At 39.0% G+C, this 144,179-nt stretch overlaps 8 protein-coding genes and 1 long non-coding RNA gene across 14 annotated transcripts; 7 read left to right on the forward strand and 2 right to left on the reverse strand.

The window, feature by feature from the left end:
• Positions 1–6,931: 6,931 nt before the first annotated feature.
• LOC125246336 (gastrula zinc finger protein XlCGF8.2DB-like) lies at positions 6,932–12,968 on the forward strand. Its single transcript, XM_048157301.1, has 3 exons — positions 6,932–7,213; positions 8,875–8,995; positions 10,346–12,968. The coding sequence occupies exon 3, from the start codon at positions 10,443–10,445 to the stop codon at positions 11,130–11,132; it is 690 nt and encodes a 229-aa protein (XP_048013258.1). The 5' UTR covers positions 6,932–7,213; positions 8,875–8,995; positions 10,346–10,442; the 3' UTR covers positions 11,133–12,968.
• A 1,209-nt stretch (positions 12,969–14,177) lies between these two features.
• Positions 14,178–39,678, forward strand: LOC125246365 (gastrula zinc finger protein XlCGF57.1-like). Its single transcript, XM_048157337.1, has 5 exons — positions 14,178–14,239; positions 15,551–15,707; positions 18,082–18,976; positions 37,700–37,794; positions 37,855–39,678. The coding sequence occupies exons 2-5, from the start codon at positions 15,623–15,625 to the stop codon at positions 38,775–38,777; spliced, it is 1,998 nt and encodes a 665-aa protein (XP_048013294.1). The 5' UTR covers positions 14,178–14,239; positions 15,551–15,622; the 3' UTR covers positions 38,778–39,678.
• On the forward strand, positions 25,270–26,965 carry LOC125246393. The gene is made up of 3 exons (XR_007179839.1): positions 25,270–25,681; positions 25,835–25,873; positions 26,109–26,965. It is a non-coding gene; the product is annotated as an uncharacterized LOC125246393 (long non-coding RNA).
• A 1,898-nt stretch (positions 39,679–41,576) lies between the features above and the next one.
• LOC125246291 (tripartite motif-containing protein 16-like) lies at positions 41,577–48,732 on the forward strand. 2 transcript variants are annotated; one of them, XM_048157236.1, is made up of 6 exons: positions 41,577–42,377; positions 42,982–43,077; positions 43,164–43,397; positions 44,241–44,400; positions 44,541–44,588; positions 44,945–46,117. In XM_048157236.1, the coding sequence occupies exons 1-6, from the start codon at positions 41,802–41,804 to the stop codon at positions 45,010–45,012; spliced, it is 1,182 nt and encodes a 393-aa protein (XP_048013193.1). In that variant the 5' UTR covers positions 41,577–41,801; the 3' UTR covers positions 45,013–46,117. The 2 variants fall into 2 exon arrangements, with proteins under 2 accessions (XP_048013193.1, XP_048013192.1); XM_048157235.1 differs by lacking the exon at positions 44,945–46,117 and adding an exon at positions 46,147–48,732 and having other exon boundaries at positions 41,658–42,377.
• A 131-nt stretch (positions 48,733–48,863) lies between these two features.
• Positions 48,864–56,669, forward strand: LOC125246309 (gastrula zinc finger protein XlCGF57.1-like). Its single transcript, XM_048157260.1, has 3 exons — positions 48,864–49,270; positions 50,988–51,139; positions 54,313–56,669. The coding sequence occupies exons 2-3, from the start codon at positions 51,055–51,057 to the stop codon at positions 55,545–55,547; spliced, it is 1,320 nt and encodes a 439-aa protein (XP_048013217.1). The 5' UTR covers positions 48,864–49,270; positions 50,988–51,054; the 3' UTR covers positions 55,548–56,669.
• A 4,499-nt stretch (positions 56,670–61,168) lies between these two features.
• On the forward strand, positions 61,169–106,789 carry LOC125246293 (tripartite motif-containing protein 16-like). 2 transcript variants are annotated; one of them, XM_048157239.1, is made up of 6 exons: positions 61,169–61,869; positions 68,426–68,521; positions 68,608–68,841; positions 73,134–73,293; positions 73,447–73,494; positions 73,668–74,301. In XM_048157239.1, exons 1-6 carry the CDS (start codon positions 61,297–61,299, stop codon positions 74,195–74,197), a joined length of 1,641 nt encoding a protein of 546 aa, XP_048013196.1. In that variant the 5' UTR covers positions 61,169–61,296; the 3' UTR covers positions 74,198–74,301. The 2 variants fall into 2 exon arrangements, with proteins under 2 accessions (XP_048013196.1, XP_048013197.1); XM_048157240.1 differs by lacking the exons at positions 73,447–73,494; positions 73,668–74,301 and adding exons at positions 103,988–104,035; positions 104,272–106,789 and having other exon boundaries at positions 61,175–61,869.
• On the forward strand, positions 90,963–103,536 carry LOC125246338 (tumor necrosis factor receptor superfamily member 14-like). 4 transcript variants are annotated; one of them, XR_007179812.1, is made up of 12 exons: positions 90,977–91,034; positions 92,300–92,375; positions 92,518–92,632; positions 95,071–95,196; positions 95,318–95,473; positions 97,403–97,490; positions 97,577–97,758; positions 97,848–97,888; positions 98,038–98,081; positions 102,084–102,179; positions 102,266–102,472; positions 103,500–103,536. XR_007179812.1 is itself a non-coding variant. In XM_048157304.1 (9 exons), exons 2-8 carry the CDS (start codon positions 92,590–92,592, stop codon positions 98,059–98,061), a joined length of 660 nt encoding a protein of 219 aa, XP_048013261.1. In that variant the 5' UTR covers positions 90,963–92,375; positions 92,518–92,589; the 3' UTR covers positions 98,062–98,081; positions 100,278–100,915. The 4 variants fall into 4 exon arrangements, 1 of the variants encoding a protein (XP_048013261.1); XR_007179811.1 differs by having other exon boundaries at positions 90,963–92,375; XR_007179813.1 differs by lacking the exon at positions 92,300–92,375 and having other exon boundaries at positions 90,975–91,034.
• A 7,775-nt stretch (positions 106,790–114,564) lies between the features above and the next one.
• LOC125246312 lies at positions 114,565–119,898 on the reverse strand. The gene is made up of 3 exons (XM_048157266.1): positions 119,324–119,898; positions 119,048–119,090; positions 114,565–115,818 (listed from the first exon to the last, which is right to left on the reverse strand). The coding sequence occupies exon 3, from the start codon at positions 115,816–115,818 to the stop codon at positions 114,565–114,567; it is 1,254 nt and encodes a 417-aa protein (XP_048013223.1). The 5' UTR covers positions 119,048–119,090; positions 119,324–119,898.
• Positions 119,899–129,213: 9,315 nt separating this feature from the next.
• On the reverse strand, positions 129,214–130,635 carry LOC125244379 (paraneoplastic antigen Ma1 homolog). Its single transcript, XM_048154470.1, has one exon. The coding sequence runs from the start codon at positions 130,633–130,635 to the stop codon at positions 129,214–129,216; it is 1,422 nt and encodes a 473-aa protein (XP_048010427.1).
• Between the last annotated feature and the right edge of the window lie 13,544 nt (positions 130,636–144,179).

The raw sequence follows: 144,179 nt of genomic DNA on the forward strand, positions 1-144,179 counted from the left end.
CAACCTCAGCATGGAGGTCCAGAAGAAATGGAAGACTCGGTAGAACCCGGCGGTTATGGCCAGCCAAGAAATGCTCATCTAATCTACCGCGAGCAATCTCTGGGTTTTCGGGCTTTCACAGAACCTCTGTGTCACGCGTTCCATAACCCCCAGTAGCTCACTGTATGCTGGGCAGACAGGCTGCGTAGGTTCCATAAAAACATCTTTGCCCTCCACAGTCACATCCTGCTCTTCCTGGCTCAAAGCCAGAAGAGCCCTATCCTCCAGATCGGATGATTCTAATGAAAGAACGGCTCAGCGCTTGCTGTGTACTCACGGTCAAGGCTAATGTCATTGTCGCATTTTTACTTGTACTTCAGACATCGTTATGCCAAGGTGTTCCCCCCAAAGTGTCTTCTAACACAGCTTCCATTCAAAATGGAACTTGGACAGACCACCATGGCCATTTTTGTGCTCCGTGAAAGTGATGGCCTAAGCACTCCCCTGGACATCAGCATTGTCACTGATGGTATTGAGTTTAGTTAATTTGTCTTAAATGTTTGATTGACAGTTATTGGTTTACTGTTGCGAATGGATGTTACATTTTCTTGCATGTCATGTATTTTAAGGAGCTTACATTGTTGATGTTAAACTGTTTTTCAGTTAATAAATGTTACACTGCATGATTTATCAACACCAACACAACGCTGCTCAACGCTGCTGCCTGCCTGCTGTCTGACCTACGCTCGGAGCTTCGTGGAGTTTATCCTAAATCCTTCTCTTTATTCCTATTCACATAATATAACTTTCTTATTTTTCACTAGATTACTTAACCTATTGCATAGTATTACTAAACGGAACGATTTATTACTAGCAATCCACCAGCGTAATCACCTAGTGTTAGCCATAGCCTGCTAGCTACCGTCTACTTTCTTTTTTCCTCTAAACCAACCTTCCTTGTCGATTTAATGGCGGATTTATCAGATGTATGTTATTCTGATCTGTCCTCGCCAGATCGGGAAGCTGTGGAGACGTTGCTGCCCGGCATTCATCGATCCACCGCGAGGTACAGCGTCCCGCACATCACCCTTGCCCCAGGCACCGGCAAGCGACCGAGACATCCAGCCAGCGAGTCCCGTGTGCGTTGCAGTTTTTCGGACGGCGTTCATCAAACACACGGTCAGTCATGTCCGACGATTATCATGTGTATTAAATGCAACATGTACAGCTTAGCTCTTTCTGTCAGCAGTGAGCCTTACACATGTGATAAATGCAGGGATATTGTCAGGCTGACAGAGAGAATCTCAGAATTAGAGACACGCATCCAAACTTTAATTGAGGATAGTGAGAATGAAAGGGCCTTAGATACTGCTTTGGATGCGACTAGCCTAGTAAACACTGCACATTCGGTTCCGGTTGTAGAAGCCACGCAGCAGGCTAACTGGGTGACTGTGAGGCGGCATAATGGCAAGAACAAACACCACTCTTCCATTCCGATTAGAACATCAAACAGGTTCTCCCCACTCAGTGACGCACCCACTGAGAATCCTGTTGAAAGTGCCCTAGTTATTGGCGATTCTATTACACGGAACGTGAAAATAGAGACACCAGCCACCATAGTCACATGTTTGCCGGGGGCCAGAGCACCTGACATCAAAGCAAATTTAAAAGTGCTGGCTAATGCTAAACGTAAATATTCTAAAATCATTATCCACGTCGGCACAAATTATGTTCGACTTCGCCAGTCGGAGATCACTAAAATTAACATTAAAGAGGTGTGTGAACTCGCAAATTCAATGTCAGCAGAAGTAATTTGTTCTGGCCCTCTTCCTGTTCGTCGGAGTGATGAGATAGTTAACAGGTTATCATCACTCAATGGCTGGCTGTCTAAGTGGTGTCCGCAGAATAATATAGGTTTCATAGACAATTGGAAAAGCTTTTGGGGCAGACCTGATCTGTTGAAAAGAGATGGTATTCATCCCTCCCGGGATGGTGCTGCTCTTCTATCTAGAAATTTGGCAAATAGTCTTAGAGCTGAAACATGACAAACCAGGGCCCAGATCAGGACGCAGACAAACTGGCTAAACCGACCGTCTGCTAGCCGCCTCACGTCACAGAACTCAAATAATTCACAGCACATAGAAACTCTTTCACCTAGATATTATCACATAGAGACTGTGTCTGTACCTCGAACTAGTAAATACAAAAAACTTCCGAAACCTTTTAAGGGTAAAAATTTAATTGATGTTCAAAAAATGAAAATCACAGATAAATCAGATAAACAAATGATAAAGCTTGGGTTACTGAATATTAGATCTATTTCTTCAAAAGCACTTATTGTAAATTAAATTATCACAGACAATAAACTAGACTTGCTGTGTTTGACAGAAACCTGGCTAAAACCAGACGATTACATTACTTTAAATGAATCTAGTCCTCAAGGTTATGATTATCGACACAATCCTCGACAGAAAGGCAAAGGGGGAGGTGTTGCTGTAATTTATAGTAATATATTCAGAATCATTCAAAAGAATTTCAAATATAATTCCTTTGAAGTGATGGTGCTTTATGTAACATTATGTAAGTTGACATTTGTGCTGGCTACTGTATACAGGCCACCAGGGCACCATAATGACTTTATCAAAGAATTTGCTGATTTTATATCAGAGTTAGTACTGGCTGCGGATAAAGTCCTTGTTGTTGGTGATTTTAATATCCATGTAGATAATAATAAAGACGCATTTGGATTGGCATTTGCAGACATTTTAAACTCTATTGGAGTTAGACAACACGTGTCAGGACCCACTCATTGTCGTAATCATACCTTAGATCTAATACTGTCGCATGGAATTGATATTGATGCTGTTGAAATTCTACAGCAGAGCGATGATATATCAGATCATTATTTAGTCTCGTGTATAATACAATTAACCAAGGCTACAAAACCACCACCCAGCCATAAATATTGTAGAACCATCACGTCTACCACTAAAGATTGCTTTATAAATAATCTCCCCGAGCAGTTTCATCGCCTTAGTATACCTGACAACTTAGAAGAACTCGATGCTGCAACAGAAACTATTGGCTCTCTCTTTTCCAGCACATTAGATGCAGTCGCTCCTTTACGTCTAAAGAAGATTAAGGAAACTAATCCAACGCCGTGGTATGATGAGCACACTCGGGCTCTAAAACGAGCTGTTAGAAAAACTGAACGTAGTTGGAAGAAAACATAACTAGAAGTTTTTCGCCTTTCGTGGAAAGAAAAAATGATTGAGTACAGAACGGCTATAAGAAATGCTAGATCTACTTATTTTTCAAATCTCTTAATAGAAAACAAACATAATCCTAGGTATTTATTTGACACAGTGGCTAAATTAACTAGAAACAGAGATTCAACTGCTGACGTTTCCATAGAGCACAGCAGTAATGACTTTATGAACTTCTTTACTTGCAAGATTGATAATATTAGAGAGAAAATTAAAAACATGCAACCGTCCACAGTTTCGCTTCAGACAGTGCACTGTAGTGTCCCTGAGGTAAAACTAGAATCATTCGCCGCTATAGGAGAGGAAGAATTATCTAAACTTATCAAATCATCAAAATCAACGACATGTATGTTAGACCCAATGCCGACTAAACTACTGAAAGAAATGCTTCCAGAGGTCGTAGGTCCACTTCTTGATATAATTAATTCATCCTTAACACTAGGATACGTGCCAAAAACCTTTAAGCAGGCTATTATTAAACCTCTTATTAAAAAACCTCAACTAGATCCGAGAGATTTAGTAAATTACAGGCCAATCTCGAATCTACCTTTTCTGTCAAAGATACTAGAAAAGGCAGTTTCAACACAACTGTGCTCCTTTTTAGAAAGAAATGGAATCTGTGAGGATTTCCAGTCAGGATTTAGACCATACCATAGTACTGAGACTGCTCTCGTTAGAGTTACAAACGATCTACTCTTATCATCCGATCGTGGCTGTATTTCTCTATTAGTGTTATTAGATCTCAGTGCTGCTTTTGACACTATCGATCACAACATTCTTTTAAAAAGACTTGAAAACTATATTGGCATTAGTGGAATTGCTTTGGCATGGTTCAAATCGTACTTATCTGACCGTTATCAGTCTGTAGTAGTTAATGAAGAGATGTTGTATCGATCACAAGTTCAATATGGAGTACCACAAGGCTCAGTACTAGGACCGTTGCTTTTCACTCTGTACATGCTGCCCTTAGGAGAGATAATTAGGAAGCATGGTGTTAGTTTTCACTGCTACGCTGATGATACTCAGCTCTATATTTCCTCGCGCCCTGACGAAACCTACAAATTCACAAAACTAACAGAATGCATAGCTGACATTAAAAACTGGATGACAAGAAATTTCTTATTATTAAATTCAGAAAAAACTGATATCCTAATCTTTGGACCAAAAACTTCCTCACGAAAAAACCTTGAATACTCTCTAACACTTGACGGGTGCTCCATTAAACCTTCGTCCTCAGTTAGGAACCTGGGTGTGCTCTTCGATACCAATCTTTCATTTGAAAGTCATGTTTCTAGTATCTGTAAAACCGCCTTCTTCCATCTAAAAAATATATCTAAATTACGACATATGCTCTCAATGACAAATGCGGAACAGTTGGTTCATGCATTCATGACCTCAAGACTAGATTATTGTAACGCTCTACTGGGTGGTTGTTCTGCTCGGCTTTTAAACAGACTACAGTTGGTCCAAAATGCGGCAGCTAGAGTTCTTACTAGAACCAGAAAGTATGACCATATTAGCCCAGTTCTGTCAACATTACATTGGCTCCCTATTAAACATCGTATAGATTTTAAAATCTTGCTACTTACTTATAAAGCTCTAAATGGTTTAGCTCCCCAGTACCTAAGTGAGCTCTTAATGCATTATAGTCCTTCACGTTTATTGCGATCTCAGAATTCAGGCCAGTTGATAATACCCAGAATATCAAAATCAACTGAAGGCGGCAGATCCTTTTCCTATTTAGCACCTAAACTCTGGAACAATCTTCCTAGCATTGTTCGGGAAGCAGACACACTCTGTCAGTTTAAATCTAGACTAAAAACACATCTCTTTGCTCTTGCATACACATAACACATTATCAATACATTAACATTTTTCAAATCCGTTAAAGGATTGTTACGCTGCAATAATTAGGTCGGCCGGAACCGAGAACATTTCCTATAACACTAGATATACCTGTACATCAGAATAAGAATGGCATCTACGCTAATATCTGTCTCTCTGCTTATCCTGAGGTTTGCCGGGTGCTGGATCCAGGCCGTATCCAGATCAGATGGAGAACCTGTGTCTGGACCTGACTACAACGTAGCCCAGGAGACAATGGGCCTACAGATCCAGTTCTGGCTGCATCTATAATTCAGATTTTTAATCCCCGTATCCGCTTACATATATTTATATATAATCTATTTTTAATCTCTATAATAAAAATGTATAATTCAGATTTTGATCTCCATATCCATTTACATATATTATATATATCTTCCAAGGGGTTTTTTCCCTCCTAGGACTTTTTTTCCCAGTGTTAGCACGCTGGGTTTTTCTCCTAGGGGTTTTTTTCCACCCCTGGGAGTCAGCCGACATTGGCTTAATGTAGTACCATCTTGTATATGTTACATATTACCACGCTTGTTTGTACAGCTTATTTTTAACCACTTCCCTTTTTTCTGTGCTTCTAATATGTAAAGCTGCTTTGAAACAATTACCAATTGTAAAAGCGCTATATAAATAAATTTGACTTGACTTGACTTGACTTAAGCTTTTCAGTGTTTTCTGTTACATTCCTAAATTTAATGCAAGATAATTTGAAATGTCTGAGTGACAATTTTACTGTAGCAAATGGAATTGATGTATAGATTTATTTATTTATTTATTTTACAAAATACATTGTTGATGGTTTTATTATTGAACGCTGTGCTTTTATTAAGTCATGCACTCTTAAAACAGTTTGAGTATTGACTTTTGTAAATCAAATGAATTCTTCCTCAAAATTTTATAGAATGTTAAGTGGAAATTCTGGTTTCTGTGAGTTTGTTGGAAGATTGCACTAAATAAATAGTTAAATGTTTGATTCCAGAGTGTAAAAGGCTTCATTTTTCAGACAGAAATTCAGGGATATTTCATGTTATGCATAATTTTGTTTAGTATTTATTTAGATATTTAATTTCTAAAAATGTGAAAAATTAAGTTAATCCAAATAAATAATGATCATTTTTAATGTGATGCTAATTTAAAAAAAATCTCTTTGGTTGAATGAGTATTTTTACTTTCAATTGATCGATTAATTGTAAGAAGTTGAAGTATTTTTTACTTTGATCCAACAACTCTTTTTTTTTCTTTTTTTTTTTCTCGGTGTACTTCAAAGTAAAATAAAAAAAGATGTTCTTCCAACAGAAGAAAGATCTTTTTTGCCAATTAATGAAAGTGAACATGTACAGCTTTAATCAGTGAACCATATTCCTTTATACTGCATAAATGTATTTTAAAAGAAATTGCTCATATAAAAGAACATTACTAATAAGATCAAAGACAGATTGTATAGAGTAAAAAACATGTTTGTAAATAATTTTCCAATAAAGGACATCTGAGAGCTTAATAACTTGTTTATATTAGTCACATTTCCACACATATTCCACACTTTTAATTTTAATAAAGATAATCTAGATTTAAGATTTCATTAGATTTCATTAAAATTTAGAAGAATTGATTTTAAACCATTTTAATTTAAATTCCCTATCCAGAGAGTCACTGTAATCCTTTACAAGTCATTTTAATATAATGCACTTTAATCAAACAAAGTTGAAATATGATTTTAAGCCTTCATATTCTGGGGAAAACTGAGATAGATATTTTATAAGAATTCAGTTTTACTTCCACACGTTTAAAATTTTGATCTACAAATTTTTAATAGGTTTGAAATATTTTATCCAATCTTTTATAAAATGAAGATCAAGATACTTGACTATCATTGATGGAGAGAATCACAAATGCTCTGTAGTTGGTATTATAATTGTGATCACTTCACACTTGCTTACACTTACAAATGAATCCTTTATATTTATCTCATTTTAATGTGTTTTCTGTATGTGATTTTTTTTTTTTATATTTCGTGTGAACAGGACTTTTATTTTGATATCATGACGTCATAAATATGCGCCGAGCTCCTGCATCTGTATTTCTGCTGAAGAAAGGTTTGTGTTTTTAATTATTTCAAGTGTTTAAATCAATACAGCCCGTTCAGACAGTTACATAGAGAACTGTGAAATGAGTGGATAATTTATGAATAAAACATTGTAATTAATATAATGGCATTAAAAAACAATTTTTATGAGTAACAGAACAGTCTCTTTTTCATCAGTTTATCATTATGAATTCAGTCGCTAGCCAGGTTTGCATCCAAGTATTTGTGTCTGCGGAAAAAAAAGCTTTCTCTGTAGTTCAAATGTATATTAACCCAATGTGTTCATATTATTAAACTAACTAAAATTATTTTCTAACTGCTGGTAATTTTGTCTAACAAAATTTTAAGTTGAGATAGCTAATTGCAACAATATGTGTGTATATAATATGCGTGTGTGTATATTTTATATATATATATTATATATATATATATATATATATATATATATATATATATATATATATTTATTTTTTTATTTTTTTTTTTTTTACAGTGTATGAATTCTGAATAGGCAGTTGTTTCTCTAATTTTAAGAATAATAGGTTTATAACCAAGTATTAAAAGATCCGACATTAAGCCTTGTCATGTGTTTATCCTTCGGACATGTAAATCAGTCATTGACTTATCCTTACATTATAATGTGAGATTAGATTCGTTTTTTTTTTTGTCTAAATAAAATGTTGAGAATAAACTTAGAGAATAAAGTGACTTTGAGTGTTGCTGTGCAGCTGTGCGCTGTGGTTCTGCTGCGATCTATGACTGGAACTGTTTTCGCTGCTGAAATTGAACAAAAACAGTCAATATTGTGAGTGACATTAAAATACAGTAGTTTATTGAACTGACATTTTCAATCGTGATGGTATTCAGCACTCTTGATCATGTGATGTTGCTAAACTCTGTCATGTGGTATAAGAGAGGCTCATGACCTCAACAACGCAAGTACATTATATATTATGTAATAGTATCCACTAACAATCATCATTTATACTGTGTAATAAAAAAGTTGTCTAGTTATTTTTTTGTTATTGATGTTTTAATCAGGCTACTTGTCCTGTCAGGCAAGTAGTGTTATATATAATGTATAATAAAATTTTAGTTTTTAAGTGGATGAGGATTATACAGCGTCTTGAAAATCTCTGCTGATCGTTAAAGTGGGTCATCTGTCAAATTAAGGAAGACTGTTGGAGTTTCGCTGACAAAATGAGGTTCATTCTTGCACTTCAGAGCTTCAGCAAGAGGTTTGTTCTTGTGTGTCAAGCAGGTTCAGTTGAGCTGATCAATGTTTAAATGTGAGCGATTGAGTCTCTTCAGAAAATTTGGACTAAACTGCTCAATTCATAAGGATTAGTTTTACAATTTCCTGATGAACTTTTTGAAGTGTCAAAGTCGTAGTTGCGTATGCTCAATGGAGCGACAGAAAGCTCTCAGATTTCATCAAAAATATCTTCATTTGTGTTCCGAAGATGAACAAATGTCTTACAGCTTTGTAATGGCATGAGAGTTAGTAATTCATGACAGAATTTTCATTTTTGGGTGAATTAACTCTCACTTTGACTGATTCTCTCACCAGTGCACTGAACTACTGAACTAGATCTGATTGAGACATAATCAGAGATTATAATTTGGATGTGTTTTTCTTTCTGTTTATTATTTTCATCTTAAACATGACAGTGTCCAAACACACAGAGAAACTCCTGGTCAAGTGACACACTAAAAAAGATGGCGGTTATTAAAGAGGAGATTGAACATGTGAAGATTGAAGTCAAACCTGAAGAAACTGAGGAACAAACAGGTTGGTTTCATTCTCAAAGCTGAACTCAGTCATTTGATCCTTATTAAAATATCCAGCTCTACAGAAATGAGTGATCATTTTGAAGAGTCATCATTTTATATTCTATTCATATTTGTATTAAATTCCATAGCATGTTTAATGAAATCTTATGCATCTTATGCAATAGTCTTTCTATGGTCCCCACATCTGTATGTATTGACATGAAAAGTTCATTTGCAAAAACAGAAATCCGTTTTTATTAATTTTCATAAATCATGTTTTATTATTGTGCATTCAAAGTATTACCAATCAAACTGCAGTTTAAGTAATAATACCTCAAATAAAATCAGGTAATTTACAAAATTAAAGTTAATTGAAAATATATTTTTTATATGTTAAAAGTTTTTTTATTTTTTTTTATTTCCAAAATTAGAAAACTCCAACAGTTGTTTTTTGGCAAAAGCAAATGTTTCAGAGTTTAGATACAAAATGCAGGTTGTAATCTGACAAACTTTATTGTTGTGATTACACTCAATACAGAGAGCTTTTTCCTCACCACTTTAATGTGCTGCTTTAGATTATTTTAGATTTTCTACTTGAATGACACTTTCATTTAGTCGGTCTGTGTTCCTTCACTAGCTGCTTGCGCTGTTTGCTGTGACTAAATCTGTGATCAAAGTACAGGCTGATATCCTGAACTAAGAAAAAGGGATATGTAGAATTGAACAAGTGTTACTGCTAACAGTGAAATGGAAATGCAGCCTGTTACCTTGATTTAAATTTAAGCTTAAAGAGAAATTATAATGACTATTATTGTCTAAAAACTACCAAAATTAATGCTAGTAACTGCAGTTTGACTTAAAAAAATGACAATTTAATTAAAGAAAATGACTAGTTATCCCATCTTTTGCATCACTAATTCATACTGCTATCTTGAGAGTAAAGTTTTGTTAGGTTGTGAAGAAATACAAAACTGAGAATCACTGGCATAACAGTATAATAATGTCTCTCAGGGGAAGCAGGGGGAAAAAGCAGAGGACCTAATACTGAGCCCTGTGGTACTCCATAATTGTGTTTTATAATAATAATATTTTATATATTTTAGACATAAATGGCAAATTTGAAATGAGTCCATAATAAGCTTCTCCTGGCCTTTTTTTTTTGTTTGTTTGTTTTGATAACTGACAGTTTGAAAAAAATGTTGGACGTCTTCAAGAAAAAAAGAGCTGACAATAATTTTCGTTTTGAGAGCTTAGCGTGTATAGTATCTAACATACATGTTGTTGTTTTGATACTTGATGTTGGTTTTGATGTTTGTTGCTTTGTGCTCTTAAACTAGGCTAAACTTGTATTTGTCTTTCTTTGCCTTAGACCTGATGGCACTGAAATAGAAGAGAGGGGCCGGTATGAGAAACATCATGATCTTATTTCTGGAGAAAAGTCATTTGGTTGCTCACAGACTGAAAATATGTCACAGAAAAGAGCAAAGGGACATTATTTCACCTGCCAACAGTGTGGAAAAAGTTTCAACAGAAAAGGATATCTCAATGTCCACATGAGAATTCACACTGGAGAGAAGCCTTATACCTGCCCTCAGTGTGGAAAGAGTTTCAATGAAAAAGCTTTTCTTAACAGGCACATTAGAGTTCACACTGGAGAAAAGCCTTTTACCTGCCAACAGTGTGGAAAGAGTTTCACTGAAAAAGGAAACCTTACAAAACACATGAGAATACACACTGGAGAGAAGCCTTACACATGCCCTCAGTGTGGAAAGAGTTACATTCATAAAGTGCAACTTCAAAAACACATGAACATTCACACCAGAGGGAAGCCGTTCACATGTGGTCAGTGTGGAAAGAGATTCACTCATAAAGGACACTTCAAAAAGCACATGAATACTCACACCGGAGAGCCTTTAACCTGCCAACAGTGTGGGAAGTGTTTCACTCATAAAGGAAACCTTACAAAACACCTGAGAGTTCACACTGGAGAGAAGCCTTACACCTGCCCTCAGTGTGGAAAGAGCTTCAGTGAAAAAGGAAACCTTAAAAAACACATTAACATTCACACCGGAGAGAAGCCATTATCTTGTGATCAGTGTGGGAAGTGTGTCGGATGTGAAGGAAACCTTAATTCACACATGAAGATTTACATTTAAATGTGATCAGTGTAATAAAAATTCTTTGCCATCATATGTTCAGATACTCCTGTCATGCTGATATGAGACCCTATTTTTGTTCTTTGTGTGGGAAGTCTTTAAAATGGCACTAGAAATTATGTACATTGTGTGAAAGTTAGGCTACGCTCATGCCACAACTGAATTTGGTCTACATTTTATTGCCCAGCCTTACGAAAAAGAAGAATCCTTCAAGTTCATTTTATGTTTTTATATTTATTATATTTTTGTTAAAGTATATTTTTAAGTAAACTTTAAGTAGTAAGTATACTAATGTCAATGCTGCTTGGGACTAAATTGCCCCAAATTTACTATTTAAAAAGTATATATTTAAAGCTGCAGTCTGTAATTTTTTTTGGTTAAAAATGGTCCAAAATCAATTATTGAGCAAGTACAAATCCAGCCAGTGTTTAAAACGATCTCCTTACCTTGGCCAATGCACAACCCACGTAAAGAAGATAACTCTGAAAATAACTGCAATTTCAAGGTTCAAACAGAGATGGCGACAAAGAGGTAAAACGTACGGACTGCAGCTTTAAGTGTACTATAAGTGCAACAATAGTAAGTGCATAACTAGTTCACAACTACGTTTCTCATCTGTACTGCATCTGTTCTACAAGTGAACTTATAAGTACACAGTAGTTTGAGACCATCAACACCCCCAAAGCTTTACAGTCCTACTTTTGTTCAATAACATTAGGCAGTTTTGATTTATATGATGTTTAATGTTTGATAATTGTGTTATTTTACATTTGCGTGAGCAATCACTTGTTTCTGCTAAGAAATGATGCTTCAGCTTCACCCTTGTTTTGAGCTAGAGATTCTGTCCTCTTTCAGAAGATTCGTAATAGCACCCCCTATTGTATAACAGTGAAAACAAAAATAGCGGGAAAAGGCTGGGAAAGCATAAAGTAAATTTGAAGTAAATTCTTTTGTACACTACCAGTGGACTAACCAATACAAAAAATTCACATACTCAGAATTAAGAACGTTTCTTTAAAAAGAAAATGGTACTTTTAAGCAATGTATGTTTATAAGACTAAAACTACGAGGGAAAAAAGTAGGCTATATTTAATAGGCTACTCAATCAAAAGGTTAAACACAACCACAAGCCAACTTTTAAGTATATCTTGATCAAAAGATTAAGTACAAATACATGAAAAATATACTTTAAATAAGCTGACAGAAAAGAAAATAATCACCCCCTTTAAAATATCACATTTTGTTGCTTTGCTGCCTACAATAAAGACGGACACAGTTTTTTGTTTTATCCAGCTGTATTTACTGCTATTCATAATATCCAAGAGAAATAATAAATAAATATAAAAAAGGATCACCCCCTTATATCAGTATTTTGTTGAACCACCTTTTGCTTTAATGACAGGTTTTCTACTATCTTCGCAATATTTGCCCACTCTTCTTTGCAGAACTGCTCAAGTTCAGTTGAATGTGATGCTGACAGCGTAGTTTGCGTCAGCTACTACCTGCAGCCTTTGATCTTCTCCGACGAGACACTCCTTTACACTTCATTATTTCCAGTTAACCAACAGAATGAAGAAGAACAACAATAAACTCAACCACACCGATCACACTGTATTGCATAAATCACATTGATTTTATATTGCAGTTGAATTAAATTGAATTCCTAATGGAAAGAGGTTGCTGCCAGTTTGTTTTGTAGAATTAAGCTTTATCATTTTTAAGTGACTGAAGAATCATGCAAATGAAATGTCTATTTTTTATTTCAATATTATGCTTTAGAGTCCCGCAGGTACCCGCATAAAAGTGGCTAAAACGGGCGGATTGTGACATTCCTAAAATTCACGGGCGGATAATTAACTCCTTGCAGGTGGGTAGTAGCGAGGATGAAAACTATATGCAATATTTGTATGTCTAAATTACCATTACACATACGCAACAACGATATGACATTTGACCCATCACGTCACCACCACTGCGACAGCGCGACTTTTGTTGATGCTTCTCGTAGCCTAGTTGGAGCGAGCGTCGCAGGAGTAGCTATGGATGAAGTAAAGGTAAAGTTGGCGAGTGGAGTATATAAAATTGTTGACAACGATTCTTTAAAGGCAAAATCGGATGTGTGGAGAAAGTGTGGTGTAATATGAGATCAGGAAAATAACATCATAAGCGGCTTTGCGGCTTGCAAAACATGCCATAAAGTTTTGTATTTTTTCTTGTAATTTTTTCATTAATAGGTCTATAGTTATCAGGTTCCATAGCCTATTTAGGTGCCGATGGTAGGCTACTTGAATGGCGCAAAACAAATCGCACTTTAGCCTATTCATGATGCTGTTGTGATGTTGCGAGAGGTGCGAGATAAAAAATAAAGCACTTTAATTGGAATGATTTTAGCGTGTGTGATTTATTGCGAGCACGGATTGGGTAACGGGCCAAATATTAACGGGTCTGGGCGGGTGCGGATTTAATTTTGATATTATCACGGGTGACGGGTCAGATCTGGTGCTAAACTTTGCGGGTACGGGCGGGGGCGGGTCTCCAAAAATGGACCCGTGCAGGACTCTGTTATGCGTATGCTTAGTACATCTGACCAACCTAACCAACAACAACTAAACAAAAAGATTGTAGACAAACTTTAAGTTGGGATGAAAAAGCCTAGTCAGAATGTTTGAAGTAGTTTTTTGAAGTTTGAATATTTTCAGTTTGAAAGTTTAAGTTTAGTAGTTATATATATAATGCACTTTAATCAAACAAAGTTTAAATTTTATTTATTGCCAATATATTTTGGGGAATGATGAAATAAGATGGATATATTATGATAAGGATTCAATTTTAACCACAGATTTAATTTTGATCTACAGATTAGTCTGAAATATTTCAAAATTCTTTCCAATCTTTTAAGATGACTTTATCTTTGATTGAGAAAATCACACTTGCTTACATTTACATATAAATGAATCCTTATCTTATTATTTGAATGTTTTTTCCTGTGTGTCGATTCCTATTATTGTACCTACTATCCTGTAACGGGACTTTTATTTTGGTGTGACGGCGTGACGTCATAAGACTGCGCCGAGCTCCTGCATCTGTTGTGATCCTGCTGTAGAAAGGTTTGTGTTTTTACGCATTTAAAGTGTTTAAATCAATACAAGCCGTTTGTACAATTATACAGAATTATACTCAGAAATGAATGAACTGATTCTGAATGTAACATGATATAATAGCATTCATGAACATATTTTATTTGTGAGTAAAGTCTAATTTCGCTCCTTATCGTCAATCAGTTTATCGCAAAAATGAATTCATGAATTCGTTTAGCGCCTCAAAATATTGATGGAAATGCCATTTATCGCGATTTCTCTCGTGTCCACACAATATTTTATTCCATTTAGCTTTAGCACATAAATACTATATTGATACTTCAAAGGTTTAATTGGTTTGAAAACACTTTTTGTGGAGAAAAGAGGCGTTAACGCAAATTATTGTTGTGTCACGTGACAGTATTTGTCTACATGCAGAGTTTGTTCGTGCTGTTGCTCCTGTTAAAGCATCGTTTCTATGTAGTTCAAAGTTAACAGTTTTTTCTAACTGTTGGTATTTAAGAATGAGATGCGTCACCCTAACATCTCAAACATCATGCATCCTTATTTAGTCATTTTGTTTAATATTATCTTTTAGGCTGTACATCTTACTTTGAAATTAAAATGTTAAGTTTCATTAAGTTACCTCAGAAAGTTAAATCCAGGAAAGTTATTCTAACGAAAAGTTCTTAGGTTAAGATTTTGCAATTTTATTTTTACAGATTAGGCAGTTGATTCTCACTTTTTAAAAACAATATGGCCTATAATCAAGCATTAAAAGGCTTTAAATAATTTAAATAATAATTAAAAGGCTGTTTAATAAAATTAATTTACAATATATAGTCTGCTATACTGTTATAAAGAGCTCATTGATTTACATTTCTGGCCATATATAAATAACAGTTGTATCAAATTGCTGCCATACGGGCCATAAAAGCCTGGTAATCAAATATAAGACAAAACATAAATATCTATGCAATGACATTGATGCGTCTAGGCCCAAAATCAACTGGAATTTAGAAAATGGTGAGCTTTTCCAAATATTGCAGAGTTTGCTCGACTTTGCATTAAATTCTGTGATTGTGGAATGCTGGAGGGACTAGTTCATATAATTTATGTTCTCTTATGTTAACTATTACTATTTCTAGTGCTAGTTTTGAGTTTTTTTCTTTCTTTTTTTTTCTTCTTATCTTATCATATCAGGTCATTTAAGTCCATTAACTCTCACTCTGACTCTCTCACCAGTTTACTGAACTACTGAACTAGATCTGATTGAGTCACACTCAGACATTTAGTATGGATTTAGTTTTCTTTCTGTTAATTTTTTCTTATCTTAAACAGGACAAAGTGTTCAAACACACAGAGAAACTCCTGGTGAAGCGACTGAGGTCCACGTTACACACTATTATAAAGATGGAGTTTATTAAAGAGGAGATTGAAGATGTGAAGATTGAAGAAACATTCAGAGTCAAACATGAAGAAACTGAGGAACAAACAGGTTGGTTTCATTCTCAAAGCTGAACTCACTCAATTTGATCCTAATTCTATATCCAGCTCTACAGAATCTAACTGTATTTTTGAAGAATCACTAAGAGTAATTTTGTATTCTGTTCCATAGCATGTTGAATGAAATCTTATGTATCATAGAAATTGACTTTCTATGGTCCCCACCCTGAGTTTGACGTATTAATATGCCTCTTACAGTAATAGTTCACCCCAAAATTAAAATTGTCATCATTTACTCACCCTCATGTCAATTCAAACCTGTAAGACTTTTGGTTATCTTCAAAACACAAATGAAGACATTTAAATTGAAATCTAAGAGCTTTTTGTCGCTCTGTTGACAGCTACACAACAATCACTTTGACCCTTCTAAATGTTCATAAAGAGATTGTAAAACTAATCCACATGAATTGAATGAAAGAACAGACACAATCATAATATGATGAACAGATTGAATTTAGACATTTATTCACAAATAAACATTCATCAGCTCACATCTGTTGTGATAAACATAAGCTCAAGCATTTTCGCTTGATGTGTAAGAACCAATGAGGTTCATTCACATGTTACGCAGCATGTTTAAGCTTCAGCAAGAGCCAGTGAGGTTCATTCTCATGTTTGAGTAGCTTGGTCAGTATAGAGTCTAACATACATTTATTGATTTTGATAATTTATCAAATTTAGACTATTTTTCCTCTCCTGTAGCAATAAATTAATGGAATTTTTCCTCAGGGATACTACAATGCAGGGACACTACAATGCACTGTCTGATGCGATACTGTAGTAGATGGTTGCATGGTTATAATTTTCTCTCTAATATTATCAATCTTGTAAGTAAAGAAGTTCATAAAGTTATTACTGCTGTGCTGTTTGAAAACATCTGAAGTTAAAGCTTTATTTCTTGTTAATTTAGCCACTGCATCAAATTAATACCTAGGGTTGTGTTTTCTCCTAAGAGAGTCTGAGAATAAGCAGATCTAGCAGTTTTTAAAGCCCTTTTCTGTATGCAATGATGCTTTCTTTTCATGAAATACGAAACCTCCAATCTGCTTTCTTGCAGCTGCACTTTTTCGGGCTGCTCTCTTAACCCGAGTGTGCTTGTTGTACCACGGCGTTGGACTATTTTCCTTCATTTTCTTTGAATGCAAAGGAACAACTGTGTCTAAAGTGCTGGAAATGAGAGAGCCAATAGTTTGTTGTAATATCAAGTTTTTCTAGGCCAGGGGTGTCCAATCCTGCACCAACCCCAATTAAATACATCTGAACCAGCTAATCAAGGTCTTACTAGGCATACTAGAAACTTCCAGGCAGGTCTGTTGAGGCAAGTTGGAGCTAAACTTTGCAGGACAGTGGCCCTCCAGGACCGAGTTTGGACACTTCTGTTCTAAACTAACTGGTATGCTGAGGAGATTAAACTCATCAGGAAGATTATTTAGAAAGCAATCTTTAGTGGTAGAAAAGAATGTGAAGAGTTAACAAGAGGTTTTGAGATTGCATTTAACACTTATCTTAATAGCTTTGTGCACAATTAGAGCCGCATGATTCTGGATAAATTGAGAATCGCAATATTTTTGTTTAAAATGGAGATGATTCTGAAGATACAAACATTAGACAGCTAAACAAAATAACGTAATTTTCTAGAGGCTCTGACAAAATGGTCATTGCTTCAGGCTATTTAAAAAATACATCAATTTAAATGGAGTCAATGTCTCATTCATGAAGACTTTTTGGTTATTAGATATATTAGTGTTTGTGAATGAATCTCTGAAATGAATGATTCTCTTGAATGAATGATTCACTGACAAACACTTTTTTGCCACCTCCTGGCATAACAAAATTAGCAATACATACCAGTGCCAAAACACTTTCTAAAAGGTTATTTGCTCTATTTTCTATCGCTACCATATAGATCTGTTTTCATTCCCAAACTATAGGCCTAAACTTTTATCCCAGTAAACTTGTCCGGTTATTTAAATGTTCGTAATGCATAAATAACGATAATGTGTGGTTGAAAAGACTGTTAGTGAAGCTGATTCACTTCACTTCAGAACAGTGAGTGTTTACATTGGAAGTATGATGGCCAACCCTCTCATTCATTAACATGGGCAGCGACAAAATATATGCTGCTCATGCTTCGCCGATGCTTTTAACATGAAACAATCAAGGTAATAGATGCAGAATGACTGTCATTTAGAAATAAGATTCCATGGGTGTTTAAATCAAGAACACAATTTTTTTTAACGATTAATCATGCAGCTCTAGTATCTATAACATGCATTTTGTTGTTTTATTACTTCATGTTGGTTTTTATGTTTGTTGCTTTGTTTCATTAAACTGGGCTAAACTTGTATTTGTCTTTTTTGCCTTAGACCTGATGGCATTGAAAGAGGAGAGTCAAGAACTGAATGAAGTAGAAAAGAAAGCCCAGTACGAGAATCTTATTACTGAAGAAAAATCAATTGGTTGCTCACAGACTGAAAAGACTTCACGAAAAAGAGAAATTTTCACCTGCCAACAGTGTGGAAAACGTTTCGGCAGAAAAGGACGTCTCAAATTCCACATGAGAATTCACACTGGAGAGAAGCCTTACACCTGCCAAGAGTGTGGAATGAGTTTCAGTCAAAAAGTAATCTTTAAAAGGCATGTTAGAATTCACACTGAAGTGAAGTCTTTAACCTGCAAACTGTGTGGAAATAGTTTTACCAAAAATGGAAGCCTCAAAAGCCACATGAGAATTCACACTGGAGAGAGGCCTTACACCTGCCAACAGTGTGGAAAGAGTTTCACTCAAAAAGGACATCTTATGAGCCACATGAGGATCCACACTGGAGAGAAACCTTTCACCTGCCAACAGTGTGGGATGAGTTTCACTCAAAAAGAATATCTTAAAGGCCACATGAGAATTCACACTGGAGAGCAGCCTTACACATGCCCTCAATGCGGAAAGAGTTTTACACAAAAAGCAACTTTTAACAACCATGTGAAAATTCACACCGGAGAGAAGCCTTTCACCTGCAAACTGTGTGGAAAGAGTTTCAATCGAAAAGCAAACCTTCATAACCATGTGAGAACTCATACTGGAGAGCAGCCTTTCACATGCCCTCAATGTGGGAAGAGTTTTACATATAAAACAACTTTTAATACCCACATGAGAATTCATACTGGAGAGCAGCCTTACACATGCTCTCAGTGTGGAAGGAGCTTTAGACAAAGAGCAACTTTTAATGTCCACATGAGAGTTCACACTGGAGAAAAGCCTTACATATGCCCTCTGTGTGGAAAGAGTTTCACTGAAAAAGGAAACCTGAAAAAACACATGAACAGTCACACCGGAGAGAAGCCTTTCATCTGAACAACAGTGTCGGAAGAGCTTCACAACAGAAATAAACCTTAGGAATCACATGATCAGTCACACTAGAGAGAAGCTGTTCACATGTGATCAGTGTGGAAAGAGTTTCACTCGGAAAGGAACACTTAATTCCCACATGAAGATTCACAATTAATTGTGATCAATGTGAATAAAATAGTCTTTACATTACTTTTGCCATTACATTACGAATGGACGTATTGCACAGGTGGCCACCTATCACGGCACAACACTTGAATTCATTGAGCTCTTGAGAGCGACCCATTCTTCCACTAAAATTTGTAGAAGCAGTCTGCATGCCTAGCTGCTTGATTTTACACACTTGTGGCAATGGAAGTGATTGGAACACCTGAACTCAATGATTTGGAGGGGTGTCCCAATACTTTTGGCAATATAGTGTATGTATTTGTGTGAAATTTAGGCTACACTCAAAAATAACAGGATCACATGCAGTGGGTCCGGGGTCACTCTTCGGCTAGAACTAGACTCACATACGGCCGTTAACAGAAGCCAGTGATTATAGTTTATAAAGTTATAAATATGGACATTTTTTCTTACAAAACCAAAAGGCCTTTATTAACCCCCTGGAGTGTACATGTTCAGCCTTAATGATAATTTGTTTGGGGTAAGAATTAAATGAATTCAGCATTTTGTCTGTGTACCCGAGTTTGGGTACAACTGCACTAGCACTAGATAATTTGAGTGTTTAAAAAAAAATTCTGCTGATGTGTACATTACTGCTCTAATTGAAACATAATCATACAATTGTATGAAGAAATCACAGGGATAGTTCACCCAAATATGAAAAGTCTGACAATACATATTATGACAACAACGTAGTCTATATTGGTTCAGTAGGAGGGGTAAATCCTTTTCAAAAAACGATTAAAGCATTAATTTTAATTTACTGAAGTAACGTCTGGGAAGTTTCCATCTGTACTTGTTTTTTGGCAATGTAATGTTTCTTCTTCTTTTTTTTTTTTTTTTCTTATTTTACTTATAGAATAGGTGAAACTGTTCATAATTGATGTGTAACTATAAATAAATTATTGAATAAATTGTTTAAAAAATAGCATCCTCAAGAAACAAATAAGAATTACCTTGGTTAAATTTTTTTTTATAAAAATATACACATTTTAATAACAGATGTTTAATAAAATGGTTAGGAATCATATTTGTTTCAAGTACTTTTTATTAGAAGGGGTGTGGCCTCCAAATGTCTAGAAACTGCCCTCGAAAACTATAATGTAAATGAAATATTATACATAGAATAAGATAAAATTTATAATGCAATTAAATAATAGAGTGCAAAATTCATTATTTCATTCAGTGAGGAAAATGCATAAGTTGTCAATCTGGACTTGAATATGGCTGCTATTGGGACTCATGTGGTGATGTCTAGAAGCTGGTTCCAGCTAGCAGTCTCATTGCTGATCCTAGGTGTTTCTAGCTTATTAATTAGTCAAAAGTAATTAGTTAATGCAGCTTAACCACCTCACACAAGAGTTTGTCACACAATCTGCTTTTAATTTCACATCTGCAATCTCAAACCTCTAATCAAAAACAAATACATTTTAAAATATAGCTGCAAGCAGCAATTCGGGGCCAAGCCCCAGTAGGGGCAGTAGCGCAATACGGAGCAGGAAGAGCAAAAACAGCAGAAATTGAATGTACATGCAAAACATCTGGTTCAGAAGGACAGGTGGAAATGAAATGAAAATCAATAGAAGTTCAGAGAACGAACACGGAATGAACTAAAATACTTGTATCTCATTGAAGAGGAATAAAGATTAGCACAATCCTTATTTGGATAAAAAAGGTATCAAAATGACTCATTACACACAATTGTATAAAGGAACCCCACACGAGATTCGAATCCACGACCTCCGGGTCCAAGGTCCATTTCTCATCTCATTGCACCACTGTGCAAGTGAATGTTTCCACACCTGCCGAAGTTTATTAGTTCATGTGAAAATGAACTCAAAATGAAGAATTCTTATAAAGCTGCACTTTAGATCATTCTGCAGCTCATCATGCTGTAGTGCAATACAGAGCAGGAAGAGGAAAAACAGCAGAAAATGAACAAACATGAAACAGCTGGTTCAGAATTACGGGCAAGAATGAACTCAGAATGTACATAAGCTTAGATGAAAATGAACACAGCATGAAACAAAAAACATTTATTTCTAATCCAAGAGGCAGTAAAGGAATCAAAACACACTATTTTATAAAACCGCTCCACCTGGGATTCGAACCCACTAACTTCGGATACAGGGCTCTTCAGATAACTGGCTTTACACATTGAGCTACTTGAGGATGCACATTCAACAGACTGTGGAAGAAACCTTTTAGTCTAACAAAGAATTCACAAAAAAAGCATTACTTAGCATGCTAACCATATTAGCATGCTAAGCTAACTTAATGCTAATGAAGCTCATGGTTAACTTGATAACTGAAGAGCCACATTAAAGAGAATGACAACTGGTTAGCATGCTAAGCAATTAGCATGCTAAGCTAACTAGCATAAGACAACAAACACAAGCAAGGTCACATTCAGAGATGAATATCTTGGGAATGGTAGCGAATATCAAAAATCCATTCAGTCATTTCTGATTTTGGACAAAATTGGACAAAAATTGTAGGAGGAGTAGCGAAAAAACTGTTTTCCATTTATTTCAATATGGCGGACAGGTACATTTAAGGAAAATGACAAATGACACATCGTCGGAATCGGCATAAGCCAGGGAATAAAATGACATAAAGCATACACATTTTGGAAAGTGTTTTCAAAAGTTATAAGTGGTTTTGCAATAATCATTACATCTGTGGAACAGTAGGTGGCGCTGTGTTGAAACTTCTCAGGTACCTTCAGGACCTTCTAAAGGTCATACATACCAATTTGTGTGAAGATATGTCAAATTGTTTAAAAGTTATTGTGGCGGACACGTGGTTCATCCGATGTTGACGAATTCGATATCCTCGGATTCGGCATGGCACAGGGAATCCATAGACACCAAGATCTTGATTTTCTAATAAAGTGTTCAAAAGTTATTGGCCAAAATAGCCATTTTTCAGATCTCATGACCTGTAGGTGGCGCTGTTCCCAAATTTGGCATGGAACCTCAGATCATGGTCTTGATCAAGTGTACCAATTTTAGTTTTGATTGCTCAAAGTTTGGCCGAGATACAGCCTCTATAGCAATTTTGGGTCAACCTCGTTAACTTCGTGACATCATAACTTTTGAACAAAGATGAATAAAAAAAATCTGTTCAGTCATTTCTGTGCGGCTCAGACCAAAGATCACCTGATCAAAGTTTGGACAAAATTGGACAAATTTTGAAGGAGGAGTAGCGAAAAAACGGAATACTGTACTTTTCAAAATGGCCGCTACTGTAATGGGCGGAGACTTAATGTAAGAATTTGAATAGAATCAGCATGAAGAGACGAATCAGATGTACTAAATTGTATTTTTCTAGAGCAAATGGTTCAAAAGTTATAAACTTTAGAATGTTGAATTTTTGAACTGGTGGTGGCGCTATAGAGTTGGTCCTAGAGACTCCAAAATTGGTCAGATTTCTAGACATGACCATCACTACAAGTGTGCCAAATTTCATCATTTTCTCATGTTCCGTTGATAGGGCTGCCATAGACTCCCATTCGGGAGGAAGAATAATAATAATAAAAGGGAAAACGTACAATTACAATAGGGGCTACAGCCCCTTTGGGGCTTGGCCCCTAATAAAAGGGAAAATGTACAATTACAATAGGGGCTACAGCCCCTTTGGGGCTTGGCCCCTAATTATTTTCCTTGTAATAATGCATCCCCTGGATATTAACCATCTAAGAAAATTAATCATGAAGTGATGCTTAGGTATGAGATTTCTTCTGTAAAGTTCTTTAAACAGTGTGTGGTCAAATGTTTTGGATCAGGGAAGGGCAACTTCGGTCATGCAGAGTTTAGTTCTAACAAGCTCCAGTGGGTCTGCCCATTTTGTCCTGCCTGTCCCAAAGCCCAGACCACCAAAGAAGATGACCGCCGTGAAGCCCAAATCGCCAAAGAAAATGGCCGCCGCGAAGCTCAAGCAGCCACAGATAATGGCAGCTGCCGCGCCAGAGCCACTGAACAAAGTGGCCACCATGAATCATAAGCCGCCAATGAAGATGGCCACACCAGAGCCACTAAACAAAATGGTCCCACCAAGCCTAAACCCTCACCAGAAAAGGACCAATGGCTCATTGACTTTTGGAGTGAACCTGTCGCTCCAGTTCTCCGAGCCCACTCCAAGTCTCTAAGAGTCCGCTCCAGTTCTCCAAGGCCCGCTCCAGTTCTCCAAGAGCTCGCTCCAGTTCCCCAAGAGCTTTCTCTAGTTCTCCACGAGCCTGCTCCAGTTCTCCAAGAGCCCGCTCCAGTTCTCCTGAGCCCGCTCCAAGTCTCTAAGTGTCCGCTCCAAGTCTCCAAGAGTCCGCTCCAGTTCTCCATGAGCCCGCTCCAGTTCTCCAAGAGCCCACTCAAGTTCAAGAGTCCGCTCCAGTTCTCCATGGCCCGCTCCAGTTCTCCAAGAGCCTGCTCCAGTTCTCCAAGAGCCTGCTCCAGTTCTCCAAGAGCTCGCTCCAGTTCCCCAAGAGCTTTCTCTAGTTCTCCACGAGCCTGCTCCAGTTCTCCAAGAGCCCGCTCCAGTTCTCCTGAGCCCGCTCCAAGTCTCTAAGTGTCCGCTCCAAGTCTCCAAGAGCCTGCTCCAGTTCTCCAAGAGCCCGCTCCAGTTCTCCAAGAGCCCACTCTAGTTCTCTATGAGCCTGCTCCAGTTCTCCACGGCCCCTGGCTAGCCATGGCATCCCACGGCCCCTGACCCGTCATGGCCACCCGAGGCCCCTGTACCACCATCGCCTCCTGAGGCTTCTGACCCGCCATGACTGCCCGGCTCGCCCTGGAGACCTCCGTACATGTCTGCACCTCCCCCCTCACCTGCGTGTAGGTCTCCAGGGAGCCCCCCCCATTGTTACAAATTAGGCGCGATGACGCGCCTACCGGAGGTAGTGTTACAGTTCATGCCTTTCCCTTACTCCATTTCCCATGATCCTCCCTGTCCCACACCTGAACTCACTTCCTCATCTCTCCCGCTCTCCCCGGATTCCCTGCACCTGGTCTTTGTCGTTTTCACTCCCTTTATATTGGACTCACTTCCCTGTACTGTTCTTGTTGTTGTTTGCTATTGTTTAATGTGTGTTTGCTGTTCTGCTCCTTAGTGTATTAAACCCCGTTATTTGTACAAGTTTGATTCTGCCTCATCCCTGCTGCAGCCACACAGTTGTAACAATCACTACATTACCAGAGGGAGGAACCATGCTGGTACAGAGTTTTATGCCACCATGGGGGCGGATTCCCCGTCATACGTCCCCATCCCCTGGGTATCATTGTTGCCAATGGGGATGGTATCCTGAGTGCAGATTGGAGAGTTACCATCAGTAACTGTCAGTGAGTCGAGCTGAAGGACGAGTGGAGTGACTGGAGCAGGAGATCAATGATCTGAGGAGGAGAGATGCTGAGCTGGAGCAGCTTTCACACACACAGGATCACATCCATTTCCTGCAGGTAAGAGATCTAGAAGAACAGGATCATAGTGGACTTGAGCAAGAGACTCACAGAGAAACATTTCATGAGAGCAGAATGAGCCGTTGACTGAAGTGTTGATCTGTGTGTTCGGTTATTATATAATCATCAGTCAGAGGGTGTACTCACACTAGTAATGGTTGCATTCAACACTCACCCTCCCCACACTCGCATTGCACTTAATGTTCCGGGCCGGAGCATGCTTATGTCATATACGATGAAACTTTTTGTATGGAAGTAAACAGGAAGAAAGGCACTTTTGTTAAGACAATAGATTTCTCATTCATGCCATGCAGTGATTTTCACTTGCACGTATCAGGGTCATTATTACGAAGGCAGTTGATGTTAACAGAGGAATTTACAAACTACAATACTTATTCATCAATAAGGTGAGAACCAAACCTGTTATAAACCCAACTACACCTGAATTAATTACATTAACTGAAAAGTGTACTATCCAAGTGGTAAAAAAGATGCTTGCCATCGTAATGATGACAGTAGTTCACACAAAAGTAGTAGCTGTCCCGTACTCTTGCATGGTTCGCACTCACAGTACATGCGTACCTGAATGTCAACATTGATCTGTTACATTTATGTTTTTGCCAGATGTTTGATCATCAAGTGTTTTCCTAGAAAGTTCACATATAGTGTAAGTGTCAAACACTAGAACTTATAGCTCTAACATGATATAATGAATATGAGAAGAATGAAGCTGATGCAGTGAAAGTGCTGGATTGAGGAGAGTTACTAAAGATCAACAAGAGCTGCTCAAATCTGACTGTAGTGCAGGTTATTTGCTGAAGTGTGGAGGTGATGAGCTTTGATTTCTGTTTTCTGTAGAGTTTCCAGTCTCAGCTCCTGAATCTACAGACGTAAATGATAATCCCTTTAGTACTTTCTCCTCTTTTGATGTCTTGAGAGAATCTGTCCTTCAGCTGAGAGACAAACTGGAGGATTTCTGCAAAGAGGAGCTCAAGAAGATCTCTGACAGAGGTAAAGTCCTGGAGATTCATCTTGCTCTTTCATGATCCTCCATCATCTCATATCATGTAGAAGATTATATTAGAAATGTCTTAGGAACGGATGCAGGGATCATTTTTCTCTGGACATGATAATCACACTCTTCATGTCTGTTGATTTCCACAGGCATTTTCCCCAACATTGTTCCCAGGACTAGGATACAATGTAAGTCACTAAGAAAACAAGCAGAAAAACTCACTGAGTGTGTTCATGTTCTTCCTGTAGAAGGAGAAAGAAAACATGACTGAAGAGTTTTATAGCTGATCATGTAAATGATGATTTGCACAGGATATCTGGTAAACTGTACTGAGACACTGCTGATATATTGAACATGAAGAGTTCAGATACATTAAAAGATCAGATTCATAATTCCTGATTGTGATGTGTTTATCTCCATCAGATTCCCATCGGCTCACTCTGGATCTGAACACAATGAATAAACGCCTCCGTCTGTCTGAGAGGAACAGAGTGATTACTGGCACAAACGCAGAGCAGTTGTATTCTGATCCTCCAGACAGATTTGATCATTGGGAGCAGATGTTGTATAGAGAGAGTGTGTGTGGACGCTGTTACTGGGAGATTGAGTGGAGTGGATATGTGTATATATCAGTGTCATATGAAGAGCATCAGCAGGAAGGGACGGGGTAATGAGTGTGTGTTTGGATGTAATGATCAGTCCTGGAGTTTGGAGTGCTCTTCCTCCAGTTACTCATTCATGCACAAGTATTTGAGCTCTTTTGGCCCGAAACCAGAGTATTCCCCCCAGGTTGTGGTAAAAGTAGATAGAACTAGAAGTGAGGAGATGGGGCGGAGGAGGGATGCTGATAAACTCTGAGACGAACAGAGGTAATTCTGCTGTATATATTCTCTTGTCATTGGTTGATTGATTAACTGAATGCTCTCCATGTGCGCTAATTAGGTTCATTATCTGAACCTGCTCCTCCCGAACTTTGTTAATAAAACATCATTAAGAAATGTCTAAATTAAGTGAGCTCTGCTTTAAACAAGCAAAAATATCTGTAAAATAATCTTATTTCCATAGGAAAAGCATTTTTTGCAGTATTGTTCAATGGAAATTAAAAGTGTTTTCTTTATCTTCCAAGTTTCAGCAAATAAATTAGACTTGAACTTGAAATTTTGTTTGTTTTTAGCAAGACTATGATAACTTACAATATCCTCTAGCCACTATTTGACCTTTCTTTACTGGAAATTGAAAAATGGTATTTTAGCAGTTATAAAAGGACATATTCAGTAAAAGGTAAAGTGCAGTATCTTAGTAATACTTATGAAACTGCGATGTAGAATTAGAAATATCTCAGCATCTTTTTTCTTTAGTTTATCAATTTGTCCACTGATTATATAATGATTATATCCATTCTTATGAATTTCTTTTGTTTTTCAGTACTTTGATCTTGACACCTATAACCTTATTATTTATTATTCTCAGGTTAGGTAAAGTAAGTGAAGTTTGGCCTAAATTATAAGCATTTTAAATGACTTATGTGGACAATGCCATCTGATGTTTTCTTTTGAATTTTCTTTGAAGCTTTTATTAATTTCCCACAAATTGCACATATTGTGAACCATTTTCTCAAAACACTACACACAAAATTCAAAAGTTCATACATCCAACCAAAACTTTAATATATGAGGAAAAACTTTCACAGATATTTTGTTTACACAAATCACTGAAATTTGTCAAATTATCAAATGCACATGTTATGTTTTCAATTAGCCTCAAAATGAAATACGCTTGATTAATACAACACAGGAAATGCAGTTTTCCCAAATGTTTATTCATTTATCACATTATGTGACAGGGAAAATATAAAAGGGAATGTATAGAGAAATAAAGTGTACAAAAGAAAGGGAAAACAAGAGGTGTAAGCGTAAAGGTGGTGGTGTGGGTAGAGGAAGGGGTGTAATGAGATGGAAAAGAAGAGTATAACATATAGAAGGAGATCATATATGAGTAGAGAGGAGAAAGTAAAAGAGGATAGGTGAAGAGCAAGAGGAGAAACTGTAAGAAGATCTTTGAAAGAAATTCAAAGTGGTATAATGTCATATTTAACTACACATATAAACAAATTTTATAAATATCTATAGTTTTAAAGTTGTTGAGATTGTTGAAAAACAGGTGCTGGTCATGTAATTAGAATATCATCAAAAAGTTGATTTATTTCACTAATTCTATTCAAAAAGTGAAACGTGTATATTATATTCATTCATTACACACAGACTGATATATTTCAAATGTTTATTTCTTTTAATTTTGATGATTATAACTGATAACTAAGGAAAATCCCAAATTCAGTATCTCAGAAAATTAGAATATTGTGAAAAGGTTCAATATTGAAGACACCTGGTGCCACACTCTAATCAGCTAATTAACTCAAAACACCTGCAAAGGCCTTTAAATGGTCTCTCAGTCTAGTTCTGTAGGCTACACAATCATGGGGAAGACTGCTGACTTGACAGTTGTCCAAAAGACGACCATTGACACCTTGACCATTGACACCTTGCACAAGGAGGGCAAGACACAAAAGGTCATTGTAAAAGAGGCTGGCTGTTCACAGAGCTCTGTGTCCAAGCACATTAATAGAGAGGCGAAGGGAAGGAAAAGATGTGGTAGAAAAAAGTGTACAAGCAATAGGGATAACTGCACCCTGGAGAGGATTTTGAAACAAAACCCATTCAAAATGTGGGGGAGATTCACAAAGAGTGGACTGCAGCTGGAGTCAGTGCTTCAAGAACCACTACGCACAGACGTATGCAAGACATGGGTTTCAGCTGTCGCATTCCTTGTGTCAAGCCACTCTTGAACAACAGACAGCGTCAGAAGTGTCTCGCCTGGGCTAAAGACAAAAAGGACTGGACTGCTGCTGAGTGGTCCAAAGTTATGTTCTCTGATGAAAGTAAATTTTGCATTTCCTTTGGAAATCAGGGTCCCAGAGTCTGGAGGAAGAGAGGAGAGGCACACAATCCACGTTGCTTGAGGTCCAGTGTAAAGTTTCCACAGTCAGTGATGGTTTGGGGTGCCATGTCACCTGCTGGTGTTGGTCCACTGTGTTTTCTGAGGTCCAAGGTCAACGCAGCCATATACCAGGAAGTTTTAGAGCACTTCATGCTTCCTGCTGCTGACCAACTTTATGGAGATGCAGATTTCATTTTCCAACAGGACTTTGCACCTGCACACAGTGCCAAAGCTACCAGTACCTGGTTTAAGGACTATGGTATCCCTGTTCTTAATTGGCCAGCAAACTCGCCTGACCTTAACCCCATAGAAAATCTAAGAGGAAGATGCGATATGCCAGACCCAACAATGCAGAAGAGCTGAAGGCCACTATCAGAGCAACCTGGGCTCTCATAACACCTGAGCACTGCCACAGACTGATCGACTCCATGCCACGCCGCATTGCTGCAGTAATTCAGGCAAAAGGAGCCCAACTAAGTATTGAGTGCTGTACATGCTCATACTTTTCATGTTCATACTTTTCAGTTGGCCAAGATTTCTAAAAATCCTTTCTTTGTATTGGTCTTAAGCAATATTCTAATTTTCTGAGATATACTGAATTTGGGATTTTTCTTAGTTGTCAGTTATAATCATCAAAATTGAAAGAAAATTTTGAAATATATCAGTCTGTGTGTAATGAATGAGTATAATATACAAGTTTCACTTTTTGAATGGAATTAGTGAAATAAATCAACTTTTTGATGATATTCTAATTATATGACCAGCACCTGTATATTCTCAAATGTCAGGGTGGCACAACTGCAAATATTTTATAATCAACTGACAGGGTAATAACGTTAAGCCTGATACTGTAATGCTACATCCAGAGGTCACCAATAGATCAATGTGTCAGAGTGAGAAGGGTTGTAGATATCTCTCAAATACTGATAAAACAGCTGATTTTAAGTATGGGCAGATATACAGTATGTTTACAAATATTTGGTTGTACCACCTGACAAAAATGAAAAAAAAAAAAAAAAATGTAAACAATTTTTAAAATGAAATGTAAAAACTGAACTTGTTTAAATACATTGTTCAAGAATTTTTAAAAAAATACTTTACTATAAACATTAAAACACTACAATAAACATGTATTTTTGTTAGTGTATTTGTACATCTACAGCTGAAAGTGTTCATTAAAGAATACCCTTGATGTTAGTATTTACTTTTAACAAATGCATTACTAGAAAAAAAATGTAGTGCTTTACTTTGCAGTAAAGTTGAACTGTTTGGCTGATGTATGAGTGTGTTTAGATCACCATGTTAACTGTTTGAGAGTATGTATGACAGTATTCACAAAGCTTTGCTGATGTCCTGAGATTTGACACAATAATTGGTACTTGCTATTGATTTCTTTCAACTCAGCTAAAAACAAGAGTGGAGCATGTTAATCGGGACTCAAGTCCTTCTGCTTTTGTCACACTTCAAAGAAAACCCTGAAGCACTCATTATTCATGCTGAAATAAGTCATATACAGTGCTTTGTTATTATAACATTTTGTTGTAGGGTGTATTTTCTTTTTATTTCTTATAGGCGTCAGCAACAGCGGCTGATGTGGAAAAAGTTTGACAATTCCAGACTCTCCAAGATTAATTGATTTGCAGCTTTAATTTCATGTTACTACAACTTCAATCTGGTGTACCAGGATGAGGCATTCTGCACACCTGAGTTCATATGTATATGTTAACGCTACTTAAATAAATAGGTCATCCAAAAATTAAATTCCTGTCATTTATTCATCTTTTGTGCTCAGCAGAAGAAAGAAATTCCTACAGGTTTGGAACAACTCGATGATGAGTAAATGACAGAAATGTCATTTTTGGGTAAAAAAAAAAAAAAAACTTCCCCAAAACTTTATAACATTTGAATGGTGTAGCAAATGCTTCTTTTAACTAGTTTAATTAAATTCTTTCAATTATCCTAAAGCTTTTTTTTCCCTGACTGATCTTTGTGCAGATGTTTTGTTGGAATCAGTCCACTCACTGGGATCAAGACAGCCACAACACAGGAGGAAAAAATGGAAAGGACTTTTTCTTGCAGCACAGCTTACAGATGAGCCTCCCCTGACTGCCAGACAGACAACAGAGGTATGGAATATTGTTTTCTACAATATAGGACTACACTGAAGAACTACTGTAATGCATATGCCACAAGTATGTTTCTCAGTTTGAAATCCTTGTAGGATGGTATGGGGAAATATTGCTCCATTCTTGTGTGATGAAAAAATTCTTTGACCTTTATAGATACTCACCCATCAACCTTTGCTGGTGTGTCCACCTCTGCTGCCAGAATCGCACATGATGGTACGGAAACTTTCATGTCTTGACGTTGTGTAATACAGTAATCTCCAGGTCAGATGTTTTGACTAGTGGAGATCAACCATATGTGTGACATGAAAATACTCCCACCTTTACAGATATTACAGACCACCTGTTGTCAGAATCTTCTTTCTTTTTTTTCCTTTGGGCTTTTATCTATTAGAAGAATAGATCAACTAGATTTATAATAATGTACCTACTCATGTAAAAAAAAAGTTTTCTAATTAGTGAATACTTGTTTTGTCAGTTGCTGCACTAAAAGAACTGTACAGACCATGAAAGAGGAAAGCGGAGTCTGCCACTGTCCTAACATCTTTACCTTTAAAAAGGCATATTAGAGGCAAAAGGACAGACAAACAACAAACATCAAGAAAAAAGACCAATAAAAAGACCCAATCTTAGGGAAAAAAACACACCAAAAAGAGTGTTTGTTTGGCAGATGAGAAAGATGCTGAATGCCTCTACTGCAGTGAATGGTTTTCATTAAGTGGCGGGAATGGATTCGATGTGAAGTGTGTGAAAAATGGGTCCACACTGATCGTTCAAATCACAATGGAGATAGGTTTACTTGTGAAACTATTATAGATTGAAAATGTCCCTATATGCTAAATACTACAAAAATATTTACATATCTGTTGTATTTATTTCTTTTTATTTATTAAAGTAAGATGTTTGAAATATTTATTAGTACCACAAAATGGTATAACCTTTGCAGAAGTGGTTATTTTGAACAAGTTTTGACTGATATGTTACTCAGTAATATGTTTACATCACTATTAAAACAATTCTTACCTATTTTGAAGTCCGAATGTGCAAATATAAAACCAACTTTACCGAAGTACATCACTAGTGGGGTAAAAACCCTACTGGTGGCCTTTTGTTAGTCCAAGCACGTGCCCTACCTAACTTAAGAGGCTGCTGCCAGTTTGTTTTGTTGAATTAGGCATTGTCATTTTTAGGTGACTGAAGAATCATGCAAATGAAATGTAGCCTATATATTTTTTTATTTCAATATTATGTTTACGCTTAGTACATCTGACAACAACTAGATAAAGAAAGATACTTTAGGTTGGGTTGAAAAAGCATAGTCAGAATGTTTTAAATATTTTTTTTTTTTTTTTTTTTTTTTTTTTGAAGTTCGAAGATTTTCAGTTTGAAAGTTTAAGTTTAGTAGTTATATATATAATGCACTTTAATCAAACAAAGTTGAAATTTTATTTACTGCCCTCATATTTGAAAAACTGAATTGAAATAAGATGGATATATTATGACTAGGATTCAATTTCAACCACAGATTTAATTTTGATCTACAGATTTTTAATTAGTGAGAAATATTTAAAATTCTTTCCAATCTTTTAAGCTCAAGATACTTGACTTTATCTTTGATTGAGAAAATCACACTTGCTTACATTTACATATAAATGAATCCATATCTTATTATTTGAATGTTTTTTTCTGTGTGTCGGTTCCTATTATTCTACTATCCTGTAACGGGACTTTTATTTTGGTGTGGCGGCGTGACGTCAAAAGGTTGCGCCGAGCTCCTGCATCTGTTGTGTTCCTGCTGAAGAAAGGTTTGTGTTTTTACGCATTTAAAGTGTTTAAATCAATACAAGCCGTTTGTACAATACAGAATTATACTCAGAAATGAATGAACTGATTCTGAATGTAACATGGTAATGTATATAATAGCATTCATGAACATATTTTATTTGTGAGTAAAGTACACATATAACAGAAAAGCTGCGTCTCTTTTCGCTCCTCATATCGTCAATCAGTTTATCGTAAAAATGAATTCAGTCATTTAACGCTTCAAATTATTGATGTAAATGCCACAATTTCTCTCGTGTCCACACAATATTTTATTCCATTTAGCTTTAGCACATAAATACTATATTGATACTTAAAATGTTTAATTGGTTTGAAAACACTTTTTGTGGAGAAAAGAGGCTTTAACGCAAATTATTGTGTCACGTGACAGTATTTGCCTACATGCAGAGTTTGTTCGTGCTGTTGCTCCTGTTAAAGCACCGTTTCTATGTAGTTCAAAGATAATTGTATCTGTTTTTTCCCCCTATATTTTCTAACTGTTAAGAATAAAACGTGTTACTCTAACATCTTAAACATCATTCATCCTTATTTAGTAATTTTGTTTAATATTATTTTTAGGCTATACTTCTTACTTTGAGTTATCTCAAGTTAAATCCAGGAAAGTTATTCTAACGAATAGTTCTTAGGTTAAGATTTTGCAATTTTTTTTTTTTTACAGAATAGGCAGTTGTTTCTCACTTTTTTTTAAAACAATATGGCCTATAATCAAGCATTAAAAGGCTTTAAATAATTTAAATAATAATTAAAAGGCTGTTTAATAAAATTAATTTACAATATTAAGACACTAGGGCTGTTAACAATCAAATTAAATAATTTCCACTGAAAAACTGCAACTGCGTCATGAGATATTTTAAACATTTTGAATATACAAAATCACAAATGTTGTAAAGGATTATACTTCTAAATATGAAACTAAACTGCCAGTCGGTGGCGGCAGATGACCGTCTAAATGAGTCATTAATTCAAACGATTCATTCAAATGGCTGATTCATTTAAAAATGAGGCAGTTGTTTATAAATGTGTCATTGAATTCAATTCAATTCAATGTTGTGCAACATATCCTATGCCATCCCGCTTTACTCTCGTCACGTGATCAGTAAACTGTAGTTCCTGCTGCACTGTGTGTAGCTCATGCTGGATGAGCAGAGCAGAGGCTTACAATAGTTTACAATCGAAGCGGCCATTATTCAACTGAATTGAATGGTTTCTATTTCTATACACAAGCAAAATGACATTGGAGGTGGTGCTGCGGTGTGCACTATAATGTAATGTAAATGTAGCAGTGGCATATTTTATGCTACTTTCACCCTCATGCTCCATCATGGCGATATCGCAAGACAGCTTTTCACTTTGACGAGAAATCTTGTCACATTTTAATATCGAGATCTCATCACACCCCTATAGTCTGCTATACTATAAAGAGCTCATTGATTTACATTTCTGGCCATATAAATAACAGTTGCATCAAATTGCTGCCATACGGGCCATAAAAGCCTGGTAATCAAATATATGACAAATATATTTAATTTAGATTAAATATCTAAATGTGTGTTGCAATGACATCACATGATGCGTCTAGGCCCAAAATCAACTGGAATTTAGAAAATGGTAAGCTTTTCCAAATATTGCAGTGTTTGTTCGACTTTGCATTAAATTCTGTGAGAGAATTGTGGAATCCTGGAGGGACTGGTTCATATAACTTATTTCTAGTGCTAGTTTTGAGTGTTTTTTTTTTCTTTTTCTTATCAGGTCATTTAAGTCCATTCATTCTCACTCTGCCTCTCTTACCAGTGTACTGAACTAATGAACTAGATCTGATTGAGTCACACTCAGAGATTAAGTTTGGATTTATTTTTCTTAATGTTAATTTTTTTTTATCTAAAGCAGGACAAAGTATCCAAACACACAGAAAACCTCCTGGTGAAGCGACTGAGATCCACGTGACCCACTATTATAAAGATGGAGTTTATTAAAGAGGAGAGTGAAGAACTGAAGATTGAAGAAACATTCAGAGTCAAACATGAAGAAACTGAGGAACAAACAGGTTGGTTTCATTCTCAAAGCTGAACTCTGAAGTCAATTTGATCCTAATTCTATATCCAGCTCTACAGAATCTAACTGTATTTTTGAAGAAGAACAGATTGAATTTAGACTTTTGTTCACAACTAATAATTCATCAACTAGCATCGGTTGTGATAAACATAAGCTCAAGCATTTTCGCTTGATGTGAAAGAACAAATGAGGTTCATTCTCATGTTACACAACGTTGAAGCTTCCTCAAGAACCAATGAGGTTCATTCTCATGTTACGCAACATGTTTGAGCTTCAGCAAGAACCAATGAGGTTCATTCTCGTGTTATGCAGCATGTTTAAGCTTCCGCAAGAACCAATGAGGTCATTCTCGTGTTACGCAGCATGTTTAAGCTTCCTCAAGAGGTTCATTCTCGTGTTATGTAGCATGTTTAAGCTTCCTCAAGAACCAATGAGGTTCATTCTCATGTTACGCAGCACGTTTAAGCTTTCTCAAGAACCAATGAGGTTCATTGTTGTGTGTTACACAGCTCGTTTGAGCTTTCTCAAGAACCAGTGAGGTTCATTCTCGTGTTATGCAGCATATTTAAGCTTCCGCAAGAAACAATGAGGTTCATTCTCATGTTACGCAACATGTTTAAGCTTCCGCAAGAACCAATGAGGTCATTCTCGTGTTACGCAGCATGTTTAAGCTTCCTCAAGAGGTTCATTCTCGTGTTATGTAGCATGTTTAAGCTTCCGCAAGAACCAATGAGGTCATTCTCGGGTTACGCAGCATGTTTAAGCTTCCTCAAGAGGTTCATTCTCGTGTTACGCAGCACGTTTGAGCTTCAGCAAGAACCAATGAGGTTCATTGTTGTGTGTTACACAGCACGTTTGAGCTTCCTCAAGAACCAATGAGGTTCATTCTCATGTTACGCAGCACGTTTAAGCTTTCTCAAGAACCAATGAGGTTCATTCTCATGTTACGCAACATGTTTAAGCTTCCTCAAGAACCAATGAGGTTCATTCTTGTGTTACGCAGCACGTTTGAGCTTCAGCAAGAACCAATGAGGTTCATTGTTGTGTTACACAGCACGTTTGAGCTTCCTCAAGAACCAATGAGGTTCATTCTCGTGTTACGCAGCACGTTTGAGCTTCAGCAAGAACCAATGAGGTTCATTCTCATGTTACGCAACATGTTTAGGCTTCCTCAAGAACCAATGAGGTTCATTCTCGTGTTACGCAACATGTTTAGGCTTCCTCAAGAACCAATGAGGTTCATTCTCGTGTTACGCAGCATGTTTAAGCTTTCTCAAGAACCAGTGAGGTTTATTCTCGTGTTACGCAGCACGTTTGAGCTTCAGCAAGAACCAGTGAGGTTAATTCTCGTGTTACACAGCATGTTTAAGCTTCCTCAAGAACCAGTGAGGTTCATTCTTGTGTGTTACACAGCATGTTTGAGCTTCAGCAAGAGCCAGTGAGGTTCATTCTCATGTTACGCAGCACATTTGAGCAGCTTGGTCAGTATAGAGTCTAACATACATTTATTGATTTTGATAATTTTGTTTGAAACATCTGAAGTTAAAGCTTTATTTCTCATTAATTTAGCCACTGCATCAAATTAATACCTAGGGTTGTGTTTGTTTTCTCCTAAGAGAGTCAGAATAAGCAGATTTAGCAGTTTTTAAGGCCCTTTTCTGTATGCAATAATGCTTTCTTTTCATGAAATAAGAAAACTCCAATTTGTTTTCTTGCAGCTGCACTTTTTCGGGCTGCTCTCTTAACCTGAGTGTGCTTGTTGTACCACGGCGTTGGACTATTTTCCTTCATTTTCTTTGAACGCAAAGGAACAACTTTGTCTAAAGTGCTGGAAATGCGAGAGCCAATAGTTTGTTGTAATATCGAGCCAGGGGTGTCCAATCCTGCACCAACCCCAATTAAATACATCTGAACCAGCTAATCAAGGTCTTACTAGGCATACTAGAAACTTCCAGGCAGGTCTGTTGAGGCAAGTTGGAGCTAAACTCTACAGTGGCCCTCCAGGACCGAGTTTGGACACTTCTGTTCTAAACTAACTGGTATGCTGAGGAGATTAAACTCATCAGGAAGATTATTTAGAAAGCAATCTTTAGTGGTAGAAAAGAATGTGAAGAGTTAACAAGAGGTTTTGAGATTGCATTTAACACTTATCTTAATAGCTTTGTGCACAATTAGAGCCGCATGATTCTGGATAAATTGAGAATCGCAATATTTTTGTTTAAAATGGAGATTGTGATTCCCCAGTGATTCTGAAGATACAAACATTAGACAGCTAAACAAAATAACATGTAATTTTCTAGAGTTTTTTACAAAATGGTCGTTGCTTCAGGCTATTTAAAAAATACATACATTTAAATGGAGTCAATGTCTCATTCATGAAGACTTTTTGGTTATTAGATAAATTAGGATTTGTGAATGAATCTCTGAAATGAATGATTCTCTTGAATGAATGATTCAATGACAAACACTTTTTTTGCCACCTCCTGGCATAACAAAATAAGCAATACATACCAGTGCCAAAACACTTTCTAAAAGGTGATTTGCTCTATTTTGATTGCTACCATATAGATCGGTTTTCATTTCCAAACTATAGGCCTAAACTTTTATCCCGGGACACATAATACATGCTACTTACGCTCCGTCGACGCTTTTAACGTGAAAGAACCAAGGTAATAGATGCAGAATTGCTGTCATTTAGAAATAAGATGCATGGGTGTTTCAATCAAGAACGCAATTTTTTAACAATTAATCATGCAGCTCTAGTATCTAACATGCATGTTGTTGTTTTATTACTTTATGTTGGTTTTGATGTTTGTTGTTAAACTGGGCTAAACTTGTATTTGTCTATTTTGCCTTAGACCTGATGGCATTGAAAGAGGAGAGTCAAGAACTGAATGAAGTAGAAAAGAAAGACCAGTACGAGAATCTTATTACTGAAGAAACGTCAATTGGTTGCTCACAGACTGAAAGGACTTCACGAAAAAGAGAAATTTTCACCTGCGAACAGTGTGGAAAACGTTTCGGCAGAAAAGGACGTCTCAAATTCCACATGAGAATTCACACTGGAGAGAAGCCTTACACCTGCCAAGAGTGTGGAATGAGTTTCAGTCAAAAAGTAATCTTTAAAAGGCATGTTAGAATTCACACTGAAGTGAAGTCTTTAACCTGCAAACTGTGTGGAAACAGTTTTACCAAAAATGGAAGCCTCAAAAGCCACATGAGAATTCACACTGGAGAGAGGCCTTACACCTGCCAACAGTGTGGAAAGAGTTTCACTCAAAAAGGACATCTTATGAGCCACATGAGGATCCACACTGGAGAGAAACCTTTCACCTGCCAACAGTGTGGGATGAGTTTCACTCAAAAAGAATATCTTAAAGGCCACATGAAAATTCACACGGGAGAGAAGCCATTCACATGTGATCAGTGTGGAAATAGTTTCAATCGAAAAGCAAGCCTTCAAAGCCACATGAGAATTCACACTGGAGAGCAGCCTTACACATGCCCTCAATGCGGAAAGAGTTTTACACACAAAGCAACTTTTAATAACCATGTGAAAATTCACACCGGAGAGAAGCCTTTCACCTGCAAACTGTGTGGAAAGAGTTTCAATCGAAAAGTAAACCTTAATAACCATGTGAGAACTCATACTGGAGAGCAGCCTTTCACATGCCCTCAATGTGGGAAGGGTTTTACATATAAAACAACTTTTAATGCCCACATGAGAATTCATACTGGAGAGCAGCCTTACACATGCTCTCAGTGTGGAAGGAGCTTTAGACAAAGAGCAACTTTTAATGTCCACATGAGAACTCACACTGGAGAAAAGCCTTACACATGCCCTCAGTGTGGAAAGAGCTTCGCTGAAAAAGGAAAGCTTAAAAAACATATGAACATTCACACCGGAGAGAAGCCTTTCATCTGCCAACAGTGTGGGAAGAGCTTCACAACAGAAATAAACCTTAGGAATCACATGATCAGTCACACTAGAGAGAAGCTGTTCACATGTGATCAGTGTGGAAAGAGTTTCACTCGGAAAGGAACACTTAATTCCCACATGAAGATTCACAGTTAATTGCGATCAATGTAAATAAAACAATCTTTGCCATTACATTACATTATGAATGGACTTATTGCACAGGTGGCCACCTATCACGGTACAACACTTGAATTCATTGAGCTCTTGAGAGCAACCCATTCTTCCACAAATATTTGTAGAAGCAGTCTGCATGCCTAGGTGCTTGATTTTACACACTTGTGGCAATGGAAGTGATTGGAACACCTGAACTCAATGATTTGGAGGGGTGTCCCAATACTTTTGGCAATATAGTGTATGTATTTGTGTGAAATTTAGGCTACACTCAAAAATAACAGGATCACATGCAGTGGGTCTGAGGTCACTCTTCGGCTAGAACTAGACTCACATACGGCCGTTAACAGAAGCCAGTGATTATAGTTTATAAAGTTATAAATATGGACATTTTTCTTACAAAACCAAAAGGCCTTTATTAACCCCCTGGAGTGTACATGTTTGGCCTTAATGATAATTTAATTTGGGGTAAGAATTAAATGAATTCAGCATTTTGTACCTGAGTTTGGGTATCAACTGCACTAGAGCATTTGAATGTTTTAAAAAAAAAATCTGCTGATGTGTACATTACTGCTCTAATTGAAACATAATTATAAAATTGTATGAAGAAATCACAGGGATAGTTCACACAAATATGAAAATTCTGTCAATACATATTATGACAATGACATAGTCTATATTGGTTCAGTAGGAGGGGTAAATCCTGTCCAAAAAACGATTAAACCATTGATTTTAATTTACTGAAGTAATGTCTGGGAAGTGTCCATCTGTACTTGTTTTTTGGCAATGTAATGTCTCTTCTTTTTCTCATTTTACTTATAGAATAGGTTAAACTGTTCATAATGGATGTGTAACTGTAAATAAATTATTGAACCAATTGTTTGAAGAAAAAAAATAGCATCCTCAACAAATAAGAATTATCTTGGTTAAATTTGTATAAAAAATATTTTATAAAAATATACACATTTTAATAACAAATGTTTAATAAAATTGTTAGGAATCATATTTGTTTCAAGTGCTTTTTATTAGAAGGGGTGTGGCCTCCAAATGTCTAGAAACTGCCCTGGAAATACTATAATGTAAATCAAATATTATACATAGAATAAGATAGACTTTATAATGCAATTAAATAATAGAGTGCAATATTCATTATTTCATTGGTGTGTATTTCACAGGTGTGTTTGATTAGGGTTGGAGCTAAACTGCAGGACAGTGGCCCTCCAGGACCTTTTTACTAGTTATGTATTTAATCATTGAGGATTTCTTAAAAATACTGTGTAAAATCTTGTCTTGCCTCGCTCTCATGAACTCAGTCTTGTGTTTCGTGTCATGAGCTAACCGTCTATCACACCCCTGGTAATCACCATAATGGTGATTATGAACTTCAAATGAACCTTTCAACAAAACATGCATATAAAATTAAATTCAAGTTGTCACAGATTAAGAAGTCCAAAGAAGTCCTTTGCACCATGGTAAGGGAGAGGAGGTGGACGAGGAGCAGGCAAAAGGGTTGGTACAAGGAGGGCTGGTTGGCAGGAGATGCCAGGGAGGAACCAGAGGTTGTGATGATGGATGTGACCAGGGCGGAGCAGAAGATGGTAAAAGCCAGAATAATGTGATGTGATAACAGGATGATACCCAGATGCCCAGCCTAGTGCCCCATGGTGGCGTTACCAGAGGAAGTAACCATGGTGGTACAGAGTTTTATGCAACCATTGGGACGGATTCCCCGTCATCCGTCCCCATCCCCTGGGTATCCCCTGGGGATGGTACCCTGAGTCCAGATTGGAGAGTAGATGGATCCCCACGACACTGATGGCATGAACGACCATGATGGAGCTGCCACGAAGACCCCCTGAGATAGAGGACCCCCAGCTTAGTTGAGGATGGCTCAGATAGTGACCCATGTTACTGAGTAACCAAGAAACTAATAAACGCATGATTTGGGCAGATCTTGCTTTACCTAGTAACAGAAGGGTTTGACATATGAAGAACCAATCATATTGAAGAATGCTTTATCATGCTCCTATCCTATATAAACTGTTGTATTCTTTTTGCTGGTGGGATTCTCTGTGATTGATACGAGGTCCTCCGGTCGTGATTAAAGCATATTCTGGGGCAACAACTGGAGTTGCTGGTTATTGTGCAGTGCTGCAACTTAGACACTTGAAATCTATTTCCCAGGTTTAGTGTCGTAGGGGACGAGACGTTGCTCGACTGAGAGTGAGACTCTTAGGCGGGGTTGATTGCGGTCAGGTAATTATAACTCTTAGGCATCATATGCGGTCAGAGCAGTTACACTTGGGTGTCAACCTTTGCAGGCAGAGTGGGATTCACCTGAGGATAATTCTTGTAGGTGTCGGGGGCACCAGGTTGATTTAGGTCAGGTGCATAGGGGAAATCTACCACAGATGTAAGGGGCTCAGGCTCTGGTGGGCACATCCGCCAACTAAGCAAGTCAGGCAGTGGCAAGGAATGAACTAATACAGCACATCCAGGTGTGTTGGAGCATAGTACAATATGAACAATATGAGGAATGAGGCTTTATGATGTTTAGGGAATGACAAACTGAAGTGTAGTTGGACTATTGTGTGTTTCTGTCTCTATTCATGCAGTAAAATGGCAGAATCCAAATTTTCAGTGGATCAGAATGAGTTTATCTGTCCAGTGTGTCTGGATCTCCTGATACATATTGTAGATAATTCTAGTCAAAAACTATTTAAAAAACAAAACAGTTTTTCTTACAGTTTAAATCAATTATAGCACTGCATAGATGTGATAATCAGGATATTACTGCAGTTATTAATGGTGTTGCCCTGATTCTCTGTAACTCTTATTCTTTGAGTCTGTCTGAGACTGACACCTAGTGGACATTTTATGATCTGTGACTTTTGCACACGGCACTCAAACACAGAAACAGGAAGCAGGAATTGCATGATTTCAGGGGAAAAGAAACTGAAGTGTTGTTGAGCTGTTGTGTGTTTTTTGTCTCTGTATTCATGCAGTAAAATGGCAGAAGCCAGAATTTCTCTGGATGAGTTCACATGTCCAGTGTGTCTGGACCTCCTGAAGGATCCGGTGGCCATTCCCTGTGGACACAGTTACTGTAAGAGCTGTATTACAGTCTGCTGGGATCAGGAGGATCAGATGAGAGTCTACAGCTGCCCTCAGTGCAGACAGACCTTCAGTCCAAGACCTGCTTTAGCTAAAAACACCATGCTGGCTGAAGTGGTGGAGAAACTGAAGAGAAAGAGAAAACGTCCTGCTGACTGTTACGCTGGAGCTGAAGATGTGCAGTGTGACGTCTGTACTGGAAGAAAACACAAAGCTGTCAAGTCCTGTCTGGTGTGTCTGGAGTCTTACTGTCAAACTCATTTTGACCGTCATGAGGAATTTCACTCACGTAAGCCACATAAAGTGACTGATGCTACTGGACGACTGCAGGAGATGATCTGCCCGAAACACGACAAGATCCTTGAGGTTTTCTGCCGTACTGACCAGAAGTTTATATGTCTGCTGTGTACGATGGATGAACATAAAAACCACAACACTGTATCAGCTGCAACACAGAGGACAGAGAAACAGGTATGAAATATCATCTAGACCAGTGGTTCTCAAACCTGTCCTGGGGACCCCCCACCACTGCACATTTTGCATGTCACCCTCATCTAACACACCTGATTCAAGTCATCAGCTAATTAGTAGAGACTGCAGGAGTTGAATGGGGTGTGTTAGATGAGGGAGACATGCAAAATGTGCAGTGGTGGGGGGTCCCCAGGACAGGTTTGAGAACCACTGATCTAGACCAGGGGTGCCCAACTCTGTTCCTGGAGATCTACCTACCTGCAAAGTTTAGCTCCAACCCTGATAAACCACACCTGAATCATATCTCCTGGAGCACTTGATAATTACAGACAGGAGTGTTGAGCAGGGCTGGAGCGGAACTCTGCAGGAAGGTGGATCTCCAGGAACAGGGTTGGGCACCCCCGGTCTAGACATTGATGAAATAATGCTGACACTATTTATATTGGCACCCATAAGATCAGGTAAGATCATTCACACTGCAGACGTCAGCAGAAGTGAACAGGAGAACATTGAACTTGGTCAATGTACCATAAACATTTATCAACACATACTTTATACGACAATAGTATAATGTGACATTTGCTGTTATTGGTTTGTCCTTTAGCACCAGCTGAAGGAGATGCAGAAGTCGTTCCAGCAGAGGATCCAGCAGAGAGAGAAAGATCTTCAGCAGCTGAGAGAGGCTGTGGAGTCTCATAAGGTGAGTCTGGAGAAGAAGAGAAGTTTGAGAAGTCTCAGTCAGGACTCACTGAAGCCACTGTGTGATTGTGATGTGTGTCCTAACAGCGCTCTGCACAGACAGCAGTGGAGGACAGTGAGAGGATCTTCACTGAGCTCATCCGCTCCATTGAGAGAAGCCGCTCTGAGGCCACACAGCGGATCAGAGATCAGGAAAAGACTGCAGTGAGTCGAGCTGAAGGACAACTAGAGCGACTGGAGCAGGAGATCAATGATATGAGGAGGAGAGACGCTGAGCTGGAGCAGCTTTCACACACACAGGATCACATCCATTTCCTGCAGGTAACAGAGATCCAGAAGAACAGGATAATAGTGGACTTGAGCAAGAGACTCACGGAGACACATTTCATGAGAGTAGAATGAGCCGTTGACTGAAGTGTTGATCTGTGTGTTTGGTTATTATATAATCATCAGTCAGAGGATGTATTCACATTAGGAACGGTTGCCTTCAACTGAGCCCAAGTGTGATTGTCCCCCCTCCCCACACTCAAATTGCACTTAATATTTTGGGCCGGAGCATACTTATGTCATATACGATGAAACATTTGTATGGAAGAAAACAGGAAGAAAGGCACTTTTGTTAAGACGACATATTTACCATTTATGCCGTGCAGTGATGTTCACTTGCACATATCAGAGTCATTATTACGAAAGCAGCTGACCTTAACAGAGGAATTTGCAGCTTTACTTGCAAACTACAAAACTTGTTCATCAATAAGGTGAGAACCAGACCTGTTATAAACCCAACTACACTCAAATTAATTACATTAACTGAAAAGCGTACTATCCAAGTGGTAATAAAGTTGCTTGCCATCGTAATGATGACAGTAGTTCACACAAGAGTAGTAGCTGTCCCGTACTCTTGCATGGTTCGCACTCACAGTGTATGCGTACTTGAATGTCCACATTGATCTGTTACATTTATGTTTTTGCCAGATGTTTAATCATCAAGTGTTTTCCTTATAGTGTAAGTATAATGAATATGATAAGAATGAATCTGATGCTGTGAAAGTGCAGGATTGAGGAGAGTTACTAAAGATCAACAAGAGCTGCTCAAATCTGACAGTAGTGCAGGTTATTGGCTGAAGTGTGGAGGTGATGAGCTATGATTTCTGTTTTCTTTAGAGTTTCCAGTCTCTCTCAGCTCCTCCTGAGTCTACAGATGTAAATGATGATCCCTTCAGTACTTTCTCCTCTTTTGATGTCTTGAGAGAATCTGTCCTTCAGCTGAGAAACAAACTGGAGGATTTCTGCAAAGAGGAGCTCAGGAAGATCTCTGACAGAGGTAAAGTCCTGGAGATTCATCTGCTCTCAGAAATGAATAACCATTATCTCATATCATGTAGATCATCATATTAGAAATGTCTTTGGAACGGATGCAGGGAACATGATAATCACACTCTTTATGTCTGTTGATTTCCACAGTCACTTTCACCAACATTGTTCCCAGGACCAGGAACGACTTCCTACGATGTAAGTAACTAAGAAAACAATTAGGAAAAACTCAGTGAGTGTGTTCGTGTTCTTCCTGTAGAAAGAGAAAGAAAACATGACAGAAGAGTTTTAGAGTTGATCATGTAAATGATCAACTTACCAGGATGTCTGGTAAGACAAGTCCAGTCAAATAATCTTCATTTATATAGCACTTCATTTATATAGCGGACAGAGATTGTCTTGGCTTTACAGGAGAAGTACATTTTTGATTGAATGAGTTCCATTGTAAAAATCGATAATTATTAACTTGGGGGCCGCTTAAATTACACCTTTTTAACTGAAAACAGAAGACCCCTAATGTGTTCTTGCCATTCATTTATGTGTTTACTCTATAGGTAGCAGTTTTGAAGGCCTTTCTCTACGCAAACATGCTCTCTCTCCACAAAATGCGAAAAACCTCTAGTTTTCTTTTCTCCCAGCTGCTTCTTAAGGGCCCGAGTGTGCCTACTGTACCATGGCGTTGGACTGTTTTCTTTAATCTTTTTAAAGCGCAAAGGAGCAACTGTGACTAAAGTGCTGGAAACGAGAGAGTCAGTCGTTTCTGTTGCAACATTTCATTCGGAAAGATAAAGCAATCTTTAGTGTTAGAAGTGATGGTTCTACCATATTTGCAACCTTGGTTAAATGAAGAATACTTAAAACTAGATAATGATCTGAGATGTCATTGATCTGCTGCAGAATGTCAATGGCATCAATATCGATTCCATGTGACAATATTAGATCTAAAATATGATTATGACAATGAGTGGGTCCTGACACGTGATGTCTAACTCCAACAGAGTTTAGAATGTCTGTAAATGCCAATCCCAATGCATCTTTTTCGTTATCTACATGGATATTAGAAAACCAGCAAATTCTTTGAGTTTACAGCAATACCTCCCCCTTTGCCTTTTAGATGAGGCTTGAGTTTATAACAGTAATTTTGGGGTTTGGACTCATTTAAAGTAATGCAATCATCTAGTTTTAGCCAGGTTTCTCTCAAACACAGCACATCTACATTATGGTCTGTAATCATATCATTTACAAAGAGTGATTTTGTAGAAAGGGATCTAATATTAAGCAACCCAGTCTTTATCATTTATTCATCTGTATCATATCTGTGTTTTATTTGCTAAACATCAATTCAATTTTCACCCTTAAATGGGTTTGAGAGTTTTTTGTTTTTACTAATTCGGGGTACAGACACAGTCTCTAAGTAATAATATCTAGGTGTAAGAGTTTCTATGTGTTGGGAATGATCTGACTTCTGTGACATGAGACAACTAGAAGATGATCAGTTTAGCCAGTCTGTCTGCTTCCTGACCTGGGCCCCAGTTAGTCACGGTTTATCTTTAAGACTATGTGCCATATTACTAGAGAGAAGAGCAGCACCATCCCAGGAGGGATGAATACCATCTCTTTTCAACAGGTCAGGTCTGTCCCAAAATCTCTTCCAACTGTCTACCCTATATTATCAGACACTGCTGATACATTGAACATGAAGAGTTCAGATACATTAATTTGATCATGCCTGATTGTGATGTTTTATCTCCATCAGATTCCCATCAGCTCAATCTGGATCTGAACACAGTGAATAAACTCCTCCGTCTGTCTGAGAGGAACACAGTGATTACCGTCACTGACACAGATCAGTTATATCCCGATCATCCAGACAGATTTGATTGTTATCAGCAGGTGTTGTGTAGAGAGAGTGTGTGTGATCGACGCTGTTACTGGGAGATTGAGTGGAGTGGGAAATATGTGTTTATATCAGTGTCATATAAGAGCATCCGCAGGAAGGGAGGGGGTCGTGAGTGTTTGTTTGGATCTAATGATCAGTCCTGGAGTTTGTATTGTACTCCCTCCAGTTGCACATTCATACACAATAAGATACAGACTAAACTCCCTGTAGAGTCAATCAGCAGGAGAATAGGAGTGTATGTGGATCAGAGTGCAGGAACTCTGTCCTTCTACAGCGTCTCTGGAGACACAATGAGCCTCATCCACACAGTCCAGACCACATTCACTCAACCGCTCTATCCTGGGTTTACGGTTCCCATTGGATCCTCAGTGAAACTGTGTTGATAAATCAGAATACACTCAAGAGAGATTCTACCCATACACTACAAACCCAAACAGTACAACTAACTTATAAAGATTGAGTATGCTGCAATTAACGTCTGTTAAATCATTGATGCAAATTAAAACTATTACATTTTCTGAACGAGGAGTTTAATTTAATTTTTGTGTATTTTTGAGTAAACTTAAATTATTATTTTTAAATTTACTCAGCAATATAAAGTGACGTCATCCATGTCACGTCGATGCCGATGTTACCACATAATCTACATTATCAGAAGAGTTCATTCAACATTAAAATGATTTGCAGCAAATTTCCAGTTCCAAGCATGCGTTGCGTCACACTCTGTAAGGGAGTTTTTTTAAGGGAGTGTTTTTTTGTGTGTGTGTTTTTGCACAAGATTAATACAGTTTTTGTTGTTATTTTGCTTTTTAAATATGTTTCTGTAATGTTGAAGTTTTTAGGGTTACCATCGTGGTGAAGAGTAGTGCCTGTGGTTAGGTCGAGAACGGGCTGTGAAACTTCAAAGCTATATATACTACATGTTGTTTAACAGTTCATGCAAGTAAATAGTGATAGTCTCTTTGATGGTTACATTAACGCTGTAAAGATTAGGTGTTAGTTTATTCAGTATTTCAATTAAATTGTAATTACTGAATTTGTGTAGTATAAAATATAATCTTTGAGTTGTTTACTTAAATGTTTTGAGTAATCTGAATTTATTGGGTTTTACAACCACTGCATCAAAATAATTGAAAAATTAGAAACATTACATTTGGGAAACAATAGTTTTAAGTACAGTGGACATAAACATTAAGTACAATACATTATTTTTTTTTTAGGTTTGACTTACTTATAATTATTCATTACTTTAAAAATTTGAGAGGCTTTACTTAAATTCTTTTAAGGTAACTGGTGTCTACAATAATTTTGAGTACTCTGAACTTATCAGGTTTTACAGTATTATACTTTCATTATTGCATTACATTAAGTCTTTCTACATTAAGTATTCCAAGTATATTCTTATTCAAACAAGCAAAAATATCTAAAATAATCTTATTTCTATGGTAAAAGCTTTTTTTGCAATATTAATATTGTATTATATTGTATGTTTAATGCAAAGTAAAAAAAATGTTCTTTCTATGGCTTCCAATTAAAATTATAAATGAATTATAATAATTGATGATGCTTTTTCATGAATAAAGGGGGGATAAAAATAAGGATTTTTAAGGATTAAATAAAAAGTATTCTTTCTATGGCTTCCAGATTTCAACAGTTAAAATTACAAGCTGTTTTTTTTTTTTGACGAACAGATTCAAATCTAATCTAAGGATACTTTATGTTTACACCACAACTATGTACTAAAAACTGTAACAGTCACTCTTTCACTTTATATCTGTGACATGAGTTGGTTTATTTGCATACATTCTCTCACTCAATTCATTCATTTAATTTATTTTGAGCAGTTAGAAAATGAAATATTCAATAAAAGGCAAAATGCATTATGTTAACTATAATAATTACGTAACTGTAGAAATATTAAGAGCTGAGTAAAGGAAGCAAGTATGAACGGACCCCCTGCAGTACCATCGCAAACCCCTGGTTGAAGAACCTTGATTTACACAAAAACAAGATTTTGGAGACCTGAAAATGCAAACTTTTTTAAAAATGCAAGTTTTTGAAAACTATACCGTTTTCGTCTCCAATGTGAACTACAAAAACATGAATTTGTGAAACAGTTTTTGTAGCAAATTAGCTCAAAGGGGAATATCATTAATTAATTATAACTGGTTAATTGTACATATTTGGATCAGACTTAATCATTGTTGTGTTTTTTGTCAGATTGTGATTTACTCTTGTCATTCCTTAATTGTGACCTGTTATGGACTTGAACTGAAGACTGTGGACTGATTGTCTGATTGCTTTAATCATGATTGTGATTTATAGCGCTTTTTCCATATCACTACTGAGAGTGAATGAAATTGTTACACTGACGAAGGCAAAAATCCAAAACGTTTGTCATCTTATCTCCTGTGTACTTCAATTAAAGTTTTTTAAAGTGCAGACCTTTTTTTGTGTTATTTTTTTCTAATTTTAAAATAAGGACATACAATTAATTTTAATCAAACAGTACCACAAAAAGTGGTATAAAATGTCTAAAAAATTATGATCTTACAAGAATTAGAAGATGATTAATTAATGTCAAATACAAATGTGATTCATTCAATACAAAAAAAATGGCAATTCAAGTCAATAATATCATGTGTGAGTTGCTGCCTATGTAGAGTGATTCAGATCGCTCACTAACGAGTTTGAAATAGTTAAACATTCTTTCCAATCCTTTGTAATATTAATACTTGACTTTATCCTTGCTTGTGACGATCACAAATGCTCTGTAGTTGGTATTATAATTGTGATTACTTAACACTTGCTTACATTTACAGATAAATCAATCCTTTATCTTATCATTTGAATGTGTTTTCTGTATGTTAATTTCCATTATTTTTTTAGCATGTGAACAGGACTTTTATTTTGGTGTGGTGATATGTCGTCATAAGTCTGCGCCAAGCTCCTGCATCTGTTGTGATTCTGCTGAAGAAAGGTTTGTGGTTTTAATCATTTAAAGTGTTTAAATCCATACAACACGTTCATATAATTATATAGAGATCTTGGGAAGGAATTTGTTATTTTTTTTAATGTAATATTGCAATGTAGCATTAATGAAGTTTTTTTCTTCATACATGTCCATACATGAATAACAGAAAAGCTGGGTCTCACTTAGCTCCCTTTATCAAGAACAGTTTATCGTAAAAAATTATGGATATAGCTGATGGAAATTTATCAACAAAATTTCTCCAGTGTCGACACAATCTTTTTCCTTTTAACTTTAGCAGATAAATTTTATATTGATACTTCAAATGTTACAAAAATTAGTTTGGAAAAAGTTTTTATCAAGAAAAACTTCATTAATGCAAATAAATGTGGTGTCACGTAACAGAATTAGTGTTCATGTCCATGTTCATGGTGTTGCTCCTGTTAAAGCACTGTTTCTTTGTAATATTCAAAGATGCATTAATCTTTTATTGAAAAACCTTCTTGATTAGGCTACACATCTTACTTTGAAATTAAAATGTGAAAGAGACATGGATAGTTGAGTTATACCAACAAGTTAAATCCAGGAAAGTTATTCTAACACAGTTTGTTTTTTTAAGTTGAGATGGCTAATTGCAACCATATTTTTTACAGTGTATAATTTCTGAATAGGCAGTTGTTTGTCACATTTAGTTTTTTCCTGAATTGCTAAAACTCTAAATTCAGTTCTGTTCAATTCACATTTATTTGTAAAGCGCTTTTCACAATACATATCGTTTCAAAGCAGCTTTACAGAGAATGCATGTCAACATTACAATCTAGAGAATGCAGTTAGCTAATAATGTAATTTAGGCAATTAATTTACAATCACTGTTAGCAGTTTAATTGAAGGTAGAAACAAGCTCCTGGAAATAATCAATTACACATTAACAATAATTAGGATATATAGAAATTTGGGAATGTGCATATGAATCCTATTCTCTGAACCAAATTTTCAATAGCCTAAACCAAATCGAATCTTTCTGTAAAACCTTAAACAAGTTTCAGTTAGTTAGACACCATTTGCAAACCTCAAGCACTTTTTTTTTTTTTGCAAAACTTTAGACACATTCGCACTTTCTAAAACATTTCTCACTGTGATGCACTTGTGTTGCAAAATGCTAAACACAGGCAGGTAAATGATGAACACAACTACAGCACAGTTGTCACGGCTTACACACAATGACTCAAAATTGTTCACACTTGTTTCTAATGATGTGATCAAACCAGCTGTACAAAATAAGCCAGTTCATAGTACACAGGTGCTGAATGATGATACCAGCAACAGATGGAAAAAATATGAGAAGGAGAGGAGGAAGAGGATGAGAAAGAGATAGGTGTGATTATACTTGCAGTGCATACAGTTTATAATATTGACTCACCGTGTAAGATCTGAAAGCATTGATTTTGAGCACAGATAAAATGGTTTTGAGGCAATTGTTTGATTTTGCCAAAAGAGTCAGATGTTCTCTGATTTGATTTTGTGTTTAAGGTTTTTGAGAAAGTGGGTGATTGTTTGGTTGAATGTATTTAAGCAATTCAGAAAAACTGTAAGTTCCTTAAATATCACTCTGACTCCCTTATCATTGCGCTGACTACTGAACAAAGGAGCTGATTGAGATGCACCCAGAGATATAGTTTGGATGTGTTTTTCTTTCTGTTAATTATTCTCATCTTAATCATGACAGAGTGTCCAAACACACAGAGAAACTCCTGGTGAAGCATCTGAGATCCACGTGACCCACTATTATAAAGATGGAGTTTATTAAAGAGGAGATTGAAGACGTGAAGATTGAAGAAACATTCAGAGTCAAACATGAAGAAACTGAGGAACAAACAGGTTGGTTTCATTCTCAAATCTAAATTTTATCCTCATTAAAGTAAGCTCTAGGGAAATTAGTGATATTCTTGAAGAATCGCTAGCTTTTCCATAGCTTGTTGAATGAACTGTCTTTCTATGGTCCCCACCTACACTGAGTTTGATGTATTGACATACACATTAAGTCCTAAACAGTGTCATATTACCTTTTTATTTTTGTTACCATTATCATACCAGCCTTAGGCCATCCAATATGTAGTAGAATTTTTCTTCAGTAGAACAGTACAGAGTAAATCTGAGAGTTAAAAAAAACAAACAGGCAAAACAAACTGAACACCTATGGACACACTGCATGTTTAGAGCTCAGAGCGAGACGTAGTAGCAGCTGTTGTAGGTTATTTCTTTTTAATCCATTTTCAAATGCCCATGTTAAAACAAAACAATGCAATGCAACCTTGAAATTATGGAATGTTCATAGCCTTCATGTGTGCTTTCCATTCAATTTAAAGTGAAATTAGGGTGTGGGAGCATGCTTAAACAATCAAAAATGTGTATATCTCAGATTCGTGCTGCAGATATGCAGCACTCTTCTTCCGCTGAAAATGGCCGGTCACCTAATGCAATAAATTCCAGGACTTTCTTTGTAATGGGTTGCGCTTTTTGACTGTTTCAGCTGTAACTCCAGCTTTTTTTAAACAAAAAGGAAGTTTTTGCCTGTTTGGCATCATCAGCATATTTGTAATGCTCATCGTATTCTGCTGCATCGGATCAAGTTTGTTGTGCTGAATGTCTTAGCTGTTGCTCCTCCACAATAAACTTTTCCTTAAAGTGGTGTTCACAGATTTTGAAATGCAAACGTATAGCTGCACAATTGACCATTAAAAGAATGCGATCTCGATTTAAACACTCATGTGATCTCATTCCTAAATGACAACAATCTGCCAGTGTCTATCAAAACGTACAAAATCACACAGGAACATTCAAATCTGCATTAGTGCTGCCGATGAGCATGGTGTCTCCATTCACTAACCGTGTTTCCATAAAGTAATATATTGTCCATACTAATTTTCCTTTAAGCCATTGTAGATGTTCCGTCATCTTTCATTGAAATATTTCTGGGGCACTGAAGATGCCAAAAGGAAGACTTTGAAAGTTTGCCCACAAATTCAAACATCTCTGTGTTCCCCAAAGTCACAGTGTTCTTAAAAATCATATAAAGTTCTAATACATTAATTTAGGACACATTCCATTTAGGACACATTGTCAAATCTCTTCTTGTCACCATCATTAAAGGTGAATGATTAGGGAAGAAAAGCAGAGGACCTAATATCGAGCCCTGTGGTACTCCATAATTGTGTTTTATAATATTTTACAGTGGGTACGGAAAGTATTCAGACCCCCTTAAATTTTTCACTCTTTGTTATATTGCAGCCATTTGCTAAAATCATTTAAGTTCATTTTTTTCCTCATTAATGTACACTCAGCACCCCATATTGACAGAAAAACACAGAATTGTTGACATTTTTGCAGATTTATTAAAAAAGAAAAACTGAAATATCACATGGTCCTAAGTATTCAGACCCTTTGCTCAGTATTTAGTAGAAGCACCTTTTGATCTAATACAGCCATGAGTCTTTTTGGGAAAGATGCAACAAGTTTTTCACACCTGGATTTGGGGAACCTCTGCCATTCTTTCTTGCAGATCCTCTCCAGTTCTGTCAGGTTGGATGGTAAACGTTGGTGGACAGCCATTTTTAGGTCTCTCCAGAGATGCTCAATTGGGTTTAAGTCAGGGCTCTGGCTGGGCCATTCAAGAACAGTCACAGAGTTGTTGTGAAGCCACTCCTTCGTTATTTTAGCTGTGTGCTTAGGGTCATTGTCTTGTTGGAAGGTAAACCTTCGGCCCAGTCTGAGGTCCTGAGCACTCTGGAGAAGGTTTTCGCCCAGGATATCCCTGTACTTGGCCGCATTCATCTGTCCCTCGATTGCAACTAGTCGTCCTGCTGCCACCACCATGCTTCACTGTTGGGACTGTATTGGACAGGTGATGAGCAGTGCCTGGTTTTCTCCACACATACCGCTTAGAATTAAGGCCAAAAAGTTCTATCTTGGTCTCATCAGACCAGAGAATCTTATTTCTCATCATCTTGGAACTCCATGCGGGCTTTCATGTGTCTTGCACTGAGGAGAGGCTTCCGTCGGGCCACTCTGCCATAAAGCCCCGACTGGTGGAGGGCTGCAGTGATGGTTGATTTTCTACAACTTTCTCCCATCTCCCGACTGCATCTCTGGAGCTCAGCCACAGTGATCTTTGGGTTCTTCTTTACCTCTCTCACCAAGGCTCTTCTCCCCCGATAGCTCAGTTTGGCCAGACGGCCACCTCTAGGAAGGGTTCTTTTCATCCCAAACATCTTCCATTTAAGGATTATGGAGGCCACTGTGCTCTTAGGAACCTTAAGTGCAGCAGAATTTTTTTGTAACCTTGGCCAGATCTGTGCCTTGCCACAATTCTGTCTCTGAGCTCTTCAGGCAGTTCCTTTGACCTCATGATTCTCATTTGCTCTGACATGCACTGTGAGCTGTAAGGTCTTGTATAGACAGGTGTGTGGCTTTCCTAATCAAGTCCAATCAGTATAATCAAACACAGCTGGACTCAAATTAAGGTGTAGAACCATCTCAAGGATGATCAGAAGAAATGGACAGCACCTGAGTTAAATATATGAGTGTCACAGCAAAGGGTCTGAATACTTAGGACCATGTGATATTTCAGTTTTTCTTTTTTAATAAATCTGCAGAAATGTCAACAATTCTGTGTTTTTCTGTCAATATGGGGTGCTGTGTGTACATTAATGAGGAAAAAAATGAACTTCAATGATTTTAGCAAATGGCTGCAATATAACAAAGAGTGAAAAATGTAAGGGGGTCTGAATACTTTCCGTTCCCACTGTATATAATATTTTAGACATCTATTATATATAACTAACTTCTAGGCAAGTGTTTTTTTGTTTGTTTGTTTTTTGATAACTGACAGTTTGGACATTTTTTGGGGACGTGTCCTAAAGAAAGTGAAGATTTGACATTTATTGTGGTTTTGAGATTGTATGTAACGTCTATCTTAGCAGCTTAGTGTGTATAGTATCTAACATACATGTGTTGTTTTGATACTTGACTTGTATTTGTCTTTTTTGCCTTAGACCTGATGGCATTAAAAGAGGAGAGTCAAGACCTGAATGAAATAGAAGAGAAAGACCAGTATGAGAAATATCATGATCTTATTACTGGAGAAAAGTCATTTGGTTGCTCACATACTAAAAAGACTTCACGAAAAAGAGCAAATGGATGTTATTTCACCTGCCAACAGTGTGGAAAAAGTTTCAACAGAAAAGAACGTCTTAAAAACCACATTAGGCTTCATACTGGAGAGAAGCCTTACACCTGCCCTCAGTGTGGAAAGAGTTTCACTGAAAAAGTAACCCTTAACAGGCACATGAAAATTCACACGGGAGAAAAGCCTTTTACCTGCCAACAGTGTGGAAAGAGTTTCAACAGAAAAGAACATCTTAAAGGCCACATTAGGCTTCATACTGGAGAGAAGCCTTATACCTGCTCTCAGTGTGGAAAGAGTTTCACTGAAAAAGTAGCCCTTAACGGGCACATGAGAATTCACACTGGAGAAAAGCCTTTTACCTGCCAACAGTGTGGAAAGAGTTTCACTCATAAAGGAAACCTTACAAAACACATGAGAATTCACACTGGAGAGCAGCCTTACACATGCTCTCAGTGTGGAAGGAGTTTTAGACAAAGAGCAACTTTTAATGTCCACATGAGAATTCATACTGGAGAGAAGCCTTTCACATGCCCTCTGTGTGGAAAGAGTTTTGCTGAAAAAGGAAAGCTTAAAAAACATATGAACATTCACACCGGAGAGAAGCCTTTCACCTGCAAACTGTGTGGAAAGAGTTTCAATCGAAAAGTAAACCTTAATAACCATGTGAGAACTCACACTGGAGAGCAGCCTTTCACATGCCCTCAATGTGGGAAGAGTTTTACATATGAAACAACTTTTATTGTCCACATGAGAATTCACACTGGAGAGAAGCCTTACACATGCTCTCAGTGTGCAAGGAGTTTTAGACAAAGAGCAACTTTTAATGTCCACATGAGAATTCATACTGGAGAGAAGCCTTTCACATGCCCTCTGTGTGGAAAGAGTTTTGCTGAAAAAGGAAAGCTTAAAAAACACATGAACATTCACACCGGAGAGAAGCTTTTCATCTGCCAACAGTGTCGGAAGAGCTTCACAACAGAAATAAACCTTAGGAATCACATGATCAGTCACACTAGAGAGAAGCTGTTCACATGTGATCAGTGTGGAAAGAGTTTCACTCGGAAAGGAACACTTAATTCCCACATGAAGGTTCACAATTAATTGTGATCAATGTGATTAAAACAATCTTTGCCACACCAAACTTGCTCATCCATGTCTTTATGGACCTATCTTTGTGCACTGGTGCGCAGTTGTGATGCCCACTAAAGTGTTATCACATTTGTGGTAGTTTCTGTAATTTTATAGTTAATGTTTTTGAGTATTTGTTCAGGGGTAATGAACCTGGTTCCACCATCCTTTCAGTAAAATATGTTATATAGAGGTCAGGAGTAATTGTGGAGTTCGCCAACAGGGGGTAGTGTGGCGCTTATTGTGCTCCAGGGGGCTTTACGTCAGTTTGGTCCGGTTTGCGGTTTTCCTCTTTCTGCTGAGCGAGATGAAAAACTGACGCAGAGTTTGCCCCGTCTCATTTATTTCTCCTGTTTCCAGGTTGGTGGAATAGTAAATTAAGCTAAGTACCTGAAGTGTAATATGTTGACATGTCGCTGAATGTTTTAATGTCCGCTATTAAGGCTGTTTTATGAATATGTGGACATATATGTACATATAGCAGTAGCCGCATTTTTGCGCCTATTAACGTCACCTGTTGCTACCAAAGTCACGTCAGACAGAGTTTTATTTTTAGCTCCTTGAACATTTTTGTAAAGACTTAATACTTTTGAAATGTATGATATTGTGTAAAATGTTAAAAGCTAATGTTAAAAACAAATGTGATATATTTTAAAAGTGGTTCAAAATAAGTTTAAAATCTGTCAGCTCATGCATTTTGGGAAGAGTAAAAATGACTTTAGCTGGAAATGGAAAATGCATTTAGGAACCATATGTGATAACCTAAACTGTTTTATTTTGAGTTGCAAAGAGACAACTTACAGGGTAACAGTGGTTGTCATTTTGATTTATTTAGTCACACAAAACTTATAACTCAGTATTTGCTGAAAGATGAAAAAAAGACAAATTGTATTTTATTTTGAAGTCGTGTTTATTTCATAATGAACATTGAGTGTTTGTAACAGAGGAGGATTTAAATTGTGAATGTCTAATAAATCCTCTTTCTGCTGAGCGAGATTAAAAAAACGGACGCAGAGTTTGCGCTGTCTCATTTATTTCTCCTGTTTCCAGAGAGAGCATATAAGCTGTTTACGTGGTGCCAGCTGGTATCTGTAACATAGTCATGTTGGAACAGGAAGGGGCCATCCCCAAACTGTTCCCACAAAGTTGGGAGCATGAAATTGTCCAAAATGTCTTGGTATGCTGAAGCATTAAGAGTTCCTTTCACTGGAACTAAGGGTTCAAGCCCAACCCCTGAAAAACAACCCCACACCATAATCCCCCCTCCACCAAACTTTACACTTGGCACAATGCAGTCAGGCAAGTACCTTTCCTCTGGCAACAGCCAAACCCAGACTCATCCATCAGATTGTCAGACAGAGAAGCGTGATTGGTCACTCCAGAGAACACGTCTCCACTGCTCTAGAGTCCAGTGGCAGCGCGCTTTACACCACTGCATCCGACGCTTTGCATTGCACTTGGTGATGTAAGGCTTGGATGCAGCTGCTCGGCCATGGAAACCCATTCCATGAAGCTCTCTACGCACTGTTCTTGAGCTAATCTGAAGGCCACATGAAGTTTGGAGTGGCTGACTCTGCAGAAAGTTGGCGACTTATGCGCACTGTGCACCTCAGCATGCGCTGACCCCGCTCTGTGATTTTACGTGGCCTACCACTTCATGGCTGAGTTGCTGTTCTTCCCAATTGCTTCCACTTTGTTACAATACCACTAACAGTTGACCGTGGAATATCTAGTAGTGAGTAAATTTCACAAATGGACTTTTTGCACAGGTGGCAACCTATCACGGCACAACACTTGAATTCATTGAGCTCTTGAGAGCAACCATTCTTCCACAAATATTTGTAGAAGCAGTCTGCATGCCTAGGTGCTTGATTTTACACACTTGTGGCAATGGAAGTGATTGGAACACCTGAACTCAATGATTTGGAGGGGTGTCCCAATACTTTTGCCAATATAATGTATGTATTTGTGTGAAATTTAGGCTACACTCAAAAATAACATGATCACATGCAGTGGGTCTGGGGTCACTCTTTGGCTAGAACTAGACTCACATACGGCCGTTAACAGAAGCCAGTGATTATAGTTTATAAAGTTATAAATATGGACATTTTCACAGGGATAGTTCACCCAAATATGAAATCACAGGGATAGTTCACCCAAATATGAAAATTCTGTCAATACATATTATGACAATGACATAGTCTATATTGGTTCAGTAGGAGGGGTAAATCCTGTCCAAAAAATGAAGAACTGATGTTAATTTACTGAAGTGACGCCTGGGAAGTGTCCATCTGTACTTGTTTTTTGGCAATGTAATGTCTCTTTTTTTTTCTTATTTTACTTATAGAATAGGTGAAACTGTTCATAATGGATGTGTAACTATAAATAAATTATTGAACCAATTGTTTAAAAATTAAATAGCATCCTCAACAAATAAGAATTACCTTGGTTAAATTTTTATAAAAAATATTTTATAAAAATGTACACATTCTAATAACAAATGTTTAATAAAATGGTTAGGAATCATATTTGTTTCAAGTGCTTTTTATTAGAAGGGGTGTGTCTAGAAACTGCCCTGGAAATACTATAATGTAAATCAAATATTATACATAGAATAAGATAAACTTTATAATGCAATTAAATAATAGAGTGCAATATTCATTATTTCATTCAGTGAGGAAATTGCATAAGTTGTCAATCTGGACTTGAATATGGCTGCTATTGGGACTCATTTGGTGATATCTGGAAGCTGGTTCCAGCTAGCAATCTCATCGCTGATCCTAGGTGTTTCTAGCTTATTAATTAGTCAAAAGTAATTAGTTAATGCAGCTTAACCACCTCACACAAGAGTTTGTCACACAATCTGCTTTTAATTTCACATCCACAATCTCAAACCTCTAATCAAAAATAAATACATTTTAAATTATTTGCCTTGTAATAATGCATCCCCTGGATATTAACCATCTAAGAAAATTAATCTTGAAGTGATGCTTAGGAATGCGATTTCTTCTGTAAAGTTCTTTAAACAGTGTGTGGTGTTCACAATCAAATGCTTTGGATCGGGGAAGGGCAACTTCGGTCATGCAGAGTTTAGTTCTAACTAGCTCCAACTCACCTGCTTGGAAGTTCCTTGTAATCCCGAAGACCTTGATGAGGTGGATCAGTTGTGTATAATTAGGGTTGAAGCTAAACTCTGCAGGGCTGTGGCTGTCCAGGGACTAAGTTTGAGACCGCTGGATTAGCTTTCAAGTAACCCTGAAGACATTAAATAGCTGGTTCAGGTGTGTTTGATTAGGCATGGAGCTAAACTCTGCAGGACAGTGGCCTCCAGGACCATTTTACTAGTTATGAATTTCATCATTGTGGATTTCTTAAAAATACTGTGTAAAATCTTGTCTTGCCTCGCTCTCATGAACTCAGTCTTGTGTCTCGTCTCGTGAGCTAACCGTCTATCACACCCCTGGTAATTACCATAATGGTGATTATGAACTTCACATGAGCCTTTCAACAAAACATACATATAAAATTAAATTCAAGTTGTCACAGATTAAGAAGTTCAAAGTGACCCCCCTCCTGCACCATGGTAAGGGAGAGGAGGTGGACGAGGAGCAGGCAAAAGGATTGGTATTAGGAGGGCTGGTTGGCAGGAGATGCCAGGGATGGATGTGACCAGGGCGGAGCAGAAGATGGTAAAAGCCAGAATAATGTGATGTGATGATAGGATGATACCCAGATGCCCAGCCTAGTGTCCCATGGTGGCGTTACCAGAGGGAGGAACCATGGTGGTACAGAGTTTTATGCCACCATGGGGACGGATTCCCCATCATCCATCTCCATCCCCTGGGTATCATCGTTGCCAATGGGGATGGTACCCTGAGTGCAGATTGGAGAGTAGATGGATCCACACAACACTGATGGCATGAACGACCATGATGGAGCTGCCACGAAGACCCCCTGAGGTGGAGGACCCCCAGCCCAGTTGAGGATGGCTCAGATAGTGACCCATGTTACTGAGTAACCAAGGGACTAATAAACGCATGATTTGGGCAGATCTTGCTTTACCTAGTAACAGAAGGGTTTGACATATTTAGAATCAATCATATTGAAGAATGCTTTATCATGCTCCTATCCTATATAAACGTTTTGCTGGTGGGATTCTCTGTGATTGATACGAGGTCCTCCGGTCATGATTAAAGCATATTCTGGGACAACAACTGGAGTCGTTGGTTATTGTGCAGTGCTGCAACTTAGACACTTGAAATCTATTTCCCAGGTTTAGTGTTGTAGGGGACGAGACGTTGTTCGACTGAGAGTGAGACTCTTAGGCGGGGTTGATTGCGGTCAGGTAATTACAACTCTTGGGTATCATATGCGGTCAGAGCAGTTACACTTGGGTGTCAACCTTTGGAGGCAGAGTGGGATTCACCTGAGGGTAATACTTGTAGGTGTCAGGGGCACCAGGTTCATTTAGGTCAGGTGCGTGGGGGAAATCTACCACAGATGTAAGGGGCTCAGGCTCCGGTGGGCACATCCGCTTCTCTTGACATTAGCAGCTTTATCACGGCAGGTGCTAGCACTCCATCTGTTGTGGACTCCGGCTGTCAGTCCATCTCGCAGGGTAGTGGCCTTGGCTCTGGGTTTAGTGATGAGATGGACCAGGGGTAAAACATCTCCAGACATAGCATTATTCCATCCCTTCAGCTGCATCTTTGCATTTCTGGAAGGTCTATTTGATGTTCATAGTTCTCCCCAATCCAATACAGTGATTTAATGGTTTCATCTTCAAATGTTAAATGAACAGCAAGGTGGCAGAATTGAAGGTTGTAGTCCAACAAATTTTAGTCCCTCCTGGCCAATGCAGCAAATTCAGCTGCATAATCCATTTTACTGTCTATTATTCTGTCACAGATTAAGGAATCCAAATATGAAGATGAGTCAAAAGGTTCCAATATGAATATATTTAATAATAAAATAAACGTAATAGTGTGTCTTCAGACTAACAAAAACTGACCATGAACTGAGGAAACACAGAAACTTAACAATACAATGATAACGAACTCAGATACGAACAGCTGCGTTTATTAAATGAACATCTATGATAACAAGTAACAGGAGACATAAACAAAGACAATAGGAAATAATGACAAGCAAACAAAAAGTACATCATAATGAAAACTAAACTGACAGTTTGTGACATGTTTACTTCTGATCCAATACTGTCAGTGCAGTCAAATCAATAATATTTCTGAATATTAAGTGTCGCCAACTAAGCAAGCCAGGCAGTGGCAAGGAATGATCCAATACAGCACACTGAAGCTTCTACACAAACCAATGGGGTTTATTTAACAGAGTTTAGTTACAACTGTAACTGAACAGAGCTGAATCAACTAATCTCCTGAAGGATACATATTGTAGATCATTCTAGTCAAGAACTGTTTAATAAACAAAACAGTTTTTCTTTTAGTTTAAATCAATTACAGCACTGCATAAATGTGATAATTAGGATGAGGTATTACTGCAGTTATAAGTGGTGTTATTCTGTAACTCTTATTCTTTGAGTCTGTCTGAGACTGACATCTAGTGGACGTTTTATGATCTGTGACTTTTGCACACGGCACTCAAACACAGAACCAGGAAGCAGGAATTGCATGAGTTCAGGGAAAGTGAAACTGAAGTGCAGTTGAGCTGTTGTGTGTTTGTGTCTCTGTATTCATGCAGTAAAATGGCAGAAGCCAGAATTTCTGAGGATGAGTTCATGTGTTCAGTGTGTCTGGATCTTCTGAAGGATCCAGTGACCACTTCCTGTGGACACAGTTACTGTAAGAGCTGTATTACAGGCTGCTGGGATCAGGAGGATCAGATGAGAGTCTACAGCTGCCCTCAGTGCAGACAGACCTTCAGTCCAAGACCTGCTTTAGCTAAAAACACCATGCTGGCTGAAGTGGTGGAGAAACTGAAGAACACTAAACTTCCTGCTGACTGTTATGCTGGAGCTGGAGATGTGCAGTGTGACGTCTGTACTGGAAGAAAACACAAAGCCGTCAAGTCCTGTCTGGTGTGTCTGGAGTCTTACTGTCAAACTCATTTTGACCGTCATGAGGAATTTCACTCACGTAAGCCACATAAAGTGACTGATGCCACTGGACAACTGCAGGAGATGATCTGCCCAACACATGAGAAACTCCTTGAGGTTTTCTGCCGCACTGATCAGAAGTGTATATGTGTGCTGTGTACGATGGATGAACATAAAAACCATGACACTGTATCAGCTGCAGCACAGAGGACAGAGAAACAGGTATGAAATATAATCTAGACCAGGGCTGTCATGATATTAGATTTTTCACACCACGGTTATTCTGGCCAAAAGAATTCACGATATCGATATATCACGATATCTATAGAATCCTTGGGGGAAAAATGTATCAGTCTAAATAATTTTTACTTTGTTTATTTAGTTTTTCTCTTTCAGGGTTGCTGCACATTTTCTAAGTCAAATTTAAGGCTTTTAAAGACCTGAAGAAATAAAAATTAATACTAGCATAGTAGCCTATACATTATGGCTGTTACCAATCAAATGAAATCATTATCAACAAAATCCATCTTTGCGATACAGAGGTGACACAGAGTTAGAAGTGGCATTAATATATCTACACAGCATTTACAATTTGTCTACATAAATTTAATTCAATATTTAAATATGGATTTTTTCTAGTTTTAACTTTTTAATTAAAATGTACCTTAAATATGAAACTAAACTAAACTGCCAGTTGGTGGCAGCAAGTCTTAATGAGTGAGTGAGTCATTCATTCAACCGATTTGTTCAAATGACTGATTCATTCAGGAACGAAGCACGGATTAATTTGTTCTAAACGCGGATTCAGTCAGTATAATAAAAACATTTCTGTTGCATGGGGACTGTTCTGCTGTTCATAATTTTGAAATTTTCATTGGTGAAATAAAGGGGAAAAAACAATATTAACAATACTGTCTAAAATGTAACTCACATTGTTCATTTAACAATAAGTTGAAGGAACATTTCATTTGTGCTGATTTGGGGAAAACTGCATTCTTGCTTGTGTGGTATTGTAATACAACTACATCTTATAATATGATATAATGACAAAAACTCGTATCATGTATCTTGAATTTTGAGGGCATAACCCTAGTGAAAAAAGTATGCTAAGTATACTTGCAACCAGACTAATTATTAGTATATTTCAAGTGTGTTAATGATTAGTTAAATTAAAATGTGCTATTTTGAAACAACTCATTTTGTACTAAGTATATTTTAGTTGTAATTAAGTTGTATAAAAAACACAACTTTAAGTATATATAGTGTACTTTTGTGTGCTAAATTGGAACAACTTCAAGTATACTTAGTACACTTTAAGTATATGCCTGTGTAGGGGACTAATTACATGCTTGATTAGTGATATTAAAGTGTACTTAATTTGTGTTATAAGTATATTTTATTTGTGTTATAAATATACTTTGTGTTATAAGTATATTTTATTTGTGTTATAAGTACACTTTATTTGTGATTTAAGTACATTACAAATTAATTTGTCTTCCGAACACACAAGCACTATGAATATATTATTTTACAGGTAATAGTATATACTGTATGTTCAGTACCTTTGGCTTATTCCAAATACTAAAAATTACACACGTTGCAGTCAATTGAATTACATAATCTCACACAATACAGTATTATAATTGTGCTACTATTTAAATACAGTTTAACAAATTACTTAGGTGACATTTTCCCAAAGTTGAATGGATTTGTTTTCAAAGCCATTAAAATAAATAAAATGTAACAACATCACTAATAAAGAGACATATTTCATTAAAAAATCCAATGGTTTTTATTTAAACTTAACATGTTTTTCATTAAAGAAAAAAAAAAAATATTGGACCAATGATGACTGTTACAAGTGAGGCTCCCGGACTTCCTCCCTCGCACCACCGGAGGGAGCCCTCACCGGAATATTGACTCTTTACTATTCGGACTGCATTTCCCATAGGCCCTCATTCCTGGGACTGATTGCGCACACACCTGCACCACATCACACTCTCACACTATTTAAGTAGCACACACACACTTCGCGAAGTCTTGATTTGCTCCGGTGATCATTTCTGAGCGTTTTTGGGGATTGTTATTCTGTTGCCATCTGGACAGTTTACCCCTTGTGATTCTCTGCTGCCTGCCCTGATCCTTGCCTGCTTACTGGACTGTGTTTGCTTGCCGCCTGCCCTGATCTCTGCCTGTACCCTGATTCTGTTTGTCTGCCGCCTGCCTCGACCATTGCCTGTCCCTGTTTACGTCTCTGCTTTTGCCATTGCCTGTGTGTATACTACTAAAGCTGCAAATGGATCCCCATTCTGTTGACTCATCATTACAGTGATCCTCTATACACAAATATAAATTACACATTATATTCCATTTTCTGATGAGCTTCTCATGATTGTGTCTGATGGCCGCTTACACAGAGGCAGTGACCGCAGAAACTCGTGAAGAACAACATCTGTTAACAGAATATATAAAAGATATAAGGTCAAACAGCATGTTCAACTTTTTATTCACATTTACAATAGTCTGTCTAAATCCTACATTGTCCCAATTCTATTTTTGAACAGTAAATGAGGATTAGCAGCAGGGAACTGTATCAGTATGGCATGTCGATATTGTTTTTGGTACATAGTCAAGCATACAACACTTTATGAATTAATATCGTACAGAATAGGGGCCGATTTGACCAATCATATGAATGTTTTGGTGCTGCATACAGACATATGCCATAAACCACCACACACAAACTCAAAAAGTAGATATTAAGCTGAAATCTTGCTCTCCGTTTGTTAAAGCAGGGTAATAGCATGCAGCTAGATCAGAACGTTTAATAGACTTTGATTTGTGAGCATCAACACAGAGACAATAAGCGTGGATATAATGTTTTAATAAACAAAACTACGTTAGGCTACACATACAACTAAACTAAACAAAGATTATATATGGAATAAAGAAAGTGAAGGGAAGTAAAGAAAGAGAGAGAGAGATACAGAATGTCAAGATTACAACAGTTAACCACAACCTGCAAGAAACATCAAAGAATCAGGGTCACCTTAAAAGGGGCAGAAATTTGGAAACGCATCTAAAGGCTGGAAACGGGTACTTGCATTGACTTTGGTTGCTGAATAAGTCCAGATGCGGTAGATTCTGGAGATTCTTGATGATTTTGTCAGGAGTGCACTGAAGCATTCGTTTGGGTTCTTCTGTGTGGTCTACGTTGAAGCCAATGAAGTTAACTTGAAGATAAAGTTGCCGGAAGGAGAAAGGAAACGATGGTCTCAAAAGAGATTGAGCAAAGGTGTACCTGACCTGAGGACTCTTAAAGACCCTATCAGTTCACACCCATTTCGATGGGTGACCAATCAAAACTGACCAAGAGAAAGTCTTTGTTCTAGCTTGTCACCCTATTTGCAGGTTTATGTTGGTCTGGAGAGTTTATGCAGTTTTACACAAAAGCATGGTAACAATATTATAATGCATTTTATCATAGCATACTATACACCATTAATTATGAAATGAAAAGAGGATTCTTCTGATACTAAGTAAGATGGGGGTTCAACGACATTCAAGCAGTAATACATACACCTGGATATAGGCATTTGAAGTTTACCCTGACATACCTAAAGAATCATAGTGAGGTCAATATAACATAAAGACATACATCGAAACACAGGGAAAATACTATATACAGTTAGGGCAGTTTGATTGTGGGTAAAAATGGAGTCAATGTCCTTTTTCCAAAGTGTATTGGAAGTTTATCTGTGGTCTGTGGACCAAATGGCTGGTTGATGGGGGATGTGGAGAGGGGATCACCTCCTGTCTTTGAAGCTTGCAGAGAGCTCCAGACACGTCTTTACTAAGGTCTTTCATGGGAGCCGAGATGATAACGAACCTTTGAAGAAAACTGGTTTTGCGACTCTTTGGAGCCGATGACTTAGTTTGAACACCAAAAGAGAAAAGGAAGGATTTTATGATGCCTAAAGCATTTTGATCACGTCCATTCGTTACATATACATTGCGACATTATACTTCACCTGAAAGCCCAGAGTAGCTGAGCGAGCCAGCGAGGGGATTCAGATGAGTACCGTGACGTCAGCAGCTCTGGGGTGCGTTTCCCAAAGCGAACTATGGTCGCAAGTTCCGTCGTTACCAATAGAGTTCAATGGGACTTACGACCATGGTTCACCAGCGATGCTTTCGGGAAACGCACCCCTGATTGGCTGAAGGCAGTGAGCAACAAAATCTGATTGGTCACAGACCAAGTTGTAGAGACATTTGAATTCCGATAAGTCTCAAGTTCAACCATTCAACATATTTTTTTTTGTTGTTGCATGTAACGCATGATGCTGGTGTGTTGTTTAATATATATTTTTTCGTTTACGATTGTAAAATGATTCTGCCAGTGTAAACTTATTAAATATATTTACTCATATTTGGAAATTATAGGCTACACTGCATATATTAAAAATGGGCTTTTAATGCATTACTGTAGTCATGTTGAAATAAATAAGCACAAGTAATAAAATGAATTCCAAGCATGTATAAGTAAACTTTAAATATATACGCAAATTTAACTTTAAATACACCACAACTTCAGGATATTAAATAATGTATTTTTTAAATATACGTTTAGTGCATTGATACAATGATAATTTTCAGCACACAGTTAAAATATACCTCAAATATATTTTATAAAGTGCAAATAAATACACTTTTAAAAAATAAACTGAACTTTCACTTCAAGTATATTTTTCTAAAATATATTTTTTTATAAAATATACTAAAGTACAATTATTTTAAAGTGTGTTAAAAGTTGTATTGTGAAAATATGATGCTAATATATTTTTTATATACAAACCCGATTCCAAAAAAGTTGGGACACTGTACAAATTGTAAATAAAAAATGAATGCAATAATTTACAAATCTCATAAACTTATATTTTATTCACAATAGAATATAGATAACATATCAAATGTTGAAAGTGAGACATTTTGAAATGTCATGCCAAATATTGGCTCATTTTGGATTTCATGAGAGCTACACATTCCAAAAAAGTTGGGACAGGTAGCAATAAGAGGCCGGAAAAGTTAAATGTGCATATAAGGAACAGCTGGAGGACCAATTTGCAACTTTGCAACAATTTGCAACAAGGTCAATTGGCAACATGATTGGGTATACTCTTCTTCTCAGAGTGGCAGTGTCTCTCAGAAGTGAAGATGGGCAGAGGATCACCAATTCCCCCAATGCTGCGGCCAAAAATAGTGGAGCAATATCAGGTAAGGAGTTACTCAGAGAACAAATTGCAAAGAGTTTGAAGTTATCATCATCTACAGTGCATAATATCATCCAAAGATTCATAGAATCTGGAACAATCACTGTGCGTAAGGGTCAAGGCCGGAAAACCATACTGGATGCCCATGAACTTCGGGCCTTTAGACTGCATTGCATCATATACAGGAATGCTACTGTAATGGAAATCACAACATGGGCTCAGGAATACTTCCAGAAAACATTGTCTGTGAACACAATCCACCGTGCCATTCGTCGTTGCCAGCTAAAACTCTATAGGTCAAAAAAGAAGCCATATCTAAACATGATCCAGAAGCGCAGGCATTTTGTCTGGGCCAAGGCTCATTTAAAATGGACTGTGGCAAAGTGGAAAACTGTTCTGTGGTCAGACAAATCAAAATTTGAAGTTCTTTTTGGAAAACTGGGACGCCATGTCATCCGGACTAAAGAGGACAAGGACAACCCAAGTTGTTATCAGCGCTCAGTTCAGAAGCCTGCATCTCTGATGGTATGGGGTTGCATGAGTGTGTGTGGCATGGCCAGCTTACACATCTGGAAAGGCACCATCAATGCTGAAAGGTATATCCAAGTTCTAGAACAACATATGCTCCCATCCAGACATCATCTCCAGTCGAAGACCTTGCATTTTCCAACATGGCAATGCCAGACCACATACTGCATCAATTACAACATCATGGCTGCGTAGAAGAAGGATCTGGGTACTGAAATGGCCAGCCTGCAGTCCAGATCTTTCACTCATAGAAAACATTTGGCGCATCATAAAGAGGAAGATGCGACAAAGAAGACCTAAGACAGTTGAGCAACTAGAAGCCTGTATTAGACAAGAATGGGACAACATTCCTATTCCTAAACTTGAGCAACTTGTCTCCTCAGTCCCCAGACGTTTGCAGACTGTTATAAAAAGAAGAGGGGATGCCACACAGTAGTAAACATGGCCTTGTCCCAACTTTTTTGAGATGTGTTGATGCCATGAAATTTAAAATCAACTTATTTTTCCCTTAAAATGATACATTTTCTGTTTAAACATTTGATATGTCATCTATGTTGTATTCTGAATAAAATACTGAAATTTGAAAATTCCACATCATTGCATTCTGTTTTTATTCACAATTTGTACAGTGTCCCAACTTTTTTGGAATCGAGTTTGTATTTAAGGATAGTACATTTTTGTTAGTATATTTGCAATGTACTATAGAAAAAGGGAATATATTTAAAATACAATAAAGTATACTTTTTTCACTAGGGAACTGCATGCATAGATACATCACGCTGAATAAGATGAGTAAAGAAAATGTGGTACTTAATCACCCTTAAAAATAATCACTCTTTATTTAAATATATGAACACAGAAAATCGCCATTGCGATGGTGAAATGCACCATAAACATTTATCGACACAAAAATCTCCTCACATGATGATATAGTGACAGCACTATAATGTGACATTTGCTGTTATTGGTTTGTCCTTTAGCACCAGCTGAAGGAGACGCAGAAGTCGTTCCAGCAGAGGATCCAGCAGAGAGAGAAAGATCTTCAGCAGCTGAGAGAGGCTGTGGAGTCTCATAAGGTGAGTCTGGAGAAGAAGAGAAGTTTGAGAAGTCTCAGTCAGGACTCACTGAAGCCACTGTGTGATTGTGATGTGTGTCCTAACAGCGCTCTGCACAGACAGCAGTGGAGGACAGTGAGAGGATCTTCACTGAGCTCATCCGCTCCATTGAGAGAAGCTGCTCTGAGGCCACACAGCGGATCAGAGATCAGGAAAAGACTGCAGTGAGTCGAGCTGAAGGACGAGTGGAGCGACTGGAGCAGGAGATCAATGATCTGAGGAGGAGAGACACTGAGCTGGAGCAGCTTTCACACACACAGGATCACATCCATTTCCTGCAGGTAACAGAGATCTAGAAGAACAGGATCATAGTGGACTTGAGCAAGAAACTCACAGAGAAACATTTCATGAGAGCAGAATGAGCCACTGACTGAAGTGTTGATCTGTGTGTTCGGTTATTATATAATCGTCATTCAGACTCTCATTTGATCATGTTCTCTTGAGAAAAAAGAGACCCACTTACAAATGCATTTACCGTATTTTTCGGACTATAAGTCGCACCTGAGTATAAGTCGCATCAGTCCAAAAATACGTCATGACGAGGAAAAAAACATATATAAGTCGCACCGGACTATAAGTCGCATTTATTTAGAACCAAGAAACAAGAGAAAACATTACCGTCTACAGCCACGAGAGGGCGCTCTATGCTGCTCAGTGCTCCTGTAGTCTACCACTGAAAACAACTGAAAACTGTTAACTGAAATATTAACTTAATTTATTTAAAATCCAAGACCAAGAACAGATATTGGTAATCTGGAAAGGCAAGTTATTCAGCTAATGGTACACAATAGTACACAGAACAACAGGCTGAATATGTATGTTAACATAACACATTAACAGTTAGCTACATAATAGCATAAAAACATACCTGGAAGGCTGAATAGGCTAAAATTAACATAACAAGCCAGCGAGTCCAACAGTTACCGGTAACACTAAGCAAGTTCACAAAGCTCCCGCGATCTTATTCCACTTCACTGAATCCGTTGAATTCTTCATCCTCTGTGTCGCTTCTGAACAACTCCGCCAACTCCGGAGGAAGATGAAGCGCCGTCTCTTCTTCTTCTGCGCGGCTGTCGTCAGACTCCGCATCAGTTCCAGTTATTCCGGCCTTTCTGAATCCCGACAGGATGGTTTCAATTGTCACTGAAGCCCATGCTGTGTCGATCCATCCAAGGACTTGCTGATAAGTTGCATGGCGCATTCTCCCGGTTGCCGTGAAGCTGTGCTCTCCGTCCACCATCCACTCCTCCCACAGGCGACGCAAGACTGCCTTAAAGCTCCGGTTCACCGAGATGTCGAGTGGCTGGAGTATTTTGGTTAAACCTCCAGGGATGATGACAGGTATGGAGTTGCACGCTTTTATTTTATCTTTGAATTGTGGCGTTATGTGCGCTCGCATACTGTCCATCACAAGCAGGGCTTTGCGTGTTTTAAAGAAGCCATCAGGACGCTTAGTGTAGCACTTTGTAAGCCAAAGGTTAATCATTTCTTGATTCATCCACCCTTTCTCATTCACGGCCACGACAACTGTGGGGGGAGATTCGTCTTTGGGCATGGTTTTCCGTTTGAAAATGACCATCGGTGGCAATTTCGATCCATCTCCACAACATGCCAGCACCACTGTGAAGTGCGATTTCTCATGACCAGTTGTCACTATATTCACACTTTTCTGCCCTTTCTCTGCGACACTTCGGCCCATGGGGATGTCAAACGTGAGGGGGACCTCGTCCATGTTGATAATATGGTCCGGTGACACGTTGTATTCAGTAACCTGCTTTTTAACGAACTCACGGAAACTGTCGACCTTAGCTTGGAAGTCTGCTGGCAGTTTCTGACACAATGTTGTCCGTGCTCTGATAGAGAGGCGGTTGCGTTGCATGAAGCGGTAACACCAAGAAGGCCCGCCAGCAAAATCATTTACCGGTATATTCATCTCCTTGGCTACTACCATGGCGTGGAGACGCAACTGCACTGTTGACAAGCCTCTCCCGGCAGCGCGTTGTTCAAGCACCCATCTGTGGACTCGTTCCTCCAGCTCTGGCCATCTTGCTTTCAGCCCGCGGTTAGCTTTTTTTGTTTTCTTCATTTGAGTTAGAGTAACCTCTGTTTTACGCCAGTCCCTCACAAGTTTCTCACTCACTCCAAACTTTCTTTCTGCTGCTCGATTACCGTTTTCGGCTGCATATTTTACTATCTGCAGTTTGTAATCTGCAGAATAGGATTTTCTTTTTGGGGGCATTTTATTTGCATTCAGTCTTTCTCAGTTGTCTTTAAGTTAATATTTCAGTTAACAGTTTTCAGTTGTTTTCAGTGGTAGACTACAGGAGCACTGAGCAGCATAGAGCGCCCTCTCGCGGCTGGAGACGGTAATGTTTTCTATTGGTTCATTTCTCTTGGTTCATTTCTCTCGGTTCATTTCTCTCAGTTCATGTCAAATAAATTGATAAATAAGTCGCACCTGACTATAAGTCGCAGGACCAGCCAAACTATGAAAAAAAGTGCGACTTATAGTCCGGAAAATACGGTATGTACAAATTACAAATTTTGAGTAATGTTTAGTAAAGTTGCATCAGATGATCTTCAAACCTGATAAAAATTGATATGTATTTTTTATATAATTGTTTTAACACTTAAAGTACTTTATTAAAAATTAAATTAGTCCAAGTCCAAGCATATATTAAATTGTTTGGTAATACTGCTTCACATTCTAAGTCCTGACTAATAACATTACCAGCATTTTTTAAACTTATTTAGAGTCAGATTCACTCAATTAATAATAATGTACACAATTCAGTTAAGATGGCGATTGATGTATTTGATCAGGATAATGATATTATTATTTAAAATAATTCATGCGAGAAAGATGTTATGCCCTATCCAAATACCCACACTTGCGGGTATTCATCTGGCCACAAGAAATAGCTTCCAATTCTAGCATTAAAATGTAAAGCAGTTTGCAAAATTGAAACGTAAAAGTGACTTGATTTGTTGAATAAGCAACAGAAACAATCAAGCTTGAATATAATGTATTTAATATATGAAACTACAAATACATAGGCTATACAGCTAAATATACACAAAGAATACACATATATACAGAAGCGAAAATAAAAAAAGGAAAAGAGAGAAGACAAAGAGTAGCAAAACTTACAGACATTTCTTTAAGAGCCAGCAAAGAATCAGTATCACTTTGTTAGGTTGTGTAACTTAGCGCATCTTAGAAAGATAGAAGTGGCACTTGCATGGGTTTGCATACTGAGTTTCAAATAGATACATGTGAAGATTCAGTGCATCCGTGGCTGAGGTTCATTGGCTTCTTCTGTCTCTGTGAGAACTTTGAACTGAGAACTTGAAAGTTTGCTGCGCCAAAGGTGGTCGTCCCGAAGAGGAGGGGAGCTGGTGATGGGAGTGCGGTCGCCGAGATGTCCGGGAGAGACATGCGTGAGATGTCTACCAGTGCTTCAATTCTCACGTCATTTTCCACAGTGATGGCTAGGTACAGTTCTGGGCAGTGATCAGAGACCGGATAAATTATTGGAATTTCTACAGTCTTTTCAGAAGGAGCCTTTTGAAAAGACTGTAGTAGGCATACTGCGTGGGCAGGCCAAGACTCCCAGATGATGACTCGCTGCAGGGTGCAGATTTCAGAGAAACAGAGTTTTGAAATCTTCCTCCATTCCTGGCTCGTTACATGCTACGAAGTCAGCTCTTCGTAGTTGGTTGTAGTAAGCTTGTGGGGTTTCCAGTCGGCCCTATTTAAGGTCCATGGCAGTGAGGAGCCCTTGGTCCGATTCAGAAAACTCTTCAAAGCCTGTCACAGCTGCTGGTAGTCTGATTTGACAGCTTCTGGCTGCCAATCTAGAAAGCTGCGCACATCACGGATGGACGTGATTCTGAGTAGATTCTACCTGTCCCATGCATTCATGTTGGTCACATTTTGCAACAGAAAGTCAATGTCCTGCAGGTATTTGTGCACGTCATGGCCTCCTGCAGGGTTTGGGGTAAAAGTGGGAATATTCCTTGCTAGCTAATCAGGAAGCCTAATCAGGGTAATTAATCAAAATTGCCCTTGTTCTCAGCCTAGACACGCTGCCTCCCTGCACCTGGACTACCCAATTGCTGATGTCGCCCACGTGTTGCCCCTGGTATGAGGTCAGAAATGTCCACGATTTACACACAGCCAGCGCCGGATCGGCCAGGCCAGGCAACTCCACTCACTGAAACAACCGTTGACTCAGCGCGTGATGGGAAAGCGGTCACCAAGAGACGCCCGGGAGAGACGTGCGTGAGATTGCGAGAGACAATTAAGAGACAAAAAAAACATCTGTGTGGTTGTCTTTTAAGGACAAACAAGCCATAACGCCTCTTTGTTCACATATAGTGTAAGTGTCAAACACTAGAACTTACAGCTCTAACATGATATAATGAATATGAGAAGAATGAAGCTGATGCTGTGAAAGTGCAGGATTGAGGAGAGTTACTAAAGATCAACAAGAGCTGCTCAAATCTGACAGTAGTGCAGGTTATTGGCTGAAGTGTGGAGGTGATGAGCTTTGATTTCTGTTTTCTGTAGAGTTTCCAGTCTCTCTCAGCTCCTCCTGAATCTACAGATGTAAATGATGATCTCTTCAGTTCTCTCTCCTCTTTTGATGGCGTGAGAGAATCTGTCCTTCAGCTGAGAGACAAACTGGAGGATTTCTGCAAAGAGGAGCTCAAGAAGATCTCTGACAGAGGTAAAGTCCTGGAGATTCATCTGCTCTCAGAAATGATTCTCCATCATCTCATATCATGTAGAAGATCATGTTAGAAATGTCTTAGGAATGGATACAGGGATCATTTTCTCTTGACATGATAATCACACTCTTCATGTCTGTTGATTTCCACAGTCACTTTCACCAACATTGTTCCCAGGACCAGGAACGACTTCCTACAATGTAAGTCACTAAGAAAACAAGCAGAAAAATTCACTGAGTGTGTTTATGTGATTTACACAGGATATCTGGTAAACTGTACTGAGACACTGCTGATATATTGAATATGAAGAGTTCAGATACATTAAAAGATTAGATTTATAATTCCTGATTGTGGTGTGTTTTATCTCCATCAGATTCCCATCAGTTCACTCTGGATCTGAACACAGTGAATGAAAACGTCAGTCTGTCTGAGAGCAACAGAGTGATTACTTATACTGACACAGATCAGCCGTATCCTGATCATCCAGACAGATTTGATGTTGTGCGTCAGGTGTTGTGTAGAGAGAGTGTGTGTGATCAACGCTGTTACTGGGAGATTGAGTGGAGTGGAAGATGTATGTTTATAGCAGTGTCATATAAGAGCATCAGCAGGAAGGGAGGGGGTGAGGAGTGTTTGTTTGGATATAATGATCAGTCCTGGAGTTTGTTCTGCTCTTCCTCCAGATACACATTCATACACAATGACATAGAGACTGAACTCCCTGTAAACTCCATCAGAGGCAGTAGAGTAGGAGTGTATGTGGATCACAGTGCAGGAACTCTGTCCTTCTACAGCATCTCTGGAGACACAATGAGCCTCATCCACACAGTCCAGACCACATTCACTCAGATGATCTATCCTGGGTTTGGGGTTCCTATTCGATCATCAGTGAAACTGTGTTGATGAATCAAAATTAAATTAATTTAATAAACAAAGGAACAACTGTTTTGATACATTTATAGACAGAAAACTAATTGTTATATAGCTCAACATGTTTAGTCTTAGTTTAAATCCAATTTTCTTGATTTTTTTTGCGAGTACCATGCTTTACCATGCCTCAGAGAAAAACACTATTTTGTCAAGTAGCTAACATAGCATAATCAGATGCAGATTTATTTTTAGTAATAGTAATACAGAATTTTAATTGCAATTAAAATTAATTGCCTGCCATTTATCAAAACAAGCCATCCAATATTTAATATATTCGAAAATCGATCTATCTTACTGCAGTGTGCAACAAGTGTCACTTGTTCCCTATTCTTCTCCACTAGCTGTGAAGTGAAGACCACATGTCGCAAGATTCTGTGCTCAAACTTGGCATCATCAAGCATTACCTTAAATCAAGTGCATTCTCCTTTGAACAAGTAAAAATATTTGTAAAATAATCTCAATTCTATGGGAAAATCGTTTTTTGTAGTGTAAATATTGTATTATATTGTATGTTTAATGGAAAATAAAAGAGATATTCTTTCTATGGCTTCAAGTTTTAACAAATAAATTAGACTTGAATTGTAATGATTTATGACTACTGTGTATGCCTAATGATGACTTAATGCTTTTTAATGAATAAAGGGGGAAAAAATAAATAAAAAGTATTCTTTCTATGACTTCCAGATTTCAGCAGTTAAATTACAATTATATTTTAGTGACTACAAGCTGTTTTTTAATTAACAGATTCAACTCTAATTCTCTAATTCTTACTCTTTCTTTTATTTGTGTACTTTCTCTCACTCAGTCCCCATGTATGTGGATGAGTGTGACGTTTAAGTCATTTTATTAAACCTGGGGAAAATACGCCAGCTCTCGTCTCCTGTGTATCTTTTTCTCCGACACCACATATTTTGTTTCTCTCTGGGCAACAGAACATTTCAACTTTACATTACAAGTGTCACTGTTCAGATTGCAGCCATATCACCCTGTAGCCCAAGACTGGCTATCTCACCTTCTCTCAAGACTATCCCCACTCTCCTCCTTCAAGCCATTTCTTCTTCAGTTATACCTGCACTCAACTCACATCATCAACACCTCCCTTCACACTAGTACCTTTCCCACAGCATTTAAACAGGCTCTAGTTATCCCACTGCTAAAGAAACCCACTCTAAACCCAGCACTCTTAGAAAACTACAAACTGGTATCCCTTCTTCCATTCATTGCAAAGACACTTGAGCGAGTTGTGTTCAACTAACTGTACAGTGATTCACTTCCGGTGGCACTGCTCTGTACTGGGCTACCTTGTGCTGCTGTCGTGTGTTTGTTTTTAGTGTGTTATTTATTCTTTTATTTGATCAAACTTTATTTTTAACACAGTGCTCGATCTGTGTCACACATTGCTGTTTTTATTAAGAGGACTGATGCTGATTCTAGTTGTATGGCTGATTACATGCAACTCCATGCTAACTCTAACTGCTCTGGCCTAGCTACAGTCTCGCCCCCAGTTACTGAGGGAATTGCAGATGAGAACACTAGTGGAGAGTCTGTAACTCCGACATTGAACTAGTGTGCCTAAGCCTTAGGCCTTTTTATCTTCCACGTGAATTTGGGAACATTTTATGATGTACAGTTTATATTTCACCCAGTGGGAATTCTGCAAATGTAGTTAAACTTACAGCAGACTGTGTTCACAGACAATTAATATGTACCCCTGAAGCACCTTGTTTTATTTAAGGAGATTTTAAACATTGTACACTTGAAGCTGTGTTGCCTGGGTTCCATCAATATGTGGACTGTAACACTAGAGGCAAAAACATCTTGGACAAATGTTATGGGAATGTTAAGAATGGTTATACAGCCTGGGTCTGCCCAGTTTTGAAACTGTATTGGTCAGAAATACACTCAAGTAGAGGAAATCTTAGAGACTGAGATTGAGGAAATAGGTTATATTCTATTTCTTGGTAATATACCAGATTCAGTTAATAATAGGAATAAATATTTACTGAGGATACTAGTAGCAGCAGCAAAAAAAGCGATTATTCGTTTATGGCTCCAACACAGGGCTCTACAGTGCGATCATTTCACTCGCATTTGCTCCTAAAAATAACTGCGTGCGACTGTGAAAGAATATTTAGGCGCACTGGTGCGAATGATCCGATCAATTATCATGAATAGATCTACAATCGGAATTAAAAACTCCCAAAATGCATCTAAACTGAACAACAGTTATGTTTCGTACTGCTATCGGTTGCTTTTGATGCATTAATTCAAAGACTTTGCTTCAGTAAGCAGAGGAGAGCAGAGCAAGTGCAAAAGACGTGCGCTGCAGACACTTCAAAAATTGTTTACAAGGGGCAACCAGTGTGACGCAGCCACGCACACTTACCAGACCGTCGCATGCTGCTTTTTCTTTGCAGCCAAATTAAATGTAAATACTACATTTGGTGTCAGTTATCATAATCAAGGTTGAAAATTAACGGGGGCTTGGGGCAAATATACAAAAATTGATTTAAAAAAACACGCCCGTTATGAATGCCCGTGCGCAAATATTACTTTCACTTTTAAAGTAGCGGCAATTCAAAGGCGGTAATTGCTTGAATGGTGGGTGGGTTTATTATTATTCTTAATGAAAAACACAACAACAAAACAGTACAATGACAAACCCGCTTAAATATGCGCTTTTACATTTCGCTTGTCAACCAAATTTTCCTCCCTCGTCTTGTCATTCCGAAAAATGAGGCGAAATGGGTGAAGTGAATTGAAATCTGACTCCTGCTTTTCACTGAATTGAGCAAATGCGCTCCGTTTTAACTGTCTATTTTCTTACTAAACTAAATGATTATTATTACTATAAAAAAAATCAAAACGACGATGGGTGGCGGTGCTGCGGTCATGGTGGGCAAGTGAAGTGTTGAAGTGATGTAACCGGTGTTGCAGCTGAACGCCGGTAACTCTGTCGATCTCAGCAATATGCAAGTTAAGTAACATCACACGAGTACACTCCTGTTTCTCCGAGTATTGTCATGATTGAAAATGTGATACTTACTGATCTGATTTGAAGACCAATAAACAAGCTGATATTAGGTGATTTAATACGGTCTGTTTTTGCTCTATTTCGTGAAAACGGTTTCAAACAAAGCTACACCAGAACTGTTGCGCGTCTCCAAGCAACAGTGATTCCTGAATGAATCTGCGTTTTGAACGACTGAATGAATGACTCGCACATTAAGATTTACCGCCACCTACTGGCGGTTTTATTTTCATATTTACACTTCACATAGATTTTAATATTTTAAGTAAAAACACTTTTAAAGATTTTTTTTTTTTTACACATTTCTAAACTCAAAAAATTATATTCAAAAACAATCGTACAACATTATTTATGAGCTGCATTAAGCAGTCTATGTAAATGTCTAAATAATACCACTTCAGATGGAGCTTCTGTGCCACTTCTGCAGTGCAAAGATGGATTTTTTGACCATTTCTAACTGAGTTTATTTTTTAACATTTAACATAAAAACAAATTTTCTATTTTAATTTAAGAAATTGATTAAATATGATGCATACATTTAATAATTAGAAAAATTGCTCTTATAAATGGTACAAATGCCCCAGGAAATCAATTTAAAGGGGCAAATATCACCCTGTAATGGGAAAGTTAGTGTCTGTTATTGAACAGAACGTGCTCCTAAATTTTTGACTGTGCTCCTAAAATTTTTTCATTAGGAGCACAAGTGCTCCTAAAGAAAAATGTTACCGTAGAGCCCTGCAACATCTTCCCCCAATGAGAACCCAGTGGGAACAAATTGTCACAGAAATTTATAAAACTGAAGGGGGAAAAAAATGATGGGATTCTATGAAATATATGACAAATATGGCTCCAGCCAAAAGCTCTATCAACGTGATAAGGCAGGAACACACCAAGCCGACGGTCGGCCGTTGGGCAGTTTTTGTTAGTCGGCTTTCTTAGTGTGTTCCACACCGTCAGCTGAAGTTGAATGTTGGTTTGGTGTGTCAGGCCAACTTTGGGGTTGGCTCACATTGGCAGCGTCTGTGTCCACAGTCTGCTTTTGTTGCCACTAGTTCATCGGTGTCAGCTTGGTGTGTTCCTGCCTATAGATGATGGAGCAAATGAATTGAATGATTTTTATTGTAGGTGTGAAATAAGAGACTTCTCACAGGAGCAGGAAACTGCACTGGATGCTTTATCTGTATTGGATTCCTTTAAAATAACCATTGACCAGCATATGGTGGAGAGACTTTTTTCACGTGTCTGTCCCAGCAAGGCTTCTGGGCCAGATGGCATCTCTGGATGGTTATTGAAATCCCGCAGTGTAGAGCTGGCAGAAGCCTGGTGCCCCATTTACCAGAAGTCTTTAGACACACATACAGTACCCTCGATTTGGAAGAGTTCTATTCTTATCCCTGTCCCAAAAAAGGTTAGCTGTAAGGAGAATAATGACTATTGTCCAGTGGCACTTACTTCAATAGTAATCAAGTGTTTTGAGAAAATTATGATTAACTTTGTAAAAACAGAGGTCAGCTGTCTTTCAGACCCATTTCAATTTGCATATTGGAGCAATAGAAGTACAGATGATGCTGTTATAGCCATAACACATTTCATAAACAGGCATCTAGAGGATTCTAGCATGTATGCACGTCTTTTATTTGCAGATTTAGGCTTGGCTTTTAATATGCTGCCGCCAGGTTTGTGAATTGGTGTGAGGACAACCATCTAGCTCTGAATGTCAATAAAACAAAGGACATTGTGTTTTACCCTAGATGAGTTGGTGCCCTGCTCTCGGTTATTGAAGCACTGAGATTGGCAAGAGCAGCTTCCAAATCCGCAGTACTCATCTTGCTGGATCTGTCTGCTGCTTTTGACACAGTCAACCACCAGATCCTCCTGTCAACCCTGAAGTGGGCATCTCAGGATCTGCACACCAATGGTTTCAAGTAGGTCCTTCAGAGTGTCTTGGAGAGGAGAGATTTCTAAGTCACAAATTCTTGCTACTGGCGTTCCTCAGGGCTCAGTGCTTAGACCACTTCTCTTCTCCATCTACATGTCATCATTAGGATCTGTCATCCAGAAACATGGCTTTTCCTATCACTGCTATGCTGATGACACTTAACTCTACTTCTCATTCCAACCAGATGATCCAACGGTAGCTGTTTGCATTCCAGCCCGTCTGACAGACATCTCTGGCTGGATGAAGGACCACCACCTTCAGCTCAACTTTGCGAGCTCAACTCCTTCTAGGACAGCCAGGAACCTTGGAGTTGTGATTGGTGATCAGCTAAGCTTCACAGACCATATTACTACAATAACCTGGTCCTGAAGATTTGCTTTATATAACATTAGGAAGATTAGACCCTTCTTATCACAGTAGTGTAACAGTCCATAGTTCTGTTACTATGGGTTTAGAAGGTTGTAGTACTACTCCTGTCCGCTAGGGGCCGTAAGTGCTCTCCTCCTCTAGCTTAAATCCAGGTGAGGTAGTAGAGGAAGGGAGATTTGTTTGGTGAAAAGGAAGCATTGTTTTCTCTTCCAGTATTCCAATACAGTAGAGTCCAGATTGAGCAACAATTGTTTCAAGCTAAATCATGACTCATTATATACCAATCTAGTATTGGTAGTGATGGGAAAATGAAGCCTCATGAAGCACTGAGGCTTCGCAACCCATTGCTTCACCAAAAGGTTCATTACCCGAAGCTTCATTCAGCATTGCTCACTAGTGACACCTAGCTACTGTGCAAAGAAATAGCTGACAAAATTAATCCTGAGCCTATGACCTGAACAGACATTTGTGCATTGCCTGGGTATAAAATAAAATATGTATCTTTCTCTGTCTGACTTTACTTGTGCAAAGACAACTGTCACACACACACACACACACACACAATTAATTAATTATTCATAAATTGTTTGGATAGTGACAGTATGGAGCGCAGCTGGAAGAAAACAAAACTAGAAGTATTTCGCATTTCGTGGAGAGAGAAAATGATTGAGTACAGAAAGGCCTTAAAAACTGCAAGATCTGCCTATTTTTCAAAACTTTTAGAAGAAAATAAACACAACCCTAGGTATTTATTTGATACAGTGGCTAAATTAACAAGAAATAAAGCTTCAACTTCTGATGTTTCCAAAGAGCATAGCAGTAATGACTTTATGAACTTCTTTACTTGCAAGATTGATAATATTAGAGAGAAAATTATAACCATGCAACTGTCTACTACAGTATTGTGTCAGACAGTGCATTGTAGTGTCCCTGAGGAAAAATTCATTTCATTTACTGCTTTAGGAGAGGAAGAATTGTCTAAACTTGTTAAATCATCAAAATCAACAACATGTATGTTAGACCCTAGACCGACTAAGCTATTGAAAGAGATGCTTCCAGAGGTCATAGATTCTGTTCTTAATATTGTTAATTCATCTTTATCACTAGGATATGTACCAAAAACTTTTAAGCTGGCTGTTATTAAACCTCTTATTAAAAAACCACAACTTGATCCTAGAGAATTAGTCAATTACAGGCCGATTTCAAATCTCACTTTTCTATCAAAAATACTAGAAAAGGCAGTTTCATCACAACTATGTTCCTTTTTAGAAAGAAATAGTATCTGTGAGGATTTCCAGTCAGGATTTAGACCGTACCATAGTACTGAGACTGCTCTCATTAGAGTTACTAATGATTTGCTCTTATCATCAGATCGTGGTTGTATCTCTCTATTAGTGTTACTGGATCTTAGTGCTACTGGATCTTGGTGCTGCATTTGACACTATTGATCACAATATTCTTCTAAATAGACTCGAAAACTATGTTGGCATTAGTGGAATTGCATTGGCATGGTTCAAATCATACTTATCTGACCGTTATCAGTTTGTAGTAGTAAGCGATTAGATGTCTTATCAATCACAAGTTAAATATGGAGTACCGCAAGGCTCAGTACTAGGACCGTTGCTTTTCACTCTGTACATGCTACCCTTGGGAGATATCATTAGGAAGCATGGCGTTAGTTTTCATATATACTCAGCAAAAAAAGAAACGTCCCTTTTTCAGGACTGTGCATTTCAACAATAATGTTGTAAAAATCCAAATAACTTTACAGATCTTCATTGTAAAGGGTTTAAACAATGTTTTCCATGTATGTTCAATTAACCATAATCAATTAATTAACATGCACCTGTGGAATGGTCGTTAAGACCTTAACAGCTTACAAAAAGTAGGCATTTAAGGTCACAGTTCTAAAAACGCAGGACACTAAAGAGACTTGTCTACCGACTGTGAAAAACACCCAAAGAAAGATGCCCAGGGTCCCTGCTCATCTGCGTGAACGTGCATTAGGCATGCTGCAGGGAGGCATGAGGACTGCTGATGTGGCTAGGGCAATAAACTGCCATGTCCGCACTGTGAGACGCCTAAAACAGCGCTACAGGGAGACAGGAAGGACAGCTGATCATCCTCGCAGTGGAAGACCACGTGTTGAGCACGTCTGGGACCTGTTGGATCGCAGGGTGAGGGCTAGGGCCATTCCCCCCAGAAATGTCCAGGAACTTGCAGGTGCCTTGGTGGAAGAGTGGGGTAACATCTCACAGCAAGAACTGACAAATCTGGTCCAGTCCATGAGGAGGAGATGCACTGCAGTACTTCAAGCAGCTGGTGGCCACACCAGATACTGACTGGTACTTTTGATTTTGAGCCTCCCTTCATTCAGGGACACATTGTCAAACATTTTTAGTTTATGTCTTATGGTGTTGACTCTTTTAGTGTTCATACAAATATTTACACATTAAGTTTACTGAAAGTAAAAACAGTTGAAAGTCAGAGGACGTTTCTTTTTTTGCTGAGTATATTTCTATGCTCTATATTTCTTCACGCCCTGACGAAACTTACCAATTCACTAAATTAACAGAATGTATAGCTGACATAAAAAACTGGATGACCAGTAATTTCCTACTACTAAATTCAGAAAAAACAGAGATTCTAATATTTGGACCAAAAACTACTTCACGCAGTAACCTAGAATACTGTCTAACACTTGATGGCTGGTCTGTTAAGTCTTCATCGTCAGTTAGGAACCTGGGTGTGCTCTTTGATACCAATCTTTCATTTGAAGGCCATGTTACTAGCATCTGCAAAACCGCATTCTTCCATCTTAAAAATATATCTAAACTACGACATATGCTCTCAATGAAAAATGCAGAACAGTTAGTTCATGCGTTCATGACCTCAAGGCTAGATTACTGTAACGCTCTACTGGGTGGTTGTTCCTCCCGCTTGATAAATAAACTACAGCTCGTAAAAAATGCAGCAGCTAGAGTTCTTACTAGAACTAGGAAGTATGACCATATTAACCCAGTTCTGTCGTCACTGCATTGGCTTCCTGTTAAACATCGTATAGATTTTAAAATCTTGTTAATTACTTACAAAGTAAACTTCCCCAGTACCTGAGCGAGCTCTTAATGCATTATAGTCCTTCACGTTTATTGCGATCTCAGAATTCAGGCCAGCTGATAATACCTAGAATATCAAAATCATCCGCAGGCGGTAGATCCTTCTCCTATTTGGCACCTAAACTCTGGAACAATCTTCCTAGCATTGTTCGGGATGCAGACACACTCTGTCAGTTTAAATCTAGACTAAAAACACGTCTCTTTAACCTGGCATACATATAACACATTATCAATTTATATTTTCAAATCCGTTAAAGGATTATTAGGCTGCATAAATTAGGTCAGCCGGAACCGGGAACACTTCCTATAACACCAGATGTACTCGTTACATCAGAAAAAGAATGGCATCTACGCTAATATTAGTCTTTCTGTTTATCCTGAGGTTTACCGTAGTCAACCGGATCCGGGCCGTATCCAGCTGAGACCAAGGACCTGCGCCTTGACACGACCACAACGCAGCCCTGAAATATCAGCAGAGATCGAGTCGACTAGATCATCCATTGTGAAGACATCAACACGACAGCCAGTGCCACAGTTCCTCAACAAACCGACCATACCAGCGTGATGAATACGATCCTCAGCTGGACCACAACGCAGCCCTGAAGTATCAGCAGAGATTGAGTCGACTAGATCATCCACTGTGAAGGCCTTATCGACACGACAGCCAGTAGCACAGTTCCTCAACAAACCGTCCATACCGGCGTGATGAATACGATCCTCAACTGGATGGAACTGAAATAAATACTTTGAATGTTGCGATCCTATCAGATTTATGATAGAAAACTGCTGTCGAATCACAACACAGGAACCGCTGGCACAATCAGAACTCGTTACGTATTTCTGAAGGAGGGACTTCATAGAACAAGGAAGTCATCAGCCCGTTTTCATGACAGTGGAAACAGCGGTATACAGATAAGTAAATTATGTGAAAAATACTGTGTTTTTTTTACACGCGAAACATGAACACATGTTATATTGCACACTATAAACACAATCAAAGCTTCAAAAAAACACAAAAAACGGGACCTTTAAACTGTGTTCTGAAGATGAACGGAGGTCTTACGTGTTTGGAACGACATGAGGGTGAGTCATTAATGACATCATTTTCATTTTTGGGTGAACTAACCCTTTAACATTACTGCAGTAACAGGTACTGTAGGTCTTTGATACCGCTCAATTTGTCATTAACAAACCCACATTTATTGTCTTTATTGTGCTTGATATAAAATAAAAGGTGCTTTAAGTCCTTGAATCTGGTGTTCATGAAAGAGTGGGAACCCTGAGTAAAGGCTAGAATACACTACACAACTTTGCACAGAATTTTTTTTCCCCAATTTGCAGTCTGGATTCCAACCAGTTTGGAAGATATCAAACCTTATTGTTATTTTTATCATTTTTCATTTGTCATGCATCTCCTAGCAACAAGATGCATGTTTCTGTGTGAGTTGGTTGTGCTTAAAACGCCTACAATTCTTGTAGTGTGATTCTCAGTCATTTAGTGTATGATGTCCAGTTTTTCCTCAGTAACAATTTACAAAGTTGTCAAGTGTATGATGCCCTGTGTGTTAAAAATCTGCTCATATTTTAAGTCCTGTATATAAACTACACCAGGGATTCTCAAACCTGTCCTGTGGGACATTCCAGAAAGCAAGGTTATCTTACCATCATAAATACCTTTTAATTTTGAATCAGTTTTTTTTTTTTTTCTGTGAACAAGAATTATATTGTGTATTTGATGTTAATTATGAACTTAATGGGCCAGTTGTTCAAAAAGTTTAACCTGGATCAGAATGATCTGGATTTGGAAATCCCATGTTTTGCTATCCAGGATCAGGTAATCCATCTTACTTTTGTGCTGGTTTTTCAAAGAACAAATTGGATTGGATCACCGTGATCCAGATACACACTTTTCCAGATTACCAAATCTGGATTACCAGTGCTCTACGGAAGCCCTAAAGGACATGTGTTATGTGTACTGGTGTAGAGAGACGAGGCAGATACGGATTTCCACAATTATACACTTCTTTAATAAACAAGGCAGGAGGCACCAAACATACACTTAACATAAACAGAGAACGGACGAGGAGTGAAGGGAGTGGGTGCAATATATAGGGAGTGCTGACAATAGAGTCCAGGTGCAGGTGATGAGTGACGATGGGGAGCTGACGAGGGAAGTGAGTGCAGGTGATGAAACAGGAGGATTATGGGATATGGAGTTCAGGGAAACAAGGGATCCGTAACAGTACCTCCCCCTCCCGGTAGGCGCGTCCTCGCCGTAGATGTAACAACCGGGAGGGGGGCGGGCGCCCTGGCTCAAAAGCCATGGCGGGTCAGGAGCCGAAGGCGGCCATGGCGGGTCAGGAGCCGAAGGCGGCCATGGCGGGTCAGGAGCCGAAGGCGGCCATGGCGGGTCAGGAGCCGAAGCCTTCACGCCGTCAAGCCCAGTCGTGCTGAAGGACCGGCGGGAGATGGCGGAACCCAAGGCTCCGCCGACCGAAGCGCAGCCGGGGCTCCAGAAGGCCGCAGTAGGAGACAGGCGACAGACAACAAAGTGAACACTGGGGGGAGTGAGGAGGCCAACTGGAGCTGAGGGACGGAGCGAAGACGGAGGAGTGCAGTCCAGAAGTGAGGGCAGGCTGACGAGGGACCAAGGTGTGAACGGGGGCAGGATGGAGACTGGTGACACTGGTGGACTGATGGGCAACGGTGGAGCAGAGAGAGGTTGGAGCCGGGGTGAAGGTAATCGCCCAGAGGTCCGAGGTGGAGATCTGGGCGAGTGGGCTTGAGGTGGAGGTTCAGTGCAGACACAGATGGACGGCGGTGGGAGAGGGAGGCAGGGAGGGAAAACAGTCTTTGGGCTGGAGGGTTCAAAAACACAGTTCATAGGAGCGGCTGGCTCGGCGGCGGCTGGAGCTGAGGGCTCGGCGGCGGCTGGAGCTGAGGGCTCGGCGGCGGCTGGAGCTGAGGGCTCGGCGGCGGCTGGCGCTGAGGGCTTGGCGGCGGCTGGCGCTGAGGGCTCGGCGGAGGCTGCCGCTGCTTGCTCGGCGGCGGAGACTGGCGCTGCTTGCTCGGCGGCGGAGACTGGCGCTGCTTGCTCGGCGGCGGAGACTGGAGAACTTGGCTCGGCGGCGGAGACTGGAGAACTTGGCTCGGCGGAGACTGGAGAACTTGGCTCGGCGGAGACTGGAGAACTTGGCTCGGCGGCTGGAACAGAGGGCCAATCCATACCCTCAAATACAATTAAGATTCCCGTAGGAACGGGAACGGGCTCTGGAGACACTGGAGCGGGCTCTGGAGAGACAGGAGCGGGCTCTGGAGAGACAGGAGCGGGCTCTGGAGAGACAGGAGCGGGCTCTGGAGAGACTGGAGCGGGCTCTGGAGAGACTGGAGCCGCTTGCTTCCTCCTCCTCCGCTTACGGGACCCAGTGGAGGAGTGTGGGTTCCGTGTGGGGCAGGCAGGGCGTTTGCTGGAGAGGTATGCGGAGGAAGACGGAGCTTGGCAGACTGGCCGGGCTGACCGTGTTTTTGGAAGGACTGGACGAGAGGAACACTCAACATTCTGAACCTCTTGGACTAAGAATTCGGAGCAATTTAAATACAAAACTAAATTTATAGCATCAGTTAAGGAAACATAATCGTTAGGTTCAATAAAGCGAATAGTGTTCTCATCCAGTCCATCCAAAAACAGGTCGATCAACTGAGCATCCGACCAATCTGTCAAATAAGCGAGCTCTACGAACTCCTCCACATACCTCTCCAGTGAACGACCCACCTGTAGGAGCCCGATGAGTAGATCGCCAGCAGTTAGAGGTGTTGGAGGAGCAGGAGCCAGGGAGCTGGTCAAAGTCTCCATCCTTCTGTGGAAATCCAGTCGGTTTTAAGGTCCGTTCTTCTGTTACGTGTACTGGTGTAGAGAGACGAGGCAGATACGGATTTCCACAATTATACACTTCTTTAATAAACAAGGCAGGAGGCACCAAACATACACTTAACATAAACAGAGAACGGACGAGGAGTGAAGGGAGTGAGTGCAATATATAGGGAGTGCTGACAATAGAGTCCAGGTGCAGGTGATGAGTGACGATGGGGAGCTGACGAGGGAAGTGAGTGCAGGTGATGAAACAGGAGGATTATGGGATATGGAGTCCAGGGAAACAAGGGATCCGTAACAACATGTTGATAGAAAGAATATGGGTTTTGAATTAAATATATTTTTGTTGGATAGTTAACAGGTGTTTGGGGATTGTTTTATGGCACAAAAATCCCTTTTTATCTTTACAGTTAGTTACCGAAAGGCTAAATATGAAGCCTAATGTCTACTTATTTATTACTTTAACAGTTATACTAATTAAGAGCAAAATAAAAAAAAATATGTGTGTATGTATGTTACATGATAAAAATGTTGTATGTTTTGACCAGTTTTAGAAGTTTTATCACATTTTTGTTCCTGAAATCCACCCTTCTGATGGGATCAGTATAATCCTGTTTTTTTGGATCAAAGTGACAAGTTTTGAACAACACAAACTGAAGGTTTGATCCAGATTAAAACTAGGATTGGATTCCATGATCTAATCTGATTTCAGAATCCCTTTTTCCTTTTGAACAACCCATTTTCAAGATTTGATCCAATCCAATGGCCGAAATCCGATCAGATTACTTTTGAACAACTGGCCCAAGAAGATTGAACTAAATTCAGGTTTGCAAAGACATTATAGCTGTATAAGTTTATTTTTTATTTAGCCATTTTGCTTCCACATTTGTTGTAAGGTGAGATGCATTACATATGTAATTTTATTATAAAAAATACATTATAGAGAAAATATAACATAATATTGTGCGAAATCTGTCACACCCACTAGAATCTCATCAATAGGCCACTCATGCGCAGAATATCTCTGAAGTAAACTAACCCTGGAACAGAACCTGCTACTTACATACCCTGAAAGATACCTCTGGATTTGGAACCAAATATTGAGGTTGTCCACTTAGTAAACTTACCATGGTATGTTGCATAACCTGTTTTCTGGAATACCCCCCTGGAGCTCCCCCAGAACTGCACATTTTGTATGTGTTCCCTTATCTGACACACGCTGATGAGTTGAATCAAGTATGTTAGCTAATTTAAAATACAAAAGGTCTTGTGGTACATAAGGACAGGTTTGAGAACCCCTGCAGTAGTGTATTTCAGCCTATTCCAAAATGAAAATTCTGTCATTAATTCCTCACCCTCGTGTCGTTCCGCACTTGTAAGACCTTTGTTCATCTTCGGAACATAAAAAAAAATAAGCTATTTTTGATAAAACCCGATGGCTCAGTGAGGCCTGCATCACCAGCAAGACAATCAGTGCCGTTTCTAGGCATAGGAAAACTGGGCGGTCGGGGGGGCTCCAGTGTGAGCCCACGCCACACCAAGAGATTTATATATATAAACACTAACAAAATAAAAATTATTATTATTATTATTTCGTACTTTTGTCATTTCGAGGCATTATGATTACTTGCGTATTATCTGAGTGACAAGTCTCCAGGGCCCAGTTTTTCAAAAAATGTACACTGGATCAAATTTATCTGGATTTGGAAATCCCATGTTATGCTATCCAGGATCGCCTGATCTGCCAGTTTTTTAAAGGAATATTGGATTGGTTCACTGTGATCCAAATACCAAATTTCAGGATGACCAAATCCTGTGTACCAGAACCTTAAATGGAACTAACAGTGTAGCCTACTGGCTTAGCAAAGAACAACAGGTACGCAAAATACCCGTGGCCACAAATAGCCATTGTTTGTTTTAATTGTAATAAACATAAACATTTTACATTCCTTATTTTGTTATAATGTTAAATAACAAAACAAAAACAATAATATCCAATAGTCAAAAATCATTTACAGGACCGATACCAGCTCTTTCCATCTCTGTATCTTCAATCTGCACTTTTTTCTGCTGAGGTTGGGTAAGCAAGATTTGTTCTTTACCCAGTTCAATTTGTACTTCTGCTCTATCGGTTTCCCGTTTTAGAAGTAACTCATAGCTGGTTTGTAGCTGAGGAACGTTCATATATGCTTCAAATATGAAGAAATGTATATATCGTCAGTAAACATTGATTTTGTGATCATTAACTTAAAAAAACCTCTCTGATTTTATTTGGTTAGAAAAATCACAACAGAATCCTCCTTTCTGAGGGGATCAGGATAATCCTGTTTTTTTGTTGTTGTATCAAATAGATCCCAAACCGAGTTCAAAGTTTTGAAAAACCCAAAGGGCAGGTTTGATCCAGATCAAATGTAAAATCAGATTACATGCTCTGATCTTAGTTCGGAATCCCTCTTTTGCTTTTGAAAAACCAATTTCCAAGATTTAATCCAATCCGTGATCCGAAATCCCACTGGATTACTTTTGAAAAACTGGGCCCTGGTGATAGTGACCACTGCTGTTAGGAAAAGAATAGAGAAACGAGATGTAGAAGGCGGCAGGTAACGTCATCATTCGTGCTTACCTCGATTAAGTGTTTTAGTTTCATCATCATGAAAAGGTCAAAGCCATCAGGGGCTCAGTATTATAAAAATAAAAAAGAGGATGAGGAAAAAGAAAGCGAAATATACAGGTATGTTACTAATTGGTAACTGTTCTGTTCTACTACAAATTAGTCGCTCCATCATCACGAGCAAAACATGACACTGCATATTAGCACAGGACGGATAAGTCACGCAGCAGAATCCCAGTAAAAAAAGGCTAGAAACGGCCCTGAAGACTATTAACACTTACGTTACCCAGAAAGCTACAAAAAGATGCTTTTAAAATAGTTCATGTAATGGGAATACTTTATGTGAAGCTTCAAATCTTTTGTTTTGTATCAGAGGTTGGGAGCGTGAAAGTCATGTTTCCATAGTTCACTTGAATTTGGGAGTTTGATTCATGCTCCCAACCTCTGATGAATGACAGAATTTTTGGGTGAACTAACCCTTTAAGTAATGTTGTTAACCAATATAACATAGTAGGAATTTGTGGATCCTAAAGAGTTAAACTTAAAAAAATGAAAGTCCAAGTATGCATTAAAGGCTAGAAGCCCAAAGATGCACTGTTTTCAAAACTGTATTACAAAATTAACTCATTTAAACTATTGATTCAGTAAAAAAGTAAAGAAGAAGCAGCAGCAGCTGTTTTGGCCATGTCATATCTGTCTAAATGTTTTTGGCTATATCCACCCAGGTAAAAAAGTAGTATACTTTAGTGTATTTGAAATATGAATGAAGTACATGAATTATAAAACAAGTATACTTCTACTTGTTGTACTTTATTTAAAGAGTATTTGGTTTGTACTTTTTAAAAGTATACTTCGAAAAAGATGTAATTAAGTTCAACTTAATAGTCCAAACAGTAAGTATACTAATTTATCAGTAATCAAATTATTTTTTAAATGTACTTTTTGAAAGTGTACTTTGTTGTAAATGTATTTTAAATTGTATTGAAGTTTATTTTTTTTAAGTGTATTAAATTTGACATACTTAGAGTGGCAATTCAGTGTACTTATGGGAAGTATATATTTTTTTAAAATTAATTGTTAGTATACTTTTTTAAAGTGTACTATGTTCTCACTTCATTAGAAGTGTGACTTCTGTACACTTTATACAGTACACTCTAAAATAAGTGTATTTTTAGTGGCATATCAGAGTACTCTCATAAAATATGTTAAAATACAAAAATGTATAGTGGTAATTTAGTGTACTTTTAGTAAGTACGCTTATTTTTAATACAAAGTATAATTTATTAAAGTGTACACTGATTTCACTTCATCTGTAGTGTAATCAGTCAGTCTGTTGTTCGTTATCTGGCTCGGCTCGGTGTTCATCTTCAGTTCTCTCTTCACAGCAGTTCAGTCAGTGTACTGTTTGAGTACATGAATTACTCGGGGATATTGGTTTGTTTGAATTCAGAGGGAGTGTCAGCCACATTAAAAAAGTTAACCGCCTAAGTCATTTGTGGATTAATGCGTATTGGAGACGCGAACCGTTTAAAACGATTCAGTTCGATTTGGTGAACTGGTTCAAAAAGATCCGGTTACATCGAATGATTCGTTCGCGAACCGGTTATCACAAACTGCTTTGTTTTGAACTCTCTCTCACAACAGACACGGAAAAGAAGACAATGCTGAATAAAGTCGTAGTTTTTGCTATTTTTGGACCAAAATGTATTTTTGATGCTTCAAAAAATTCTAACTGACCCTCTGATGTCACATGGACTACTTTGATGATGTTTTTCTTACCTTTCTGGACACACAGAGAGCTCTCGGACTAAATCTAAAATAAACTTTGTTCCAAAGATAAACGGAGGTCTTACGGGTTTGGAACAACATGAGGGTAAGTTATTAATGACATAATTTTGCTATTTGGGTGAACTAACCCTTTAATTTGAAGAACATGCATGTTCACGTTATGTCTTGGAATACAGACCTGACTTCCCAGATTACAAATTTGAAAATCCACTTAACTCTGCCATTTTTGCCGTCATTGACTACTGTTAATACTTCTTGTTTGAATTTCACTGATTAAGCAATATGGTAAAAGTGACAGTGGGTTGGATTAGGGCTGGGATAAACGATAATTTTTTTTACGATTAATTTAGCGATTATTTTTCGGTGCATCGATTAATCTAACGGCTCTTTTTTGTTTTTGTTTTTTTCAGTCCGTTTCTATTTCGGTTTGATTCGATTATCGATAATCTCCCCATTAATTGACTATTACCAATTTGTAAAAAGTCCAAAATAAAAGACTATACAAGTGCAAAGTAATGCATTCTTAGTCAGAGGTAGCGTTCGATAAAACCTTGAAGCCTTAAACACATAGGCCTAGCTTACTAATAAAAAAGTGCATCTTGTAATTCTTCTTTCAGATGAAAATAACAAATTGATGTCATTCAATAAAAAAAAGGTCACCCAAAATACTTGTTTAGAGCAATTGAAAGAATACAGTAACCAATGTAAACTTGAGGGCTTTAGGCTATTTAAGTGCTTTTCCAACAAACAAAAAATAAATAAAAATTAACAGCGACAGTGGGAGCCAGCAGCCTGTCATGGTGTCCTTCCTGAACCAACAGAATTTAACATTTGTTGAAAACACATAGCTTTAAGCTTACTGAAAAAAAGTGCATCTTTTAATTCTTCATTCACATAAAAATAACAACAACGTATAGTAGTACACTCTGCCACTCACCTTTTTCTTAAAAAAAATACTAATGTAGGTAACTAGAATTTAATAAATGGAACATTATTGTAAAGTGTACCGATTTGTTATACACCGATTCAGACGTCTCATGAGTTCAGTGTTGGACAGATCAGTTGTTTTAACTATTCATTTAAGTGAATCAGTTCAAATGAGTCATTAGTTCACGAATCGGACATGTCATTATTGGACGTGTAGCCTACGGCAAGCGCTGTGTGATTATCCCGGCAGTTTATTTTTTAGCACAACTCGCACTCCGCGGTAATTCAGCAAAAAAAATATCTCAGAATGCTCCACGTGAAACTTTGTTCATCCCAGCCCTGGTACGGATATAACTACAAGGCCTCTGGCAAATTGGCGCAGGTACCAATACTGTGACCACAAGTGACATGTTGCGTTTATAGGCAACCCTCACAGGGAAAGGAAAAAAAGGCAAGCTGAAGGAGCAGCTTGAGCCAGAAAAAACCAACGCAATTTTAGGTACAGTAATGTCATAGTTATGAATCCAAATCCATTGTCATGATTGATTGACAAATCCATTATAATCAATGATTGTATTTCAATGTTATACATTGTCTATCCTGTTTTAATTCATCCCCATGTCTCTTTCCTGTTTTCACAGATGCAGTGAGGGAGCGATTCCCCAACACCGAGGTGGCAGAGATCCGGGCCCTTCTACGGAGGAAGTGCAACAATGAGAGCTACAAGGCCTCTAGTAACTCAAGTCCGAGCTACAGGTGCTGGTCATATAATTAGAATATCGTGAAAAAGTTCATTTTTTTTATTGTAAATTATTTTTAAAAGTGAAACTTTCATATATTCTAGATTCCCTACATGTAAAGTAAAACATTTCAAAAGTTTTTTTTTTTTTTTTTAATTTTGATGATTAGAGAGTACAGCTCATGAAAGTCCAAAATCCAGTATCTCAAAATATTAGAATATTTCCTAAGATCAATCAAAAAATGGATTTTCAAAACAGAAAAGTTCAAGTTCTTTAAAGTATGTTCATTTGTACACTCAATACTTGGTCGGCAGCACATATTTCAGCAAATGACTTGCTCCTAGCACAAATTACAGCATCAGTGAAGTGTGGCATGGAAGTGATCAGCCTGTGGCACTGCTGAGGCACTATTGAGCCTTCAGATCATCTGTATATTGTTGGATCGACTGTTTCTCATCTTTCTATTAAAAATATCCCATAGATTCAGGTCAGGCATGTTGGCTGGCCAATAAAACACAGTAATATCATGGTCAGCAAACCACTTGGAAGTGGTTGTTGCACTGTTAGCAGGTGCTAAAGTCCTGCTGGAAAAGGAAATCAGCATCTCCATAAAGCTTATCAGCAGATGGAAGCATAAAGTGCTCCAAAATCTCCTGGAAGATGGCTGCATTGACTTTGCACTTGATAAAACACAATGGACCAACACCAGAAGACGTCACGGCCCCCCCAAATCATTACTAACTTCAGAAAATTCCCACTAGACTTCAAGCAGCTTGGATTCTGTGCCTCTCCAGTCTTCCTTCAGACTCTGGGACCATGATTTCAACATGAAATGCAAAATTTAATTTTATCTGAAAAGAGGACTTTCGACCACTGTTCACTGTCCAGTTCTTTTTCTCCTTAGCCCAGGTAAGATGCTTCTGACGTTGTTTCTGTTTCAGAAGTGGCTTGGTAGTCCTTTTCCTGCAGATGTCTGAGTGTGGTGACTCTTGATGCGCTGACTCCGGCTTCATTCGACTCATTGTGAAGCTCTCCCAAGTGTCTGAATCGGCTTTACTTGACAGTATTCTCAAGCTTGCGGTCATCCCTGTTGCTTGTGCACCTTTGCTTACCCAATTTTTTCCTTCTAGTCAACTTTGCATTTAATATGCTTTGATACATCACTCTGTAAACAGCCACCACATTCAGTAATGACCATCTGTGACTTACTCTCTCTGGAGGGTGTCAATGATTGTCTCCTGGACCATTGCCAAGTCAGCAGTCTTCCCCATTAGTGTGGTTACAAAGAACAAGAGATACCCAGAATTTATACTGTAGGGATGGTCATTTAATGAAACTCAAATGTAAATATTCTAATATTTTGAGATACTGGATTTTGGACTTTCATGAGCTGTACGCTCTAATCAACAAATTAAAAAAAAAAACTTTTGAAATGTTTTACTTTACATGTAGGGAATCTAGTATAAATGAAAGTTTCATTTTTTAAAATAATTTACAATGAAAAAATGAACTTTTTCACGATATTCTAATTATATGACCAGCACCTGTAGATATGCATGTGTAGTAAGTTGTTTGCCATTGTTCTGTTCCCGGCATTTCAGAGAAAGTCGACTGTTCAAAGTTCTTCCTTTTGCCAATATCTGCTTTTGTGTGTTACTTTTGTGTTAATAATAAAGATCCTTTTCTGAAATGCAATTTGTAATCTGTTGATTTAATGTACTTGAACTGAATTTTATTGTAATACACTTGTAGTGTAATACCAACATTCATGCTTAAGTATAACAAAATGGGGATAAAATTACAAATGAAATGTACTTTCAATTTGTTTCTACCTTACACTATAATAACATTGCACTGAAAGTATGTGTCTATGATGTTTAGGTTGTAATTGAACTTCACTTCAAAAACATTATTATTGTCATAGTGGGACACTTTAAAAGCACTAAATATAGTTAGGAAGTGCATTTGTAGATCACTTGAAATGTTACAGAGGCATACTAAATTAACTGTTTATAGTAATTATAAGTATGATAGCAGTATGCACAAAATGTACTTAAACACAACTATAATTTGCACTGCAATGCCTTTTTAAGTGTATTTCCATTAGAATGGAAATACAATGCAATTGTACTCTAAGTGTGCTTAATTGCTCATGAATCTTGATTTTCATTAGTGTATTTTAGTGCACTTGAAGTTTAAAAAAAGTTGTTCCATTTTAGTATACAATTTACACTAGAAGTGTAGTTAAATATATGTTAAGTTGAAGTTAATACATAATTGAATACACTTAACTATACTTGGATTTGACGAAAATAGTACAAAATGTAGAAAATATACTTAGTACACTTTATTAAAGTATATTTTTAATAGAATTCTTTTTCACCTGGGCACACATTTATATTATTAGAATTCAGCTGATCAGACACATTTTACTTTTTTTTTTTTTTTTTTTAGGAAACCGTGTTTATTGGCATTGCACTGTAGATACCAGTACATCTTGTATTCCATGTCCTGCATCAACTTACACAGATGAACCCAATGGACTCATAACATGTTTCTCCTGCACTGTGTGTGCTGCAGGTGTGTGCCCAGTGTTAAGCGCATTAACTTGAGATAAAGAGATGTAAAACTGTAATAATGAAGTGCTGTCTAGTGCATTACACTTCAGATATGATTAGGTGCTTTGTTTTTGTGCCCACAGTCCAAGGATTAAGGGTGAGGAAGGCCTGCACACGCTCTGCTGACACAATTTGTGAGCCACAGGAAGGATTCCATTGCATCGAACTAAATAAAGGCAACTGTAAATCAGCGGTGGAACATGCTAAATGTAAACCTGGACAATATATTAAACAAAAAGGTGAGTGTGTGTATATACTCAATTGTAGATTTTTTTTTTTTTTTTAAACTAATGCAAATAATAGTTTTTTGTACTTTAATTATATAATATTTCGTACAAGCTTTTTTTCTGTATTGAATAATTCTAAATAAATTACTGAGGTAATCTGTATTTTTGATAACCGCAGTAATTAAAGGATTAGTCCACTTTTAAATACACTTTTCCTGATAATTTACTCCCCCTAATGTCATCCAAGATGTTCATGTCTTTCTTTCGTCAGTCGAAAAGAAATGAAGGTTTTTGAGGAAAACATTCCAGGATTTTTCTCCATATAGTGGACTTCAGTGGACTCCATACGGTCGAAGGTCAAAATTACAGTTTCAGTGCAGCTTCAAAGGGCTTTAAACGATACCAGACGAGGAATAAGAGTCTTATCTAGAGAAACGATCAGTCATTTACGAAAAAAATACAAAATATCGCCTTGAACGTACTTTCCACTTCCGCATTCTTCCCTATTCTACTTACGGAAGGAACGCGGCGGCAGTTTAGTTTTTTCCGTAAGTAGAATAGGGAAGGCGTAGGACTAGATATTCGGTAATGCGATATATTGCGATAATGAATATGCACGATATTGTTATCGTGGGCGTTTCAAAATACCGTAAATAATAATTTATTACCAATTATTAAAATGTTTATAATGCATTTAAGAATACTTTCTCAATCAACCGTATAAAATGCACAACACCGCTGTATTCTGCGTCAAAAGAACACGCGCTCAGATGTAAACAAGCCCAACAAAGAAACACATGACTGAACGAGTGAAGGAGACGCGCTGAATTTAAGTGCGCGTTCACTCTCTGACAGCAGAGGGCGCTGATGGAACAGCAGAAATGCAGCGGTTACCCCGGAAACCCCGCAAACAAAGCAACTGCGCTGGTGAAGTTTTTAAAATGCCTCAAACATATATTTTAATCTGGACTACAACATGCCTTAATGATTAGAAATGTTGTGATTATTTGTTATTGTTCATAAAAGACATGCGGCTTCATTAGTTAACATGTTAATTCATTATTACCAAACTGACAATGAAAAATACTTAAAAACCATGAATTATTCTTAGTTAATGCTAATTTCTTAGTTACTGTTTAATAACATTACTAAAATCAAAAGAACTTATTTAATGGTCCTAAGATAAAACTAACAATGATCAGTTGTGTTTCTTAACTAACATTAACAAAAAATGATACTTTCTGTAACAAATGTAGCTATTGCTCAATCTTAGTTAATGCATTAAATAATGAGATCTTATTGTAAAGTGTTTCCTGTTGTTCTTTATAGCCTCTTTTGCACTTTAATCTGTTTGAAAAATTGACTTTATATTTATATTTATTCAGAGTCATTTTTGTTATTACAAAAAGAAAAAGAGTTCTTAAACCTGTTATACTGACAACACTTTTTTTTCAACTTATTTCAATATCGTGATAATACCGTATACCGTGATAACAGCTTCAGCAATTAATCGCAACATGAAAATTTGATACCGCCACATGCCTATGTAGAACACACAGTGTAAGCGTTATGAAGAATGTGGAAACGGAAAGTACGTTCAAGATGATATTTTGTTTATAAAGCATAAACGGTTGTATTTATTTCGTAAATGACCGATGGTTTCACTAGATAAGACTCTTATTCCTCGTCTGGTATCGTTTAAAGCTCTTTGAAGCTCCACTGAAACTGCACTGGACCTTCATCCTGTTGGTAGCCTTTGAAATCCACTATGAGGAGAAAAATCCTGGAATGTTCTCCTCAAAAACCTTCATTTCTTTTCGACTGACGAAAGAAAGACATGAACATCTTGGATGAGTAAATTTATCAGGAAAAGTATCCTTTAAAAACCAACATTAGTATTATTTTTGTTATATCTCATTCACTCTCTCAATATTTTTACAGGAACAGCATTTACTGATACTGTATGTGCTAACTGCACAGATGGCACTTATTCAAATGGCTCTCTGATGGACTGCCAACCACATTCAAAGTGAGTAGTGACCCACAGATTTACAAAATATTAATTAAAGATTATCAGACTGGACATTCTAATGTTCTTGAGTTACACATTTTCAGATGTGAGATTAAGGGACTTACAGAAATAAAAGCAGGAACATCATCTTCTGATGCTGAATGCGAGAAAGTGACTTCAGTTAAACTTATAGTTGGAGTCACAGTTCCAGTTCTTGTTGCCGTTTTGGTGGCATTAATAGCATACTTCATATACAGAAAACATAAAGCACAGCCCTCTAACAAACGTAAGAACTAAAGTAATAAAATAATAAAAGTACTCATTTTAATGTTAATATTCCAAGCATTAGCATTGTTATTACTTTTTATATTGTAGGTGTCAAACCACAACAAGTAACTGAGGATGATTCAGAACTAGTAAGTGAATATCTGACCTGTTTTTTTATGTTAAACATTTAAAACAGGATTATAATAGGAAACACCTAGCTAAAATCTTGATGTAGTCTTCAGTCTAAAGGTTGTACATAAAGCTTTATTTTGCTGAAATAATTACTCTTTCTGTACAGAAAGTGGAGACCCTTCTGAACTAACTTTGATAAACCAGGATTAGGTAAGAACCAACAGCAGACCATTAGGACCTGTATATTTTCATTTATGCATTTGGCAGACGCTTTTATCCAAAGCGACTTACATTGCATTTTACTATACATTTGTATCTGAGTATGTGCAGTCCCTGGGATCGAACCCATGACCTTGGCATTGCTAGTGCCATGCTCTAACCACTGAGCTACAGTGGGTTTTTTTTGCAAATGATGTTTTATTTACCATGTAGGCTAAAAGTAGCAGTTCTTTGCAATAAGTGTAAATAGTAATTAGATGCTATTTATAATTTATACTGGCAGATACATACTATTTGCACCTCAGTACTGTTGTACATCAACAGAATGCAATAATAATTTATCATTATTAAACACTCGTTCAGCAATATACTTGTACTTTTAGACCATTGTCTTCATTTCTTTTGAAAATGAATTACGGAAAGTGAAGTATACCCGGGGCATGCACTAAAACTAGAGCATTTGAATGTTTCCAAAAAGTTCATAATCTCTCTGTATCTCCTAAATTCTGATGATGTGTACATTACTGCTCTAACTGAAAAATAATTACACATATTAATCCTATATCTGCTTAGTAGTTTCTCTTTTGCTTTTTTTTTTAGCAGTTGATTTGTGTATATTGTGCATATTTGAAGTATCGCACTGTAATCCATTATGATGATATAGTCTGTAATTTTTCAATTGGAGGGGGAAATCCTGTCCAAAAAACAATTGAGGCACTGATATTAATTTACTGTCGGGGAAGTGTCCATCTGGGGGGGGAATTGTCCACAAGTGTCCATGATGTATCTTTTTTTTTTTTCTTCTTTTTTTCATTTTACTGTATATAGTAGGCGAAACTGTTCATTATCCTACACAGTGGGTGGATGTGTTACTGTAAATAAATTATTGAGCAAATTGCTTGAACAAAATAGCACCCTTAACAAACAAATAAGAATTACCTTAAAGTTTTATAAAAAATATTTAAGTATAATATTTAAATAATAAGTCGGTATGAAATCAAAATTGACCCTATTTACTTTGTTAGTGCATATTACTAGTCTTGTGGTGAATAATTAATCCATGCAAGTTAAAACACCGGAAAAAATTGTTGATGTCAGTTTGACGGCTTGGGCTGAAAACGCGTAAACCACTCCCCTCCAAGAGAGGAGGAGCGCTAAAGTAAAACTCTGCCCTCTATTCAATATTCTGTTTCAGTTGGAAATACGACACAACACTGGAGAAAAGTCGTTTGCAACTTCCGGTTCACAGGGACTTTAAAATATACACAATTTAATAACATATGTTTAATAAAAATGTTAGGAATCATATTTGTTTCAAGTGCTTTTTTTAGGAGGGGTGTGGCTCGGGGGGCCTCCAGATGTCTAGAAACGGCCCTGGAAATGCTATAATGTAAATGAAATATTATACATAGAATGATTTAAACTTTATAATACAATCAAATAATACAGTGAAAAAATGCTGATTGCTGTGCTGTCAAACTTTAATGCTGTCACATAAATCTGCTGCACAGGTAAAATTAAATAAATTGCTAATTACAACATTGAAATAAAAATAAAGTCTGAACAAATAGAAATCAAGAAATAATGGAAATAATTAAAAACTCATGTAGCCACCAGCTAATTGCTCCATTGCTGATCATGGGTCCGAGTATCGATATATCTGCCCTTTCCAATAATCACGAGAGTATGCAGTAATCTCAAACAACTTAATCCAGATATTTTAATCAAATCTGTAAATTCATTTGAAGAACCAAATTATCCAGAGATTAATTATCATGGTTAGAAGGATCTGGCATCTGTCAAATCATCTCAGATGTATTAAACAACTCTGAATATAGCATCACCATAATCACTTATTACAAACCAGTTTGGCTTTATTTCTTTGGTACATGTACAAAGGTTGTTAAGTCTGTTCAGTGTTCACTTTAGATGGGCACTTGACTATTGACTTGGGAAGAATTAATTCTCTCAGCAATTGTTGAAAGTGTATGTCATCGCTATTGTCAACAATATTTCATGCTCCTGACTATAATGACATGTGTGCACTTTTTGGAATCAGTGACTGCATAGCAGCCGGAAAAAATAGCAACTTTTGAACTGTCATTATTAAGTTGTTAATAACTTTACCATTGAAAAAGATCTTCTCATAACCACTGTTATTGAACAAACTGCTTTCATTGCATGTAGGACGAGGTCTGCTGCTGTGCGCAGTTCCTGCAAAACACCTGGGTCAGAACTACCCTCGTGCAGTTCATTTAGCACTTTAGCCTGGTAGACCCGCAGCACCATCATGGCATGCAGGCCAGAGGCAGCCTCACCACAATCTCTGAAAGCCTTGGCCCCAAGTGAGGATAAGAACATACAGGCCCGGGAGAGGGGACGTGGATTACCCCACGAGGAAGTAGCGGACTTTGGACACCGCTGAATTGCAACAGACCGCTCCACTGGGGGGATCTCCATGTACCCATTGACCGCCTTGCCATTGAGAGTAGTGAGGGCGGAAGAGGCAAGGCACCAGACCAGATTTGGGCAGAAAAAAGTGCCGCCCATGATCTGGTAAACTCTTTGTGCACTTCTGGAAAGAATGGAACTGGGGCGGGGTGCTGAAAAACTAGCACGGTCATGCCTCGAGGGTTCAGGACACGGTGGAGGACTCCATTCAAGCACGACTCTCTCAACGGCCTGGGAAAGTATAGCTGTCAGCTCCTGCATCACATACAGGAATGCTACTGTAATGGAAATCACAACATGGGCTCAGAATACTTCCAGAAAAAATTGTCGTGAACACAATCCACTGTGCCATTCGCCGTTGCCGGCTAAAACTCTATAGGTCAAAAAAGAAGCCATATCTAAACATGATCCAGAAGTGCAGGCGTTTTCTCTGGGACAAGGCTCATTTAAAATGGACTGTGGCAAAGTGGAAAACTGTTCTGTGGTCAGACGAATCAAAATTTGAAGTTCTTTTTGGAAAACTGGGACGCCATGTCATCTGGACTAAAGAGGACAAGGACAACCCAAGTTGTTATCAGCGCTCAGTTCAGAAGCCTGCATCTCTGATGGTATGGGGCTGCATAGGTGCGTGTGGCATGGGCAGCTTACACATCTGGAAAGGCACCATCAATGCTGAAAGGTATATCCAAGTCCTAGAACAACATATGCTCCCATCCAGACGTCATCTCTTTCAGGGAAGACCTTGCATTTTCCAACATGACAATGCCAGACCACATACTGCATCAATTACAACATCATGGCTGCGTAGAAGAAGGATCCGGGTACTGAAATGGCCAGCCTGCAGTCCAGATCTTTCACCCATAGAAAACATTTGGCGCATCATAAAGAGGAAGATGTGACAAAGAAGACCTAAGACAGTTGAGCAACTAGAAGCCTGTATTAGACAAGAATGGGACAAGATTCCTATTCCTAAACTTGAGCAACTTGTCTCCTCAGTCCCCAGATATTTGCAGACTGTTATAAAAAGAAGAGGGGATGCCACACAGTGGTAAACATGGCCTTGTCCCAACTTTTGTGTTGATGTCCTTAAATTTAAAATCAACTTATTTTTCCCTTAAAATAATACATTTTCTCAGTTTAAACATGTGATATGTCATCTATGTTGTATTCTGAATAAAATATTGAAATTTGAAACTTCCACATCATTGCATTCTGTTTTTATTCACAATTTGTACAGTGTCTCAACTTTTTTGGAATCAGGTTTGTAAACTAGACACTGATGAAATAATGTTGATATTATTTATACTGGCACCTATATGATCAGATAACATCATTCACACTGCAGGCTTCAGCAGAAGTGAACAGTAGCTGCTGGACTTATGTACTGCTGAGTGTATCTGTGCTCCATATTGTACTTAACAGAAAATATGGTGAAATGCACCGTAAACATTTATCAACGCAAACCTTTTTACAAATCTCTTCACATGATGATATAGTGACAGCTGTATAAATTGACATCTCTGTTATTGGTTTGTGCTGCAGAAGCAGCTGAAGAAGACACAGAGGTCATTCCAGCAGAGGATCCAGCAGAGAGAGAAAGATCTTCAGCTGCTGAGAGAGGCTGTGGAGTCTCATAAGGTGAATCTGGAGAAGAAGAGAAGTTTGAGAAGTCTCAGTCAGGACTCACTGAAGCCACTGTGTGATTGTGATGTGTGTCCTAACAGCGCTCTGCACAGACAGCAGTGGAGGACAGTGAAAGGATCTTCACTGAGCTCATCCGCTCCATTGAGAGAAGAGATCAGGAAAATACTGCAGTGAGTCGAACTGAAGGACGACTGGAGCGACTGGAGCAGGAGATCAATGATCTGAGGAGGAGAGACGCTGAGCTGGAGCAGCTTTCACACACACAGGATCACATCCATTTCCTGCAGGTAACAGAGATCTAGAAGAACAGGATCATAGTGGACTTGAGCTAGAGACTCACAGAGAAACATTTCATGAGAGCAGAATGAGCCGTTGACTGAAGTGTTGATCTGTGTGTTCGGTTATTATATAATCATCAGTCAGACTCTTATCTGATCATCTTTTGACAGAGACACACTTACAAATGCAGTTCAGTACAAATTGCAAATTTTGAGTAATGTTCACTAAAGTTGCATCAGATGATCTTTAAAGCTGATAAAATTTATATCTATTTCTATAATTGTTTTTCTTTTAACACTTAAATTGTTTTATTGAAAATTAAATTATCCCAACTCCGAGCATATGTTAAATTGTTTAGTAATACTACTTCACATTCTAAATTAAATGAATGAAAACAAAAATATTACATATTAATGCCTTTTTGTCATGAAAATATGAATTTAGCAAATTTAAAAATGTGGTCGTAACCAACCAAACATTTGTGTAATTTTGCTGTTGCTGTCCTTTATTTTTTAAATATATCATTTCAAAACACACAAAATATTTGGATTCATGTTAATATTTCTAATATGTTTTAAAAAAACATGTCTTTTTTTAAGCTAATATTGATCTTAAATGTTCTTAGCCTGTGGTAAATGTTTGAATCAAGCGCAGCTTATTTATGTTACCATGGTAACGGGCATTGAGGCACTCACTGGCGCCCCCTCCAGCTGGTGGGACACTAGACAAACGCCTAGTTCACCTGTGCCTCGAAACGGCCCTGAATGTCAACATTAATCTGTTACATTTATGTTACTTTCAGATGTTTGATCATCAGGTGTTTTCTAGAAAATTCACATATAGTGTAAGTGTCAAACACTAGAACTTACAGCTCTAACAAGATATAATGAATATGAGAAGAATGAAGCTGATTCTGTGAAAGTGCTGCATTGAGGAGAGTTACTAAAGATCAACAAGAGCTGCTCAAATCTGACAGCAGTGCAGGTTATTGTCTGAAGTGTGGAGGTGATGAACTTTGATTTCTGTTTTCTGTAGAGTTTCCAGTCTCTCTCAGCTCCTCCTGAATCTACAGATGTAAATGACGATCCCTTCAGTTCTCTCTCCTCTTTTGATGGCGTGAGAGAATCTGTCCGTCAGCTGAGAGACAAACTGGAGGATTTCTGCAAAGAGGAGCTCAAGAAGATCTCTGACAGAGGTAAAGTCCTGGAGATTCATCTGCTCTCAGAAATGATCCTCCATCATCTCATATCATGTAGATCAGGCATGGGCAACTGTCCTGCAGAGTTTAGCTCCAACCCTAATCAAACACCTGAACAAGCTAATCAACTTCTTAGGATTACTAGAAAGCTGCAGACAGGTGAGTTTTATCATGGTTGGATCTAAACCCTGCCGGACAGTGGCCCTTCAGGACCGAAATTGCCCATCCCTTGTAGATCATCCAATTAGAATTGTCTTAGAAACGGATGCAGGGAACATTTTCCCTTGACATGATAATCACACTCTTTATGTCTGTTGATTTCCAGGCACTTTCCCCAACATTGTTCCCAGGACCAGGAACGACTTCCTACAATGTAAGTCACTAAGAAAACAAGCAGAAAAACTCACTGAGTGTGTTCATGTTCTTCCTGTAGAAGGAGAAAGAAAACATGACAGAAGAGTTTTAGAGTTGATCATGTAAATGATGATTTGCACAGGATATCTGGTAAACTGTACTGAGACACTGATGAAATATTGAACATGAAGAGTTCAGATACATAAAAAGATAAGATTGATCATTCCTGATTCGGATGTCTTTTATCTCCATCAGATTCTCATCAGTTCATTCTGGATCTGAACACAGTGAATAAACGCCTCCGTCTGTCTGAGAGGAACAGAGTGATTACTGTCACTGACACAGATCAGTCGTATCCTGATCATCTAGACAGATTTGATATATGTCAGGTGTTGTGTAGAGAGAATGTAAGTAATCAACACTGTTACTGGGAGGTTGAGTGGAGTGGAGATGTGTCTATATCAGTGTCATATAAGAGCATCAGCAGGAAGGGACGGGGTCGTGACTGTTTGTTTGGATATAATGATCAGTCCTGGAATTTGATCTGCTCTTCCTTCAGTTACTCATTCTGGCACAATAACATAGTGACTAAATTCCCTGTAAAGTCCATCCGATGCAGGAGAATAGGAGTGTATGTGGATCACAGTGCAGGAACTCTGTCCTTCTACAGCGTCTCTGGAGACACAATGATCCTCATCCACACAGTCCAGACCACATTCACTCAACCACTCTATCCTGGGTTTAGGGTTGGTTATAAATCATCAGTAAAACTGTGTTGATAAATTAGAAAAGACTATTGTAGGACCAAAATCAGTTCAAATGGAATAATTAATTTACAGTCATTTAGTTCACGACCGACCAATCGAATCATCCAGCGTTCATCTGCTCGGGCCTTAATAAGCTCTTGTAGTGGATATGAATATCTACTATTGTGAAAACACTAATTAGAGTGCGGTAACTTTAAGATCGACAGTTTAAGACATTTAAATTTTACTTTTTTGTTACTAGTTCTTGTGATGTGACTATTTATACTTAGGTGTTTGTCCCACCTCTGAGAGGCGTTCTGGCCAATCAGATATCGTCTTGGTTCAAAAGGTGGCTTTTCTCCGCCCCAAATCATAAAATAAGCATTATTTCTCTGGAATTGCCGGCTTTGGCAGAGAATACTGTTTAGGCATAATTTCTATTAAATGGAATATGATACATTTTACACAGATTGTTTGGAACAATATGATGCAGTCGTAAAAACAGTCTCTGTGAGTTTTTCTGTTATGTTAGGTCACTCAGAAAAACAACATGGTCTGAATTGTCTCTGTCTCTTTTAAACTGGAGATCAAAGACACTTTATCTTCTGGTGACCATTTGGTTTCTACAAATGGCTAAAAAGTTTGCCACCTCTCCTTCAGTCAGGAAGCATGGGGGTCATAAAAGTACCTAGCAGGGGTTTTCTGTAGACAGACTGGAGCCAAAAATTAGATTCTCTGAGCTTGGGTTTCTGGAATTATGATTTGAAAGAATCAACTGAATGATTCATTTGACTGGTTTGTCCACAGTTCCTACACTGTAGAGAGGTTATACCCATAATACTTTCATTATTTCATTACATTAAGTCTTCATTCCTGGGGGGTAGTGGTCAATGCTACAACACATCCGAGATCCGAGTTCGAGACCTGGCTTGAACTAGGCTAAACAGTATTGCTATTTTTAAGGTAAAGTCTTGGGACAATAGGCCTAGCCTATTTATTTATTACAGGTGTTTATTACAGGTGTTTATTGGTGAAATTTATGTAAAATGAGGAATACAGAATCTTATTCTTGCAATATTTTACATTTGTTTTGCCAAATAGGTTGCTGTGTATGATTTAAAAAAAATGGAAATAGTTCAAGTTAAGAACAGAAGTTTTTCTTTTTGTCTCTCTCGCCAACACGTTAGATTTCAATTTCCTTGTCAAGTCAAGTCACCTTTATTTATATAGAGCTTTTTACAATGAAGATTGTGTCAAAGCAGCTTTACAGTGATAACTGGTAAATAATTTTGGCTGCACAGTTAATTTAGTTCATTCATCTATACATCGACTCTGAAGAAAACAGTTATGTCATCGTCCAGCTCAGTTCAGTTCTCATACAATGGTGTCGATGCAGGGAGATCAAAAACATTGTTGAATATCAGTGTCCCCAACTAAGCAAGCCAGAGGCGACAGCAGCAATGAACCCAAACTCCATCAGGTGACAAAATGGAGAAAAAAAACAACCAGGATCAGTCGGGGGGGCCAGTTCTCCTCTGGCCTTTAGTGAACAGTGCTTGATTATGATTCAGGCAGCTCTACAGGTCATAAGTCAGACTGGGATTACAACAGTCAAAATATTTAATCTAGTTCCATCTAGTTAAAGATCGTATTCATCACGCGTTATGGGACGACGGTATCTGTCTTCCTCGCTGACGCACGATTCACACCTTTAGCTATTGTCCTGCACCCCCACCGTGAAGCTACTTAACTCTCCCAACCCCAATATCTGAGCATCTGAGACTACAAACAAGAGTCTCAAAAGAACAATTCAGACTTAAATGACTATTCTATTAGCCTAATTAAATATTTTAAAGTGTATAGATAATGAAGGAATTAGTCTAAATCATTTACATGTTGTTTTATTTTTGTCATAAAAGTTTATTAATTGTTAAATATTTCATTATTCAATAATTAAAGAATTCAAACAGAATCAGATGCATTACCTGATCAGTTTACTCCGCTTTACTATGCCAGCTTTTCCCAAACAAAACGAAATGGTACAGACCCACTCATGTTCTTTATCACCCTAGGCAGACACTTCACAAACTCACCGTGAACAACATTTTCGACCCAATAAATAGCCTGAATTTTAGAGGGATCATGGGATTCTTCCAATTGTGTGAAAGTTTTTTTTTATGGATTACGAAAATAAAATGCTGAAATACAATTAATTATTAATTGAACATATTTAATAAAAGTTTTCATAGAAATTGATAATCATGGGATGCCAACCCAGGTGAAAAAAGTACATTTTTATAATATACTTAAATTGCTCTATTTTCGTGCACTAATTTTGTACTTAATATACTAAAAGCTCTTCTTTAGTACTACATAATATAATCTTAAGAACATCAAAGTGTACTCAACTGTGGTATTTTGAGACAGCATGAAATATGCTGCAGGAAATAACAGTTCCCAACACAATAATGTTTATGTTGCATTTTATTTATTTAACTCCTTGCTATCCGCAACACAACAACATTTTAAACATGTTACAGTATGTCTGATGAAAAATGAAGGGGGAAAGGGGGAAAAAAAAATATATATAAAGGGTGAAAAAAAATATATAAAGGGGGAAAAAAAGGACTTTAATAAATAAAATATATTCTTTCTGTGGCTTCCTGATTTCAATTTACAATTATATTTTAGTGACTACAAGCTGTTTTATTTTAATGAACAGATTCAAATATAATTTATGGGTATGTTTACATGACAACATTGTACTAAATATTGTGTAACAGTCACTTAACGGTCACCAGCATTTACAGTAATTCTGGGTAGAATGAGAACTGTGCAAGTGCATAGATAATGCATAGAAGTGAAAGGTGAGCAAGAGAACTCTTTCTTACTCTTTCTTGGTGTATATTGTGTACTTTCTCTCACTCAATCCCCATGTATGTGGATGAGTGTGACATTTAAGTCATTTTATTAAATCTGGGGAAAATACGCCAACTCTTGTCTCTTGTGTATTTTTTCTTCCGACACCACATATTGTATTTCTCTCTGGGCAACAGAATATTTCAACTTTACATTACAAATTACACTGTTCAGATTGCAGCCATATCACCCTGTAGACCAAGACTGGTTGCCCACTGAAGCTAAGCAGGGTTGAGCCTGGTGGTCAATACCTGGATAGGAGACTTCCTGTGAAAACGTCGCGGGTTACTGGTGTAACCCTTGTTCCCTGAATAAGGGAATGAGACACTACGTCGAATGACGTTATGGGAACACTCTGCGTGATTGCATCATGAAGCACTTCTGTATCCAACCAATGATGAGACGAGACGTCAGAGGCGGGTGACGTCATGGATCAGGAAACTATAAAGCATGCCCAGAACAAAGAACGCTAGCTTCTGGATTATGGCTGAAGCAAGACGCTCATAGGTACGCTGGGGGTACGGCAACGTGACGTAGCGTCTCGTTCCCTTATTCAGGGAACAAGGGTTACACCAGTAACCCGAGACGTTTCCTTTCATGGGAACTATCGACGCTACATCGAATGACGTTATGGGAACGCTATCCCAACTACGCCGTATCACCAAGTGCCTGTCTGTGATCTTGTAGACAGAACCGAGGAACGTGTGCTGGGATGACCATCCAGCTGCATCACATATATCATTCAATGACACTCCTGACATTAATGCCTTAGAAGCCGCCATACCCCTGGTGGAATGAGCACGGACAGCTAAAGGACATGGCTGTCCAGACACTCCATAGGCAAGTGAGATGGCCTCGACCACCCACTTGCTCATCCTCTGCTTAGATGCTGGGCCCCCCTTCTTAGGGGACCCATAACATACAAACAATTGATCTGTTTTCCACCACAGGGCAGCTCTGTGGACATATGCATCCAAAGCCCTAACTGGGCAAAGCAGATTACGTTTCTCCTGATCCGAATTTACAAAAGGAGGAGGACAGAAAGCCTGAAGTACTATAGGACCTGAGACGTTGGTGGGGACCTTTGGCACATAGCCAGGTCTAGTGTGTAGGAAAGCCTTCACCATACCAGGCACAAATTCCAGACACGAAGGAGCAACCGACAATGCTTGTAAATCTCCTATTCTTTTAAGAGACGAGATTGCCAACAGAAATATCGTTTTTAGAGTAAGGAACTTCTCCGATACCTCTTCTAGTGGTTCGAAGGGAGCCTCAGCTAAACCTTTTAAAACTATAGCCAAGTCCCAAGTAGGAGTTCTTGTACACACTACAGGCCTCAGCCTCCGCGTGCCACGAAGGAAGCATATGACAAGGGGGTCTCGACCCACCGAGGAGTCCCCTATAGGAACATGATAAGCAGAAATGGCTGCTATATAAACCTTCAAAGTTGAAGGAGATAAACCTTCCAAGAATTTCTCTTGGAGGAACTGAAGCACAAGGCTGATAGATGACTGGACAGGGTCCACATTACGTTGACTACACCATGTAGAAAACAATTTCTATTTATAGGTATACAGCTTCCTCGGGGGAGCTCTGGAATGAAGAATGGTCTCCACAACCTCGGTTGGGAGACCGGAATCTATGAGCCTTGCCCCCTCAGAGGCCAGGCCCACAGCTTCCATAATTCTGGGCGGGGATGGAGTATCGTGCTGCCCGCTTGAGACAGGAGATCCTGCCTGAGAGGAAGCTCCTTATGAGAGCCGTCTAATAGAGATATTAGGTTTGCAAACCAAATCCTCGTTGGCCAGTACGGGGCCACCAATATTAGGCTGACCCCTTCCTGGCGTACTTTTTCCAGAACCGGGAGCAGAGCGACCGGGGGAAATGCATACAGACATAGCCTCAGCCACGTCTGCAGCATGGCATCCAGACCCAGGGGTGCTGGATGCGAGAGGGAGTACCACAGTGGACACTGAGTTGTCTCTCCCGAAGCAAATAGGTCTACTTCCGCTTGACCAAAATTTTTCCAAATGAGCTCCACCACCTCTGTGTGGAGTCTCCATTCCCCGGGCCTCGGCCCCTGCCTCGACAGGGCGTCTGCTCCCACATTTAGATGCCCAGGAATATTTGCTGCTCTCAGTGAGAGGAGCTTTCCCTGGGCCCACAGGAGGATCCGACGGGCCAAGTTGCAAAGTCGGGGAGACCGCAGACCCCCCGATGGTTTGTATATGAGACCACCGTCGTGTTGTCCGTGCGGACCAACACGTGATGGTCCCTCAGGTCTGGGAGGAAGTGTTTCAATGAAAGAAATACCGCCATCATCTCCAGCCGATTTATGTGCCAGGAGAGCTGATGGTCCCCCCAAAGATCCTGAGCTGAGAGACCACTCATGATCGCCCCCCAGCCCGTGAGGGAAGCATCTGTCGTAAGCATTATGCGACGACAAGAAGTCCCCAACACAGGTCCCTGGGACAGGAACCAAGGATTTTTCCACATGACCAGAGCACGAAGGCATCGCCGCGTGACTTTGATCATGCGAAAAGGATTTCCCCTCGGAGAAAACCCCTTGGTCCTGAGCCACCACTGTAAAGGTCTCATGTGCAGAAGGCCAAAAGGTATCACGTTGGACGCAGCTGCCATAAGACCCAACAGTCTCTGAAACTGTTTTACAGTGAGTGACTGGCCTAACTTCTGTCAGGACCACTATCGTCAAATATGATAGATAATGCATAGAGTTTGTATTGGCGGTATGGTTCTGTTCTGGGCAAGAACTCCCTGCGCATCCATGAAGCCTAGCATGGATAAGAGCAGGGAGAGCAGCAATAAACCCCCTAGGGTAAACAGAACAGGACCAACATGCAGATATCATTAAATGTCATGATTTAACGTACACATATTCGAGAATTAGTCTGATTCAGGGGAAATAATAAGGCCAATCCTGACTGAAGAGAGGAGGAGCTGGGGATGGAGGAGGGTAATTTGCTCCTGAGAATGCAATAGCTGCTGATAATACTGAGGAGCTTATATATAGATGCCGTAATAGGCGTTGTATTCCTATAGGTAGATGCAAGTCACCTGGGAGTCAGCTGATGCAAGCTTGACTGATGTGACCTGCCAGAACTGACACTAACGCTAGATTTTACCCCATTCACGGCCCCGAGAATGGAACTCACACGAGCAGGGGATAGATATGCCTGCATCGTGGTGGAGTCCCAAACTACCCCTAAGTAGTTAGTAATTTGACGAAGGGAAGAACCTTGTATTGGTAAGCTTCGTCCCCCAAAAGCAAACCTGAGGAACTTCCTGTGAGAAGGATGGATGGATACATGAAAGTATGCGTCTTTCAGGTCTATCGCCACAAACCAGTCCTCGGACCTGATTTGTGGAATAATCTGTTTGAGTGTAAGCATTTTGAACTTCAACTTTCGTACAGATCGATTTAACACATGTAAATCTATGATCGGACACAACTCTCCATCCTTCTTTGGAACAATGAAGTAGCGGCTGTAAAAGCCTGACATTTTGCTGGGAGGGGGAACCCTTTCTATAGCTCCTTTTTACAAAAGCGTCATAACCTCTTGTTCCATAACCAGAGACTGCTCTGGGGCCACCACTGTGGGAAGAACCCCATTAAACCTGGGCGGTCGAGAACCGAACTGTATTTTGTAACCCTGTTCTACCATGAGCAGCACCCATTTCGAAATGTTCGGGAGACGTTTCCATTCTTCCATAAATTCTACTAAGGGAACCAGTCTCTCAAAACTGGCCTCTGGTGTTTTTTGAGTACTTGGCTCGTTGGTCTGACCCGGTGCACCGGTAGACAAACGAATCAAGTGACAACCGACCCTCCTCGGAGGATCGGTGGAGACCGCTGCGCCCTGACATACACTGGGTGGCAGGGTTGGCAGAACGGCCCCCTGAGGGTGCCGAAGGGGGACGGACACTTGATATTTTAATATCTAACCCCTCCGGAGAGGGCTGCCCTCATAAGTCCTTGACTGCTGGCATCAGGACTTCTTCTTTGAAGCCTTCCGTGAAATAATGACGGTCCTCAGATCCGTCTTACCCCCAGAAGGCTTCTCCTGTGCTGACCGCCCCGGTCCCCAAGCTCTCCGCAGGGGAGCACGGGTGGCCACACAGGCTTTCTGCTGCGCTCTGTGCGCCGAGGAGCCGGCTATCGGCCGAGACTGCTCCTGCTCAGCAGCCTTGGGGGGATGAGCGCGGCGGGGAAGAAATCTTTGGAAGGCCGCTGATTGTTTACGTGACTCCTGGAACCTATCGATGACAGAGGATACTGCATCACAGAATAGGCCCACAGGAGACAGTGGTGCATCCATGAGGATGTTTTGTCTCTTTCTCCTTTATATCTGACAAATTGAGCCACAGGTGTCTCTCCGTGGCCACCATAGAGCGGCCGATTGATTTGGCCGTCTCCTTGGTGGCCCGAAGAGCTAGATCTGTCGCTTTTCTGAGCTCCTGTATGTACTCAAATGTCGCTTCCCCGCTTTCATCAATTTCCCCCAGCAGGTCAGCCTGGTAAGCTTGCAATATTGACGTAGTATGGAGGCAAGCTGCAGCCTGACCTGCTGCCGAATAAGCCTTGCCCACCAAGCCCTAAGTTGTTTTTAGAGGCTTAGTGGGCAATGTCAGGGGTCTTGAGGGATGATGCAGACTCGGGCGAGAGATAGCTCGCAAGCGTCTCTTCAACCCGAGGCATCGCCCCATAGCCGTAGTGTTTCAGCCCTATGATGTTACTATATGTTGATGTTTGGGGGCTGAAAACACGGTACTGTACAGGTCTATTCCACGACCTCGACACCTCAGTGTGGAGGTCGGGAAGGAACGGCAGACCCCGACGCTGGGGTAGCGACCGTGCGGGGAGAAAACGCTCATCAAGTTTACTCTTTGGTTTCGTGTCGCTTCTCTCTGTGGGTCTATTTTTAACTTGTCGACTGCCCTAGTCACCACCTCCAGCAGCTCCTCATAGGCTGGAGACGAGGATGGCGGGTCCTCATCTCCAGTCTCGACGCTCACCACGTCCACCTCCTCGGAGGAAGATATGTTGAGCGCTGGTGTCTCCCTCCGGGGGGAAGAAACCGCAGCGCTTGCTTCCACCACCAAAGGAGAGACACTGGTTCTGGCAGGTAAGGGGAGCGATAGGGCTGGTCCCGTCTCTCCCCCCTCTGTCAGATCCATTTGTGATCCCCACGAATGCAGCTTCCACTGTGCCTCAGCAGCAGCGGGACCTGATCTGCGGGGAACACTCACCGCGGCACCCTCCTCAAAGAGCGCCCGGCGTGATCTTAGCACTCTGAGAGTGAGCCGCTCACAATGTACACAGACAGCTCCCTCAAGAGCTGCCTGTGCATGCTCAACTCCCATACAAACAACACACATCTCATGTGTGTCCCCACCCAAAATAAATCACGTGCAGGGAGGCACACTTGGTGAACTGCTGTTTGCTAAGTTTGTCTTTTTCCGCCATTTTATATATATATATATATATATATATATATATATATATATATATATATATATATATATATATATATATATATATATATCGTGTTGGTGTTTGAAACTCTTGTCCTCAGATGAAGAGATCACTGTGATAGCAACAGACAAACAACACTAAATAAGACAAACAAGATACAGATAGCGCTTGCTGAAGACAACAGAAGCTAGCGTTCTTTGTTCTGGGCATGCTTTATAGTTTCCTGGTCCGTGACGTCACCCGCCTCTGACGTCTCGTCTCATCATTGGTTGGATACAGAAGTGCTTCATGACGCAATCACGCAGAGTGTTCCCATAATGTCATTCGACGTAGCGTCGATAGTTCCCATGAAAGGGAACTAGGTTGCTGCTGGGAGAGGTGTTAGTGAGGCCAGCAGGGGGTGCACACCTTGTGGTCTGTGTGGGTCCTAACGCTCCATAGTGATGGGGAAACTATACTGTCCAAAAGCACCATACTTCGGATGAGACGTTAAACCGAGGTCCTGACTCTCTGTGCTCATTAAAAATCCCAGGATGTCCTTCGAAAAAAAGAGTAGGGGTTTGTAACGGTGGTACCCTAACTATAGGGATTTAATTGAAAAAAAATAAAAAATAGGCAGAATTAAATCCATCAAAAGGATTTAAATTAACAGTTTAATTCTGGCTGCCCTTGTCTAATGCCTCGATCATGGGCTGGCATATGCAAATATTGGGGGCGTAGGTGTTATGTTGAGATTCGCCTATTCTTCTGAGGTCTTTTAAACAAATGAGATTTATATAAGAAGGAGGAAACAATGGTGTTTGAGACTCACTGTATGTCATTTCCATGTAATGAACTCTTGTTATTCAACTATGCTGAGGTAAATTCAATTTTCAATTCGATGGCACCGTTAAGTATAATAAAAATGCATGCAGGGCATCTTAGCACAAAACCAAATGTAATTGTTTATAGCTGTAGTAAAAGCAGATACAAGGTTAATGTTTTACTTTTCCCGCAGTGCTTACAAAATTCATAAACCTATTGAACAGGACTCTTGGATCAAAGGATGATTCTTTTGTTGTTGTTGCAGGTTTGTACTGTTTCCAATCCTCTGGAAGCACTCCTCCTGTGGAAACCTTACTGAGGATCTCTGCCTTCTTCCTGACGTCCATCAAAGACTGAATGCGATCTTGAAATCCAGGCTTGCGTTCTTGTTCCTCAGACTCAATCATCAGATCGATGTAGTCAGGGGTGGACAGAGGATTGGGCTTGAGGGCGATTTCCTCCAGTCGCTCCAAAGACATTTGAGATTCTGCAATTAGTCCAGTCACAATATCTTGGACTTTCTCAAGCTCCTTTTCAAGTTCTTCAAAGATCTTTTCTTTTGACATGACCTGTCCATGTGCAGCCTCATATCGCTTTTTTTAATTCCTGATAGGTTTCCTTTTTCTTTTCTGTCACATATTCCCATCTGTATTCCTGATTAAAGTGCACTTTCCAGTGACACTTTCCAGGACAGACTGTGCACTTTCCATCTGCCATGGCACTGCAGAAAAATCTTTTTCTGTCATCTGCAATTTTGCATGTCTCATGACATGTGAAATTACACTTTTGGCAGTTGGTCAAGTAGTAGTCAGTGTTGTTTTCGATCTGTTTTGGAGCATTTACTTCTACTTCATATTCAAAATCCTTGTTTGCATCCATCTCAGCCTTGTGCTGCTCCAGAGCTGCTCTTGTCTTCTTTATTTCATCCAGTTTCATCAGACCAGCATTGATTTGGGGCTGGAGACCTTCCACAAGCACTTCCAGCTGCTGTCGCTCTTTCAGGACCTCCCGTGTCAGAGACAAGCTCTTGGTTTCCATCTTGTGGAGGGATATGAAGAATTTTTTCATGCTAGAAAGTCCCATCATCCAGAACATTTGGTTAAAGACAGACGTCTCATCCTCTGCAGATTTCAGAACAGGAGGTGTTTGCCCATCTGCAAAGGTGACCAGCACAAAGATGTTTTCAGCAATATCCTTCCCAAATATGGAGAGAATGGAGTCAAAGATGTATTTCTGTGTGTGCGTCAGACGGGCAAGTGAAGCCTGGACTACAAAACACACGGCATCAATGCGGTCGATCCCTCCTGGATTAGAGAAGAACTCCTGAATCTGCTTTGTGATCTTCTGGTCATGAGAGATTCCTCTGGTATCACCGAATCCTGGTGTGTCCACTATGGTCAGAGAATGTGGAATCTTGAAACCATCCATGTAATTGATTTGATATGCCGTTATCGCTGAAGTCTGACTTTCAGCCTGGGATTTCTCCTTCCCTTCATCTATCAGCACAAACCGGAAGTCTTCTTCCCATTGCACTCCCAGAATGTAGTTGATCATGCTGTTAATTAGAGTGGTTTTTCCTGAACCAGTGGCTCCGATCATCATGATGGTCTTGTTCTTTTTCTTGATGTTTTCTGTCCCAAATGTGCTTCTTCTGCAGAATCCGTCACTGTTCTTCCATGTTTCAGACAGTTTGAGTTTAAACATGGGCAGGTTTTCATTGCTTCCATCAGCCATTTTACTGCTCCAGTTGTTCTTTATAATATTTGCAACATCTTTGCTTTTTGTGCTTTCTATTGCCATTTTTTGATTGTTGTCAACAGCTGACTGGCTTTTTTCCATCTGATTAAAGGACAAGGAAACAATTGTTTGTACATCAATTTACATTATACAAAAACAGTATACAAAAGAACTGAGTACAACCCTGTCCGACATCACTAAAACTTCAAATGATTAAACATTATATCACCTATCAATAATTAAATAATTTCTAAATTGACAGGTAGAGTATTTCCTATTATAAACAATAATAATAAAAAAACGTAGCAAGAATATATTAAAAACACAAGCCCCAAAGTAGTGCAACAAAAGTGAATACACCTTTGAGGAGAGAGAGCGAGCAAGAGAGAGATTTGAAGAGAGATGGCTGAGAGACAGTACAAAAGAAAAAAGCTCAGAGGAATATCGCTGGGAAAAGAAGGGTAATGATCAGGCAAGAGCTTTAAGACCCATGTTAATATTAGAAAAAGCTTTCCAATGCTGAGACATACGCGGGAAGGCTTGAAAACAGACCCTGAGGTTGTGTTGTTTCTGCTCCATACATGAGGAACACTGGATTTGCTTTGCATCCCAGAACCAAGATATGCTGTATTGCTGTTGTTTTAATGATAGCTATAGTAACAGGAAAGATTTGACTGTCATTAATGTTAATCAAACAAAAGAAAAAGAGAAAATCACTCACTTTTGACTTTTGTTCCTTTAATAAGGATTAATCTATTTTTAATTTTGAAAAGTGAATACTGTGCAGTGTTATTTTTACATTTGATTATATTTATAGATATCTATATAGACATGAAGGTAACACTTTACATTAAGGTTCCCTTTATAAAGGGTTTAAAAAGGTGTTAATGACTAAGTTCACAACTGCCCACCCTACATTAAGGTTTACAGGTAACTAATACTGAAATTAATTTTTCATTAAAAGGTTAGTTCGTCTGACATCATTCATGACTTACATCACATGTATCAGGTATTTTGGTAACACTTTACAATATGGCTCATTAGTTAACATTAGTTAACATTAGTTAACATGAACTAATAATAAACAGCATTTATTAATCTTTGTTAATGTTAATTTCAACATTTACTAATACATTATTAAAATCTTGTTCACATTAGTTAATGCACTGTGAATTAACATGAACAAACAATGAACAACTGTATTTTCATTAATGTTAACGAAGATTAGTAAATGCAGTAACAAATGTGTTGCTCATGTTAGTTCACGTTTGTTAATACATTGAGTAATGTTAAACTAATGAACCTTATTGTAAAGTATTACCAGTATTTTTATATTCACTGTATAATAAAACCTTCCAAATTTTGAATTTATATTGATTATACTTTTTACGACTTTTGGTTTTTGAAAGAAGATTCTTATATTCACCAAGGCAATCAAAAGTACAGCTGAAAACTATTGTGATAAATTCTGAAAATGTGAAATAACGTTTCTTTAAGTCCCACTGGGATTTCGTGATTCTGCGATCTCTGAATTTATCACAAAATCAAGTAATCTCCAATATTCGGAAGAGTTTGACGTCCCGTAACGTCATCGCAACATGCATTTAGTCAACTCGTTAGACAGGAGTCCAGAGGAGCGGGCCGATCACACGACACCATTAATTCTCTGTTAAACCCATAGACTGTAAAAAAAGATGGACGCCGCGACATTGTATTGAACCTTACATTGTATTGAACTGAAGCCAAAACGGACGCCGGTGGGCACTGACACGTTACGCAAAAATGTAAAAAAAAAAAAAAAAAAGTTTGGAGCCTGGGCATGCGCAGAAGGAATCGTCAGTGGAGCCCGGAGGCGGAGTAACTGCCAGATAATGATCACCTGCTTTTTTTCCGTCATGGCTAACGTTAGGCGTGTTATCTTAACTAATAACGTTTATTAATTAACTTATGAAGTCCACATTTAACGTTACCGAGAAAAGCTCAGATATCCGTCAGATCCTGTAGGTCAGTTAGTACAGTTTACTGCTGAACAGCTCATTTTGTCGGTGTGAAATAACACAGAAATTGAAAATTAATAGTTATATATCTTCAATCTCCCCTCGAAGCTCCGACAGTCCTCAGACAAGCTGTCAATCAACTGTGAATCACGATGACACGCCCCGTTTCTATAGCATCAAATTGCTAGCTAAAATCAAACCTATCACAAAAAACGAACAATAGAATATAAATCAGCGTGATAACAACTACCTTAAATGACCAAAACCATCTTTCGGAAAATTTTATTTGAAGCATAATTTATTTTTAAGTTTTCACTGAAGTCTCATTCGACTGCATTGAGAGGGCGGGGTTTATGACCTGTACTGCATCCAGCCTCCAGGGGGCGATCAAAGAGCCCGCAGCTTCACTTTTCAGGATGTATGAGGCACACCCGGTTAAACCACAGACACCAGACAGTTTCCATGTATGCTGGCACTGTTGGATCTGATCTCTGGTTTAACAGAGACGAATTCTGCGACGAATGTGAACGCTTCTCACAAGATTTCACAGCGGTGTTATTAAATCTGCGGTTAATTTCTCAGCACTTCAAAGCTTTAATAAATATTGCCTAATTTGAATCTTATTTTTTAATGTGATGTCCAAAACATAATTTGTTCATCCTTCATAGTTTGTCCCCATTTGTAAAAAAAAAAAAAAAAAGAAATAAAAAAGACAATAAATGACCACTGTAGTAGATCCTGCAGAGGAGCACTTATTAGTTACATTAGCCATTTCTGAGAAAAGCAGCTGCAAATTCAAAAATTAGAAAAAATCCTGCAAAATCCTGGAAGGAATGATTATTATATATTTTAAAATTGTATTTTAGCACTACTCCAGTCTTCAGTGTCACAGACATCAATTTAATATGCTGATTTACTGCTCAAAAATCAGAAATGTCTCATATCACAGCTGAAAATGCTGATACATTTGGAAACTACAATATTATTTTTTTTCAGAATGCTGTGGTAAACAGAAAGTTTGAAAAACATGAAGAAGAACATATTATATATATAGAAGATTTGTTTAAATAACCTGTATAGCCTTAATACTCTGTATTGTTATTTTTGTAACTTGTATTAACAATTTTTAGATATGTTTACTGGAAAGCAAGTTTTATATATATATATATATATATATATATATATATATATATATATATATATATATATATGGCTTTAATAACATTCATCACACTTAAATTCTAAAAACTTGTAAAAATTGTAAAAATATTTCAAATATATTTGCTTTTTGAATATATTTTAGTCAAGTCTAATCATCTTGATAATATACTCACCTGGACAATCTCCTGTTTTTTCTGTGATAGCAGCCTGTTTGTCCTGAAAAATAATGATTGAAAAAGAAAGGTTTGATTATTATTTAATATTAGTCAAATTATTAAAAAATGTTGGCCTTTGAATCTATCACCTAACTACTGCTATACTGAAAAATAATTAAATGTACTTTTATTAATGACAATCAGATTTTTTAAACTTTACTATACAAGACGTCATTCTGACTTTTTAGATTAAGACATCACATTTGTGTTATACTAGGAAGGAAATAGACTTACTGTTATTTTGGTTTCCTCTTGAGTCTCCTTTTCATCTGCAGCGGCAGAAAGCTTCTGCATTGGTTTTTATAGTGCCCAACTATTGCTCCTCCCACAAAAAAACAAAAAAACAAAACACAAGGCTTAGAAAGTCATTATAAAGGTATTTTGCCCAGGAGAAATGTTTCTGGGGTTTAAAGCCTACATATTTATTTCACAAACTAACTCTACGAACATGGAAAACACTGATAGATGGACTGACAGCGAAGTCCAGGCACTTCTCAACCTTAAAGCTTAAGGAGGAAATCCAACATGACTTTGAAGGGTCCAAGCGAAACATGATAATGTATTTCTGCTCAGCTAGCGACATTGGGCATCAACCACATGGCAAATGCTACACTGTAAAAAATGTCCTGTAGAATTTACAGTAACTTACTGGCAGCAGTTCACTAGTAACTTACTGTAAATTAAACTTACAGTATCAATATTTACAGTACCATTTAAATTGCTGTAAATGTAATTACAGTTTAATATATTTTTACTGTAAAATATACAATAATTGCATATTCTATATCTTTTTCTACAGTAATATTTGTTAATGCAATTAAAGAAAAAAAATTCCTGTAATTTATTGTCCATTTTTTCTATTTACTGAAAAACTGTAGAAATAGCAAAATACTGTATTACAACAGGTCATAATAAAATAATTACAGTAAATTATAAAAATAAGCAATGACAATGTCGTAGTTTTTTTTTTTTTTTACTTTGTTTTAAATTGTTCAATTATACTTGAAATAACATTTTAATCTTGCAGATTGTACTTTCAGTTTTCTTTGAGTTTGAGTTTCTCAAACCTGCAGTTATATTTATACATATGTTTCATATTATGGCACTTTAAATCAACTCATGAAGAAATTCAGTCAGAACAATATTAACTTTACAAATTAAAAAACTCTCCTGAGTAGAATGAATTTGCTCATAGTAGCAACTGTTTTTTTTCTTTTTTTCAAACCTGCAGTAACATTTATTGGGTTTATATTACAGTATTTTTAAACAATGAACAAATTCAGTCATTTGAACAATCTTAAAAAAAAAAAATCAAAAATGTCTCCTGAGCAGAATGTATTGGAGAGGAAGGTGGCCTGGAGACAGAGGCAGGGCAGAAGACCAGGGCGAAGAAGGCTGGACTGCAGCTTAGATAGGCTTGAAGACCCCCACGGCGGAGAAGACGACCACAACAGCAGATCAGGTAGCACTTAGCTGAACAGGAGAAGCTGAAACATGAAGCACAGAGAGGTTAGCATTATAAATCTAATAAACTAGATTTATTACAGTCTCTCCCGATACAAATACCGCTTTACTACTTTAAACAGTTTGCCAGAATATGTAAGGTTTTTATTTGGAATGGTAAACGTCTTCTTCATGAACTTTGGACAAGATGTGCGTCATGCTATTTGTATGTACCTCTATGAACTCATCAATTAAAGTCTGAATTGTTGTAGCTGGCAGAATAATTTTTGATTGCATCCTTAAATAAAATAAAGCCAAACTTGTCAGAAATTTGTCTTTGTCAAGCTGAATGACCATTTTAAAATTCCACATCATCAAAGCCTTCAGTATTCACATCTGGCACAGCAACAGAAATCTCAGTAACATCTACACAGACTGGTTTCTGAAAATCACATTTATGCTTTCTACTGAGGTGTGCTGAAAATGATGACTTCATTCTAGAATTATTTTAACAGCCAGTCATCGGACTTTTGATTTTTCTCAAATGTGCCATTTTATGTGTTCACAAAGGCTGTCGAATTTAGTCAACATGAATGTACAACCTTCAATACTGCAATTCAGATCATGTTGTTCAGATCTGTTCATCATTTTTGCGGACTTTCTGTGTTTGCGGTACATGTTCGATCTAAATGCAGACAGGCTTTGGAACATGCATTGGCATTCAGGAACTGCACATGAAAACCTAAAGTTGGCTATGTTTTTGTGCCCTTTCACATGATTGCGGGTTTTACACTAGCAATACATTCATGCTGTACATTTATATGGGGTAATCAGTGTTGGGAAAGCTACTTGGAAAATGTAGTGAGCTAAGCTACCAGTTACTCTACAGTAAATGAAGCTTCACTACACTGAAGCTACCCCCCTGGGAAATGTAGCAAGCTAAGTTACATCAACAGTAGCTTGCTACATCTAAGCTAGGGTGACCATATGCGCCATTCTCCCAGGACACGTCCTGTCCAGGATTTCTAAATTGCCTAAATTGGCTTGAGCCCTTGCCTCTTTAATTGTGAAAGAGGTCATATCGATGTGCCCCCGGAACGCGATTTCTACACGGAGATCTGTGCAAGCCACTGTTCTTATTGACATTCTTCATGCGATGCATTAAAATGTTGTCGTATTTGCAATGTTTTGACCGTTCTCTGTAGATCCAGTCTTCTTGCAAGCCACGATCGGTTGATTATGTATAATGCATGCTATTGGTCAAATTATTTTTCAGTCGTTACCTTCCGCAAATATGAAAACAAAAACAAAACTGGGACATTTTATCCAACTTGGAAATCCTGGACAGGACGCGTCCTGGGAGAATGGCGCATATAGTCACCCTAATCTAAGCTACTTTTAAAATGTTCATTTTTATGCTGAACACGTTTTATTACAAGTCAATGCTATTTCAGTGCTCAATAAAACTGTCAGTCAAACAGATAGGCAGGTGTAATTGTTTAGTTCAATTGTTTATTATGTTCCTTATCAATTTGGCAACAAAAACAATCAAAATACATGTAATCCACGTAATATGTACGCACAGGTATGTGTACGCACCTGTTTGCATGGGCATGCTTAATATAGGCCTTTGCAGAACAAAATGCAAGTTAATGTCAAACTCAACTCAGTTTCAAACAGTTTCTCTTTGGTCGTAAGATGTCTTTTCCTACACTAAAGAGTCGCTCACAAGCTGCGCTAGCAGGGACTCCTGTGTTGTACTTAATGAAGATTGGATTCTTCATTATTGGAAGGTTTTGGAATGCATTGACAAAGTTGGTTTCAGCAGATTGCAAGTAGCTGTCCACTTCATTCAGAACTGGTCTTGTTCTGAGAGATGGGAAGTATCCAGTTATTTCACCATCATCACTTGGGTCCTCGCCATCTGTCTGCATGTGATCATCATCTTCACATTGAGTTTGAAGCAGGTTTACTTCTGCTTTTAGTTTGGACACAACATCAGCCTTCTTTCCACTGGGGATGTACGCCAGTCTGAACATAGGATGAGCTGCAGAGGCTATGAGCAACCTTGCATCTTGAAAAATGTATCCAAACCTCTGCTTCACCCCACTGATGATTGCATCTATCATTGGTTTACAGTGATGTATGTTTGCCTCATGCTTTATATGCTCCATTAGATCGAGGAGAATTGAGATTGTTGGCACCAACACTCCAGTGTAGGCCATTTTATCAGCTTGTTTATGCCACTAAATAAAACAATTTTAAAAAATGTAATTGCGACTTTTTATTTCATAATTCTGACTTTTTTCTTGCAATTGCAAGTTTGCATCTCACAATTCTAATTTTTTTTCTCAGAGTTGTGATTTAAACTTGCAATTGCAAGTTATAAAGTAAGAATTGCATGTGTAGCCCTCTCACCAATAAATATGGCTCAAATGTAGGAATTATGTCCAGGGGAACTTCTAAATTATTCTGGTGAGAGGCACATTTCTAAATTTTCTTAATTTCTGTTAATCACACAACCCAGATCTCAGATTTTCACTTGATAGTGTCAGATTTATGTTTTCTATTTAAAAAAAATTAAAACACTACTGTGTTTTCCTTTAAATTTGAAATTAAATATCCCTCACAGAAAAAAAACAAATTAACAAACTATTTTTTTCCCACAGGAAACCACACAAAATTATGGAAAATCAATAAATGTATTTATTCTTCTATTACTATTTTGTCTTTGTGATTTTTTCCCCTTTTTGTGTTGCTTTAAATGATCAAACAATTCAATTCACAAAGTCACAATGATAACAATAACCAAAAAGTAGTAAAAACAAAACAAATCAAATGTCAGTATAATAATTTTACCCAGCTGGGATTTTCAGTACACAGATGGCGCGCTAATTGGAGCTCTTTTGATGCAAATAAATGTACTCACAAATCCAAAGAAATTGAGGTTTCAAGTGCAGAAAGAATACCAAACTCTAATCCTCACTCCCCAACGAGATGATAACAGCATCCATGACGCATCCCACGATGACGCTGAATGGATCCCGATGAACTCCTCCCTCCTCGAACTGGTGGTGCATCCACGAAATTTCCCAGAACTCCCGATATTGACTCGATGAACTCTCTTAAACACACTATGCACGCAATTGACATGAACTCTGCACACCACTGTGGTACTTTTACACTGAATTATTAAAATAAACACGTGTATATTCTTCCGGATTACAACCGAATTAAGCACCTTATTATAACTGCAACACTGAACTTGAAAATAAACACGGGAATATTCTTCCGGGTGATTTGTAAATATGAATCTAATAAAACAAATATATTTAACGATTTCAAATAAGATTATCTCACGTGCTAGTTCTCATCCATCGATTCAACTCACGACTGAAGTGCGCGGCCTCTTGCCGAATTCTCCTGAAGTATTTTCCCCCGTGCTGCAATCTGCAAACTGATGCAAGGCCAACTTTCTCAACCGAGCTGCCACTCAGAATGTCCGTGAGCGTTGAATAATATCAGCTTTTCTCCACGCTGATCAACTTTATCTGTGTTCAAATCAACTCTTTTTTTCTCTGAACTAATCTCTCTGCACGCGAAAACTCATTCCCCGTTGTTTTTCTGACTCCGCCCCTTGAACTTGAGGGGTCAAAGTCCACAGCTCTCATAGGGCAAAATTACGCTCTCAGAAAACACAATAAAACACAATTCTTATATTATTTTAAACACACATATTTGAAAACCCCTTTTTAGAAACATTTATTTGTAAAAAATTACAAATAAAACCAAAATGAATTTATATTTTGTCAGCATATGTGTGTATCATTTCAAACCCAAACACAGTTACAAATTTAGAAATCTAAACATTTGTTCAGGCCTCTACATTCTCCCCCCACCAAGAATCGTTATGTCCTCATAACGAGGGAAAAACATAAAAGAGAGAAAAAAAAATATCCATTTGCACAATAATGAAATTTGTATCTCCATAGAAACCCCCTTTTTTTTTTTTTATACGGTTACCATTCAATATGTTAAACAATCACATATGCACAGCACATATTTACCAAAGAAAGCAAACAAAATATTATCACTTATGAGTCAACCTTTGAACAGCAATGACTTAATTTACTGTCTTGGGCTTAAAGTAACTGCACAGGTACTCAACCTTTTTGAGGGCACATTCATCCACAAATATGCAGTAGAACAGTATCTAACAGGGTTTACAGCCTTTGTTTGAGCAAGGACAGGCTCAAATTTAGGAACCCCAAGGGTATCATATGTAAACCTCTTAGGCACAATTCTCTCTCTTTGAGACCTCCTACCAGTTTCAGTTACATTATCAGAGATAGTTTGATTCACATCACTCCGATCCACACTCACTAGGTCTCGCACAGGACTTGTAACTGTATCACAGAGATCTGACACTCGACTCACATCTTGCAAATTGTCAGAATCATTTTCTGATAGAAGTCTTGAATCAGACTCTATAGATTCATCTGTTTCAACTCTTTGAGGAATCTCAACTCTTGCATCAGAGTGTTCCACATTCTCTGTGACATTCTCACTAACTACTGCATCCTTCTGAGAGGTTTCTATTCTCTTTGGAGTCAACTGTCGGGTTTCAAGTAAGGGAAACCACACTCCATACATTTCATTCTCACTATCAGAACTTTCATCAACATTCTGATCAACCCTGGTTTCTGTTTCCTGCATTACAGGTGCATCCTTCACCCCGTGTCCTGGATTCTGACTCTGTTCAACATTCTTCCTTCGTCTCAGAATTCTGTTCCTGGGTTTCAGGACACTGTCAGGAACTTGCCGCTGTCTCAACCCTTGTCCAACAGGAAGAATGTGATTCCTGTGCAGAATCTTGACAGGTCCAGTTCCACTCTCTGGCTTAAGACGAAACACAGGTAAGTTCGGCATTTGACTTTGGACAATGTAGGGCTCAGCACTCCATCTGTCTGCCAACTTGTGTTTCCCTTGCAATCCAAGATTCCTAATCAGGACTCTATCTCCAGGAACAAGGTGAGAGTAATGCAGTCTCTGATCATATCTTCTCTTATTTCCTGCGTTTTTCTTTCCAGCCTTTTCCTCCGCCAGCTCATATGCAGACTTCAGCTCCCGCTGCATTGTCTTGACAAAGCGCTGGTAAGACTTGGTGGAAGTACCATCACTAGACACACCAAAACTCAGATCTATGGGCAATCTGGCTTCCCTTCCGAACATAAGGAAGTAAGGCGAGAATCCTGTGGCTTCGTTCAGGCTGCTATTGTACACGTGTACAAGATGTCCAATGTGACGGCTCCACTGCTGTTTCTGCCTTGGATCCAGGGTCCCCAACATGTCCAAGAGTGTCCGGTTGAACCGTTCAGGTTGTGGATCACCCTGGGGATGGTACGGTGTTGTCCGGGATTTCTCCACTCCTAACAGGTCAAACAACTCATGGATGAGCCTGCTCTCGAAATCCCGTCCCTGGTCTGAGTGCATCCGTCTAGGCAGACCATAGTGAATGAAGTACTTCTCCCACAGAACCTTCGCAACTGTGGACGCCTTCTGGTCCTTAGTCGGAAATGCCTGTGCATACCTCGTGTAGTGGTCTGTGATGACGAGGACATTACAAATGTTCTGAGAGTCTGGTTCTATGGATAAAAAATCCATACACACAAGATCCATAGGTCCATCACTGGATAAGTGTGACAGTGGCGCTGCTCTCTTTGGCAGAGTCTTCCTCTGGGCACATCTGGCACATGTCTGGCAGTACTTTTCCACCTCAACCTTCATCCGTGGCCAGTAAAATCTCTCTCTTACCAAGCCATAGGTCTTGTCAAAACCCAGATGTCCAGAATCATCATGAAGCGACCTGAGAACTAATTCATGGAACTTCCTGGGCAGGCACAACTGTTTACGACGAGGTTTGTCTGGAGCTTGAGTGCATCTAAACATCACGCCATTCTCCATTACTAATCTGTCCCACTCCCTCACGATCAAGGAAAGGTCCTTGTGAGCTTCCTTCCTGATCTTGGACAGATCTCCTTGTTTGAGTGCTCTCCATATCTCTCCAAGACAAGGATCCTCCTGCTGAGCATGTGACAGATCCACAGAACTCAGTTTTGGAATCATGGAAGTATCCAGAGTGGCTAAGTTACAGTAAGCTCTGGGGACTGATTTAGGAGATCCTCCCAATGACGTGACAATCCTGCTGGCATTTGCGAAGCAGTTGGACTTGTCTTGCCCTGGCAGCTTACACAGGGATCTTACTCCAGATGATGATATATTAGTCCACTCTTGGTCGTTCATTCTCCCCTGCGGACGACGAGACAAGGCGTCAGCATCGATATTTTGTCTCCCAGGCCTGTACTTGAGACTGAAATCATATGCTGAGAGGGCTGCCAGCCACCTATGTCCTACAGCATCCAGCTTGGCTGTAGTCAGAACGTAAGTTAGCGGGTTGTTGTCTGTCTGAACCTCAAACTTAGCTCCATACAGGTAGTCGTGTAGTTTGTCAACAACCGCCCACTTTAACGCCAAGAACTCAAGTTTATGCACTGGATAGTTCTTCTCAGAAGGTGTCAAACTTCTGCTGACAAAAGCCACAGGCCTTAACCCTTGTCCTTGGTCCTGGTACAGGACGCCGCCCAACCCTTCACAGCAAGCATCAACATGTAGGACGTACGGAAGCTGAGGGTTGGCAAAGACTAACACAGGAGCCTGGGTAAACCTCACCTTCAACTCATTAAAAGCAGCTTCACAAGCATCAGACCATCTACTCCCAAATGGATCAGAAGCTTTGTACACTACTCGTTCTGGGTCGGGTCCAGCTTTGATCTTTTTCAAGCTTGCGGCAGGCAGACACCCTTGCAACAACTGATTTAGAGGGTAGGACACTTTAGAATAGTCTTTCACAAATCTTCTGTAGTATCCACAGAAACCCAAGAAAGAACGGAGCTCTGACACATTTTGCGGTCGAGGCCAAGATTTCACAGCTTCTATTTTTGAGGGGTCTGTTGAGACACCATCTTGAGACACAATGTGTCCAACATAGCTAACAGACGTCTGACAGAAAGTACACTTGTCCAAGGACAGCTTCAGTCCTTCGCTCTGTAACCGATCCAACACCTTGAGTAGCCTCTCCTCGTGCTCCTCTAAAGTCCGTCCGAAGATAATGAGGTCATCCAAGTAGACCAACACTTCCAACAGGTTCATATCTCCCACCGTCTTTTCCATCACCCGCTGGAAGGTCGAGGGAGCCCCACAAATCCCTTGTGGCATCCGTTGGAATTGGTAAAATCCCACTGGGCAAATGAAAGCAGTCTTTTCTTGGTCTTCTTCACTCAGGGGGATCTGATAGTATCCACTCCTAAGGTCCAAAACACTGAACCATTGACTTCCATTTAAGCAGGCCAGAGCATCTTCAATGCGGGGAACGGTGTATTGGTCAGGGATTGTGCGACGATTCAGTGTTCTGTAGTCCACACACATCCTTATCTGGCCGTTCTTTTTCCGGACTACGACGATCGGTGAAGCGTAAGGACTTCTGGAGTCTGCAATTATTCCAGCCTCCTTCAACTTTTCCAAGTGCTGCCTAACATCCTCGATGTCGGCAGGGGCAAGCCGTCGAGACCTCTCACGAAAAGGCTTATCCTCGGTCAGTCTAATGTGGTGTTGGGTACTCTTTGAACATCCCACATCAAATTCATCACATGAGAAAACATCCTTCCTCGCCAACATCTTTTTGACTAACCGCTGTTTCCATTGTTCAGAGACAGGGGAATCGGCAAAGTTAAATGAATGCTTGTTCAGTTTAGTCTGACCACTATTCTCTCTGGGTTTAGAGACTGTAGACACGACTTCGACTGGAAACACATGAGCAATGGGCATTCCTCTTTTAATCATCACTGGACGAGTGGAGACATTTCTGATTGTAACTCCAATCCTTTTTGGCTGGACAACAGTAGTGGACTGAACTTCCGCCGCTACTAGCAGTTCCTCAGGAAATCGTGATTCCTCCGGCTTATCTACTAACAGGGTCTTACCAGAAGGAGCAGCAGGATATTTCAGCATCCCATAAACCCTAGTACTCTTCCCTGGAGGCAATTTCACTGGTTTAGAGCGAAGATACCAGACAGTCCCTCTACTGTCATCAACGTCACACTTTTCAACAGCAATGATCTGTGCATAAGCATTCTTTATCTCAGGATGGACAGTCAAGGTGTGAAGAAAATCATGTCCCCCTCTCTCTCTGCATGCTTCTACCAACTTCTTCACCACAGATGTATTTGTTCCCACCAGAATATTTACATCTCCTTTCATGACAGGATCGGGACAAACCAGCAAAAGTGCATCTATGGATTCCGCCACTCCCGCCACAGATCCTGGAAACTCGAGCCTTAAAGACAAACAGCCATCATAGGGGTACCGCTGCATGCTCAAACCCCATACTTCCAAATTTTCTATTGGTGTCAATGGCAGATGCTTCAAGTATTTATCATAGAAAGATCTGTAAAGCAGAGTGACTTGTGATCCACTATCCAGCAAAGCCTTAGCATAGATCCCTTCCACCTGGATGGGAAGAACAGAGGTAGGTCCCACTAACCCGTTCGGAAGAACTGCTGGCTCAACTTTGAGTCTTTTGCACTTTGTGGAACGTGTCTTTCCCGGAGCTTCAGGCCGTTCCTCTACTGAGCCCCGGAGAAGTTTCCCGACGACTGTCTCATTTTAATGAGTCGCTGGTTAACTCTCCTGAGATTTTCATCCTTTGTACAGTCACACTTCAGATGCCCATCTTCTCCGCATCTGTAACAAAAGACATTGGCTTTGTTCACTGGTCTGGTTGGTGTTTTACTCTCTGCAGTCGCAGTTAGACTGTGCAGGGCAGGATGATCATGGGTTATAGGTTCCTTTGCTGCTGCTGACAGACGAGACACCTCATTCTTAAGTCCTCTTATCTCCCTCTTTAGCTTTTCTACCTCTGAATCGCCCATGTTAGTGTTAGCGGATGACCCATTTCTTGAAGGGCATACCACAGAGACAGCTACATTTGACTGTGCTGAACTCCTGTTTTTCAAAAGAGTTTCTTCTTCTCTTACCTCCTTCATTAACTCATTGAAGGAAGGAGGGGCACACAGCTTATGGGTCATTCTCAAGCGCATATCCACTAGGTCACTGGAAAGGGCACCTCTGACTATTTGTTGCATTCGAAGATGATTCATGGCAGAGAACTCAATGCCTTTCTTCCTCAGCATACTATGCAGCATTCTGTCCAACCTCAGTATGTAGGCTGAGAGCTTTTCTCCCTCACACTGGTAAGTGCTCCGAAACTTTAACATTAAATCTGAAGCATCCTCAGTAGTGCCAAATGCAGACTCTAGTGCACTAAGATAGTCACTGAAAGAAGCAGATGGATTACTAGTCTTCTCGAACCTCACAATGTCTGCTGCAGGACCTCTGAGACACTCTACTAATCTTTGCTTCTTGACATTATCAGAACACTGCCATTCTTCCAGAATGTGAGTAGTCTGCTCTACCCAGACCTCATACTCATCTTCCCCAGGAGGAGTTGGGATAAATCCTGAGAAGGGACGCAGCTTTCTATATCCGACTCTCTCCTCAGATGAAGCCACATGACACGTTTGAACAAGGGAATTTATGGCATCCACAAGCTGAGTGTTTAGATCAGGTGCAGGGGCAGTCAAACTTGGAATGTCAGCTAGCGATTTCCCTTCTTTTTGGAGGAAAGAGATCAACTTGAACTGGAACTCATCTTCCTTATTCTGTTTAGGTGTTTCAGCTGCAACATGAACAACCTGTGTGTACCAGCAGCCTACTTCAGGTCCTCCAAGTTCTGCAGGGATAGACATCTTGGAAATGCTGTCAGCTGTTTCAAGCAAGACAAACTGCAGTCGCTTAGTTTTATCAGAGCGGCGATCAAGCACTTTGCATTTTCCAATTCCCAGAACAGCATCCAGCACACTATAGATTATTCTGTCTTCACAATCTGCAGATACATTGCTCAGAATTAGAACTCTATCCAGCTCGACATCTTTCTCTCTGCACCAAGCAATAATCTCGCTAACCTCCATTTTGTTCACTTGTGTCATTTACGATATGTGCCCAGAAAACAGGTAATGGCTGTTAAGCGTTAAAGCTCTTTGAAGAAAAGAAAAAGAAAAAAAAAAATCTAAAAATACACAGTATGAAATAATTTGCTTTCAAATTTTTCAAACAACTTCACTTTTTTTGTAAACACAATCCGAATAATCTGAATGATCCCGGACGAGCCCCCACAAAAATGTAGCCCTCTCACCAATAAATATGGCTCAAATGTAGGAATTATGTCCAGGGGAACTTCTAAATTATTCTGGTGAGAGGCACATTTCTAAATTTTCTTAATTTCTGTTAATCACACAACCCAGATCTCAGATTTTCACTTGATAGTGTCAGATTTATGTTTTCTATTTTAAAAAAAATTAAAACACTACTGTGTTTTCCTTTAAATTTGAAATTAAATATCCCTCACAGAAAAAAAACAAATTAACAAACTATTTTTTTCCCACAGGAAACCACACAAAATTATGGAAAATCAATAAATGTATTTATTCTTCCATTACTATTTTGTCTTTGTGATTTTTTCCCCTTTTTGTGTTGCTTTAAATGATCAAACAATTCAATTCACAAAGTCACAATGATAACAATAACCAAAAAGTAGTAAAAACAAAACAAATCAAATGTCAGTATAATAATTTTACCCAGCTGGGATTTTCAGTACACAGATGGCGCGCTAGTTGGAGCTCTTTTGATGCAAATAAATGTACTCACAAATCCAAAGAAATTGAGGTTTCAAGTGCAGAAAGAATACCAAACTCTAATCCTCACTCCCCAACGAGATGATAACAGCATCCATGACGCATCCCACGATGACGCTGAATGGATCCCGATGAACTCCTCCCTCCTCGAACTGGTGGTGCATCCACGAAATTTCCCAGAACTCCCGATCTTGACTCGATGAACTCTCTTAAACACACTATGCACGCAATTGACATGAACTCTGCACACCACTGTGGTACTTTTACACTGAATTATTAAAATAAACACGTGTATATTCTTCCGGATTACAACTGAATTAAGCACCTGTAACGAATGTAGCGGTTCGTACAGTTATTAATTAATTTATGGATGAAATATGAATATAATAATTCATAAGGTTATGAATAAATTATGATTCATATATCAACCCAACGGGGAATTAAACATATATTGTGAATCAATTACAACGAATCATAATCAATTACATATATGATTAGTTCTGGTTTAATAATTATCTAGAGAAACTGTTCGTTTGTCCAGCAAACTAAGTCCCTCACAGAATATTATAAACAGAGTTATTTTCTGGCCATGAAAATAACTAAAGCATAAAGCGATCGAAAAACGTTAAAGTGACTTGGTCTTCAGTTGAAAGAACAACAGAACAATCGAGCATGAATTATGTGTTTAATATATGCAGCTACGGCTACCGAGATTATACGTCTAAAATATATACAGAAGTATACACATATATATACACAAGAGTGAGAATGAAGAAAAGACATGGAAAGAAAGATGATCAAAGAATGGCAAATTACACAGTCAAACCTTTTCGCGAGAGCCAGCACAGAAATCAGTTTAAACACATTTCAGGTAAATTATAATACTTGCTTATTGGTTCAAGTCCTTGTGTAGCAGTTTCAATGCGCCTGGCTGGGTTGGTCCTTTCCGAGAGGGTTTCTCCGGCGGGGTTTTCAAAAGAGGTTTAAACTGAAGAGTAACTTAGCCGAAGAGAGAGAGAGTCTAAAGAAGTGGTCCTCCCGAGCTGCGCGCGTGGTTGGGAAGCGCGGTCACCTGAGGCGTCCGTGCACGAGGTGCTCGTGAGTCAGTCGGGAGACAAAGGAGAAGAAGAAGAGGGGGCGCGAAGAGAGACAAGAGAGAGCGAAGGTGTGTGTCGTTGTCTTTATGGAAACCCAAGCTAACACACCTCCTGAATTGTAGCAGCCAATAGAGGCGCAGCACTATTTGGCGGGCAAAGTTGCTTTGTTTGGTCTCCTAGCTGAATTTGCATACTTAATGCCCATCAGATCGGATTTCGAGATGGAGTGGGTTCTTCACAGGATCATTAAACACATAGAAAAATGCATTTGTCCGTTTTGTGACATGTCTCAATGAATAGCTCGAGTCCGGAGCTTTGAAACGAGATCAAACTCGATAGGTCAGAAAGGCATAGAAACCAAGTTATGGTTTACAGACAAAATTATATCGTTAAAATGCACACTAGCACAAATACACTCATTTAAACACTAGGAAACATGCATAGGCTCTAAAATATATCATATATATATATTCCAGCATAGTGGTAGTTCACATATACAGTTAAAAATGTATGATTGTGTGTTTCTGTATGTGCCTGTGTGTGTGCTGTTGTGTGTTCCTGTGTGTGTGGGGTGTTGGAATGTGGATCTGGTCAGTCTCTGGGGGGGGTGCTCCTTTTGAAGTCACCAAAGAGAGGAAGTTGGACTTTACTGTTTACCATCGCTTGTCCACAAAAGTGTCAAGTGGGCTCATCTTATGGCAGACTATGCGGAGCCGAGATGGTTTTACAACCCAGTCCAGCATGCTAAAAGCGTTCTGAACATTCCCAAGTTTATTGATTATCCTGATACGTGTGCATATGCTACACACCTTATTATAACTGCAACACTGAACTTGAAAATAAACACGGGAATATTCTTCCGGGTGATTTGTAAATATGAATCTAATAAAACAAATATATTTAACGATTTCAAATAAGATTATCTCACGTGCTAGTTCTCATCCATCGATTCAACTCACGACTGAAGTGCGCGGCCTCTTGCCGAATTCTCCTGAAGTATTTTCCCCCGTGCTGCAATCTGCAAACTGATGCAAGGCCAACTTTCTCAACCGAGCTGCCACTCAGAATGTCCGTGAGCGTTGAATAATATCAGCTTTTCTCCACGCTGATCAACTTTATCTGTGTTCAAATCAACTCTTTTTTTCTCTGAACTAATCTCTCTGCACGCGAAAACTCATTCCCCGTTGTTTTTCTGACTCCGCCCCTTGAACTTGAGGGGTCAAAGTCCACAGCTCTCATAGGGCAAAATTACGTTCTCAGAAAACACAATAAAACACAATTCTTATATTATTTTAAACACATATTTGAAAACCCTTTTTAGAAACATTTATTTGTAAAAAATTACAAATAAAACCAAAATCAATTTATATTTTGTCAGCATATGTGTGTATCATTTCAAACCCAAACACAGTTACAAATTTAGAAATCTAAACATTTGTTCAGGCCTCTACACATGATATAAAGTCAGAATTGTGTGTTATAAAAGGGCTTTTCACACTTGAAATAGTTAACTCTGGGTCAGTGGAACCCCCAGGTAAATGGAATCCTGGGTTCATGTTTCACACTGCTCAATTTCTCCAGGGTTAACAATCAGCATTTGACATTTTTTCCTCTCAAATGCTGAATTTACTGTTTATATGTTATACACAGTGTTTCCGTGACTGTCCAAAGCAGGCATATAAGTAGCGATTAGTTGTCTGTTTTCTTAAGGGTCAAGCTGTAACATTCTAACAACGCTTTGTTTCACACTGTACAAGTCTGGTACCGCAATGTGGGGTTAACACCGCAAAAGTGGTGCTAACCCAGCTTCTAAACTGTGAAACGTTCCTTTACCCGGAGTTAAAAGTGGTGTTTAGAATAACGATAATCCGGGGATAAGCGCAGTGTGAAAAGCCATAATGTCGCAATTCTGACTTCTTTTTTTTTTCAGAATTGTGTGATATAAACTCGTAATTCTGACTTTTTTTCCTCAGAATTGTGTTTATATCTTGCAATTCTGACTTTATAACAAGCAATTGTGACATTAATACTCACAATTCTAAGTTTGTATCATGAAATTCTGACTTTATAAATTGCAATTCTGATATATATATACACAGTATAGTCCAAAAGTTTGGAACCACTAAGATTTGTAATGTTTTTAAAAGAAGTTTCATCTGCTCACCAAGGCTATATTTATTTAATTAAAAATACAGTAAAAACCGTAATATTGTGAAATATTATTACAATTTAAAATAACTGTTTTCTATTTGAATATATTTCACAAAGTAATTTATTCCTGTGATGGCAAAGCTGAATTTTCAGCATCATTACTCCAGTCTTCAGTGTCACATGATCCTTCAGAAATCATTCTAATATGCTGATCTGCTGCTCAAGAAACATTTAATGTGTACAATTGTACAAAATATTTGTGTACAATATTTTTTTTTTCAATTTTTTTCAGGATTATTTGATGAATAGAAAGTTCAAAAGAACAGTGTTTATCTGAAATCTAATCTTTTGTAACATTATAAAATGTCTTTACTGCCACTTTTGATTGATTTAATGCATCCTTGCTGAATAAAAGTATTCATTTCTTTAATTTCTTTTCAAAAAAAATAAAAATAAAAATTCTTACTGACCCCAAACTTTTGAACGGTAGTGTATAATGCTACAGAAGCTTTGTATTTCAGATAAATGCTGTTCTTTTGAACTTTCTATTCATCAAGGAATCCTGAAAAAAAAAGTACACAACTGTTTTCAACATTGAAAATAATCATAAATGTTTCTTGAGCAGCAAATCATCATATTAGAATGATTTCTGAAGGATCATGTGACACTGAAGACTGGAGTAACGATGCTGAAAATTCAGCTTTGCATCACAGGAATAAATTACTTTGTCAAATATATTTAAATAGTACACAGTTATTTTAAATTGTAATAATATTTCACAATATTACTGTTTTTTTACTGTATTTTTAATTAAATAAATGTAGCCTTGGTGAGCAGACGAAACTTCTTTTAAAAACATTAAATATCTTAGTGGTTCCAAACTTTTGGACTGTACTGTATATATATATATATATATATATATATATATATATATATATATATACAGTGCCCTCCACAATTATTGGCACCCTTAGTAAATATAAGCAAAGGCAGCTGTGAAAATAAATCTGCATTGTTTATCCTTTTGATCTTTCATTCAAAAAATTTAAAAAATTCAAACAATTGAAAGTGGGGGGAAAATCACATTATGAAATAAATGTTTTTCTCCAATACATGTTGGCCACAATTATTGGCACACCTAGAAATTCTTATGAGTAAAATATCTCTGAAGTATATTCCCATTCATATTTACATTTTTTAGCACACCAGGGTGACTAGGAGAATGAAATTGTCCAGTCATGACTTCCTGTTCCACAGGAGTACAAATATGTGTAAACACAAAGGCCACATTCCCTTAAAGGTCCCGTTCTTCGTGATCTCATGTTTCAAACTTTAGTTAGTATAAATAAAATCTGTAAAATTTTAAAGCTCAAAGTTCAATGCCAAGCGAGATATTTTATTTAACAGAAGTCGCCTACATCGAACGGCCAGTTTAGACTACATCCTTCTACTTCCTTCTTTAATGACGTCACTAAAACAGTTTTTTGACTAACCTCTGCCCACAGGAATACACAAGAGTTGCGTTTGTAGAGTGCGTTTGTCGCCATGTCGTCGAAACGCTGTTATTTTCATCCCGCAGTCCAATCACCGGGTCTGATTCCGGCTCAAATTGATAGGGTAAAATTAAAGACATGTTTACAATAACACTGAGCACGTGCATCTCCACGTTACGGTAAGAGGCGTGACCTTTCCGGGCAAGATGCGCTAAACTGCTGTCGAATCACAACACAGGAACCACTGGCACAATCAGAACTCGTTACGTATTTCTGAAGGTGGGACTTCATAGAACAAGGAAGTCATCAGCCCGTTTTTATGACAGTGGAAACAGCGGTATACAGATAAGTAAATTATGTGAAAAATACTGTGTTTTTTTACACGCGAAACATGAACACATGTTATATTGCACACTATAAACACAATCAAAGCTTCAAAAAACCACGAAAAACGGGACCTTTAATCATTCATCACAATGAGAAAAAACAAAGAATATAGTTCTGATGTTCAGCAAAAGATTGTTGAGCTGAAAAAAATAGAAAATGGCTATAAGAAAAAGCTAAAGCATTGAAAATCCCCATTTCCACTATCAGGGCAATAATTAAGAAGTTCCAATCAACTAAAGATGTTACAAGTCTGACTGGAAGAGGACGTGGGTCTAAATCGCCCTAATGTGCGGTGAGGAGGAAAGTTTGAGTGGCCAAAGATTCTCCAAGGATCACAGCTGGAGAATTGAGGAAATTAGTTGAGTCTTGAGTTTCAGAAAGCCTAAAAAAAAAAATATTATCAAACAGAACCTACATCCCCACAAGTTGTTTGGGAGGGTTTCATGAAAAATACTCTGCTCTCATCCAGAAACTATCTCCAGCATACTCAGTTTTCAGACAAGACTGGAACTTCAAACGGGACCGGCTTCTATGGTATATTTAGGCTAGACATAAAATTTAACCCTAAAAAAAAACTAAAAAACTAAAAAAACTAAACTAAACTAAAAAAAAGAGCTTTTTGGGAGCAAACCCACCAGATGGGTTTGGTGCACACATGGATAAAAAGCACCCCATGACCACAGTTAAATATTGTTACAATACCTATGGTGTATAAAGCACACGACGAGGAGATAAGATCAAACAAGTCTCAGTCATAAGTATCAATTTACATTCATAATCGGCCTTACAATCGTTAAGCCGTGCACACACTTAGTGGATTCATTATGTCGGACTCACCGCAGGTAACTCATAATCTGCAGTTGTTACTCCTGTCTCCCGACAAAAACATTGCATGCGGCGCCTGTAGAGTGTGGAAAGTTAATAGAGCGCGCAGCCGCGCGTCTCTCACAAGGAACGTCATGGCAGTAATTGACAAGCCAGAGGGCCAATCCGCGCACGTCTCTCACAATGGCAGTGATTGACAAGCCAGAGGGCCAATCGTTTACGCGATGATCGCATAAATGATTGGCTGATGTTTTTAAGGCCCTACCTCGTGCACAGATGATGTATATTAATAATATATTCCTTTCAGTGCACCTAATAAATAGTCTTTTATCACTTAGTAAAGACAGTTTCAAGTAATATTGCAAAAATGTATAAAACAAAACATCCTCTTTACCACCTTTAAGTGCTATAATCAGCGAAAATTTATATTTTTGACAACATTGCTCTTAGTTCATTATTTCAGATGACTTTTTAAAAGACTACAATTGAAAAATGTATATTTAGGCTAGACATAAAATTTAACCCGCCAAAGTGGAGTCAAGTGCAATCTCTCTGTATCTCCCAGCGCAGTATAATAGGCTAACTGTGTCAAGACACATGCAAACACTATATGAAAGTTATAATGCAGCTAAAGCAGGAATCAAGGCTTCGTCGGGACAGCATTCTTGCAGGGAGTAGCGCGATTACACAATGTTTTAAGATGAAAAAATCTTTGTTTTTTTAACTGTAGTAGCCTAACTAATGTGCTCACAGAATCAAACAGTGCTGCATTTTATATAACACATTTCCCGTAATGAAATATGATATTGTTTGGTTCATTGGTCAGTTGGGTCGGATTGCTTTCACACCACAAGCGAACTGCCCCAGAGTTCACTTGCAATTGGGCCAAGACCACCTCGTTCAGGTGATCGCGGAGCTACTGTTTTGGTGCGGGTCAAAGCACGATTGCCGTGTTCACAAATGCCTAAACAAACCGAGCCAAGGGAGAAAACGCACCAGGTTCCGAAACAAATGGTCAGGTGTGAAAACTAAAATCTTCCAACCAATGACGCCATTCTTCCAACGCTAACTTGACTGCCAGCAACTCTCTGTTACCAATGTCATAATTGCGTTCGGCTGGAGATAAACGATGAGAAAAAAAACGCGCAGGGGTGAATCTTATCGTCTGTGGGAGAACGCTGGCATAGAACTGCACCTACCCCCACCTCTGACGCATCGACCTCCACCACGAACTGACGTGAAGGATCAGGGGCAATGAGGATGGGAGCCGAAACAAAGCGACTTTTCAGTTTGGCGAATGCAGCCTCAGCTGCATTCGAACAAAAAATCCTAAATTGTTTGTTTAATTTGCATATTTTTTCTATTGGATTTGTCCTATTGTTTGTAATTTTATTTTTTATGGAATTTTTTATGTAGCTATAGAATTACTAACTGTTTAAACTCACTGTTGTGTGAGTGAGTCACTGAATAATTAACTTAATAAATTTGTTGAAAATACTGATTCATTTAGGAACTAAACACCACTTTGGTGCGTTTTGTGGCCTTCATGTGCAACAGTTTTGCTGTAGAGTTTGGAATTATTTTGTCATGGTTGTAGATCTGCAGTCTCTTTCTGTCGTCTGTGTTTACGTTGTGCTGTCACGTTAATTGTTTCATGTGGGTGTCGCCGCTGATTGTGTGATCAGCGGCAGCTGTTTCCTATCACTGCCAGCCTATATAACGCTTTGTCTTTCATTTCATGTTTGTCAGATCGTTGTTTGGAGTTTCCTGTTCATGTCCTTCTGTTTCCTCGTGTGTTCTTCCGTTGGAATTGAAGTCTTCGTGTTCATGTTCCAGTTGTTGTTCTTCATTGGATTCTTCACGTCTTCACTCACTACTACGGACCCCAGCACGATCATCTTGCACCTGGACTTTCTGGCACTTACCACCATCTCTTCAGGCCCATCGAAGTCCCTGTGTCGCCGTCTCCCTGCTGCTGGTTACTTGTCGCTTTGTTTACATGGTGTGAAGCTCAATAAATGAGATTTTCTGACTTGCGCTAGCATCTATCTTTATTCCACGTGACAGAACGATCTGACATTCATCATGGATGCAGCAAGTTCAGCGGCTTTGACGGAGTTCATCAACCACAGTATTTCTCGAATGGACCAGCAGCAGGAGAGCATTTCTTCCACCGGACGCGCCATACAGGCGTTGGTGACACAGGTGTCTGAGCTCTCCCAACAGCTGCAACAACTTCACAGTCCCACTGTGCCACCCACACCGCCTGTTCCCCTCCAATCACCAGCGCAAGGAGAACAGCCGGAGCCACGCCTACCCACGCCTCAGACCTATGCCGGTGAGCCTAACTTTTGCAGAGCGTTCCTGAACAAATGTTCATTGTATTTTTCTCTTCAGCCACACACCTTCGGGAGGGAGGAGTCTAAGGTGGCGTTCATTCTCACGCTGCTCACCGGGCAGGCAGCGCTGTGGGGAACGGCGGTGTGGGAGAACCAGGACCCATGCTGTGCCTCGTTCCAAGCACTCTCCGCCGAGATGAAGCGGGTGTTTGACCGTGCGGTCACGGGGAGAGAAGCAGCCCGGTGTCTCACGGGACTGAGACAAGGAAACCACACAGTGGCAGATTACTCCATAGAGTTTCGGACGCTGGTGGCAGAGTGCAAATGGAACGAGGAGGCACAGTGGGACGTCTTCCTGCATGGGTTGGCCGACCGTGTCCAACAAGAGATTTACGTCATGGATTTACCTCAGAGTCTTAATGGTCTGATTGATCTGCCCCTACGGGTGGATACCCGTCTCAATTGCTTGGAGAATCTTCCTCGTCCTGACCTCGGACTTCGGGGCGCAGAGGCACGAGGAGTCAACACAGGAGACACGGGACCGACCCGCTTACGATCCTGAACCCATGCAGGTAGGGAGAGCTCGGCTTTCCCGGGAGGAGAGAGAGAGGCGGAGATCCCAAGGACTATGTATTTACTCCGGAGGGGCTGGACATTTCCTGAACTCATGTCCAGTAAAAGATCAAGCCTGATAGTAAAACTGAGGCTACTATCGGGTGGGGTCTCCGCCGAAAAGTCCTCACCATCCACTCTCCTTCCGGTAAGACTGAGATGGGCCACTCACTCACTGGACTGTCAAGCTTTACTGGACTCTGGAGAAGGAGGGCAATTTCATTGACACACAGTTTGCGCAAAGGTTTCATCTACCCATCATCCCTCTTGCCCGGCAGATTTCCGTCAACGCACTCAATGGACAAGACCTTCCCAACATTTCCTTCACCACCGACTCCGTCACTCTTATCACCTCCGGTAATCACACAGAATCCATTTCATTTCTCCTGATGGACTCCCCCCTGGCCCCCATTGTACTTGGACACCCCTGGCTCACACAACACAACCCTAGGGTGGATTGGCGACAGCACTCCGTGTTGGGATGGAGCACTCAGTGTCATGAGTCTTGTCTTGTGTCTGCTTGTTCTTCTGTGTCTGTCTCTGTGTTACAGGAAAAGGCAGCGGATCTGTCAAACGTGCCCGCGGAGTATCTGGACCTGAAGGAAGTGTTCAGTAAGTCCCGAGCTGCTTCTCTTCCTCCACACCGTCCCTATGACTGTGCCATAGATTTAGTTCCCGGTAAGTCTCCGCCTAAAGGCAAACTTTACTCTTTGTCTGTTCCCGAGAGGGAGGCCATGGAGAAATACATTTCTGATTCTCTAGCAGCTAAGTTCATTCGCCCTTCCTCTTCTCCAGCGGGGACGGGGTTCTTTTTTGTTGGAAAGAAGGATGGTTCCTTGCGACCTTGCATTGATTACCGAGGGTTGAATAACATCACGGTGAAGAATACCTATCCTTTACCGTTGATGTCTTCAGCTTTCGAGAGGTTGCAGGGAGCATCCATTTTCACGAAATTGGATTTAAGGAATGCTTATCATTTGGTCCGCATCAGGAAGGGGGATGGATTGAAGACCGCTTTTAACACCCCCAGGGGGCATTTTGAATACTTGGTTATGCCCTTTGGGCTGTCCAACTCCCCGGCGGTCTTCCAGGCACTCGTCAATGACGTGTTGAGAGATATGGTTGACCAGTTCATATATGTCTACCTGGACGACATATTGATTTTCTCCTCATCTCTCCAGGAACATGTTCAACATGTCAGACGAGTGCTTCAGCGTCTGCTAGAGAATGGGCTTTTTGTCAAGGCGGAGAAATGCGAATTTCATGCACAGTCTGTTTCTTTCGTAGGGTACATTGTATCGTCTGAGGGAGTTCGCATGGATCCTGACAAGGTTAAGGCTGTGGTGGATTGGCCAAGTCCAGATTCCCGTAAGGCCCTACAGAGGTTTCTGGGGTTCGCCAATTTCTACCGGCGGTTTATTCGCAATTTCAGCCAACTAGCCGCGCCTCTGACCGCCTTGACCTCCCCCAGAATGACGTTCAGGTGGTCCGATGCAGCTGAGGCTGCATTCGCCAAACTGAAAAGTCGCTTTGTTTCGGCTCCCATCCTCATTGCCCCTGATCCTTCACGTCAGTTCGTGGTGGAGGTCGATGCGTCAGAGGTGGGGGTAGGTGCAGTTCTATGCCAGCGTTCTCCCACAGACGATAAGATTCACCCCTGCGCGTTTTTTTTCTCATCGTTTATCTCCAGCCGAATGCAATTATGACATTGGTAACAGAGAGTTGCTGGCAGTCAAGTTAGCGTTGGAAGAATGGCGTCATTGGTTGGAAGGTTCGGGGGTACCCTTTATCGTTTGGACTGATCATAAGAATCTAGAATATATCAGAACGGCTAAAAGATTAAACTCCAGGCAGGCTCGGTGGGCACTTTTTTTCGGACGTTTTGATTTTTCTCTCTCGTACCGCCCGGGTTCTAAGAACATCAAACCCGATTCCTTATCTCGTATTTTTGATCCTTCCGAACGCCCGTCTACTCCAGAGTGTATTCTTCCCGAGACATTAGTAGTCTCCACTCTGACATGGGAGGTCGAATCGAAGGTCAAAACGGCCTTAGAAGGGGTAACGCCTCCGCCCGGGTGTCCACCGAGCCGATTGTTTGTGCCGGAGAGTTTAAGGTCCGATGTTATCAAATGGGGGCATTGTTCCAATGTAGCCCGTCATCCAGGGGATAATCGCACCAGATTTTGGTCAAGCAACGATTCTGGTGGCCTGCTATGGCTCGTGACATTCGCAGTTTTGTTTTGGCTTGCTCGATTTTTTTGCCACTGGTAAGACTTCCAATCGACCCCCGGATGGGTTACTCCAACCGCTGTCTGTCCCTTCGAGACCCTGGTCCCACATTGCGCTAGATTTTGTCACCGCCCTCCCACCCTCCCAGGGGAACATGGTTGTTTTGACCGTAGTGGACCGGTTCTCGAAGGCGACTCATTTTATCCCTTTGCCTAAATTACCCTCTGCTAAGGAGACAGCGGTAACTGTCGTAGATCATGTCTTTCGGTTACATGGCCTCCCGATGGATGTGGTCTCCGACAGGGGGCCCCAATTTGTGTCCAAATTTTGGCAAGAGTTTTGTAAGTTGCTGGGGGCGACTGTTAGTCTTTCATCTGGGTTCCATCCCCAGAGCAATGGTCAAACCAAGAGAGCCAACCAAGATTTGGAGAGAATGTTGCGATGTTTGGTTTCCAAGAATCCTTCCTCCTGGAGTCAGCAACTCTCTATGATTGAGTACGCACATAACTCGTTGCCAGTGTCTTCCACGGGCCTCTCACCGTTCGAATGTAGTTTAGGGTACCAGCCACCTATTTTTCCCAGTCTGGAATCTGATCGCTAAGACACCGGTCGAAGCCTCCCGTATACGTCGTGGGTCAAAAAGTGTGGCTTTCTACCAAGAACATTCCTCTCCGCTCCGTCTCCAATAAGCTTGCTCCCAAATTCATCGGCCCGTTTCCTGTCACCAAGATCATTAGTCTGGTGGCAGTCCGACTCAAACTTCCTCCAGTGTACAGGAGAATTCATCCCGCCTTCCATGTGTCTAAAATCAAACCTGTGTTTCATTCACACATTAATCCGCCAACCCCGGTTCCTCCACCGCCGCGTCTCGTAGACGGGGAACCCACTTATTCGGTGAATCGTATTCTGGACTCGAGAAGGAGGGGACGCGGATTTCAGTACTTGGTGGACTGGGAAGGTTACGGTCCGGAGGAGAGAAGTTGGGTTCCTGCTAGGGACATCCTGGATCACTCCCTTATCGATGATTACAATCGACAGGTAGGTACTCCTGGGAACGCCGAGAGGCGTTCCTAGGAGGGGGGGTACTGTCACGGTTGTAGATCCGCAGACTCTTTCTGTCGTCTGTGTTTACGTTGTGCTGTGACGTTAATTGTTTCATGTGGGCGTCGCCGCTGATTGTGTGATCAGCGGCAGCTGTTTCCTATCACTGCCAGCCTATATAACGCCTTGTCTTTCGTTTCATGTTTGTCAGATCGTTGTTTGGAGTCTCCTGTTCATGTCCTTCTGTTTCCTCGTGTGTTCTTCCGTTGGAGTTGAAGTCTTCGTGTGCATGTTCCAGTTGTTGTTCTTCGTTGGATTCTTCACGTCTTCACTCACTACTATGGACCCCAGCACGATCATCTTGCACCTGGACTTTCTGGCACTTACCACCATCTTTTCAGGCCCATCAAAGTCCCTGTGTCGCCGTCTCCCTGCTGCTGGTTACTTGTCGCTTTGTTTACATGGTGTGAAGCTCAATAAATGAGATTTTCTGACTTGCGCTTGCATCTATCTTTATTTATATTTTCAGAGCAAAAACAAGTAACAAGCATTATTATGTTTGAATATTATGTTTGCCAACAGTAACTTCTTGAGTCGACGCCGATGGCCTCATGGGCAGCGCACCGACATGTAGCGCCAATGTGCTTGGGGCAACCAAAGTTCGA

This window comes from Megalobrama amblycephala, linkage group LG14, assembly GCF_018812025.1.
Source record: "Megalobrama amblycephala isolate DHTTF-2021 linkage group LG14, ASM1881202v1, whole genome shotgun sequence".
NCBI classification, from domain to species: domain Eukaryota; kingdom Metazoa; phylum Chordata; class Actinopteri; order Cypriniformes; family Xenocyprididae; genus Megalobrama; species Megalobrama amblycephala.

Bases quoted from the DNA above. Each gene is read 5' to 3' on its own strand.
- LOC125246336 (XM_048157301.1), top strand. From the start codon at position 10,443: ATGTCACAGAAAAGAGCAAAGGGACATTATTTCACCTGCCAACAGTGT.
- LOC125246365 (XM_048157337.1), top strand. From the start codon at position 15,623: ATGGAGTTTATTAAAGAGGAGATTGAAGATGTGAAGATTGAAGAAACA. The intron at 15,708-18,081 runs GTTGGTTTCATT...TTTTTGCCTTAG, and splicing joins AGAAACTGAGGAACAAACAG to ACCTGATGGCATTGAAAGAG. The intron at 37,795-37,854 runs GTGGAATGAGTT...TTCACACTGAAG, and splicing joins GCCTTACACCTGCCAAGAGT to TGAAGTCTTTAACCTGCAAA.
- LOC125246291 (XM_048157235.1), top strand. From the start codon at position 41,802: ATGGCAGAAGCCAGAATTTCTCTGGATGAGTTCACATGTCCAGTGTGT. The intron at 43,078-43,163 runs GTGAGTCTGGAG...GTGTCCTAACAG, and splicing joins AGGCTGTGGAGTCTCATAAG to CGCTCTGCACAGACAGCAGT. The intron at 44,589-46,146 runs GTAAGTAACTAA...TATCTCCATCAG, and splicing joins CAGGAACGACTTCCTACGAT to ATTCCCATCAGCTCAATCTG.
- LOC125246309 (XM_048157260.1), top strand. From the start codon at position 51,055: ATGGAGTTTATTAAAGAGGAGATTGAAGACGTGAAGATTGAAGAAACA. The intron at 51,140-54,312 runs GTTGGTTTCATT...TTTTTGCCTTAG, and splicing joins AGAAACTGAGGAACAAACAG to ACCTGATGGCATTAAAAGAG.
- LOC125246293 (XM_048157239.1), top strand. From the start codon at position 61,297: ATGGCAGAAGCCAGAATTTCTGAGGATGAGTTCATGTGTTCAGTGTGT. The intron at 73,294-73,446 runs GTAAAGTCCTGG...TGATTTCCACAG, and splicing joins CAAGAAGATCTCTGACAGAG to TCACTTTCACCAACATTGTT. The intron at 73,495-73,667 runs GTAAGTCACTAA...TATCTCCATCAG, and splicing joins CAGGAACGACTTCCTACAAT to ATTCCCATCAGTTCACTCTG.
- LOC125246338 (XM_048157304.1), top strand. From the start codon at position 92,590: ATGAGAGCTACAAGGCCTCTAGTAACTCAAGTCCGAGCTACAG. The intron at 95,474-97,402 runs GTGAGTGTGTGT...ATATTTTTACAG, and splicing joins ACAATATATTAAACAAAAAG to GAACAGCATTTACTGATACT. The intron at 97,491-97,576 runs GTGAGTAGTGAC...ACACATTTTCAG, and splicing joins GACTGCCAACCACATTCAAA to ATGTGAGATTAAGGGACTTA.
- LOC125246312 (XM_048157266.1), bottom strand. From the start codon at position 115,818: ATGGAAAAAAGCCAGTCAGCTGTTGACAACAATCAAAAAATGGCAATA.
- LOC125244379 (XM_048154470.1), bottom strand. From the start codon at position 130,635: ATGACACAAGTGAACAAAATGGAGGTTAGCGAGATTATTGCTTGGTGC.